General features: G+C 41.0%; 2 protein-coding genes and 1 long non-coding RNA gene across 6 annotated transcripts; 1 reads left to right on the forward strand and 2 right to left on the reverse strand.

Annotated features, from left to right (window-relative positions):
• Positions 1–2,236: 2,236 nt before the first annotated feature.
• PROSER2 (proline and serine rich 2) lies at positions 2,237–27,914 on the reverse strand. Of its 3 annotated transcripts, none has more exons than XM_005240174.4 (4): positions 27,720–27,914; positions 18,219–18,427; positions 6,901–7,153; positions 2,237–6,023 (listed from the first exon to the last, which is right to left on the reverse strand). In XM_005240174.4, the coding sequence occupies exons 2-4, from the start codon at positions 18,351–18,353 to the stop codon at positions 5,032–5,034; spliced, it is 1,380 nt and encodes a 459-aa protein (XP_005240231.4). In that variant the 5' UTR covers positions 18,354–18,427; positions 27,720–27,914; the 3' UTR covers positions 2,237–5,031. The 3 variants fall into 3 exon arrangements, with proteins under 3 accessions (XP_005240231.4, XP_027646355.2, XP_027646354.2); XM_027790554.2 differs by lacking the exon at positions 27,720–27,914 and adding an exon at positions 26,681–26,973; XM_027790553.2 differs by lacking the exon at positions 27,720–27,914 and adding an exon at positions 15,772–15,856 and having other exon boundaries at positions 18,219–18,340.
• Positions 27,915–28,777: 863 nt separating this feature from the next.
• LOC114012874 (uncharacterized) lies at positions 28,778–40,907 on the forward strand. 2 transcript variants are annotated; one of them, XR_008747804.1, is made up of 3 exons: positions 28,778–29,113; positions 40,094–40,157; positions 40,257–40,907. It is a non-coding gene; the product is annotated as an uncharacterized LOC114012874 (long non-coding RNA). The 2 variants fall into 2 exon arrangements; XR_003555599.2 differs by lacking the exon at positions 28,778–29,113 and adding an exon at positions 37,887–38,087.
• Positions 40,908–46,583: 5,676 nt separating this feature from the next.
• ECHDC3 (enoyl-CoA hydratase domain containing 3) lies at positions 46,584–55,671 on the reverse strand. The gene is made up of 5 exons (XM_055808352.1): positions 55,490–55,671; positions 55,245–55,366; positions 52,912–53,009; positions 49,683–49,883; positions 46,584–48,127 (listed from the first exon to the last, which is right to left on the reverse strand). Exons 1-5 carry the CDS (start codon positions 55,618–55,620, stop codon positions 47,798–47,800), a joined length of 882 nt encoding a protein of 293 aa, XP_055664327.1. The 5' UTR covers positions 55,621–55,671; the 3' UTR covers positions 46,584–47,797.
• Positions 55,672–144,179: the final 88,508 nt, after the last annotated feature.

Consider the following 144,179-nt stretch of genomic DNA (forward strand, 5'->3'; position numbering starts at 1 on the left):
CCCTTCCTCCCCCAGCTCTGCCATTGTCACTACAGTCATGCAACCTACCAACACGGGCCCCAAGACACCACTCAAACCATTTTCTGTGTGCCTGTTGGCAACCTAGCTGCAGCCGGTGCTGTTCTGACCTCTCAAAATATTAAAAGTAGAATGGTAGAGAAAAAGATTCTTAGATTCTTAGAGCAGAAGAAAGGTTAGAGGTAAATGTGTCTGCATAAAGTAAACACTTTCAAGTTTTTCCACTCACTTCAAATTCACCTCTGCATCATTTAGTGCTGACCTATTAAAGACATCAAACAACATGCTTAGGGTCCAAGTCACTAAGAACAAGTTAGTTGGAGTTATGGGTGCTGTAGGGGCACAGGATACACCTGAGAACTGAACCATCAGGGCTCAGCTTTGCAGCTGCCTCCAGCGCAGCCTGAACAACCCCCTGCCACGAGTGGAGTACGCGCTGCTCTGAGCAGTGCTACCCTGGACTCCTGCTCTGCCAAGAATAACCACCACCAACCAGCCAGGTGAAAAACACGTTCTATCATTTTTCCCTTGGTGAGTTCAGTTACAAAACAGTGAAGAGTTCATTCAGGAGCGCTGTCACTTACAGCCCTTCTGTTCGTGCCTCTAACAGTACAGAAAAGCAGCCCAAGCTGCTGGGCTAAAACTATCACCTACCTTTAGCCTCATGCCTTCCCTGGTAAGTTTATGGATAACACTTTCTGAAGCTGTTTAAGGGAGAAGCCAAATTTTATAAAACAAGCACAGAAGGATCAAAACATCAAAAGCTTATTCCCAAAGCTGCAGCCACTTGAAGGCTGACAGTAAACGGGCAGCTCTGTGAGGTTTTACCCTACAGGCAAGGGTGAGGCACTGTAACTTAGTTTAAGTTTCATTAGAGATTGAGCCAAGTTAAATTCTCTCACACTGGCTCCAGGCTGGAGCTGGATGCAGTTACAGGAGGCCACCTGGCCTGGCTGAGACACATACCAGAGCCCCAAGGCAGCCCTGGAAAGCTTGGGGACAGGCTGCTAGACCTGCTGATACTTTTTTTTTTTTTAATGCCCCCAGGTAGGATATTGGTGGTAGCCAAAAAGTATCTTATGCAAACAGGAGTTAGAATGTAAATCACTCTAAAAACAAAAGCACCAAACCAACCTATCTTTTATGATACATGAGATTTGGTCAAATGCTCAACAATGCTTGTGTGTATATATATATATATATATATGAAATAAGTCTTCAAAACAGTAGAATTGTTTCAAGGATTCCTTCCAGGTATGAGCTGGAGTGGTAGTGCCACCCTCCAGCCTCCTACTCAGAGCAGCCTGCACGAGGGACTGAAGCCACTGAAGACAGCCCTTGCCAGTCTGAGCAAAAAGCAGCCACTCATTCCTGAACAGCTGTTCTTCCGAGGATGCTGTCGTCATTATTCAATCCAAGTTTGTTAACTTTGGCTCTAAACCATTCCCTGCTCGTAGCGGGACAAATCTCAGCACAAGATGACTTAGCCACCACCTCAGCTGCACAGCATTTCATCAGGGAACATTCACCTCTCTGCTCGACTCAGCAGCAGTAACTCCAGTAATGCATGCCAGAGTCAGCACTAATTATTGTTGGAAGTGTTTTAGCAGTCTTGATGTGCAAGTATCCAAACAAAAGACAGAAAGGCTGCAAACACACATGCACATGCTCAGAAGGGAGAGGTAGGAATATTCTCTAGTGGGGAACTTTGGCCTGTGCAACAAGATAGATTTCTGCCCTCGGCAGGATCACACTCACTTACAGTAACACCCATGGAAGGCAGCCACAGAAACACAAGGATTAATTACTATTCTTTCACATAACAATATTCCTTTTGGAAAACTCATCTCAGTATTGCAAAACACTAGGAGAGGGGGGCTTTTGTCTACTTCAAACACTGCTCAGGATGAACTTGCTTTCTGCAAGGACCCTTATCACAGTTCCTGAAGTCTGGCAGTGAGAACACATATCTCTTGTCAGAGGACAGACATAATTCTCTCTGCCGCACCCCCCTGCCTTTTTTTTTTTTTTCCCCTTACTCCTCCTTCACCCATGGTATGACAGAAACTGGCCCCCACACACAAAGTTACATCCACAGTTACAAAGAGAAAAGCCATTAAGCTGGTATTAGCTATCAAAGAAAGTCACTTCCCTCCTCCAAGAAAGATGCATGGTACTGAGTGACAAAGAACAAAATTCCACCTTCCATCAGCCATCATTTCATTGGTTTTATCCCAGTTTAATAGATTATTTATCAGATTTCTGTGAGACAGTTACCTCTAACACAAGGGGAAAAAAAATAAAATCACACCAACATATACACACAAAACAAGATACACAAAATAGAGCTAAATTTATATACAGGTTATTAGCAGCTAGACTCTTAACTTCATTTAGTACATGGCTTTACTTACTACAGTTTTAGGCACAGAGAAGAATTTACCAGTAGGATATTTGCTATAATGAAGGGCCACAATGAATACCTCATTCCAAGTCCTCACTGGGCCAAAATCTGTTTACCTAATGAAAAAATCTTAACTCTCACTTCCCACCAGCTGAGGACACAGCCCAGCACAAAGTATGAAAGAACATGATCCAGCTAATGCAGCATACTGCAGCTTTATACTTCAGATATTAAACATCTAATTTATGTGGGTTTTTTTAAATAGGGTTATATTACAGATTTATTGAACAGGACTGCATTTCAATGAAACAATTAGTGTCAGGGTTTTGGTTTGCCCCCCCCCCCCCGTTTGCCTAGCATGGACTTTCAGCTATAAACCACTCAAAGAGCTAGAAAGAAGCTATTAGATGTGAAGATTGTGTTGTATGCACTTCACATTTATAACAAAGAATTTACTTTAAAAGGATTTAAAAGCACAAAGGTCGTGAAACATTTATATTTACTTAGCAGGTTACATTGATAAGTTATGATGCATCATGCACATGTAGGACTCCGTTCCAGGCTGCACTGAACCAGGTGCTTGAAAGTATTTTCTGTCTTTCTGATTTAGGACTACAGACTCAGAGCCCAGCAAAACAAGTACGTGCTTTACTTTCAGCGTACAGGAAGCCTTTTTTGTTTCAGCAGCACTTCTCACATTTGATTATGCATGTGTAAGTGCTTTGCCAGACTGAGGAATGGCCACATATTTTAATTACCGATTGCTTATGTATAGTAACCCTGTCACACTGAGGAACATGATCACTTACCCAGTGAAAAGGCTGAAAGAAATACTACATAACAGAACCAGCCAGATACCATAACAACACAATTAAAAATTTAAGCAGCAAGCAGATAATTAAAAAAAACAAAAAACAAAAACCACTTTAACTTATGAGGCAGGTTGAAAATGACGCAAAGATTTTTCCTTCACGACAGCTTCACTTAAAAGTACAGCTCAGCAAGTCTGAAATACTTTTATCACAAGGACTACAGACTTGTTTATCACAGTTACATCAGAGCTTCTCACTGAAGGGTGTGCCAGTTTCTACAATAGCTGCTCCCCTCCTCTTCTCCAAGGTTATTACTTAGCTACTCGGGGAAAAAGAGGGAGTTGCTTGAGACTTTAGAAAGTGCAGAGAGTGAGTTTTTCCCTTTAGAAAAAACCAAAACACTGAGAACTCTTAAACATGCAGGAATAACAAGAAATTTATAGGGTCCAGAGTTTGGCATTTGATTTTAAAATGGCTATTTTTGATGTTTTCATGTGTACAAAAAGGGAAGTGAGTTTTAATGTAAAAGAGCAGCTTTGCCATAAAAAAATCATACCACCACAAAAATATATTTTGGGACCATCTTTAAAAGCATGTCTGTTGAACAAAGGCAAAATAATGCCAACTCAGACCAGTCAGCAGCTCCATGCTCTTACATACAGCTCTCTCCTGTAACTCCACTTAGCCTGCAAGAATTTTGGCTGTAACTTGTTATGCATTGGCAGGGCATAATCAAATAAGGCTGTGAACAGAGGATCATTGGGGCTGTGATACTACAGGCTTTTTAGAAGTAACAGAACGCACAACTGTTCAATGTAGTACAGCTATTGTTCAAAAAAAACCAGTTTTTTCATGGGAACCCCAATGTAAGAGGTAAGACTTTTAACATTAGGTTCTCTCATTTGGTACAAAATTAACTTGTTCTTATGGCTTCCCTGCTATAAGATCATCAGTGGTACAGAACAGTTGGGGTCACAGATTGTCAGGAGACTCTTTGGCTGTCAGTGAGAAAACCGGTGCGTGGTGCATATCCTTGAGGCTTATCTGCTGTCTTTCACTGGACGCTTAGGTTGCTAGAGTGTGACCAAACAGCAGGTGGCTGGGAAGAAAGGCAAGACCTCAAGCAAAGCAGCAGAGTGATGCAGTCACCCACTCAAAGCTTGGGCTGCTTTGTCAAGAAGGTCAAAACAGAAACCCCTTCTGTACAGTCTCGAGTCAAGTGGGCACAGAGTGAGGAAGGCGACTCTGCCCCGGTAGGAAACAAAGCCAAGCCAGATAACACAGACAACAAGAAGTCATGGAGGTGTGTCACACTGGTCAGAAATTTCAGTTTTGACATTTTCTTGAGCTCCCATGAACAGACATAGACATGTGGGCAAGACAAATGGAGGGAACTCTCTGTTTTGGCTTCAGAAATAGCACAAAGAAGATTTACTGTTCGGTTTGCTACGTACAACAATACTGCACTGTACACTTCATTAACAAGATGCTGTCTCATAGTCCAGCATTACTTAAATAAAATTCCTCTTAGTCACAAAGAGGAACAGCTGAGTTTCTCTGTAGGAAGGACAGCTGAAACCCGCTGCTGTAAGTGACCATACATGGTGCCAGTCCTTCTAGGATAAACACGAGCAGTCATTCTGCAGTGTCTAGTACCTCCTTACTTGCCTGAAGCAGAGAAAGTCTCCTTTCTTCTTCCGATCTGTTTGATCCTAATCCTGTTGGGACTATCCTAGCACAAAGCCAACAAAGCCATGATACGACTTCCCCGCTGTTGCCACAACATTCCCGTCCGAATTACACATTCTCTTTCAGTAGTCCCAGTTTCCGAAGTGCCTCTCTCCTAGCTTCTTCTGTTGAGCCGCGGCCAGAAAACTTTACCGTTATCCCTTGCGATCGAAATCCTGAAGGTCTAGGCAGTGAACCCGATCTTCTCCTCATATCCAGGTTTAGACTAGGTTGTTTATAATCATTAAAACTTTTTGCTGTGTCCTCCTGTGCATTGCTGACCTTCTTAGCAGCAAGAGCTATGTCTGGCTTGATTGTTACAGTTTTGCCCATAGGAAGGAAAGGGCTAGGCTCGCTTTTTAAAATCTCATGGATGTTTTGATATCCATTGGGAACAGCATCTGCCTGTTTCGGCTGCACATTAAGCTGCTGAGTGCTTGCAGCATGGTCCACTTGGTCCTCAGCTGGCTTTTCCTTAACTAGGCCAAGTTTTGTCAGGGCCTCATACCGTGTTTGCTCAGAGGAGAGATCCCTTAAGGAAGAACTTCTGTTACGTGACAAGAAATCATTTTTCTGCAGTTTCTCCTCCAGTTCAGCTGCCAGAACAGCTCCTCCATTGATGTTGGCCAGCACCTGAGCTCTCCGCTCCTGGACATTAACCGCTGCTTTTGAAATAGTCTCACTGAATTCTTTGCCACTGACATTTGTTATGTTGATGTTGCTCGGGAACCGGTGCAGTTTGGGTGCAGGTGCAGGAGGGTGCTTTGGAGCCACAGAATAATCACCGTTGGTTACTGGGCTTTTCTTCCTGTCCAAATTCCCTTCCTTAAGGGCACTGGGGAAGCGCACCCTGCTTTCTACCTGCTGCTCAGACATCTTCTGGGCCACGATGAGCGGAGTGGGGATAGAACGAAGCAGTTTTGGATGCTGCACAGGGGGAGGGGGCAGAGGGGGAAGAGGAAGCATCTCTGACATCAATGGTGGTGGTACAGGGGGATGTGGGGGATGGTCAGCAGGTACAGTTGGCTTAGGGCTCTCAGCTCTCCAGGCAGCATCCAACGCTTGAAAGACAAAGTGGCAATAATGTCAGTAAGTCTTCACACAGAGTAGAATACAAGGCTTTCTTTCACCTATCCTTAGCAAGCATCCGTACCCTCCTCTCCCAGCCTTTCAAACTCAAACTCAGCCCACACTGCCAGAAGAAACTGTAACTGAACTCCTAGCAATGGCATCTTGTAAGCGACACTATGCTTCAAATCCCCATATTTACAATGCATTCACTAAAAGCCCCCTTCCTGCTATTCATTCACAGTCTGCATGTTAGCTCCGCTGTGTTTCAATGGCTGCTTTTTCTGTAAGACTTTTGCAGTTATTTTTTATTATAACAGCCAGGAGAGGACACATTACATCCCACTGTATGTGCTAGCTGATAAATCCATTCTCCAAGAACGGAGAGAGCAAACTCTACAGGGTGAAGAAAATACTATCAATAAGTTTGTAACAAAATGGTGTATCAAGTGCCTCTCAGCACTACAAACAATCTGCTATCTTAAAACTCTTAGCAACAGTATTAAGAGGTCTTTGAGAGAGGCAGAGTGTGAATACGTTGATGAACACTCATCTGCCTTGCTGCCATCACTCTGCATAATACTCAGTTCTGTTACAACTCTGTCACCAGGTAGGGGACAGAGAAGAGTCCAACAGCATCATATGCATGGACTCCATGAGAAAAAAGCCCAACAAAGAGTTGCAATAACAGCAATAATTCCAGAAATCCCAAATCAAATTGAAATCATGGTCCTTAGAGCTCCTGATGCATAACAGATTCATCTTGAGGTAGTGAGGAAGCTACAGACTTTCTTCAGCTGTTTCTAATGAGAACTAGAATGTCAGGGCTAGATCAAAGGGAAAAACCACACTTTCAGGAAATACTACTACCTGGTTCCGTATCTTTGCTAGGAGGGCCTTCATGGTCACTACTCTCAGGTGCAGACTGTACTAAGTCGATGATATCTTCAGCCTCTGAATGACTGGACACATTTTCTTCTGTTGACCTTAGAGACTGACAGTGGATGCCACTGTCATGTAGGACCGGCTCCTCCAAGTCATCTTCTAAGGCATCTATAGTTTCCTCAAAGAACATAAGAACATCCTGCTCTTCATGAGTTAAGTATTTCAGACTCTCATCATCCTATGGGGAAAGAGAAAAAAGCCAGAAAGATTAACTCCTACGGACAAGTACAGGTTAAGTACACTGAGAGCAAACACAGCACCCCTTTTCAAAGGCAGAAAGAGGCAGGATGAAACAGGCAGCAGTCACATCAGAGGCATCTCCTGCTTGATGTTTCATCCCTTCCTAAAGGAGCATTCAGCCACTACAATGCAAGAGGAAAAAAAACAAAGCCAGGAGTTTACAGGGCATTAATTATGACTTAAGGACAGCAACTGGTATTTTGTCCTTTAAAGTACCCAACTCAAATGGATATTTTTTTGCCGAACGACAGCTGGACAAGACAAATTGCTAAAAGATCATAAATAAAAAAAGGCAACACCCTCTGCACACACCCCTGTGCCTTTACAAGGGTTAAGATCACTTCTTTGGGCTCCAGACTGGGGTAAGCTGTTTCAATTGCTGTGTCAGGTTCAGGGACAAGACTCAGGGAGCAGCATGGGAAGGAAGGGGTGCATTCCAGACAGTCCAACAAATGCATCGATTCTCTTTTTGCTCTACACCAAAGTGAGACTTGGCTTCTAGAGGCAGAGCTAGAGCTGAAATTTGGCTCTACCACTGCAATCTCCAAGTTATCTGAAGTTGCGTGATAGATTACAAAGAATTAATAATAAGGAGGGAAAAGGTTTCTAAAGATTTTACCTTTGAGTTACAGAAAGGAAAATTTAGAGTAAATATGAAGATATGTTCCCTAGCAGCAAAGTTTCTTGGGGTATTTTCTCCAGCGGGAACAATCCTCTAGACTACAGAAGTGATAAATAATCACTTGGATTATCCAGTTCTCACTTTCTGAGTCACTGCTCTTGATTAACACTGTATCACTATGAGAAGCTAGGCTAGGCAGCAATGCACAAACTCTTTCCCCTCCACCTACACCCTAGGAAACACTTACTTTTCCAGAAGCTTGGAGATGACAAAGAACGATTAGGAAAGGCACTACATTAAGACAATGGATACAGGAAAGACATTTCCCAAGAGAGCTGTGTAAATTCTGGAACATAATGAAGTATTGTTGAAAAGTAAGTGAGGTTTTCCCTTTTCTGGATTGAATTTCTCTCCTGCCAGGCATATACTGGAAACTTTGCTGTCAATAACTTAAGAAGGCACCAGCAAAGCAATACAAGACCATTTCCTTTCTCATCTCTGCTTTTCACTTCTCCAAGGACATCTGATCATGCATGCAGGCAAGGTAACAAGGCTACTTCCCAATGGAGGACTGGGGGTATTTAGGTAAACACAAAGGAATGCAGTGCAAATATCCCAGAGGTAGATATGTTCTTGCTAGGGCAGAGCAACTTGCTTCAAACTCTGTGCCTGTTCAGATCATCTTACATTAGATTAGAATAGAAAAAGCTGTGTGCAGCTCTACCAGTTAACTCCTTGCACAAACAAAGCTTTTATCCCTGTCCTCAGCATTAAAAATAAGAACAATGTACCTCTGTAGAAAAGTAATGCCTATAGATTAAAGAACTATAAAGTGCTGCATTGTACCAAGTGGCTCTAAACACTCGAAATATTACAGATGAGAAAATAAGTGATTTAAGGCTCTTAGTTGCCTTCTGTGTGGCCTGTACAACATTTTCCCTGTAAATAAATGAATGACATAAGACCGACACACAGTGTTTCAGCCAGCCACTTTGGGGCAGGTTTTCTGATCTGTGGCTGCAATCACATGAACACAGCATCCTTCAGTCACAGCTGGCACAATTTTCTGTTAAAACAGAAGACTGAAGCCTTGCAGGGAAATACAACATTGGTTTCAACAAGAGGCTCATGCTACAACTGCATTTCTAGAGACTGAGTTTTATTGTCATCAGGGTGAACGTGGTTTGGGGTGTAGATATTTGTAACTTAGTCTTACCATCCACAGTGCGCTGTCAGAAAAAAATAACTTATTCCAGCTTGCAGCAAAACTGCTACAAAAGCTTAAATTTGGATGCCATTTGCAATTGCCTATTTAAAGGACAAATTTCAAAGGCTGACGTATTCCACAGCTTGCGCACACCACATGGCAGAGCTCAGTTTTCAAAGGCCAAGGAAAGTTTTACGGCTGCACTTGAGAAGTGAGAGACAGACAAGCCTTTTTTTTCCCCCTCCTTCGTGGATGTTGCAATCTCCTTCCTTCCCCACCCAAATACTCATACAGCTGCTATGTCTAGTAGGCAAGAGAATGACAGGAAAGGAGCTGTTGTTAGGTAGGCCCTAGTTGGAGCTGAACAGGGACTCCAAGAAGCCTTTGCTGTGGGTGAGCTCATTGCAAGAGCCAGACTTCCACAAGCAAAGGAAAAGAAGGGGTTGTGTTTAAGAATTTCATAGTGGCAGCAGATCCAGAATACAGTACAGTACAGAAATGACTGCAACACACTGTTCATTTAAAAGACCTGCTCCCACGTGAGCTCAACACATTTGATCAAGAGCTGTACAAAACAACAGGTGAATTGAAGCAAAGACCTTCAGAAGCCCTTCCTTCTGTTTCCGTGCTATAAGACTGAGCACTTTTCGATGCCAGTTGGGATTTGCAGAAGGACTGGTCAGCAGAGCTATGCCAGATTTACCACCCCTCACAGATCTTGCTGGAATGAGCACTTTCCCTTTAGATTAATGATCTGAAATGAGTAATCAACCCTTTGCAAATACATTTGTAGTAAGTGTCATACCTAGATGTGAATGGCCAACCTCGTCTCAGTTAGCACTTCAGTCTCTTTCCTCATGCAGTTTTCCTTCAAGATGACCAATATCACATCTCCTCAGCCAAAAAGACAGACAGCAGTTCTGGAGAATGGGCAGCGTTATGGCAGGTCACCGTACTGAGATGTAAGGCACCCAGCCTGACTAGAAACTTCCTCAGGCAGGGCATGTTTCAGTTTACAAGACAAGGAAATCATCCAATTTTAGACACACAAGCACAGTGAAAACAAACCTACTCAATTTGGTCAAACCAAAGGAGTTTGGAGATGTAAAGCAAGCAGTGACTTGCTTTACCACTGGTCTGAGAACAGTACGGTATTATAAAATGCCCACTTGTATTACTAACAATATAGTAAAGCTTTTTTTTTTTAATAGGAATTTTGTCATAAGTTAACTGGTGCCAGTTTTAACTAAGGTTACCAAGTCCATTTGCAAATAGTGCATTTTTGACATATTCCGAGTACTGGAACAGTTCGTATTCTTTCTGGGCTGGTTTTCTAGGCATCTTTTTCTCCTTGAAGAAACTGGGTTTTCAACAGTCAAAGCAGTCTTTTCAGCTACTGAAGTTATTTACCTCATACATTCCACCAGCTCCCTACTCTTAATACACAAACACACTTCCCGAAATTAGATCGATCTCACATATACCTAGCACTACCGACTTTAAAGCTACTGTCAAAAGACAGCTTAAATTTAAAATTTGAAAATAGTGCCTTAGCTGAGGATTAAAAAGACTGCTTGGACAGAAGAAATTTGGGACACAAACAGCTGAAATAGCTGAATATGCTCAGCTGGCATTAATATTTTAGATCTCTGTGCAGCCAAACGTTTCCTGCTTCCGCCAAACAGGAAAGAGTCTGTTATGACAGTGTTAGGTATAAAAAAGGAAAAATTAAGCAAGGAAAACAAAAAAAAAAAAAAAAAGGGAAAAGACCAGAATAGAATCTGTTTCATAGAAAAGATCCCTTTCCTACCTGTCCAAAACAGTAACCTAATATCTATCAGAGGCCCACAATTTTTCACATGCATCTGAAGAAATTCTTAAAGTCACACCCAGGCCTAGAATCTTAAGACCAGTACAGCTTTGACAGAAACAGAACAGCAGGGGAAATAACAGGACATCTGTAGCAGTCAAAAATAAATAAAAAAATAATTCCTTGTGAAAACTGCTAGAGAACCAAATTTCAATTAGCAAAATACCAGAACACCAGATTAAACTCATTAATGATAAATCACTTGACAGTGCCAAAGAATTAATAGGCATAGTTCCATAGTAGAGAAATGACTGGATGCTTCTCAAAAAAACATGAAGGGAGCAAACGATCCTAATATGTAGTAGAAAGAGACCAGTATAACAGCACTTATGCCTTAGCCTGTTAATAACAGAGCAAACAGTCCTACTTGTAAGGAGTGAAAGCTCTACATGCAGGAACAGTATCAGGAACAGGTACAAAAGCTTCAGCACAGAAGAAAAAGGCAAGTACCTCTGATTATATTTACAGGAAAGGGAAACAGAATGGGTCATACCACTGCATTGCCTAAGTTGGAAGCAAGAGATAAGAACAGGTCAGACCATGAACTACCGCACAGGATCAGACCAAAAAGTCCATTTAGCTCAGTAGCCCGCCTTCAGCCACCAAGAATGCACAGGACAGGGGAATGTGGCTGGGGGGAGGAGTATTCCTGTATATTGGATAGGTTTATATTTTTCTTCCCTGCGTCCTTCCAGTTTCCAGCAACACATTATTTAAGGACTTCCCAGTTGCATCCGTATCTGTGTACTTAATAGCCCTTAATAAGCTTTCTAGCATGAATTTTTCTTATTGTTTTAGTCCACTTAAATGGCTGGCATTCACAGCATTCTGTAGCAATGAGTTCCATAGTTTAATTGTGTGCTGCGTCAAAGAGTACTTCCTTTACAACCCACTATCTGATGATTTTGATAATACCATTTCATTTGCTGAAGACTATAATATTGAATGTTATTTTTTTCAGTTTGTTAACATAATTGTACCTGTGTGCTTCATAATAGTTAGCAAAGCATATAATCAATAGGTCATAAGTGAGGAAACAAAAAATACACTAGATTAACTGAAGTAAAACTGATTAAATTACTCCTAACCTAATTTTCAAAAAAGCAAGATAGAGCAATGCAAGATCTACTTAAACTCTGAAGACATCACCTTGGTTATCAAAGTTCGGCTGATAAGCTTAGAGTTTTCTTCCCTTTAATGTTTATGCTAGAACGACATTGAGAAAAATTGGGAGACATTTCAGGCAAAAGCCACTAAGCACTGTCTATAAAAATCAAGTAATTTCACACGAATCACATTTCTCATGAAAGCATTACTGACTTGGCCAATAGGTATAAGCACAAGATGTCATATACCTTGATTTGAAGGCTTCATGACATGCCCCCCCTGCCACCCCCCCCCCCCCTCCCCCCCAAATACACTCATGGATGAATAAGGAAACTATGCCTAGATGCAGTACTACAAGGTACCTGTGTAACTGGGGGGCAGGGGAGAGTTGTTTTTGGGAAGTAGCACGATTTATTGCAAATTGTATAATGCAAGAAATCCTGAACAGATTTATCTCTACACTTCTGAACTTGATACTTCACTGACAACAGTAGAAAATTAATTTAGTATTTGAAAATCCCCTTATGCTGGAAGATGTTGCTGCAAGAACTAAGGCAGAAGATACCTTCATGAGCTATATTAAGTGTGCCAGTAGTCTGTAACATGAAATTCAGTTGAAAAACACATTAGAATGATGAAAAATGTTTAAGTAGCAATACTAGACAGAAAGAACTGCAGGTCAGTTTAAGTGCTGTAAAGAGGAAAGAGCGCTGTTCAGGTATGCAAATGTCATTCTGGGATATATTAACCAGGGTGATGAAATAACAGCACTCCTCATTTGGAACACAGGGTTCCAGTTCAATCGCTAAACTTCGGAAAGGATACAGCCAAGCCAGATAGGGTCCAGAACAAAGCAAGGAGTGCTGAGGGTTTAGCTGCACAGGAAGGCTGGAAGAATGGAGCATGTTATGTTTTAAAACAGAGAAGGAGGAATGGGTGGTAGGCAGACACAGCCCTGTATGTATTTATATATATTAAAAGTTGACCACCTATATCATTACAAATAATTTTCTATACGTGCACTAAAGGTGAGACAAGTGGAAAGTGGCTTTCATTTTACAAGAATTTTAATCCAAGTATTCCTTGAAAAGCGGTGGAGTACAAAGAAACCACTTTGGAGGTTCAGGAATGGCTATCAGTGAGGGTTGAAGAGCAGAGCTGCCCACCTGCTGGAATAACATTTATCTACCTGATTGATGCTTCTTTGAAGCAGAACGATGCAGTTTGTGCACAGCGCATAAATTGTCTTCAGTATCTAAATTCTCACTAGCATATTCTACAGCAAGGCCATTCCTTGCTACGAGCCACGCTCTTTACCCTAGCTCTATACCCATGGCCCAAAGCACACAGTCTTCCAGCACCTCTTCCTCTCTACTTCTTGCCCTGCTGCTAGGAACAGTAACTCTTATTTTTCCAAGGCATACTGCTTCCAAGTCATACCAATATCAATTTAAAGTGGATGAAGCACAGCATAGCTCTTCTCTCCATACCATGTAAGGAATGGCTTCTGCCTGCCCAAAGACAGTTGTATCCATTGAAAGTATCAGTCAAGAATTCTTCTCATTTTTTGAGTATTTTTATTTAGCAAAGTAGTTGGACATGGAAAAAGACCTTATTTTACAGCAAAGCCTATAAAGTATCAGTATCAAGGGGAAAAAAACCACATTTTTATGAAAAGAATCTCGCAGGACTTTCCCTTGAATGCACCCAAAGTGCAGTTCAGCATCACAAGACTCTGCACACTCAAATTGTGAGGAAAAAAAGGTGGCAGTGGGCTAACAGACACAGAATCTGTCCTTTTCCACTAACTCCTAAAACTACACTGGAATCCTAGGACATCTGCAGAGAGCCTGGGGCAAATATAGTTATGTGGTACACTTAAAGAGCCAGGTCTGTTGCATTTGGATTATCTGTACTGATCCCAAAAGGACAAAGGTCATAGCAACTAACTTTTAGGCTCCAAGAGGCATCATAACCACAAAATAACGAAGTCAGGGCTGAGTTAAATGACTAAGTGTGCAAAATAAGATACTGAGGCAGTTCAGACTACTGACAAGATACTTGCTCTCCTTGTCTATGTAACCAATGTTCAAGATGTCACCTGTATTATACAAGGTGTCTGGTAGTGACAAGCTGTTTTCAGTGACTGTCTTGTTAGAGCCACAGAGGAAGCTACTTGGCGGAAGTAACAAATGGAATGAGACTGACATCTTTTCAGATTCATCGCCATCTTCCAGTTTAAACCACTTTATTAGTGACCAAAAGCAATAGTCACTTGGCCAAATTCTGGAGGTCATCACTGCCCCAAAAAGACTGGTGATGAACCGTGGCAAAAATAAAACAAATTAAAACAACGCCCACAGCACAATCTGTTGAGATTAACAAGAACTCACTATCCCTCAAACCTATCATTCAGTAAGATAGGTTGAAATACAGAAGGTATAGCACTGACGTCGTGTCAACAGATCCAAGGCACTGACACAGCTTATTACTAGCACAGTTCCAAGTAGCACAGTTCACTTTAGGCACAACCAGCACCTTTTAGTGTGATTTCACAGGTGATACTAGTGTTCTAGCATGTTGTTCACACCTAGAAACTAAAGCAGTTACTCATGGCTGAGAATAGATACACAGTACAATTACCAAGGTGAAGCACTGAAAGAGGATTTGCTTTAAGATGTCAGTCTGTGCTTGTTCCGTCAACGGAGGAAGACAAATTGCTTCAAAAAAAGTGAAGACCTAGTTTTATCTCCAAATTAAGTGTCCTTAAATTGCTGCAACTGTATTTCACTGCAAGTTAATTCTTATACCACATGTCAGAGTCATTCAAGAATGAGTTTTGGAAGTCAGAACTGTGAAGCAGAACAGAGTGGTTTTGTTTACCCTCCCCCCTTGGACAGTGCAACAGATTCCATGTACGGAGAAGGTACACTTACCTCATGCTTTTACCAAGCATATGCATGGATACCACCTTCATTAAAAAGAAACCAGAATATTGTGCAAATTCATGTCCTCATCTGTAAGAGCTTTTACGGTTATGAAAGGTGGTGTGAGATGAAGATACCAATACCAAAGCAAATGTTCTTTCCATCTAAATGTAGGCTCTTGTGCTTGTCTTCAGCTGCTGTGATAGATGTTCAGGTCTGGATTTATGCTGCCAAATCTATCATTTATATGGAAAATTCTACTACAATCAAGACAGGACATCAGCACCTTGCTTTCCATTTGAAAAAATAAATTTGGTTTTAAGGATTGCGATTGTCAAACAATAACTAAAAGCACCTTTGCGTAGGTAAGAAGGTGAGAAATCTTGCAAAATTAAACTTAACTGATGACAGCCAACTGGTAAGGATCACACACAGAATTTTAAGACGTTTTTGCCTTATGGCAATTCATGTCCATCTCCTAGCCATTCCTAAACCAACAACCAGTTCCACAGCAAGTAATGCCAGCGCTGACACAGAGTATGCATGAACAGCCAACAGTCAGCCAAACCAGCTCTAAGCAGTCAGCATAGGCTAGTCCAAATGTTTGTCTATTATCACATACCTAGGTTTTTCTGAATTCCACAAATGCAATACAAAGGTTATATTTAGTGACTAATGTAATTTGACACCAAGAAGCTTAAAAGCCTCTTTTTTGTAATCAAGTAGGAAGAAATCTGCAGCAGTACTGGCCTGTCATAAAAAGTACTGCTACACTTCTTTCCTTGGCAAGGCAATAAAAAAAAAAATTAAAGTCAACCCTGACCTTTCTTGCTGTGTCTCTAGGTGAACAGACCCAGAAAGGCGATATATGAGAAGGCAGGTAAGTCTGTAGTTGCTCCGTTTCAGGGCTGTGAAGGGAAGGTACAGTGTTCCTGAGAGTCTGCCCCATACTTTCTCAGAATTAGTTTAATTAGAAATTTTCTACACAGAATTAGCTATCCCCTCCTATTCAGAAGATGCAGAAGCTTTAAGGGTCTAATGAACTTTGTAACAAAACTAATGAAGCAAGAAGTTAGGGTCTCTAGGAGCATATTCCAGCAACTAGCTTTTCCTCTTATAGATCTCCTGATCTGCTTAGTGGACTATAAAAATCACTCTTTTAGTACAAAATTATACACAAGGATATAGAAAAATAAATATTTGAAGAATCCTGCTGCTCTTTACCCTGAAGATTTCTAAAGCCTGTTCCAGTCAAGGCTGAACAGACAGAAGGCATCAGCCTGTGGAATTACACTTTTTTCCTCACACCAGATCACAAAAAGGAAAGACCTAAGCAGCACTAAAGCCTTGACTACTATTTACTTAAATCACAATTGGCAAGATTTCCTTCATGTTCAGTTCAACAGAGACTCCTTCTCAAACTCAGAAACCAAAATTATGCCTTTATTGAAAAGCATTTTAATTCCCCAACCTGTTATTCTACACATACTAGTTGTCAGCCTTATCAGACATGCCACCTACTATATTGCTGGAAGAACAGTCATGGAAGGGGATTTATGGCACCAGAATTAAAGGCATTTCACTTCCCTCATGCACAAACTCAAACAAGACAAACTAAAGGCTTCAGAAACTTCTTTTGTTGATGCGCAGGTCTGATGGGAATTGCCTAAACCTGCAGCTAGCTTTTACTTCATCTAGAGATTATTGCATTACAGAGTAGAAAGAGATTCCACTTCTAGCTGATGCATCATCATATTGGTTATCACATGGTAAGATCTAGTTAGACTAAAGGAATCTGTCATTCTGACACAGCAGACTCAGGATGAGACAGTAGAAACATACCGATTTATACATAGCCTCATTATTCAACACTGATTTTTTTTTTTTCTTCAAATGACTACTTTCATGCCTGCTACTGCAGCTAAGAATAAAACCCATGGAAACGTAATTGGCAACTAGTTGATAACTGGGAAAACTGCAGAGTAATGCGTAGAATTAACTTGTATTTCTGCATGAAATTAAGTTGTAAATCTTTAACAAAGTCCAGCTCCCACTGCCATTCTCTAAGATCCAACCAATCTTCATATAATAAACAACATACTCCAAATACCCGAGTCCAAATGGTGTACTTGGCTATGCTCTTGACCTCTTCCACCCTGACTCTTCACAACTTTTTTCCATCACAGATCAGAAAAGTTAAGGGACTAAATTTAGTAGTACTTGTTTCATGTTTTACCTAGCCACACAAGTTGAAGGATACAGCATAATATTCACAATTGCATTTTCATTAGAAACAGCCAAGAAGGAGCATAGTTACAATTACCTCCTGTTGCCAAAAAGCTCAAGATGTATCACAAAACCATTGCGCATTTCTGTGGTATATAGACAAATACAGGTATCAACTTGCCAACTTATTTCTGCCACTTATTCTTTCACAGAAAACTACTTCACTAAAAAGGAAGCTAGTAGGGAGGGCAAAGGGAAAGATACAGAATTCTATGTTTAAGGCAAAGCAGAGATTTAGATTTTCATTTAGGGAAAGCATGTTTACTGTAGTGTTCTTTCTTCAATTAAAAATGGATGCTTTTCAAATGGTTGTGATAAGAAAACCATGCATGGAACCATATCTGCTTTCTAGGCTTAGCCTGCCACAGTACAAACAGTACTGTTGAGTTCATTGCCTGAATCATCCTGCTAATTGGAAAAATGCAGAAGTGCATCCTACTCCCTCAATTACTCACATACTATTTAAATGGCCACACACTCATATTCACTAACGCAAAGACAGCTTTGTTTATGGTGACGTATTTGTTACTCACCTAATTATATGAAGGTGGAATAAGCCAAGACCTTCATTCAGTAGTGTCAACAAACAGCTTAAGCAAGAAACAGCATATAGAACTAACACCCTAAGTTCCTTTACGAGCTACTTAAAGCAAGGGCAGAGATGCACCCCAAACTGTGCACCACGTGTAGGTGGGTTGCACCAAGTAGCCAGCATAATGCATGCTCCATTCCTCCCAGAGACCTGGGAATGGTGGTATGTCAAGAGAGAAGCACTCTCCAAGCTCTCAGAGCTAGAATAACAAGCTGTTGTACCAAGTCAGAGCAGTTATTTCTAGCCTTTCAGTTTGTTAGCAACTCATAGACTACAAGCAACCATTTAGGACTAGAAATGACAAAAATCAGCACTTAAAATAAATCCTGGGATGTGAACAGAGCTACTGATGTAATTTGTATTACTAAACATAAGGTTCTTTAAACACTTACCAAGGCAAGATTCCTGCACCTAGCTTGGCTGCCATGATTTTCCACACCGCCACCCCTCTCCATGCTCCCATGTGCATGCTTTGGAGAGATTTCAGCTGCCATTTCAGGAGAATCTGAGAGGAGATTTCTAGGCATCACACTCTTATTGATCCCGACACTGCGTAGAATGCCATCAGTGTATTATGTAGGGCTGCCAGCCTTACTCATTTCTGAAAACAAGAACAATGTGTTACATTTAAATCTGGTTTTAAAATACTTGAAAAGGAGTAAAAAATAAATACTAAAAACGTATCCCTCTTGATAAAGGCCATATCTTTATGCTCTGGAACGTGTCTACTACCTATGGGTACCTTTAAAAAAAAAATAATTGGTCTTATTCTAAAAGCTGACTTTAAAATTCCAACATAGCAAGGTTCTATACCCCATCTCATGTGCTTCCAAACCAAATGTCTACAGTTACAAGCATGGACCCTGCATACACACCGGTCCTATAGATTCAATTTGTGTATTCCATTATGACACATCATTAACTGCAATAAAATCCCATCAGCTGAGATATCAACTGACCCAGTTCAAGCATCTTCATCTTTTATTAGCTTTTAGACAAGAATGCCATTTATCAGATCACGGGGGAAACAGAACCCAGTTCTTTTCCCAACACTGCTGCAGTTAATTCCTGTGCCAACCACTCCTGGTGAAAGGTCCACGAACAGAACTTGGTGCCATTTTTGTATCATCACATTACACAGCAAAATTGCTTTTTAAAGCTTACAGAGCTTTTATTTCACTCAGCCATGAAGAACAGTGCTTGTACATTTGGAAGATGCTTAATGGAACAGACACATGCACCAACACTTACTGGAGCAAAAGCCCCCAGTCTTTTAAGCTATCCTAGTGCTCAGTGCTGTAATACCCCTCTGAATTGTTGTCATCTCCCAAAACACTTTGGCAGAACTTCTTCCTTCATTCTCAAAGTATCACAAACAAATGACATCCTCGTGCACTAACTGCACAAACATGGGGTGGGTAAAAAACAGAACCTAACTAATTTATCTCTCCAAGATGTTAAAACATCCTTTGCAACAAGGAATTGCCTTGTTAGAAGTTAATTTTTTCCCCCACCCTGCCTGTGACCAGGAAACAGCAGTGATGCATTCCTCAGAACAGTTTGTTCTGAGGTACCATGTTATATGCAATCAGCTGGAACGGGATACCATTATCTCACACTGTACAAATGAAAGGAGATGGTCCTGCTTCCCAAGTGCTTCTCCCTTTGTTATAGTTCAAGAGGTAACATGAGAAGCAAAGTCAAGTCTGCATTTCCAATTCAATTGGATTACTTCTCCTTCCTCCCTTCCCCTGTCAGGCTGAGAAACCAGAACTCCTGGTAAGCAGATTACTGTTTCATAGCAGTGAGATAGCATCTGCTGGTACTGAGCAACAATTCCATCCTGCTGATCATTTCCTCCCAGGAGAGGGCTATGACATTACCAGAGGTACACACGAAGCTCCTTCACCCATGCCATAGCACCAACTGTGTCCTATGGGAAGGCTCCCACACAGTGTAGCTAGGCTGTGGTCCAGCAAGTCTTGGAAGCACAGTCCACAGAGCACTGGATTGCCACAATAAAATCATCTGATAGACCTAATGTTCATAAGGCAGGCTAACAATTAAGATTTAGCCTTGCTTTTACATAAAGAACATTCTTCCTTTCTTCTATTAATAGCTAGCTATAAATAGATACACTGCATCCTCAGGATAATGGTCCTTAAGTGATGCCACAGAGGTACAAACATGTTCTTGGTCCTGGTTTTCAAAATCACAAGACAGGCAGACATGAGAGCACTGCAGCAGCTGCTGTACCTCTGGTTGCCGCACACCCAGGCTCAACCCCAAAAGCTATGCTGCAAAAAGCTAAACTGGAAAAGAACAGCATCAGTCTACAACACACACTGCAACAGCAGCTCCATCTATAAGAAACCCTGCAGCACTGAACAGCCACACACACAAGAACATATATATCATTTTTAGAAGGCAACATCATCAGCAAAAGTCTTGACTCCTCTGAAATGCTACTCAAAGCACAGACATAGATGTGTAACATTTTTAGGAGGCAAGACTATCAGAGAAAATTTTGAAAACTCAAATTCACCAAAAACACTCACTGATTTCAGATTTCATCCCATGACTTTAAAGTGACATTGGGACTGAAGAGTATTTTTCTAAGGAGGGACCAGCAAGAGGGGAGTACCACTACTGACATCCAACATAAGGTGAGTATTATTTGTCATCCGCACTTCTAAGCTGCAGCATTAATTTTTATCCAGGTATCCCTGGATATGCCACGTTTGTTCAGTCCCTCAGTGATATATTATAGACAACTACTAGATTTCTGGAATTATACTCAAAGCTGTTTGTAAACATTTTATAGATTACATTACGAGGGGTTATAGCTCCAGATTACAACAGCCATCATAGACAAGACCCACATTTAAAGACTAAACAAATAAAGATATTAATCCAAGTTACCAAGAAACCAATCAATAGGCCAAAACTTTGAGGGAGAAGAAAATATTTAAGAGTACTGCTCTGCTTTCTCTGACAGCAAAACCTTAGCACAGCTAGGTCTAAACTTCATAATAGGCTATCCACATCCAGGACAGCAGGAACACCCAGAGTCAGTAGTAATAAACATTAAAGCCACAAGTTCAAAATAACAACAAATAACTCTGCTTCCAGCAAGCTCCTGGGGCTCATTTTGGAGCTCAAGTTCAGATGTTTCACAAAGCTCCCAAACAATGAATAAAGGCACTGACTGCAACTGGTTAAGAGACCTATGCACACAGGATGAAGTAGCAAGCATTACGGTACTGGTTCTGCTTGTGTTGTAAGCTGTGACTCCTTTGGAGGTTTTACTCATTTCAGAAAAGCTCAGGAGCTGTGTGATAGCTTGTGAGCCTGCAGAAAGGCAGCAAGGAGAAAATCTTGTTTCCTTCTATCTTTTACACCATCTTCAACACTTCAAGGGTATGTGTTACCAAGATCATAACCCATTCATATACATTGTTTCCTCTCCCCTTCTGTGGTTTTTTTTATGTAGGGGTTTCTCCCTTAAAACATATTTGTACAGTGCCCCGTGCAGCAACAGCTGATGTGAGGTTGCCTAACCCTGCTGGAATGCATAAAGCAAGCTTTACAAATTCCCCTCCTAACCATGGCTAACACAGAAGTCTCTTCACAATTTTTATGCTCTCTCTTTTAAGTGAAGGACTTAATGGATTTAAGACAGAAATAGCCAAGAAACTAATGAATTTCAAGACTACCCCCACTGCCTGTTTCAGTAGAATTGCCTAGGTAACAAGCAAGGGTTCAAAAAAATAAGGTGACTGTCCTGCTGTTCTTGCTCTCTGAGGATAACAGGCAGCTGTTCCTCCTGACCTTCAGAGATGCATTAAATATGAAAGTTGCTCACAACAGGATTTGTTGCTTGGTCTATTCAATGCATTGTAATGGGTTGTTTTTTGTCAGGTTTGTTTTATTTTTTTTTCATGGTTTAAGAGATATGTACCTGTACTATTAGGGATTAATAAAAAAAAGTCAGACCATGATACAAGAGTGCAGAAGTGTGACAGGAACAGTACTATTTTGAGAAAATATTGCAAATATTAAACCAAAAAAGAATTGCAACGGCCCAAAGATGCCATCAGCTGAAATGATCACTTCTCAGTTACACTAGGGCTAGCCTTTATGAGATATTTAAACCAAGTCACATATCATACATGTTTGTCAGAGACCAGTAGTAGGAAATTGAAATATTCAGAAGTTAACACTGAATTTTACTTCCAAAGATTTAATTTTGCTTTGACAGAGGCATATAACTCACAGACTGCATTAAGCTGCCATCAAAGTGAGGTGGAGTCTGTCCTTTCAAGAAGGATATTTTTATAGTTTTGCTGACTAAGATTACTTCTTCACTGAAGTTCAATGTTAGCACTGTTCCTACAGTAGCAGGAGATTTTTTAAAAATTGTTTATTAACAACCCTGTTTGAAGACTAGGTTATCAGACAAAAAAAAAATAAATAAAATCCTACAAAAAATTGAAGACATTTAGAGGCTAAAAGTCAACCACTACATAAGCCAGGAGCTGAAAGTCAGCAGATAGCATCATGCCATTTACTGCACGATATATTTAAAGTAGAGTCAACAATTTTTAGAGAGTTATCATACATTTTTAAAAGGGCACAATGAGTCTCTCCCTCCCTTCAATATACATACAATTTCTAGAACACTCTGCACGAACCATTTCTTAAGTTAGATTTCTAAGCCTGGACTGTACTCTGAGCATCACACATACTTTGCCTGTTCTTGAATAGCTATTTCTTACTGATGAAACTGAAACAGAACTGGCCAGTGAACTTCATGGTTTGTTTAATCTGTTTGCTGTATACAGACACACCAATGTACACTATCAGTTGCCTTGCACTCCACAGCAGTGCTTGAGTCTGGAGAGTTAAGCATCTGGAAAAAACATCTGAAAGCACTCTGAGGTCATCTGAAGTGTTTCAGTGGGATAGGTTTTATAAAAATGATGATATAGGGGCAGCCTTGAGACTTGTATCGCTATTAACCTCTGCCAGTTCGCAGCAGAGGGAAGAGTATGTAAAGCAAGGCACGCAGAGAGTAGGAATTCATTCAGATTCCTGCATGTTGTGGTCAGCCACCAGGCTTTCCAAAACAGGCCAGGGATTTGTGTCTAATAACCTAATGACTTTTTCCTTGTATTATGTACTCCTGCAACATACCTTTAGGCCTGCTGTACACTATCACAGCTAAACAAAACCAACTGGTCCATGACATGTCTTGACTGAGCCATTGCTGTTACAAACTCCTCAAAACTGATCCAGTATGATGGACATATCTCCTCCTTATGAACACAGCTATCAGCAACTGAATTCTTACCTCCTTCAGTATATGAAAGAGTAAATTCTTGAGCTTTAGAGGTAACCCATGCCCTACTCTTGTGATATACAGTAAAAGTCAAGCTTTCTGGTAGAAGAATAGACTAAGTAACAGTACTGCCTACCAAGGACAAACCTCACAGGGAAGCTGACTAACTAAGACTGAGCATGAAAACCCCAGAATCAGACAGTAAATTCATAAGCTGTTCTTATAGAAAGAGTCAAAATAAAACTGAAATAACAATCAACAGTGCTTGACATTTAGGAACAAAGTTAAACCAAAATTGGCCAACACTGTTAAACTCTAACTTTTATTCTCCATATCATAAGTGTAGATGCTTATGATAATAAGCTAATGCATTTTACTATGGTGCACTTTCCTTATCTGCTAATGAAAATTCCTGAGACAATTGTGGTTATTCAACATCCAGCAACCAGGAAATATTCCTGCCTTTATTTAGAGAGGGACTGTCACCATAGTACAGCCAGCCAAATAGAAATGCTGACTATTAAAAAAAAACAACCACCCAAACCCAATAAAACCCCCAGACACACACACACAGAGTCTACAACAGTATGGTCCTCTAAACAAGAGCCACCAGGCCAACAGCATTTTTACAGACACTTCCTGGGACATCAATTCTGATTGAGATTTTCAGAATGGGTGACAAGTAAATTTGAACAATGTTTAGCGAAGTGGGAACTTGGGGTACTCTCACAGAAGCATGACAGACATGCAACTGCAACCAAAGTAACTGAGTGCTAACAACCATGCAAGACTCCCAGAATTCAAGAAAATTTAATGAAACTAACCCCATTATTTTGTTTTAAACTTTCAGATTCCTGGTTTGCACTTGTGACAATTCAAACTTTCCTCTACACACTGGAGAACTACAAAATCCGTTAGTTTTAAAACTAAACACAAAGATTCTCTCAGTCCTCTAAACCTGGAAGCTGAAGCCTCAAGAAGCACACTGAATGTCATTCATACAACTCACGCTAGAATTGGCAAGAGCTGCCAACAGTGAAATAATTAATCCTGTGTACATAAGTTTTTAAAAGAACTAGATGGGCAAGGCACCAATTCAGTAAAACTTAAATCCAGCTGACTTCACTAGGGTATTTCATCACATGCTTAAATGGTTTGGTGAATTGGATCTCAAATTAAACGTAGCAACCACTTGAAAAGAAAGGAAACAATCACAAACCAACATTTTCATCATCTAATAATAATTCAATTGCTACACTGAATTCTCCAAATCACGCTTTGCTCAGAAACAATGCTTAAGGTCACATCTTTGACCATGTTAATCCAAGCCTCAAGATACCAGAAAGAGAAGGTTCAGTACTGTGCCTCATTCTTAACTGGTCTTTCTGGATTTTCAAGAACAGGCTTTTTAGTTTTTTGAGAACCTACATTTTAGAAACTTTGTTACCTACTGAAGGCAACCAAGCAAACACAAGACAAGAGACCTTCTGCGACAGCTTAGATCATCATTACCTCATCATCCTCTCTGCAGTGTTTAGGAAATGCTGCTTTTTTAAAATGGAATACCAATGGAATTACAGTGGAATACCAATACAGGATTTGATGATGCTAAGCACATTGGTCCACCCTCAAGACAGACTTTACTGGGGAAAGAAAAAAACCCACAATTGTGAGGCATATTCTCTCTTACACCCTGCAAGTAAACTCTGTTCCCAGTTCACTACATCAGCCAACAGCTTCAGGTGAACCCCATTACCTAAAGTGAAGGCCAGTGGCAATGGTTCATAGATTAACCAACCAGAGAAAGATCCCTGAAGTGCTCACATTTCGTATGTATTTACAGTACCAGAATCCCTCACTGCCCCAACTAAAAATAGAACTCCAGTCAGTGACAAGTAGTTACTTTTCTTTAGATTAACGTCTTACCCCAGGATAATAAGGCTCTCACTTGAGAAAGCTGAGATTTGTTGACCAGTATCTGCTCAGTGGGAAAACTATATACGATACCCAGGGCTCTCTAGTCCAGGGTTATGTGGGGTTTTAAACACATCCAGGTGACGGCTGGGGCCTCTTCTGAATACAAATGTCCTTATGTAAATTTCAACAAGGAAAGTGTCCAGGTCTTTTAAAGTTACTCTTTTTAAGTCCTCCCTGTTAACATCAGGGTGGTGCTATCTATGACAGCCACCACTTTAGAAACATGAAATGTATACAAATAATTTCAGGCACAGACTCCTCTGTAATTAGTCAACTTCTGTCTTGTTACAGGTGCAGCATCACTCAGGTTTAGGATTTCATTATGTAACTACTGCTACAGCCACAGCAAAGGTGAACCAAATCCTGTTTTACAAAGTATGTAAGACAGCAAGATAATTTTCAGCCCCAGGAGGGCTGTGTCACAGTCTCACAACTGGATCTTAGGTTGTTTTCCTATGTTTCTTTTTGTGACTGCTGTACTGGCATAGGGGGGAGGGCAGAAGACATCTGAAGCACAAAGGAGAGGTGTTTACTTTAAAAAGCAGCTAATTTAATGCACATTTAATTCTTATGTAAGTACATAAAGGTCTGCCTGCCCAAGGCAAACAGAGCTGAAAATAGTACTGGCAAAACAGAGCAGTAATTCTTGCCCTGGACTTGCCTTGGTACAGGGATAATCAATACATACCCAATTGAAAAGAATATCTTTAGGCAGTTAGTTACACTAGAAATTAAAATTCTTTGCTTTTATTTTTCAATAAAAAAAAAAAAAGGAGGGAGGACTTGGTAACAGTATTTGACAAAGCCTGTCTGGCTGGCTCTGAAAGCAACATTCATATGCTCATTTATTTTCATGCTCCAGTATTTCAGAAGGTCGGTCAGCCTGAGACGTGTCAACTGCTCAGGAGTTATGTTGTTCCAGTTACTATACCCAACCAGCAAGCCCCTCTGCCAACATTCTTGGTTAATATTTCTCTCAGAGGCATGCAGAGAAAAAGCAGCTATGACCAACAGGAGAAGACTACTGACAAAATAGAGAAATGTACTATAGAATCTCCCTCTTCCTTTCCAATGCCAGGTATTACTTGTAATTCCAGTCATAACACTTCATTTCAGCTATTCACTCTCCATTGTAAAAAATGCCAACAAATCCTTGATAAGAGACACAGCTGGAAAAAAAAATCATTCCATTTTTGAGAAATAATCTTCATTTCTTTGAGACCTGAGTGAGCTTGAGGACACACACATGTACACCCCTTTGCTGTTTACACTCCAGCTTCCCCCTTGTACAGCAGTAATTACTGCAAAGGAAGGAGAAAAGCCACAATCATTACTTTTTACAGTAGCACCTGTACAAGGAAATCCATCTGCAGTGCTGCATTAGCCAAAGAGTCTTAAAATAATATCTTTTTATTAGCCTAAGACAGAAATTGCAAAAGCTTTTAAAACTAAGACTTGTGCTTTAGGGTTTGGAAAGAAGTCTTTCCTTCTGTGCCCTTCATAAAAGGAAGGGGAAAGGAAATAATTGTTACTTACATTTCTGATACTTGTTATAGTTTACAATCCACGCAAAATTTTTAGAGAGAGAGAGACAGCCTCCTCCAGATTTCCCTCCTATTTCATCGGCGTGCTTGCGACCACAGGAATCATCTCTTGCTACACCAGTGCAAGGACCAAGAACAGAGCTCTGCTCTCAGCTGCCTCCTCCTCTCAGTGCCACAGTAAAACAAAAACTATTCAGGAAACACGCCCATGAGATCCTGGATTACTGAAAATCCCGAGAGTGTTTTTAAGGCTGTGGTTTCTCTTACGCGTACTAAACTTCACCTGAACTACCACCTTAAGCACCAGCCATCTCATGCTTGCCGTGTCCAGATGGAAAAGGCACTTGACGGGGTAGGAGGTGGAAAAAGATACTTTAATCTGCTACTGTTTAAGCCAACAGTTTTTCCAATAGTAACATTACATTGCAGTCAGAACACAATAAAAAGGAATAAGGCAGCTCTTTCCCATTACCCTTAGTCACACACACATCCCCAGTAACATCACACATCCAAAGTTTAACAATGCACAGGTACAAAACCTTTCCTTAATTATTATGCTCTCTAAACTGCCAGTTAGCACGTGCAAATTGTTTTTAGGGTATGACGGGGAAGAACAAGAAATCCAAGGGGAAAAAAATAATTCCTTAACATAGCTCAAACTAAGCCTCCCAGGCAGCAGGGAAGCTCCTGGCTCGTAGCTTTTCCCTTCCCCTGCCCAGCGACCCAAGCCGAGCCCAGCGCCGCCCGCACCGCCACAGGGAGCCGCGCCGTCCCGCCCGCCGCTCGGGGAGCCGCGGTAACTGGCGGGGCGAGGAATAACGAAAAATCCCTTAGCAAGTAACAAAGCCAACACCGAACCGTTCCTATCGGGGGCTGATCAACGCGCGGAGCGCTCCGCGGCCTCTCCCCGAAGGGGCCGCTGAGGAAGACTGAGCTAGGGGCGAGGCGGGGCGGCGGGAGCGGGTCGCCTCACACCGGAGAGGAAACGAGGGTCCCCTCCGCCGGGCTCCGCGCGGGGAGCTCGCACTCACCGGCTGCGGGGAACAGCCCGCACCTCTCCCGGCAGAGAGCGGGAAGGAGCCCGGAGGACGAGCGGCAGCGGGCAGGTGGCCGGAGCGACAGCCCCAGCCAGGCACGGGCTGCGCCGGGTAGTCGGCCCCGAACTCATGCGCACTGCGCCCGGCCACCACCCACGGCGGGCGGTTAAAGCGCCAGGCGGGGCTGGCTCACCCTGTGTGGGGAGCGGTGCCCCGTCACGGCTCCACCTCAGCTCGGGCGGGACCGGGCGCCTTTGATCCGACCCTCTGGGCAGGGCATAAGGCCGGTACTCCTCCCTTCTCCCTGGGCGGCTTGGGGCGGCAGCCTGCAGTACGGCCCTGTCCGGCCCGGGGGGCTGCGTTGTGTTGCTGACAGTCCCCCTGGAGCGGGGGTTAAACGCGTGTCCCCGCATCTACAGTGCTGCCTGAGGTGGCTTCGCTAAGCAGCGGTCCCCAGTGTCCCCTCAGCAGCGTGTGTAGGGCGGGTCCTCACAGCCCCCCTGTGAGGGTGGGGGTGAGCTGGGCACCATGGCGGCGCGCAGCCGTGAAAGTGGGAGACTATACCTTCGGGTTCCCCTGAGAGCCCTGAGGTAAAACCCTGCCCGGCGCTGGCTTCTCAGGGCGGCGGGGGCAGCCCCGATCATGAGGGATAAACCGTGCTGGATCTGGTGTCTGTGGGGCTTGTTCCTCCACTGACCTACTGGGAAACGTTGAGGGTAAGAGGTGAAGGAGAAGCCGGTCTCTCCCTGGGGCCCCATGCTCCCTGCCTGAGCTTGCGTCCGCAGCCAAGAGGAAAGAGGTTTACGTGCCTTGTTGATCTGTGCCACCTGTATATTTAGCAGCTCAATGACAAATATTGCCTATTTGTACTTCTATTTATTGCTAATATATCATCATACTCACTGGTATTTATCAAGCAGTCATGTCTCCTCCCTCCTCCGTTGCACAAAGCCAGGACAGCTGTCAAAGTAACTATTTGACTTATGTCACACTAAAAATTTCAACATGCTCTCAGAAATCATTATTTCTCACCCATGCTGTGGTGGCAGAAATAATCCTAGAGCAGGAAGGACCTCAAACTGTGGAAGATGGAGATGTTTCAGAAGGATGCAACCTACCCAAAGTAAATGGCATAGCAGAACTGGGAAGGAGGAGCTGTGCAGTGTGCACCTACCTCTATTTTCTATGCTTGGCTTTGCCAGCAGCTTGGTACAGGATCGTATGACTGTCCTGGGTAACATCTGTTACACAAGAGTACAGGAGAGGAAAGTGCATTATTTCATTAAGGAGCAAAGGGGAGTGGTGTCTACTACATATAGCATGTAGACCCTGGTTAAGGAGGATATCTTTATTTGGGAAACATATTTAATTCAAGAATGTACTTAAAGGTAAGCATGTACTTTATTGATTTCCAGTGTGGGAACACTAATAACACAAATGCAGAGTGCTTTGGAATTCATCAATGTGGGATGTTAGATAACTTCAATGTATTATTCTTACAGTGTTATTTGTAGGTATATGCCAACTCATCCTGCCTGAGCTAAAGCTCTCCTTGCTAAGTAGGATATCACCTTGAGGAAGATCTTACAGTTCCAGGGCTTTGTTGGCTCTACAGTGTTATTTCTTTATTTCTTGATCTACTCTCAGCACTTTGTAATACGAGGTCTAGTTGTATATTAAAAATGTGCCCTGTTGACATTTTTCTACCCCAGGTGTGTCTGAAAGAGGTGGTGGGTTTTTTTTTTTCCTTTTGATCATCATTTGTATGTTTTTTCTTCTTTCCTTGTTCTGCAACGTTACCAGCTGCTAATCCCAGCACTAACTTTATTCTAGGCGAGCAACCGTGTGTTGACACATTCTGTCCTGGAGGTGGGGAAATTTATGGTGCACAGTTCCAAATACACAGTCCATTACTATGTATTAGAGAACTTCCCTCTTCTGTGCTGTGGAAACTTGTTGTACCAGTTTAAAAATATGTCAGGCATGCATCTCCTTCCTCTAACATTAATCATTAATTAACATGTGATATTGACATTTGTGGTTGCTACTTAATAGAGCAAAACACTATTTTATGTGGGTTTCTAACTTCTATCGTACTCCAACATCGACGTCATAACATTCCCAGCTGCCAGTGTCAGTATAGTCCTATGCATGGGAAGTCCATTCTGCAGCTTCTCTGGAAATGCCACCCAAACCAGAGCTACTAGATGAAGCCTGTGTTTGCAAAAATCCTCTTGGCAGTCTGACTCCTTTTCCTTGTGTTACAGGCCAAAATTCAAGTTTCTTCTCACAGAATGTGCTTATTATATTTATTACTGCGAACAGCTGACACTAGACACATAGAATTAAGCAGCTGTGGTCAGAGAAGATCTTATTCACCTGGTTTGGACTTTCTTTATAAAGAATTTTCATTTTAGGGTTGTTTTGGTTGGGTTTTTCTTGGTTGTTTTTTTTTTTTTCCCCAAGCATGTGGCCTGGGTTTGATAAGCAATTAGTAGAACTGAGCAGTCAGAAAGAAAATGTATAATGGTGGAAAGCTATCTGTTATTTGTTTGAATTTCAGTAGGCTTAGAAAGTTCCACAGTTAAAATTTGGAGCCCCCTTATGTGAGGCAGGGTATATAAAGTAAAAAAAATAATCCTGTTTTAGAAAGCTGGTAACTTACATTTTAGACATAAGGCAACAGGTAGACAAAATAGGGAATAAATGTGCATTGACATATGAAATAACTGTGGAAGAAACAGGGTTTATCCAAAGTGAAGGCTGAGTTACATTTATGGTCATTATAGTTGACATACTGTTGTGATAAATGTGGTAATATGATTTGTTATTTGTAGAAGAGTGCCATTGGAAACCTCAAGACAAGACCACGGTTTATTGTACAAAGTATTGTATAAATACCAGGTAGTGTACGGTCATTGTTATTCTTGTTTACAGTTAGTAATCCCACATGAAATAGGCTTCATGACTCATTTATACAACTTTTCCTCCTGACTGACCGTGTCCTCTTTTTGGCAAGGCACTTACAGCTAGAGCCAATGACAGGCTTTGGTGTGACAGCACACCTTGCTTTTCAGTGCCTAGCTGGCAGAATGGATTTCCAAACAGCAAGATAAACTTACAGTAGTCAAAACCTTGGGATTTATCCGTGACTCAGCAGCAGGCTGACATTCCAGCCCAGATGTCACTGCTGCCTCTCTCATGCCCAACCAGTGACTTTTGTGGTGCTGTCAGTCAGGTTTGCGTAGTGAACTAGATCAAAACAAACAGGGCAAACCTGCAAGATACAGACTGGATGGGTGGTCTGTGAGATGGGTAAGAAATTGGCTTACAAGTGGGGATCAGTGGTTTTTACTCAGACTGGCAGCCAGTCAGAAGTGGGATCTCCCAGGGATTGATACCGGGCCCCATGCTTTTCAACACTGGATGATGGGATTGAAAGCACCCTCACCAAGTTTGCTGGATGGTGAGGTGGACATGTCAGAAGGGAGAGCCACCTTATAGAGACAGTCGGACAGGCTGGGAGAGTGGGCTAGCAAGAACGCTATGAAGTTTAACAAAGACAAATGCAAGGCCCTGCACCTGGGACAACAAAACACAAGAGCCCAATACAGGCCAGCATCTGTGTGGCTGGGGAGCAGCCTTGCTGAGAGGACGTGGGTGTCCCAGAGACAACAAGGTGAGTGCAAGTTATCAGTGTGTCACTGCAGCAATGAAGGCAAATCAGATCCTGGGCTGCATCCACAGGGACATTACTAGCAGAAGTAGAGACATGATCCCCCCACTCTGCTCAGCACTTGTCAGGCCACACCTGGAGTACTGTGTCCAGTTCTGGTCTCTGCAATTCAAGAAAAAACACAGATTGGAGAGGGTCCAAAGATGGGCCACTGAGATAATCAAAGGACTGGAGAACCTGCCCTGTGAGGAAAGACTGAAGGAGTTAGGTCTCTTCTTCCTGGAGAAAACTCGAGGGGAACGTCAGCAGAGTATTCCAGTACTTAAAGGGCTGCTACAAAGAGAGTGGAGGCTCTGTCTTCACAAGAAGCCACATCAAGAAGGCAAGAGGCCTTCTTGATAGAAGTTGCACCAGGAGGGGGTTCATCTTGATATAAAAAGGACATTGTTTACAGTGAGAACAATCTTACTGGAACAACCTCCCCAGGGACATGGTAGAGTCCCCATCGCTGGAGATTTTCAAGATGTGACTGGACAGGGTGCTAGGTGAATCCCATGTAGGCTCCCTTTCCCATGAAAGGCTGGACCAGATGACCTTTTGAGGTTCTTTCCAGCCTGGGCTGTTCTATGATTCCATGAACATATTTGGCAGAGCTTGTAACATCTTTTTTTTTTTACACAGATATTTTTGTACTTTGTTTAGAGTGTCATGGGACAAAACCAAACTTTACATTGAGGAAGACAGATAACAACCTCTCAAACCAGATCTGTTGCCACAGGGCCAGGAAAAATTCTGAGCTGCAGACAGAAACTCCCATTCCTCCCCTGAGTGATTAGGGTACATGTGTCTAAAGTGAGAGGTGAGTTTGAATGGTGTGATTGTTCAGAGACAACTGAGTCTCCTAGACTCACACTTCCTAGACAAGCACTTGAGATACCATCACCTGCTGTAAAAAACCAGCCAAGATAGGATCTGCGGAGAGCAGACACAATCAGCATTTATTGGGCGCTGTCTAGGAACACCTTTAGCATTTAGTTCTATTTGTGATTAAGCCAGAATATCTAAGTTCCAGCTTGTGTTCTAAATTAATTGAGAAATTGCCTTTGAAACTGCTGTGGCCCGTGCCATTCTGTACCTGTGCAGAAGCACAACTGGAGGCAGCTGTGGTTATCAGCTTGTCTCCAGCCAGCCTTCACAGTCCTCCTTTTGTCTTGTGGATACCCAGATTCACTCCTGCCTCCTTCACTCTTCAGTACCTTATCTCCTTCCTGTATTGCTGAGGTCATCTCACTGTCCCCAAGCCATCCCTTCTGCCTCCTCCATCATCACTCCCACGGCACCAGTGTTTCTTGACTTACCCTGTTCCCCCAGAGCTCTCCATATTGTCTTTGTGGCTTCCTACAGCCTTCTGTCTCTGTCAAACCATGTTCCTCTTCCTTGTGGCCTCAGAGCCTAACCTGACAGGCATACTAGTGACTTGTCTAATGAGTTGGACCTGATTTCTCTCCTTGCCTTACTTCTGATGTTAGTACACCTCACTGATGAGAAAAGGTTTTGCAGGTACAGAGAAAGAAGTTACCTGATGAGTTTTGCTGTCTTCAAGGGTTTGTCTGCAGTTCAGCTGGGGGGAGGGAAAGGGGAGCTGGGGTGTATTTTTGGCATTCAGTACCTCATTTTCACTTAAATCCTCGTTTTGGCTCCTAAATCCTTATTGGATCTAGTCCTTCATCCTTTCCTTCAGCAGATCCTACTCGCTAGAGCAAATACTTCCCTTGTCCCATGTTTTGTCTGTTCAGAGGGAGGTGGGATGGCCTTCTACTGGTTTTGCAGTAGCTGGCTGAAAGTGACCCAATTTGAGCAGGCTCCTGTAGCATTAATGCAATACAAAAATATACCCAATAGCTTTTTCTTGGCTTCTACTATTTAAAACATGTATTTTCTGACTTTTAATGATAGTTTGTTCTCCCATACATTCCAGTGAGTATAGGCAGCTAGTTATTTTCCAGTGTCAGTAAGTCTGAAATGAATGCAACTTATTTTCCTATGGGGAATGGAGACATATGCCACTGAATTTAATTAAATATTAATCATATTATTTCTAAAGGGAAGGAGTGCAAGTAGAATCAAAGAGGTATAGAAAATTATTTATTCTAAGACAGCATAAGATACATATATTCAGAAATAAACTTGTCTTTTTAAATTGTGGGGTTTTATGGGTTTAGATTTTTTTTTTTTAATTTCTGGTTTGATTCCTGTTAGAACTGGAAGTTAATTCTTCTAATGGTCTTCCATTAACCCGTAATATGAATCTGGATTATCATAATTCCACTTCCCAAGGACAGGGTGTCCTGTCATACAGTGAGCTGTATTTTGCATTTGAGATGTATTTTCTGTTTCAGCAGAACTGAATATGGAGAAGGAGAACAGCATGGAGGGATTCCTTATGTATCATGTTTGAGGCAAGGACTTGCTGTTGCCATCCAGGATGTTTTGTAACTGTTCTGGAAAGGGATTCTGGTAGGGCTGTGGGCTCTGTCCAGGGTCAACTTCAAGTCAGTAGAACAAATCCTGGTAATTTCATTAGGAGCTGAATCAGAGCTTTACTAGATCAAGAAAGGGGTTTAGACCTCTGTAGCAGAATGTAGATGGACTTCAGACATTTAAATTTCATCTGCAATCCAAACAATCTCTGCCTACCAGCCATCTAAACCTGCATCTGCCTTACCTCTGTAGGTCCCTCTCAGTTTGACCTGAAAGTTCACTAGCTGCACGTGCTGTATGAGATGAACAGAAAATTTCAGCGCAAACTTACGTCTTGTTCAACGTAGTGGCTTACACATTCTCCATCCTCAATGTCACTCAGGCTCAAAGTGTCCACAGTGTGCTTGGGGATACTCAGTGTTACTTACTTATAAACTGGCTTTCTGTGTACTGTACCTTCATAGAAACTGGGCTGGTGGATAGCTTTCATGGTTCAGAAAGTGAAAGCAGAGATAAAAGCTTCTAATCAAGGCATTACAGCAAGATGATGAAAGGAGGAAAGAGATGTGAATCCTCGCCTCCAGAACTTCAAGGACAAATCATCTATTTTACATTGCCATTGATGGATAAAAAAATTCCCCATCATGGCAATCCTCTAATCCCACAGGACAAAGTTATTAGAGGATAATCCTAGCCTAAATTGCAACCCTATGGGAGCATTGGTTCTCCTAATGCTGTAGGATACAATTACAGAACAAGGCCTGGAAACCACAGACTTTGTTCTGCCTTATTGCTTAATTGTTTAATGAAGTATTCACTTCAACTGAGTGCTTTGTAATTTTGTACTTGCATGCAGCTGGCAGTGGCAACAAGCAGAGAACTGGCTTTTTTTCAGAAGAATTTCTTCTGTTGGTGAAAGAAGATACTATTAAAGATATCAGGCTCCAATAGTAAATAATTTGAGATCTACCCCCATGAAGGGAAATCTCACCCTTAAAAGTGAGGAATGAAAGCGCATTTGTTACTGCTTCCACCCACCCACCTTTTATCCTCTTGGTGCTGTGCAGACAAATGGAAGAGGTAGTGTGACAATTAGTACCAAATCTTGCACTAAGAATTCAGTTTCTAAGGTCAGGACACTGCTATCATATGCATCTCTAAAACTGGAGTGGGAGAGACATTCCTGACTTAAAAAAAAAAAAAAAGTATATAAAAAAGGCTTACATCAAGATGAAAGCAATATTCAAGCTCTTAAATAAGTGCAAAGTAACGATATATGTGCACAGCAACATAATAGCATTGAAAAAGTTTATTTTACAATCTTCTGTGCATTTCAAGAGGAAAACAGTGGCCCTGTTTTACTCCTGAAAATATTCCTATGCTCAGGACAATGTGTCAGACTCCAGCACTCAAGGATTTCTCTGGCAAAGGTCAAGTGCTCAGAGACATCAGTTCCCTACCAGCTGCTGCTAGGCAGCTCTGTACCTTCCAGTAGTTCGGGTGTTTTGATCTTTTGAAACATTTATTTCTGTTTATAACTATGGAAGGAACTTGGACAATTAGCTCTGGGCTTGGATATAATTTTTGGCTGGGGACCTAAGCTCCAAACACTGGATATCAGGAGATTTACAACAGGCTAGTGAGAGCATATGACCCTGGAAAGGGGAGAAAATTGTTTGAATGCTGGAGACTTTTGAGTTCCAGCCATGCAGGGTCTCTTGCAAATGCTAAATACCAAAGTAACATTGTTAGTCTTTAATACTGGGCTTTTCTTTAATAGCTATAAAAGTGTTTTATGAATAACATCAGTACAAACAGGACAGGTGAGGTCACCTGTGCACTAATTTCTTCCCTTCTTGCCAGCCCTGCCTCTCGGGAGGTAATGCCTATGGATATTTTGCTGGTTCTCAAAAGGAAGGGTGCTGCTTCGCTAAGACTACATTGCTAGAGGAAGACAGCAATAAAAGAAGTGGTTTACAGTTAGTTCACTTGTCGCTTTCCACGCAGACTCCGCTATCAGTACCATTATCGTGAATTCCATGGACTGCATGCAATGGGAAGGAAACCATTGTGCAGTTGCATTTGGGGCATCAAGAAACAATATGGTATAGGGCACCTGTGTGTATATGGTAGATACGAATGTATATAGTTAATGTGTTGTTCTTGGCCCAAAAGAAGTGAGAAATAGATGTATCTGCCATGTTCCTTTTAAAAGGAAGTACAGTGCAAACCTTTTGTTTGTCAGGTTGCTTTGTAACTTGTGTTCATGAAACTACCATTTTCAACATCATTTAACAAATCATTATAGGTCTTTTAATAAATTATAGTCATTAACCTTGCCTAGGGTAACTGAGGGCAGGATTTTATTTCAGGCAATAAAGAGTCTGTCCTCTAGGCCTGTGTTCAAGATCACAAGGGTGTCAGAGCCAGCATCAGTTCAAGGACCAACAGGAATAACTGGCTCACAGCCATCTTTCGTACCTTTGCGATGCTGACGGGTTCCTGCCTGTGCCAGTGTACAGAGACTTCTCAGGCTGCTTTTATCTGTGCTCACTCCAAGCTGCCTCAGTTCTTGCAGCTGGAAGAGCTAAATCACAGGAAAACCCTGGTTCCTTTGCCTTTAAGGACATACCTGCCAGCTTTTCTGTAGGGAGTTTCCTGCCGAAGGATCGACACAGGGGAAGGGATCTGACTCATGGCTGCTAGAACACCTCCTGGAAGAGCTGTCATGGAATAGCCACAGGGCAGTCCTGAATCAGTCCTGAGCAGTCTCATTAGCACCTGATTTCTTAATGGCATCCCGTATATACTTATGCTACCAGCTATTTTTGTATCCTCTATGCAACCACTGCCTTAACAGGAACTCTCTGTCCACATAAAAGAATGCTGGGGTTTTTCATCTATATGGAAATGCTTGCATAAACTTTTGTTTAAACTCTTTAAAATGTAGATTTTTAATCCAGAAGAAGAAAATAACTTTGCTTAAAACTGATGTTCAGTACCTTTTTCCTAAGACCAGCATTTAGCTTCTTTGAAGAGAATATTTCAAAAAAGGTTGCAAAAATATCTCTTTAACATATTTTTGGCTTAAAATGCTGGCTTGCCAAGTCTGTTGTTATAGCTGCTTATCACTCCAAGGTAATATTTGCTTTTCGTTTCAAAGTTTCTGCTTCTTGCTTTTAGTGTTACTGGTGGTGGCTCAATTTCTGTGGTTACAGATGGCCATAGTCTGAAATGGCTTTTGCGTGCACCAGCTTCTCTGAGTCAGAGAAAGATCAAAAAGTGGCAGAGAGGAAAACGAAACAGAGGGCACAGATCACCTCTGTCTCAGCTGTGTGGGAGCACAATTGTACTGTGCTGAAAAGCTGTCTAGTGGAAAAGGCACTGAATCATGACTGATAGGGATGACTCTGGTCTGAGTAGAGCCTTTGTAGTAAAAACTGATGAAGCAGTTAAACTACATCTTCCACTCAGTCTGCTGGTAAGAGTTGTCTAGAAGCTGCCAAGCACAAAGCTGCCATAACCTCTACCCCGTTACCATGGGCTGCCGGAGATTTAGCCTGGGCTGGACCCCACTCGTCACCTGGCACACTTATCAGTGTGCTTGTTGACCCAGCCTGGGTTCACTGCATTCCAGAGCTGGTCATTTAATGTTGTTTATTTGAATTTCTCTGTAGCTTCAGCACAGCCTTGTACAACTGGCTCTTTTGATGTTTACTGTGGTGGCTTTGAACAATGTAATTGCTCCCCATCCTTTTTCTACAGTATGGGAATTTGGGGAGAATCAGTTAATTCAGCCTAATAACTACTGTTCCCTGAAATTCCAAATATTAATAATGGTATCATTATGCATGGTCATGTTTTCTTACTTTTCATGAAGCCACGCGTACAGCTAAAGCTCAGATAAAGAAACACCTGGCATTTGTATTTTTCAATATTTACAATAGTCTAATGATTAGCAGACTCTTGCAAAGTGTTCACTTGCCCTAAGGGATGGATGAGGGATGAATGCAGGGTGTCTGCATCACAATTGGAATATTGTTCCTGCTGGGAGAGGACTTGAGAGAATATTTTTATTTTTCAACAGTTCCTGTTGTGCCTTGGCATTTACAGTCCGTCTGGACTAACACCTTCAGCAGTTTTCTTATCTACCCAGCAGACTATGGGCCAGCAGTGTGACAAGCACATTAGTTCATCACCAAGCTGTGAGTAGCACAGTTGATTAGTTTTTATCATTCACTGCCATAAGTGTGTCACAGAGAACTTTATAGCTTGCTTTACAGGTGGGGAAACTGAGCCACGGAGACCAGAGGTGGTGGGTGTCACTTAGTTCACTGTTAAGAAGGGTGGAAGAGGTGACACAGATTCTGGCTGGTCAAACTCTGGCTAAGAGACCCATCCTCTGGATTGCAGTATATATCTGGAATGACAGTATAAAATCCTGTCAGCTTTGTCTGAATGAAGTTGACTGATTTATGTTGGCTGAGGATTTGGCCTGCAGAATTGATCTTGGATTGTAAGAGAGAAAATCTAATGGTGTCCTCTGTTCTTAACTCCTTTGACGAAGATAGCTTTAGAAATCCATTTTGATTTTGTGGATTTATCCTTTGTTCTGAAAGAGGCATGAAGGCATGATTGTCACACTCTGCTCACCTCTTCTGCCTGGTTTGCTGATCCAGTCTCCTGGAAGGTCTTTCTGAATCACTTGTTCCCTCCAGAACCTTTTACCAATTTACACAAGCTCATTTGGATCTACAATTAAAACTCCCTAGGAAAGCCAGAACAGCGAGGCTCTCCCAAACTGTGCTCTGCTGACTGGTCCAGGACCCCAGACACATCTGTATTTTTCACAACTGTGTTTCTTAAAGCAGAACAGGGTCTCCTTTTGCTTCCAAAGATCTTCCTAGCATTTGGTACCAAACCGTCCCTCGACTATTGGACTGCAACTGATCCTCCGATGTAATCAGTGAGGATGCAAAGACAGGGGCTGCAGAGAAAGTGGAAGAAGAGAGTTTAGACCCATGACTTGCATGACTTCCAGGAGTGCTTTCTGAGACACGTGCTGTTCAGAGAGCTGCCTGATTAACCTAGGGGCTCGTTCCTTGTGAGCAGGCAAGTAGAAAAACAACGCTGGCAGAACTGGTCTGGCACAGTAACCAGGATTTGCTTCACGATGTGAGCTGTTATTGCCCTCTGCTGACAATTTGCTAATAGTGCCATCACGTTTAAAATGGGTTTTCTGTTGTGCAAGCAAGGATTTCTGAGGATCTGCAGTAAACTGAAGGAACCTCTCTCAGAGATTTTCGGTGTTTATTGCTTGATTTTTTAATGTCCTTTCTCCCTGTTATAACTTAGATGCTACATATCAATCATCCCACATCTAAGCTGTTGTGCAAGGTGTACATGGAGTGAGAGCCGATTTTCCACTGGCGAGCTTGTCTACAGAGAAAAGACAGAAAAAAAAAAGAATAATTAAAAAAAAAAAAAATGATCAGCACCATTTTACATAAAGGCTGCTGAGATACTGAAAGATCTAGCTAAGCCCACAGAAAGGCAGCTCTATTACCTTGTCTGGAAGCTGTAGTCAGATGAATTTAAAGCAGAAATAAGCTACAAGTTCTGACTGCAAGGAGAATGGATCATATTGTTGGCATCTTCTTTTTTTTTTTCTCCTTTTTTTTTTTCCTTTTCTTTTTTCCTTCACAAAGTTAGATATTGCCTTAGCTCAACCAAAGTTGCAATTCAGGCCAATGCTGTATGGGAGTAAGCAGGCCAAGAAGCAGTGACCTCAGCGCTCATGAAAACAAAAACCAAACAACAAACCCAAGGAGGGAGAGGATAAAACAGAATTAAAATTCTGCCTTCACACTAAAGACTCAAAAACAAAAAAGCAAGAAAAAGCACACTAATCTTAAAGTATTTTTAACCTAATCTAGTGAGGTCTTGAAAGAGAACGGAGACTAAGTATTCATCATGTCTATATTTATATAGTCTCTTAACACTCAGAATAGAGATTTTTGTTATAGGATTAATGCCCTTAAACAACAGAGGATAAAGTTTTAATGGCATGAAGGGTACATTTTATTAAAGAGGTATAAGAAACAAAATATTTGTGTCTAGAATTAGGAGAATCACTTAATGCGTTCGTTTGCTTTCTCCTTTCCCTCATGTTCTATGTAAGTTTTACTAATTCTTTATTGTTTCTTTCCAGAAGCATCACTCGCTGTCTACACTGAGAATGATTTTGGGCCAGGAAGTGGAGAAGACCAGAGCAGGTATATATTACATTATCCTTAATGTTGACAGGGTAGAGTTGACAGGGAAAACATTGCTCATCTTTCCAAAAATGATTTCATCCACTGTAACTTTTATAGGAGGACAGGTCTGGAATAAAACCTGAGTCCCCTTTGGAAGACCTAAGGACTTCTCTGTCATCAGCAGCTGAGGCAGCCTGAATGCCAACATTCTCTTTATTGCAGTTAATTTGTCCTTAAAGACTCCTTCAGTGAGCAGACTACGGTTGGAGCTTCTGCTTTCTTAGACATGACCCATTACATCAGACCTCACTGGCATGTGGCTCTAATGAGCCAAGTAGCAGATAGTCTAAGATACTGCCATCCATGCCTTTTATGCCTTTCCAGGAGGTGACTTTCCTTCAGCAGAATTGGTGGTCGAGACCTATACCTATATCTGTATTAAGTCCAACAGGTTAACTTGCACTGCTATGAAAGTTAGTTTAAAGAGATGATTGTATTTTGATCTAGGCTACAGGAATGTTTCCTATTTTGAACTACTTCCACAGCATTACAAGTTTTGGTTTCGGCAGGCTGAAAACACTATTCTACCTAAAGAGGGAAAATTAAATTTTCTTGTATCAAGTAGCTAGGAACAGCAGTCATGGATCAAACCCATGAATGTGGCTTAACTTTTAGCACTACAAATTCAATTTGTTATTTTATCACCTGGTTTTGTTCTCGATTTTTTCTCTATAACAAACATGATCAATAAAATATACAATAACTCTGTGATGCTCACATTGTCATGACTCCAGAATACAAATATTTAAAATAAGTATTAACTTTTAAAAGGCCGTATAATGAATATGACTACATTTGGACACATGGAAGTTTAATGAACAATTTCACCCTTTCAAATACACAGTGATATTAGGGGTACATTTCTACTATTTTCTTTTTATAAAAGCTATGGGTTTGACAAAAATAATTCCTAATACTGGCAACAAGCAGCCAGGAGATGGTACATCATACAAAGGAGAAATAGAAGGTTATAGCTCTGATGTTTTTTCCCCTCCTTTGTGAGTGTAAAACAGGATGGGGATGTGTTCTTCAGTGGCTAAATTCAGAATTAGTATGATCAAGGTGCAATGCCAGCGAAATCAAGACAAATTAATCCTACTCATTGCAGTATGAGATTTATCCTATAGCTTTAGGCCTTCATGAAAATTTAACTGTTTCTCTATTATCCCTGTTGCTTAGAGAAGGCAGCAAGCACTTCTACGAGATTATTTAAATGTAGAATTATTACAAAATTTTGCAGCTAGAGATGGATGGATTTTACATAAAATCCCTGCTCTTTGTAGCAACCCAATGTGATATTGAGCGAGATAACGGTCAGAAAGAACATTGCCAGTTCCTAATGAGAAACTGTTGATAGTAAAATTACCCCAACGTTAATCAAAAAGCCAATAAATGTCAAGCATGGGGCCTTTGATGCAGTAGCTCATAATTCCTGTTCAGAAGTCTTTGCAGTTTCTCTAGGGTATGTAATCATCCTTCATTTCCTCTGATTTTGCTTAAAACTTTGTTGCTGAAGAAGTATGAGGAGCAGGTGTTGGCATTCTGAATGCCACTGTTACAGTGCCACTGGCTCACCGTGAGACCTCAGGTAAAGCACATTTGGCCTCCATTTCCCCATCTGCAACACAGGGATGACAATACAGGACTTACCCAGAGGCAATTCTATGAAGGACACAGTGTTGCCTTCCAAATGTTCAGAAATCATGAGCTAGATGGTAAAAACTACCACACTGACTTTGGCCAATGAGTTAGTCATGCATTTCTAATGTTACCTACATCCAGCTTTTTGTGCCTTTGTAGTACAGATTTTCAAGCTCTCTCCTCCACAGCTATGGGATGTTACTTCAAACCAGCACAAAACTAATTCTTACCCAGTCTGCTCAATCCTGGGTTGGGTGGCCTTAAGAAAACATCATGAAGTTTATATATGAGCTTATATGAAGTCCCATCCTGTTCTTCGGCTCTGTGGAACGTGAAAGGTATAAATCCCTTGCCCATCACCCAAATCAGACAAAGGTGTCTGACTCTATCTTCAGCATACATCTCCTAATTGATGTGGTGAGGCGGATTGTTGCCTGGTCCATGAATCAGGAAAAACCTTGTTCCAAGTGTTGCTCTAGCTGTTGCTGCACCCCGGCTTTTTGCTTGCCTTGTTTATGAGAGCAGCCTAAAGTTACATGATAAAGTGATATGATCGTATCCCCAGATTTTGCCTATATATCTTTTCTAAAATTTCCAGGTAGAGTCTCAAAGCCATTCCTCAGGGCCACTGAGGTCAGTGGCTCGATAGTTCATTACATTCATACTGGCAATTCCTCACTTGCGTTTTCTTGACGAGTTTCTACTCCAGCTGTTCCTGTGTATATGAATAGAAAATGCGTACCTCTCTGTAATTTGCAGTGATAAGCTGCATCCTAGAGGCTGTACGCAGATGAACTCCTTCTTAGTTTACAGAGAAGGCTGTGTGTATGCCACATGCTGTCAGGGCCACTTGAAACTAGGCTAATTACCTGGCAGATATCGCTGCAGAGCAGATTCTTTAATAAAAATGGATATGACAAGGGATAGACTCTTTGCTATTCTGGGACAAACTCTCCTCAGGCAGTAGATAGCCACAGTGGTAAGGCTCCCAATCTATCATTTGGTTTGCTGTTTCTTGGCTGTAGAACTTAATTAACAATACTGGAACCAGTCTGTTTCTCAGAAATGGCCAGTAAATCCATTCAACTAAACAATAAAGGCAGATGTGAGCAAAAATAAAAATCCCATACAAGTCAGAAAAAAAAATTATATTGCTTTGTCAATCTACAGGGGCCAGTGCAGGAATGTTCTAAAACCTTTTGAAGCTTTTCTGTCTAGTGGTTCAAACAAGAGGGAAATGTTCCTGTGGATGTCATCATTTTTGGAACAGACAATTACTAAGTACATAATTACTTCATTGCATGAAGTCGTACAAATGAATACCGTGAAAACTGAGTTAAAACATACCTACAAATATTTTTTCTCCTTACAACCTGAAAGGACAACAGAAACATTTAACACACCTGTGAATTAGACTGAAAAAGACCATGAGCCTAGAAAAGCAGTGTTCTTAAGGATCTGAACTCAGTCATCCAGAGCACTGTGTTTCCTCAGCTTCCATGGATTTGAACTGTGAAGGAGCTCAAGGCAGTGTGGTGTTTGGTCTTTTACAGGGAAAGCCAAAGGTAAGGTAACACTCCTACCCTGTGCCTATCATATAAACAACCAGAACATAATTTTTGATAGTTAACTTCCCATCACCGTTTTGTCTTGCTAAAGTATGCCTGTTCTTAACTTTACATAGCACTTCCATTAATGTCGGCCTGCTCATAGCGAAAAAGGCCAAGGATACCTGTATGTCTTTGTAATACCGCTGTCTTACAAGGCCATTTGAATTCAATGTATCCACGTGAAGGAATAAGATGACCAGAATTTGATTCCATTGCAGTATAACAATTTAAAATGAAGTTATTATTCTTTTAAAATGCAGACCTTTTTCCTTCAGAAATTATAACCAGGAGTTAATAATAATGCCAAAGCCCGTCTTGTATAGGTGGCAATCAACTGCAGAAGGTGAATTTCTAAATATTGGAAAGAATATCCTCATCTAAATTATCACTCATGTTTTAAGATGGCCAGTGAAACCATTTTATTACTGCAGTTAGTTGGAAAGATTGCAAAAATAAGGTAATGTACTTATTCTAAAAGCCTGGAACAAAAGAGCCAGTAGAGATTTGCTGAGTAGTTGCAAGATAGCCATTAAGTATAAATATTTTTAAAAACAATTTACTCTTTCCTAATGCTTTTAGAGCAGCATGTGGGAACAGAGTCTAAGTGCAGCAATTTACTGCATTAAAAAGGACATGATGAAGGTTATTGGGCTCCAATTTAACCCTTCTATCTCTTAAATGCTGATAACAGTTCCTAACCTAAATACGCTATGTGAGTTTATGTAAAACTTACCCATTTTCCTCATGGGAACATTTTTAAAACAGCTATTCCCAATGATCCACATTTTTCACATTCCTGTAGAAACAAACTAGTTTAATGGTAAATTCAAGTTTCAAGTTTTAATTCATCAAATTAAAAATAGCAGCAGAACTGGAAATTGCTTTCTTTTCATTCTGAATATGCTTTGTAGATGGAAAAGGGAACTGCTGTGTGGGGCTGGATACGTATAAATGATAGGAGAATTTATATTACTGAATGAAAATGTGTAGGCCAGTCAGAAAGAAAAGAGGCTGATTTTTACCCCAAACTATTCAGGTCTTGTTCCACTATAAGGAATAACAGAACTTAGTACCGCTACTCAGGAAGCAAAATGTCATCCAACGCCTGGACCCCAGCAGCACACCTGACAGAGTGCAGCCCATTGCTGCTGCGTGGAAGGCAGATTGATTGAACCCTGAGACCACTTCTCGTAACAGGGGGACAGCAACAAGGCTGACACCACCACCAATGGCCTTTGCTTGGTGGCTCTCATGCTTAGGTCATTCTGAATTAGACCTGCATCAACTGCATTGCATAGCGCTTGCCCTGGGCTTCCTCTAGCTCTATGAAGGTGCTGCTTCATGGCCCAAAGGCCCAAAGACGGAAGTGTTGACTTTTTGCTGTGGCAGTTTTTCAGTTCAAAGTGCCCAAAATAAAGGCAGGCCTGCTGGCAGGGCGGTTTTTAGCATAATGCTAAGGATGCTCAGGAGCGTTAGGCAAGGCCTATGGGTGTGGTATCAGGGCACTGTGAAGGGTTGAGCGAGCCAAAACTCATGTGGACTCATCCCTACTGCCTAGGAGTAATCAGTCCCTGGAGAGAACTGTGCCAGGACTTTCCTAGGTATCTGATTCACTCCAGAGTAGAACTAAGGAATGAACTAACATTCATACAAGACAGGGAACCAAGGACACAGGAGCAAACATGCCTTAAAACAATCCTTGATTCATGATACTTCCATATTTGGAGTTTTAGCAGCTGTAGGTAGGACTCATCTGATCTAACTTAAGACATCTAAGTCTGAGCTAAGTACTTTGGGCTACTTTTACTGTCAACAAATAAAAAAAGGCCCATCCATATAGTGATTCACCTGGTCTTTCTAAGATGCCTGTTTAAGGATAAAGCAGATGAGCCTACACAATTTGGCTAGGTGGAACTGTAGAAAAAATGTCTTTGCTGAGACACCATCCCATGATCAACATCGATTGACACCGAGGCTCATATATATTACTTGGCATCATCATCAATAATACATGCTCAGCAGATTTGCAGATGATGAGAAACCGGGGGAATGGCTGACACACCAAATGGCCTGGCTTCAATCCAGAAGAATAATCTAAGGAGAAAGGCAAGTTTCTGCACCTGGGGAAGAACAACCCCAAGCACCAGTACAGGCCAGGTGCTGCCTGGCAGGGCAGCAGTCCTGCTGAAACCGGCCTTATGGTGGATGCCCAACGGGACATGAGCCAACAGTGCACTCTCATCACAAATAAGACAAAATGCATACATACTGAGCGATACTGACTGGCTGAAACTGGCCAGCAGATACAGGGAATATTTTGTTCTCCTCAGCTCAGCACTCGTGAGGTTCTATTTGGAATACAGTCCGGTTGTGGCACAACCAGTACAAAAAGGATGTGGAGAAACTGCAATTGGTCCACTGGAGGGCTACCAAGCTGGTTAGAGAACATGACCTACAAAGAAAGTGGAGGAAGCTGAACGTGTTCAGTCTGGCACAGAGGAATCTATGCATGGTCTAACTGCAGCCTGTGACTGCTTGAAGAGAGTTACAAAGATAATGGAACTGAAATTTTCTCCATGTCAGATAATGTGACAAGGGGTACTGGCCAAAAAAATGCTGCTTCGAGGCTCAGACTGGACTTTAAGAAAAAATATTTCACCGGAAGGTTTGCAAAGTGCTATAACAGATTACCCAGAAGAACAGCTGAATCCATGTTGTTGGAGGTTGTCAAGACCGTAAATCCATAGCTGAACTGCTGCAGTGTCAGTAAAAGCCCAGCTTTAAGTGCAAGGATGGGCTTTCCAACGAACACATCTAAAATGATGTGATAAACGGAAGACATACAGCCTGAAAATTACACCTGGGTCAAAACACTGCCAGGTGAAAATGTCTGCTGACAGCCACAGGCAGTGGCTTTCACAGTGTGCCCTTTGTGAAACTAAACACTCCCAAGCCATGCTTGGCCTCACCGGAGTCAACAGCAAAGTTCTCCAGAGCTGGGACAAGTGCTTGAACTGATGGAAAACCAGGATGTGCTTGTTGCGACCCAAAGGGAGCTGTTCCCTCCCCTTGGGACTAATGACCAAGTTCACGATCCCCTTGGACTGAATTAAGGTGAAATGACACCAGCCAACCAATTTTATGATTTATTAACACACAATAGAAGGCATGTGGGTAGATACAATAACTCAATGGCAATTACTTAACTGAATAACTTAATTGGATAAGCAAGTTCCATGCCACAAGTTTCTAAGAAGAGAGGAGGAGAGGGAGAGAGAGAGCTAGAAAAAGAGGAGAGAGATAAAAGAAAGAAATATCACCACCTGTGGATCCAGCTGCGTCCTGTTGGTCCTCTTCACTCTGGCTATCTTGGTGGTGGGTGTCCCACCCAAGCGGCTGACGGTACCATTTTTATACAGGCCAAGTCCCAAAATCTCCACCCGGTTCCAAGAAACTTGATGCATATGCATGGTGGGTGTGACGCTAGGTGAGAGTAGGTACGGCCTGGTTCCACACAGGCTCAGTGGATCTTGGGCGGTCACAGAGGGACTATTTTGGGGTTGCATCATATGATTTTGGGGTGAGACCAGACCAGACCCTTCCCAAGGCTGATGACTTAGTACCCTTGCATGTGTGCAGTTAGCTGTTTACAGGCACCAAAACCATGGGATGCAAGGGTGGAAAAAATACCACCTCAGTCCTGCCTCTGCAGGGCTGGAATCCACTGTCTCATTCTTTCTTGTGGTTATAACACCTGCTATGCACCTGAGTCAGCAAAGCTGGCACCTTTTGTACCAAGAAATGTTTAAGGCAAAACGTCCGTCTGCCACAGTGCTGAGAGAGACAAACATACAGTTCATAAGCAGATATAATCATACGGAGCAACAGACTACTGTTCCAGGCTTTTGTCTGTAACATCTAAACAGGATTGGAATCCATTATGATATATGTTCTACCATCACCTCTGGAACGTGTCCAAGCCCTTTAATTCTCTACTACTACTACTACAAAATGGAAATTCTCACCCAGAACTATGGGGACAGGTACTGAACAGTGCGATCTGAGCTCTCTCAAAGTTCCTGCGATTCCCTAAATAACCTGGGACATATTAAACTGATTTTTGCAGCACAGAATTCCTTCTAAAACCATAGATTAAATTCATCGCTGAAAAAAACCATTTTGTTTGATTTTTTCTCAAGATTTATTATATACTTAGAATAAATTTGTTGTGTGTTTGGCATATGTAAGAAGAGAAATCTAACTTTCAGTAAGAACAAAAATATAGTTCCCAAAGGCAGCTGCATGAAGAATCACAAAGCACAGCTAAGGTTAGCTTAGAAACAAAATTCATTTCTTCTTATCCTGAGAGTGTGACCAGATGGGCTTACGTTTCTGAATAAAGGCTTCAATACCTTCCTGCCCATCTCTCAGAGTCAAATTGTCCATCATGACCTGAGTAGTCATTTTGTAAGCAGTATCGAGGTCCTGTGCCATCTGTCTGTAGAAGGTGGCTTTCCCCAGTGCCAGGACAGATTTGCTGCTTTCACATATCTTGCGAGAAATTTTCATGGTCTCCTCTTCCAGCCTGTCTTCAGGTACCACCTTGCTGACAAGCCCATGCATTAATGCTTCTTGGGCAGAAAGAGGTTCACCCGTGAAAAGCATCTCTAGTGCCACCTGAACAAGAAAAAGTATTGTATTAAGTCAATTCATCCACCTTATTGCTTTGGTTTGTCTGGGGAATTTCAGCCTCCTCCTTCAAGTGCAAGTTACTCTTTTGATTAAGTTTTAAATCTTCTGGCCTCTTAAACTGTCAAGGAAGCGTTAAAGAGGGTTCAGCAAAGAGAGGGACTGGGTCGAAAGCTGACCTTTTTTCAAACCTGCCCACTGACTCCAGCTGTCCTAGGCTGACGCCCCTGGGATTCCTTTCAAAAGCTCACAGTCTCTAGTGACTGCAGGAGGAATTAAGAGAGAGATGGATCATCCACGATGTCAAATGACTGAACTTGGTATTTTAAGCTGGGCATATAATAATAAATAAAGACTTTTTACATAAATGTGTAGTTTTTGAAAATACCTGCATTAGTTTTACATTTAGTAGGGTGTTTTTAAGTATGTCCTTCTTATAGCCACAGCTATTTCAGTCCTCTGCTGTTCCCAGCATCTTGTACTTGAGGTTTCATATTAAAAAGTCCCCCAAATAGTCAGTGACTATTCAATGCTATATATCAATAACAGTTTTTTTCCATGACTCCTAATGCAATTGACCAATGCCCTGAATTGTGAAAGCTGACTATCTTCCCTAGTGTCTTTGCTCTGGTAGCTACAAACAATGGTAACATTTCATTTTATAAAAGGTAAAATCAGTAATCATGAGAACTGTAGGGAATGTTCTTGCTACTTTGAAAAGTGGCAGAGAAAAGTATATCCCACACATTTTCAAAAGGTGATCACAACCCCCAGAAATACTAATTCAGAAACAGTTCTAACTGTATACTACAGCAGACTTGGGGAAAAAAAACCCTACAGACAAGCTAGATTTGAACAAGATGGCCTTACAGATGGGAAGTTTAAAGCTGAAGCTCTTATCCAGCAATTGGACTTGTGCAGTTAAGACACTGCATCTCAGCAAGCCCTGCTGGGCTTGAAGAGTCTGTCTGCATGAACCCAACTGGATCAGAACTTAAAATTTCTTTTCTCAGTTATGGAAGCTTTACAGATCATACTATTGTTTATGCAGTGAGGCCTGTAGTCATAATCAATAGAAAATAAAGCAGGAAGAAAGTATAGGAGGGTTTTAGATGCTGTTTAAAGCATCTTGATGTACACCCAGGCGGGTCATGCTGGCTGTGAAATGTCACTGCCTGGCAAGAATTGATACCTTAGTGAGACTGATATCCTGAGCTTGCAGGGGTTTCCTCATTAGGGGAGAACATCATTGGCTAAAGCACAGAGCTGTCTGTTGGAAAGGAAAGGGATTGCTGAGCTGGTGTGCTGCTGGTATGAGTTCCTGCTGGTTGAAACTGCATCAACAGAAAGCTGCTTTCCCTAAACAGAGTTCATCCCTTTATTATTTTTTCCCAGTCCAAAGAATTATGAAGGTGTCTTTTGCAATGAAGTATTTTGCATGTTGTATTGCAGCAACATAAAGTTTAGGCAATGGAACTAAAACTCCTAACATGGGAACCTACTTCTTACAAAATTACAAAGAGCAGCTGGGAAGGAAGCCTACCTTTCTGGGAAGAGATCGGCCCAAGGCTACAGCTGGTGTGGAGCAAAACAGTCCAATGTTTACTCCAGGAGTAGCAAATTGAGATTTCTCACTTGCCACTGCGATGTCACAGCTTGCCACAAGCTGACAGCCTGCTGCTGTAGCCAAACCATTTACTTTGGCAATCACTGGTACTGGAAGTTTCTGGATTAAAGTCATAACCTGCATACACAAAAGAAAGCAGTCAGTCTCTGAAATTTAAGCGGTAGCTGTTCTAAAACTTGCAATTGCTTCATGCACCTCGTGTGCATTTTTCAGCTTTATTAACTGGAGTTTAGTAAAAGAAGCAAACTCTCTGCAAAACCTGTTCTAATGCACAAGACCACTGCCATCCCACGATATGCCCAGTTGTGTTTATGTAGCATGAGTTGGTCCTGCTAACTCCAGTGGAAATGGAAAACACAAGAATGAAAGGCAGAAACGCTTGTTATCCGATCTGCATGGAGCTTGGGGTCTCTGCACTGCAGCCTGTCTTGCTGGTTTCTGCATGATCTCAAGACTGGGTTAATTTCCCCCAAACACAAGCGCTGAATGTTTTTCTAGGCTTATTCTGCATTCCAGGGAGAGACTTACTTGCCAGGAAACAATTTTTCCTGTTTATATTACACACAAGATGGGAAAACACGCTCATTCTCTCTCTCTCTCTCTCTCTCTCCCTGTAACTCTTGAAGGTTGGACATCCAACTTCAGATAGCTGAAATTAAGAAAGATTAATTTGTCCTAACATTTCTAATGCAGGTTGTCCTTCCGTACAATCAGAATAAATGAACTCAATTAATTTTAATGCCTGAAGATACAGAATGCTAGTTAAATGACTGCAGTCATTATGTAGACCAAAAAAAATAATATCTCATGTTAGCACAGTGTAGCAAGGTAACATTTTTTCATTTGCTACTTCAATTTCTCCAGTAGATGATGCCTAGCAAATTTTACATTGCTTAGGTAAAATTACCTACATTCAGTTTTGAATTTGGTCAGTCTTTGTATCCATTCTTCTTTCTATCTTTCTTTAAAAACAAATTTTCAGTGGGTCTTGAGAAGCAGACAACAAAAGAGTAACAATATAGCATGTATGCAGACAAACAATTACAGAGTACTCATGTGGCTATAAAAATTCAAAGTCAGCTGCTTCTCTGAAAAAACCCACCCCTGGTACTTACGGTTCTGTATTTGAAAAACCTCTGGAGAAGTGATATTCTCAGCTGTCTCAATCTTGTATGTGGCAAGTACTTAGTTCTTGGATACTGCATTATAGTATTGCTAACACTGCCATACGCATGGGGCAACAGAGGTGTAGCAGTTGAGATGATCTGCTTAGGACTAACAGTCATAGACAGATGTAGAATACAAGGTTCCTGAAAAGTAGTCCAACACTCTGGACCCCCTAGTCCACAACACTGTAGGCATGTCATTTAGGGTAAGATCTGTCCTACTTAAGTATTGAAATTTAGGAAGATACAATCCCATTTTGGAAGCCCTCAAAAGCACCTTTCTCTCTCTATTGACCTAAAAAAAGCAAAAATCAATTATTCTACCCAACAGCTAAAACTAAAAGTTAGATATTAGTTAGGATCCTAAATAAAGCCTAAATTACTACCTTTATTTATGTTTGCCTGTAAAGTGCCATTGTTATTTAACAGTAAGACAACAGTGAATTGTGATTTATGAGAAACCTAAATCCATTTAGGATACTCAGGTAGAAAGTTTAAAGCACTTATCACTACCACGAACATCAGAAAAAGGATCACTTCAAGTGTCCTTTCATCTCTCATATTTAATTTCTTCCTGAACTCGCTTTGCCAGTTTCACAGAAGCATTTAGGGTGGCAGTGACCTCTTGAGATCATGAGTCCAACCCTCCTACTCAAGCAAGCTTCGGTACAGCAGGTTGTCCAGGACGGTCTCCAACTGGATTTTGAATATCTCCCTATCTCTGAATTTCATGGTCTCAGGAATATTCATCTGAAATTGATACACCATTTATTATTTATCATAATGGTCCCTTACTAAACTTACTATTCAGTAGCGCACCATACTCACAAAGAAAGCTAGGCTTGTTTTTAACTCTAAATGCTGACATTTTTGGCTATTTCTCTTTACTAACCAAAGTTAAGCTTGCTATACTATTAATTAATCCTGAACATAGGTACAGTGCTAGATACACATACAGGACAATGTAAACTCTTATGGTCCTTAAAGTGAGAAGTTTACCAGCTCTTGATTTCATGCCATATGGAATAAGTTTCACATTTTTTTCTGCCTAATCTTTCCTGTTCTGTGACTTGGAAGCTGCATGGTTCAGTTTTCCACTGACAACATACTGGTATTCTGCCCTGCAACTGAAAAATTGATGTTAAGCTACTGGCGGCTAAACTATTGGACCTTGGCTCCTTTCCGATGAAGGGACTAACCTGTCATTCAGCCATATTTGTACTTACTTCTTTGTGATCAACATACCAAGATGAAATCCCCGCAAAGCTGCCAGGAGAATTTCTTCATATTACACTGAAGGCCCTTCAGCTGTAACTTTCACACAGGGTTTTTACAGCATTTACTAAATATGTGCTTGACAATGTGTATAAGATCATTATTACTGGGGGAACTAGAACAAAAGGTTTCAAATTACTTCCTGTGGTCACACTGAGCACGATTAGGGGTCAGATTCTACTGCTGTTACAATCAGATCGGGGTTTGACATTCCCTGCAAAGGCTCCAGGATTCACTTCAACTTCCTGACAAGTTCTTGTCTGGTTGGCTGACTGGGCAACCAGTGAGTCAGACCTTATTTTCACGTTGTTTACTTGATGTTTAAGATGGTCTTGAGTTACCAGCTAGAACATTTGATCACAAGTGATTTGAAAATGGTTATCCCTGGACTTCTAGGAAAGACACTGCCCAAACAGCTGCAAGGAACACTGGCTAAACTAAGGAACGTGCCATGACTGTACCTATCATAGGAGACATGCACATTGGCATTCTAGCCCTTCTACTAGCATGTGGAGAAAACCACGGAAAACATAATTTCACCAGGATCAGGTATTAAAATGACAGAGTGGCAAAAAGCAAGGAATGGGGAGCAACAGCATGTGCTTTAGATGGCAGATGAGCAATGCTGTCCCTCCTTAAACCAGTATCATTGCTTGCTCTCAATACCAGGCAAAAGGGGGTGGCACATAAGAACATCTGCTTACCTCTGCACATATTTCAAATACTTGAGAATGATGCTTCACATCATCTTCACTTGACAGTTCCTTTAAATCATGGCCGGAACAAAACACATGTCCTTCAGCTGCAAAGAATTTCAGGAAGTCAGTCTGAATTAATCGAGAAACCAGGGGTAGCAGCATATCAATGCCCCCCTAAAGGTATGTCAATGAGGTGTCAATGGTCAGAAAGGAGCTTGGGGAGGGAGTTTTACAGAGTTCCAAAATACTGCCTTCTGGGTTTTATAACAGCTTTAAATGGCCATAATGCAACATTTAACCGCAATAACAGCCATAAACATTTTTAAAGGCCTAGTTCTACTTGTATTCCAAGTTACTTCTGCTAAAAATAAGGCACTTCACACCTCTGAGCCCAGTTTCTGTAAGGATACTGTTCTAAACAGCTCCTTGGTACAATGTAAACTGGGCAGCTGGAGCAAGGGTGGAGTGCTCTGGTCTCAGATTAATAAATACAGTTAGTCCCCATTTATTGTACCCAGCATTAATGATTAACTTTTACTAAATAAGCATGAAGATTTTTGTGTCACGGCATTCAAGGCCACATGGAAAGAAAACAAAACAAAACAAAAGTTGTTCTGCTAGAGCAGAACCAAAAGGGTTGTTGGGGTATCTTTTCTTCCACTGCTAAAACTGTCATCTGGTGAACCCCAAAAAGCATGTCCAGTGTTTGGGCAGCAAAAAGCAGGTTTCTGTGGACCGAAGCTTTAGATTTGCTTGCCTCCAGTGGCAGCTAAAATCAAAACACCCTTCACAGGTTCGCTATCTTTACAACAGTTTTCCTTTGTCATGAGGATATCTGCCATATGAATAAACTAATTTGATGCTTTTGAATCCTTCAGAACTTCTCAGGTATTTGTATGGATGTGAGATTTCCAGCTACAACTATGCAGACACAACCTTACCTATGCATTTGTTTCTTACGGATCACATTATTGTGACACAGTCTATCCATAAATAACCACACAATTAACATCAGTCAGCTCATGGGATCAGCAATATGTATCTGGAAACTAATCACTTCTGCATTTGTGCGTCACTGAAGAAGAAAACACTACAAAGTCTGTGTTAAAGACTCAAAGCATTCCCTGAAAAGTCTTTTATTATCTTCAGATTTCTTCATTTGCATTCCATTCAGCAAGGGAATTAAAAATCAACAGGAACGTGCAATTTCTTTCTAAGTAGAAAACCTGAACAAATTCAATTGTGCTTGTGAACTGCCAGACTATACTCCCGAAGAAGAACCTGAAGTGTTTCACAAAATTTGTAACTGCTCTTTGAAACATTGAATAGGTATATTTAAACTCACCCCTGTGAAGTTAGCTTACTTCCTCCCTCCTGTGTCTGTGCACTAACAGTGTTTTCCTCTGCGTACAGGAACAGCAACATCCTAAATTAATAAACCTACTTCTCCAAGATGTTTGAGAGGGTGGCAGGGAAAGATTATCTTAAAATTGCAAAGTTAAAAAAGGTGGCTTAAGAACAGCTCAGGCTCAAGTTTCACTATCTTTAATAACTCTGCAGGTTAATATCTAAATGGAAGAAAACTGTACTAGACTGTGAGAGTATTTTACAACTGTAGGTTACGGGTGACTGCAGTATCAATATTATGGTTTCTCCTGCATTGGAGAGTTTTTTAAAAACATTTTTGACAAACCAGTGGCAAAGATACGAGGCTGATCCTGGCTTACAGCAGAGGAACAGAGCACATAATTTGAATAAACCTTGTGAACCCTGTTTGCTACCATCAATACCTGCCACCAAAGGCAACAAGTGTCATACGAGATCAGCATGTCCCAGCACAAAACCCCCTATTTGGGAATGTTAGTTTTTTAGTTTGATGACCTAGCTTTTATTCTGTTTAAAGTATTATTTACATATAGTTTTAAACCCAAATCTACCAAACGTTTTTACAAAAGGAAAAAGCTCATCAACTCTGAAAACACATTGTGTGTAAACTGACTGAAATACTGACACGTTGGAACGTGTTTCTACAGTGTTTCTTCTTAGACACGTTAACTATCAACAAATATATAATAAAAACCAAGTTAATGTGGTGTTCAAGAATAAGGAATTAAGTATGTGAGGGTGGAAACTGGGACGAGTATAGAAGAACAAGGACTGAAGGGCGAAGGCACCGGCAGGATACGCTGCCTGTTCCTGGGCTGCTGCACGGACAGCAACACGCAAGTACCTTCCGTCCCGTTTTCTGCAATTCTGTGAGCGATTTCGGTTTGAACTCTCAACTATCCCGTTTCTGCCCCCTCCCTCTCTCTCCCGCCGGCCTGAAATGGCGGCAGTACCTGAAATGATGATAACTCGGAGGTCTCTGCCCTTGGCGTCGTGCAGCAGGTCCTCCCTGAGGGACTGCAGCATGGCGAGGGACAGGGCGTTTCTCTTCCGCGGGTTGTTCAAGACAATGTGTCTGCAGAAGCCGTTAAACACAGCAGGGTTACTACAAAGTGTAACGCTGACCAGGGCCGGAGGGCCCGGCCCGCAGCAGTGCCTCCCCCGGCCCGGCCCGGCCCGGCCGCCGCCGCCGCCTCACCGGACGCCCTCCGCCTGCCGCCGGACCGTCAGCTTCTCCGGCGGGGGGGGCAGCCCGGCTCCCGCGGCCGCGGCGCCGCTGAAGGCAGCAGCCATGGGCCTCCGCAGTCGCCACAGCCGGGTGGCGGCCATGGCTGCGGGGAGCGCCTCGCTACCGACCCCGAGGGCGGGCACCTCCTACCGGCCCCGAGGGCGGCCCGCCCGCCCGGCGCGGGGCCGGCCCCTGTCGGCTGCCGGGGCGGCGAGTGCTGCCGGGCCCGGAACGGAGCGGCGAGCGCTGCCCGCGTTTCCCCGCCGTGGGGGCTGTAGCACTAATGAGGCCGCCCGGGACCTCCTGCTCTGGAAGGGTGGGAAGGGGGCGGTCAGTCATGAGGGTGCTAGGAAGTGTCGGCGGCCTGCTAGGGAACGGTGACTTGTGCTGTAACGTCTCCAGATTCCACGGGGCGCTCGCGTCGGTGACCACGGGGTGGAGGTGAGGGCTGCGCTGAGAAAACTTGTTGGTGTCACTAAGCTGGGATTTAACCTCAGCAGAGAGGACAGCTGTGTCATGCAGAGAGAACAAGATCACTCGGGGGCTGATGGTAACTCTCTGGGATGAAATTCCGTACTATAGGCTTTGGGGTCTGCCGTGGTGTAACCCCGCCGGTAACCAAGCACCCCGCAGCTACTCGCCCGCTCCCCCTCACCCGGCGATGGGAAGGGCAGCCAGGAGTGTAAACACGAGGACTGAGAGAAGAACAATGTAATAATTGACCGTTCCCTCAGCTCACAAAGCAGGTAGCCCAAGACCTGCTGCTGCTGCAGCAGGTCCCTGGTGGCCAAGGGCCAGTGAGGGCTAGGAACGGAACTCCTGCCTGGTGCCTTCCCTGCAGGAGCAGAGGCCAGACTTTCCCATCTGCGGGCAAGTGCCTCCGCTGGAGCTGGGGTAGCCACGTGAGTGACACAACAAAACTTGGGCTATCTGCTTTCTGAGTTGACAAAACAGATCCCTCACTTTTGTGTGCCCCCGGAGCCCAAATGCACATTGGAAACATCCAGACACTGCTCCTGAAAAGAAGGTGTCAGGAAGGAATTCTCTTGCTGGTTCTCACCCTGTCCTGGAAGCCATGGAAGTCACACAAGAAAACTTGGGCTACCTGCTTGCTGAGCCAAGAAAACGGTCCCCTCACTTTCTCACTCTACTGGAAACCCAAATGCACTTTGGAAATGTCCAGTCACTGCTCCCCCAGAGAAAATGCCAAGAAGGAATTTTCTTGCTGGCAGTCACCTTGCCGTGGTAGCCATGGAAGTAACTCAACAAAACTTGGGCTATCTGCTTTCAGAGCCAATGAAATAGTCCCCTAAATTTTGAATTCTACTCAAACCCAAACACACGTTGGAAATGTTCAACCAGTGCTTCCCTGGAGAAGGTGCCTAGAAGGAATTCTGTTGCTGCTTCTAGCCTTGCCTTTGTACCCATGGTAGTGACTCAACAAAAATTGAGCTATCTACTTTCTCAACCAAGAAAACCAGCACCCCATATTTTTGCACTCTCCCAGAGCCCAAATGCACATTGGAAATGTCCAGCCATTGCTCCCCCAGAATAGGTGCCAGGAGGGAATTTTCCTTCCTGACACCTTCTCTTTAGGAGGTACTCTTCAGAATATTCTTCAGAAGAGGATTTGGCAGTTCCTGCACTGGAGGAGGGTACGGGGAGGTCCTGTGCCCTCCAAGAGCAGCAGTGACAATGAGGGAGGTGAGCTCCAGCCACAGGGCCAGGAGGAGCTGCAGCATGTGGCTGCCATTGGCAACTTGGCCCCAGGGCAGCCGTGGGTGAAGGAGCTCAACACCAACCGCTGCGACAAGGATGACAGGTAATGGAGCACCAGCAGATGGGTTTTTTTTGGGAAACCTCTGGGCTGTGTTCCTCCCCTGGGGCTTTGTGCTTGTGGCTGTTCTCAAGGGAGGTAAATCTGGCAAGGGCAGATAATAACAGGCTGTTACCTTGCTATCAGCTGTGCTTACAACTGGTTGTGCTTTCTGTCTTTGCAGGCACAGTCCCACAGCACAGCCTGTGGACCCCAGGGAGCAGAAAAACAAGGGAGAAGCTGCTCCAGGCTGTGCAAAAGGGGTGCCAGCATCCAGTGCTGTCTATGGGGCAGGAGCTGCTGGGGTTACATGGTGTACACCTGCTCTGGGGAGAGCAGGTAAGACTCTCCAGTGCAGAGGAGGTAATGGGGAAAAGACCTGTCACCTGCCCTTCTGATGGGATGCCCTGGAGAGAGGATGTTTGGAAATGATGATGTCGTGTTGCTCATGATGCAGGAAAAAATCACACTGCCAGGCATTGTCCCTGGGAAGCAGAATTCTTAGGACACTGATTCTCTTTTGGCTAGTTTCTGATCAGTTTGAGGGATCTCCCTGGCATGTGGAAAAGGTGTGTGCGCTAGAGGAAGTGAATTTCCAAGCAGGAAAATTGATGCATTTTGAATCCATGTTTTGATACGTTGCTTGAATTTCATGGGTTTGGGGTGTGTTTTTGTGCTAACATTGTCTCTGGAAGCATCATGGTTCGGAAAGCACTCCAGGCACCAAGGAGTTGTATTAGCTCACTCTGGTTCCAAAAATATGTGGTTTTAATGCAGATGAGCCTGCAGTATAATCGGAGCCTGCCATCCGCAAGTCCCCCGCAGCTGAAGAAGCCATCAAGGAGAGCAAAAGCTCTGGGGGGGAGGTAAGTAAACCCAAAGATTTTTAACTGAGAGTCTTCGTTATAGGATTAACTTGCATGTGAATGCCAAATAAGACTTTTCCATGAATAACGTCTAATGCAGAGATGTTGAAAATTCTTTTATCAAAATCTGATGTCAAGTTGGTGACAGTCCTCTTCTGCTTTTATGTTATGCTGTCACTATCTCCTGTTTTGAGTGGATTCTAAGTTTTGTCAATTTTTATTCTTCAGCTTCAAACAGGCAGAAAACGGCACAGCCCAAATGCCAACAGCAGGATCTGAGTCATCCTTTTCCCACCTGAGTTCTGGAAGTCATTGGACACTAGAAAGTGTTGATGTGGAGATGTGTCAGGGAGCATATGAGCAATGGCTTCAAGTGCAAGAAAAGGTCAAAGAGGACATCACTGAGACGTGAGAAACAAAAAGCACTTTGTCTAAGCAACTGAGCAAAGGCAAAATGAAAGCTGACAAGCTGGAAAACAAAGTGGACCAACTGAAAAAAACCCTCTGAGCAAAGACATTAGCTTTAGACATCTCAGAAAGAAATTTACGTTGGGCCCAGAGGCTGGCAGAGGAGTGGCATACTCTCTACCTTGAGGAAACTGAGGAGCAAGAAGATGCCATCAAGAAGGCAGAAGGGCTGCAGGAACAACGGGTCCAGCTCCAGCTCTGTCACCATCTGGGAGACATGCAGAAGACGACTGCCTGAGAATGAATGGTAAGTGATGCCTTTACAAGTAAGGTGACAAAGAAAAAAAAGATGTGAGGTGAGCACTGATCAGGAATGATGTAAATAAGTGCACTTCTCAAGGCTATCTGGCACTCCTAAAAATCCACAGGTATAAGGTACATGTGTGGGAGCCCATCAGTCAAGTTGGTTCTGCTTGGTTCTGGTTTTGTTGGAATTATGGAAAGTTCTGGCAAGCCTTGAGAGGAGCTTATAGACACGTGTACATACAAATGCTTAGGCGTGCCCTGGTTTTTGTTTGCGTAGCACAAGAATAGCGTAAAGGATATGCATGGAGTTGGCTTTAGAAAGCCTTGCCTCTGATCACTGAAGAAAGGGCTGCAGTCCAGCTATGGCTCTTGCATTGGCATCTGATGGGATTTGGGCAAACGAGCAAAACGCCACAAAGGCACAGCCTCAGCATCTTCTGAGAGTAATGTGCTGGGAAACAGAAATCTTAATTAAGAGATGATGTCTCTTTAGTTGTCTTCACTTGCCATTGATGGTTAGAGATGAGCAGCTGTGCAGATGCCATCTTCTTCCAGAGGATGAGATTTCTTTGCACTTAGAGAACTGATCTCGCTATATTAACAAGTAATTGAGAATACAGACTTTGGCTTCTTACTTTTTCCTTCATACTCCTGTGACATTGTTTCCCTAGAGAACAGTGAGAGCACTGCAAGGATTCTTTGCTGATGCTTTTGCAAAGCAGTGGATGGCAGAAACTTCACTGAAAGCTTCTACACACCAACGTGATTACCTGAAGAAAGAAAACTCCCACTTGCAAGAGGACTTGAACAAGGCTAAGGCCAAGGTAAAACAAAGTCTGTGAATGTGTTAAAATATATGAAGCTGTTCTTTTCCTTCAGTGACCAGAAGAGAAGAAAATATTATGGGAACAGAGACAGGAGAGATTTCTTTGAGGATGTTATGAGCTTCAACATCACTAACAACTGTTTTCCAGACTAGAGGGGTCTTTTAGCTCCTTTCTCCTCCCTGCCTATCCCTCTGTCACCTAGAAAAACTCACCCAGCTCTTCACAGAGCTCGTTTCGAGGCTGAGGGGGAAAGCAGTGGCTTGGCAGCAACATCCGGGTGGAAGCAACTTTTGAGAATCGCTTCTGTTCCAACACCGTCCAAAAGTTGTGGCCATGATGTGACATCGCAAGCTGCATGCTCCCACATGTCACTGGGTTGGAATGCTTTCTTTGCTAAGTTTTTCTCCTCTCGGTCTCTGCAGAAAGATGGTGTCTAGTCTAGTTTACAGCGGTGTTTTGGGGGAAGGAAAGTACCTTTCTGTTTGCTTTCACCTCATAAGCCAGGCTTCACCCTCCCTCTGAGTAAGGCCTCGAGGCTCTTGTCTCTTCCCCCACACTGTCTGCCCCAGGCAGGCATTAGCATAAGGCTGAGCCTGTGGGAAGGGATGGGGCAGAACAGGAGTGCCATGGAAGCAAAGTGAAATGTAATGAATGCAATGGCATGCAAAAGAGTGTCTTCCCAGGTGTGGACACTGTATGATGCTGTAGGAGTCAAGTGCCTTTGCTGTAGTGCCTCTTTGGAAAGGAGGGAAGGGTGGAAGCTGGAGTTGTCTTCTCAGCAAGGGCTTGAAAGGCATACTTTTCTTCAAAAAACCAGGTGGCTTTTCCCTGGCTTGAAATACAAACTTGGTGGCTTACAGCTCTGACCCTGATCTGTACATTTGAGTTGCACAGGGATATTTGATCCCCTTGTTGAATGCAGATTGCTTTTTCCCAGCATACAGATGCATGAACTCTCCGCGCAGCTGGAATTGGAGTCCCAAAAATCTCTGCAGCTTGAGGCTACAAATCAGCAGCTGTGAGGGCTGGGGCCTCTTCTGTCACATCACTTGGTGACTCCTGGGGTGGATCATAGCACAACAGTGCTTTATGGGAAACAGTGTGAGCAGCCAGTGCAAGAAGAAATGAGAGAGAAGCAATATTCCAGTCTGCCCTTGCAGGTCAGTTGATGTACTGATTTTTATCTGTAGTTGGCACAGCATTGCGTTCATTTGTGTCAGTGGTTGTGGCTTTTAGGTGTTTTGTCTTGGGCATCTAGTTCTCTTTGTTAGTGCTGTGGGTTTGGCTTTTCTGCAGGGAAGCTGGGGAGATGCAAAAGGCTGTATCAAAGGGCTTCTGCATACATCGTGGAGCCTGTGTGCATGAAAAATGTGAGCCTTTTCCTCACCCGTGCTTATAGAACATTGTAGGCTGTTTAATACCAGCTTTCACATAAAAACAGCAGAAAGAGCATTTTTTTGAGAGGAGTGGGCATGGTCTTTTTCTTCCTGTTTCTTCAAGTTGCATCACCTGCTTTAGGCACAGGCAGCCACTCCAGAGATCAGCATCACTGATAACCTCTTGCAGAAAACAGCTGGAACAGAGAATTAAAGCTCTGGAATTGGACCTGAAGAGAGCACGGAGCATGTAGGAGGACAGTGCACCGCCACCGGCATGTGTGCAGGCAGATGGAAAAAGCTGCAAAAAGTGTTGCTTGGTGGACCTGGAAATTAGAAGATGTCTCACAAAGACGTTAGAAAAGTAAGTCCAAACATTTTCTTTTTTTCCCCACACAAGACCATATGACCCTTTTCATCGTGGTTTTTCCATCCCACATCCCTTTCTTGGATCTGATCAACATGATCTATGCACCTTCAGGTCAGCATGCTTCTCAAAAGAGTATGCCTCGGGCTCTCCCATTAGGGAGGCTGCTTTTCATTTCTTTTTATTGACCCTGCAGTAACAAAATGAACCACGACTGTCTGCAGGACATTTTAGTTAGTTTCCTTTTAGCAGGTTTCTGCAGCCATCTCCTCTTCATGCACATATGGAGGAAAACAGAGGAGCTTCAATTTTGCTGCTGTTATCCTCCAACTTAGGATAGACACACTTGAAAATGCCTGATTTCTGAGCTGAATGAACTACCCTGACATGTTCTCAGCTATGGTGGAGGGCCTTAGACACACATACAAACGTATGGCCTCTGCTTCCACAGGGAAGGCACCAGGATGGAGTTCTGCTGCTGGCTTTCACCAACCCCTGGGTGCCATGGACCTGACACAACAGGGCTTGGGAATGCCAGAAGCAAGCAACCTGGTTTTATCAAACTGAAACAATGCATCTCCCATAGTTCTAAGCACTACAAGAAGGCTCTGTTTTTCATCTTCAGAAAGCATTACATCCTCAATATATAATGAAAACATGTGAAACTTGGAGGATTCCCATGCTTTAACAAACATAAGAAGGTATGAAAACAAAAAGCAGATGGACTTTTTCATTATGGGACTAGACTTAAAAAAGGAAAAAGGACATCTGAGATATGTCTGGAGAAAAAGATCAAAAGTGAAGTTTTTAGACTCTAGAAATCCTAGTTTTATGAATTAATATTTCATAACCTGAAAGTTCATCCATTATTAAGAATCTTAGTGGGGAAATAAGTTAAAAAATCTAATATGTAAACGTTATTCCACCTTGCTATATAAAAGGGAGATTAGCTTGCTTTCTTGAAACATGTGAATAAGACTTATCACAATCTGGAAATTTCTGTCCTACAATCTGACAGTTTGTCCCTGTTAGTAGCTCTTAAGGTTCACTCTTAAATTTATTTTTCCTGCAGAAAAAATTGGGAAATTAAATGTGTATTCAAACCATTTAAAGATTGCTAAATAAAGAAGGGGAAAAAAAAAAAAAAGGGTGTGAAAATAAATGTGAAACCAGGTCTCTAGTGCTGAGTCCTTTAAAATTGTTCAGTCCACACACATTTAAGGAGGAAGATCAGAGGGTGGCTCAACATGTGAATCATGTTGAGTGCACCTGTCTTTGACAAACAGGGTTCATCCATCTGCAGATATCCGTATCCATATGAAGATATATGTGACTGAAGATTACTTTATATATGGCACTTGCATCTGAGTTTAGGACTTTTCTGGAAGCACACAGAAGGTTGGGAGATTTGGGCTTTGGATCCATTCTGCTGTGATATAAGGAAACAGGAGAGACAGAATTTGCCGTAAGAACTCCGGCACTCCGGTGGATAAAGAAATACTCAATTTCAGGTGCTGAAGCAGTTCCACTGACTTTGGCCAAATGTTACTATGGAGCAAAGCTTTCATCCGTTGTAGAAAACCCAGAGGAAGTTTTCAACTTTGGAGTTCTGTGTTATGTCACTTCAAGTTAACACAACTTACAGTCATTAATCCTCACCTTTTCTTTCCAAGGAAGACATTCTGGGTGAAATTGTGCATTTTTCACAACATGTGTTTGCTGCTAGGCAGTATGACACAGACTTCAGAATATGGTGCTTTATTTGCTAAGCTTAATGTAGGATAATCTGCTAACAACCCTTATGCTTTTCTGTTTATTCTCTGGATCATGACATTGTGTAGTCTCTTCTAGGGGTAATTGTTATACCATTACTCCTTGATAAATTAGAGTAATGCAGCTGATGTTTATCAGCAAGATTTCTGATGCGGATTTCCAACAGTTTGACTGAGATCAGAGACTTGTCTAGTGGAATTATTTACCACTTAAATGCATTTTAAAGAAAAGCCGGACTACTGACTTTCTTGCTGTCATTTTTCACAAAACTGTCCCCTGAGATTCCAGCTATGAAGATCAAACACTTTCTTGTAGGTTAAATATGACACATAACTTTCCTGCGAAGCCTGGTAGGCTCCAGATGCAAAGTGAGCTCAGTGCATGCCTGCTAATGGAAACTGCCTCCTTTACTGACGGATTTGGGTGCTTTTAACAACTGCTTGCACAGCCCATGCTCTGCTGCAAATTATATTGTGGATCTGCATTTGGGAGATAAATAGAAACAAAGCATAAATGACTCAAGAGGAAGTTTCTCCCCCTGCCCCCCTTCTCTCCCATCAATCCTCTTGAGTCTTTCCCATGACAGCTGGTTCCTCCATGATTTCTTACGCAAGTCCTGCGTGTCTTACCCAGGATCAAGTCTGATAAGGTATCACTTGCCAGCACTGTTAGCTGTGTCTGCAGGAGCAAATGGGATCTGCGTGGGGCTGTTCTCTGTCACTGGGGCCAGCTGCCACCAGGTGGCCTGTATCTCCGCTGTTAAACGCTCAGCCTCCAGATCACGCAGGATGCTTACAAACTACTTACTGGGAGTCAAGCCTGATCTGTGTTAACTTCCAAAACATGCCTAACTGGGCTAGCTGGCTCAGACCGGTACTGTGCTAGAGACCATTTTAATATTTTAGACCTATAACCAGTGATGTTTCCTGCCCCTAACTAGCACACATCCAGCCATAATGTCTGACTGTAAAGTCAGACTTTAAATAAAAACTACCTGTGTACCTACAGCAATACGATTACAGTAAGCACAATATAATTCAGATAAAGGCAAATTTAATGCAGCTATTCCTAGCAACTGTGATTTTAAAAAAAGCATGAATAAGTGATAAATATTTCACAAACAATTATTCATCTATTCATTGAAAACAAATGTTTCTTAGTAGGAACTGGGCTGTATTTATATGGGATGTGATTAAGTTTTGAATTTTCTCTTGTTCTATGGTGTACGATATTTTTGCTTCTACATTTTTGGTCCTGGTAAAAGACTTAAAAATAATCTTTCTGCCACCTTAATTCTTCTTGAAAGACATCAAAAGTAGATCTATTTACACGGTATTTATAATAAAAATAAATACACCTACAGGGTCTAATCCTGCAACACTTACTTGCATGAGCTGGCCCATCAGCATCTGCTGATGTTGGATCAGGATTCAAATTAAGTCAGAAGAAGCCTTTCTGTTAGTTTTCACAGGCTCTGAAGTAGTCTTGTATGTGAACAATTCTTCTCTGAGTTATTCAAAGGCATGTTAGTGACTTCAGGTATACTTTGGCACCTGGATTAGTTCTCATTGTAAAGCGTTCAACAGTGAAAAGCAGTAAAGTCTTTCTGTTCTTTGCCAAAATCAGTATCTGTGCCAAGAGAGTTCAAGAAACTCAAACTCATACAGAATGACTAGGGCAAATATATACAAATTTACGTCAAACACCTATCTGGGATACAGATTTCAGATACAAACTCCAGTATAATGTAGAAATAAAGATGTATTTAGTCTATAGGAAAATTAAAAAATAGAGGGAAAGAAGAAAAATGAAGATAAGAAAGTTACTGCAATTACCTTTAGAACAGAAGATGAATTTTTCTAGATATAATTCTAGGATATAATCAGCTTTACATGGGGATTAAGTTGCTTTTTTTGGAATCCCCCCCCCCCCCCCCTTATAATCAGTCAAAGCCTTACCTTTCTGCTGTAAGCTTAATTCAAGTTTTTCAATATTTATTTGGCCCTTTTAAAGCTCTGTACTGTTATGAGGCACACCTCATTTTTAAACTAGGGGCATAAAACTTTTAAGTTAAGGCCAAGGTACTGAAAAAGTGGTATGTGATGGATCTCAGTTTTACTGCTTAAGTCAGCTTGGTTCTATTTTTTCAGTAGATGATGTATCCAGTAGCTTCCATAGATTTCTTAGGTTCTTTGTGGAACTATTTTTTTCTAAATGATGTGGATGATTCCTTGTCTTGATTTAAAGAAAAATATTGAAAAAAGTTTAAAGTTATAAATCCCTAAAAATCCTACTTTGAATTGCATGTTACATATCAGCTCAGTGATTACTGCTTTCCCTTGCAGTTTCTAGCCACTAAATCTCTCTCTCACGCATAGTTTAGAAAACAGAAATAATTTTCAAGTTAAAAAAAAAAGGGAAATCTTCATAATTTGAGTGCCCACCTTGAACAGTGATGAACTGGCACCAGTTTACATTTTGATACATATGAGATCATGTGTTCTCCACCCATCCCACAGTATAACTTTTCCTTTGCCACGTACTTTACAATGTGTAAGTTCTCAAACTTCTGCAGTGTTGAAATCAACTTTACAGTTCACAGCTGTCTTTCATTCATAATTCTTCAAGGTGGCTCAGTGTCTGCCATTGAAATGGAAAAAAATATTAGTGTAAATACTAAAATGTAATGTAAGTGTAATACTAGTAGGGAAAAGTGTAATGTGTTTTCTGTGCAAGCCAGCACCTGGATATTCAATATTACCTACATTCTAGAACCATTGACATCTCAGCAAGATACCAGAAAATCTTTCAGATTTGCTAGTGAATAACAGTTGGACAGTAGTGATCCATTAATTTGGTCTGTCCCAATTTGGCTGGATCGTTATAAACTAATGCTAAGATCTGCCATTTGATGGCAGGGATTTTCATAATCATGCAAACCGAAAGAAATATGCTACATATTTTTGAGTTCCAGACATTTAACTATTTGCAGATTACAGTTGGTGCCAGTAGCACAATTTATCAGTTTGCCTTATGTTTTCTACTTTAAAATTCCATTTTCAGGCACGTTACCTCTCTAAACTTTAACTGGATGGCTTACAATGTAAACACCAGGTGTCTGCCTCAGGCTGGATTTCTCTAGAAGGTTTCAGCAAATCTGTTCAGTAGTTTGCTGAGAACAGGGTCAGAGGACAAAAAAAATTCCATGGAAGAGTGCTGAATGAAATAAAATTTGTTTTCATCAGACTTTCAGATAAAGAGCTTTTCACTTTGTGAATCAGGTCCCTTGGTATATTGCCAGACCTGGAGAACAAGTAAACAGTTCTCAGGTGTTTCTTCTGTTGGGCTAGAGGAATGATTTTTAACAATCATTTTGAGTCAAAGATATGGTTATTTGTTTATATGAAATTATATGTTATTTTGTAAATGTGGTTGAATGAATTTGATCAGTGATTGACTGTATGGCTGAGATAGCTCCTCACACACAAAAATTCAAATACTTGTATAAATCGCTTACATGGTGTTAACAACATAGTGTGGCAGTTATGCTGCAGCGAAATGGTCAGTGACCTGCTACCCTGCTTAGACGCGCACAATGGATCCACCCGAGAGCACCGAGGGAGCTGGTGGAGGAGCTTTCCCAGCCGCTCTCCATCCCCTACCAGCAGCCCTGGCTCAGGGGGGGCTGCAGCAGCCGGGGGTCAGCCAGCGTGGGCCCGGCCACGAGAGGGGCAGGAGGAGGGTCTGGGGAGCTGCAGGTGCCGGCCTGGCCTCGGTGCCGGGGCAGCCACGGGGCAGATCGCCCTGAGCGCCGTCACACGGCACGGGCAGGACGGCCGGGGATCGGGCCCCGCCAGCGTGGGGCTGTGAGAGGCAGGTCCTGCGTGAGGAGCCCCATCTCCTGCTGGGACAAGGGGACCCGCTGGGTGGCTGAGGGAAAGGCTGTGGCTGGCGCCTGCCTGGGCCTTAGCGAAGCCTTTGGCACCGTCTCGCCCAGCATCTCCTGGAGAAGCCGGCTGCTCCCGGCCGGGCCGGGGGGGCTCTGCGCTGGGCACAGCCGCTGGGCAGGAGCCCCCAGCGTGCCCAGGTGGCCAAGGGGGCCAGCAGCGCCCTGGCCGCTGTCAGAAGCGCTGTGGCCGGCAGGGCCGGGGCAGTGCCCGTCCCCCTGTGCTGGGCACCGGTGCGGCCGCCCCTCGGGGCCTGGGCTCAGGGTCGGGCCCCTCAGGGCAGGGGGGACGCAGAGGGGCTGGAGCGTGTCCAGAGCCGGGCAGGGGCTGGGGGGGGGGAGCTGGGGGGGTCAGCCTGCAGAGGGGGGGCTCAGGGGCACCTGGTGGCTCCCTACAGCTGCCTGGCAGGGGCTGTAGGCAGGGGGGGTCGGTCTCTGCTCCCAGGGAAGAAGCGCCAGGACACGGGGAACCGGCCTCACATTGTGCCGGGGGAGGTTTAGGTGGGTGTGAGGGGAAATTCCTTCATGGAAAGGGTGGCCGAGCCCTGGCACAGGCTGCCTGGGGACGGGGTGGCGTCACCAGCCCTGGGGGTGTTTAAATGACATGTAGATGTGGTGCTCAGGGACATGGTTTAGTGGTGGGCTTGGCAGTGCCAGGGTAAGGGTTGGACTCAATGATTTTAAAGGTGTCTTCCAACCTGAATGATTCTATGTATCTATATTTCTAATTATCTTTTTGGCATACTAAAAACAGAAATGTGATTAGTCTACCTTATTTGGGAACATACTAGACAAACACACCCACTGCAAAATTCTGATTTCAACAGATTTTTTCCAAGGTCGGTGGCTGTCAGCTGTGTAGCCCTACCTCAGACCTATTCTTCCAGTACCAGGGGAGTTACGCTATTCTGGCTAAACCTTGGGATACTGGATTAAAGAATAGGAGCATTTCAACAGTTAAGAAGTTAACTACATGTTGCTCAAAAAGTTACGTGAACCGGATGCTTATTTAGCTTTGCCAAACAGGAGGTTTCAAGTTATAACGAATCATGTAAAATTGAATGTTGTACTAAACAGATAATGCAGAGTGTTTTGCCCACTGAAAAGCTGGTGTGTAGCTTACACACAAGCTCCTCCGTGAGGAGCTGAGAATTATTACAGCAGCAGAGTAACAACACACTTGAAAGCCTGTGCCAGCAGACAGCTCTCACTCAAGCCTCCCTTCTGAGCTATACACCTACTGATCCCAAACCTTTGGCATTGTCCCAAGATATTTGGTGTCATTTTTCAGTAACAGCATCATTCAGGAGTTCAGAGACAGTCTAATACAAAGCTCTTTGGAGTCAGCAATGTGTTCATCTAGCCCAGTCCTTTTCTCAAATAGCTTCTAGGTCACCCTTAGGTGCAAGGTGAAGAAAGCTGAGAAAGCAAAGAGCTGGTGTACCCGTACCTTCTTTCATCATCCAGCTTTGTGTGCAAAGTTTGGCCTGGGCAAAAAGAGACAAGGAAATTAAAAAATTAAGAGGTGCAGAGAACTGCAGCTCGCTGGCATCTGTCCATGTTTCTGCTACATCCATCTGAAGAGAGAGGCTACAGGGAACACAGCTTTTTATTGCTTCAATCATTAGTGCATTCTTTTAAAACTTCCTAAAATGCATAAGAAGAACAAAGTAGAAAAGCAGACAAAATTCAATGGCATAACAAATGACCAGCTATACTTTTTATTTTTCTTTATATTAGTGCAGTGTACTCTTGTTAGGCTTTGAAAATGCTGCCAAGCATGTAAAATCAGCAGCACAAAACGAAGGTAACTTCTGGAAGACACCCAGAGCTACACCCTTCTACCCCAGCAGAAACCAAATTTCATGGCACAAACAGGAGTCTTTTCCTTAGAAACAGTGTTTGAGGTATTGATGGCTGGGGGCCATCATCTGGATCCATGTCTAACAGCCTGATAAAAATGGATTTTTCTGAGCCTTGGGGATCTTATGGAAAAAAACCCCTTCAGCTGCCCCCCCTTTATTATATCAAGGGGAGTCTAAAATCAATGTTTCTGCTAATTTATCCATGTAGTACATTGCCAGTTATGAAAAAGAAGAAAAAGATAAAAATGACAGTGTGTGAGGAGCTGGCATAGGGGTGAGTGGGATGGGAGACATGAGACGTCCCTAGTCCCAGAGGGCAGTGAAGACAAAGCAGTACTGGTTTTATAAAACTAATTTAAAACCAGGGCAGCAAGGGGTGGGTGTGTGGGGGTTGGGGGATAAGGGAAATACTGTTCAGTTTTGTAAAATGGCCCTGTAAAAGAACCTGGTGTGTGTGCAAGCACATGCAAAATAAGTGTGTGAGAGGTGGATTTTGAATCCGTCTGGAATTTTAAATACTCTTGCTGTAAATTTCTACATTATTTAAAAAGCCTATGAAATGGAAGTAATTATCTGTTAAATTTAATTTTAATTGTAAGAGTTTTCTGAGGGAGTGATGTTAATCTGTGTTTCTATAGCCATCTCCAGACAGATAAACCATGGTTAGTTTTTAATTTAAATAAAAATTATTTTTCTTTGAATTTTATAATCTACAACATTTCATAATTGGGCAAGGTGGATAACATTGTAAAGTAAATTGAAGTAGAATTGAATAATTTTTTAAAATTTCTCATTGCTTATTATCTCATGTCATTCTTGATTAGCCTGAAAACTTTCTGCAGAAATAGTGAAATTGCACATATTAAGCAAATCTTAAAGAAATGCTGATTTTACATTTGTAATAATCCTAAAAAAGACTCAGCTACTTATCTGTTCAGAACAAAGAGCACCACATGACCTGTGCTCAGCCATAACACGCATACTGTCAGATGCTAACAAATATTTAAAAAAAAAAATAAATTAAAAATTGGAAGATTTTTTGTTCTTTGTGCAAGTGATGCTCCTTCCCTACTGACGTGTGTCTTGCCAGACTGCAGGTCAGCCTGGGCTGAGAAAAGCCCTGCTTTGGTCAGTGGAGAATTGCAGGATAACTCCTGGTGAGGAAGAACTGCGTTCCTGAGCAACAGTTAACTGTGGTAGAGACAGCAAAATCATACCTGAGGGGACGGAAAGCACGGGGTATCTATCAGCATTAAGATACCAGCAGTATCTCTAGCGTTTACTTATGGATTCATTACACTGATTTTTCAGTTAAGCTGGGTTTCTAGATAAGGGTTCACTGTTAATACTGAGAATGTTAATTAGTTTGTAATATATCCCCATACTGCTTTATACAAGAGGATCAAGGATAGAAATGCAACATCCAAGAGAGAAAATAACAAACAGAAGAAGATCCCATTTACCAGGTATACATACAACACAGAACTCTGAGTTAAAGTTGCCATGACACCTGCAACCCAATTTCATTGCAGCTGGTACTGAATTCTCTAAATAGGGATATAAAGTATGGGTCTCAATATAACAACTATGCCATATCATTTAGGCAAAGCAAGATGCTTTAGATAATTTCATAATATTAGTGTTTAATGTTATTGTTCTCCATTTCTCAATTTTCTAAGCGTTTCCTGCCCTTTTCTCAAAAGGGAGGGAAAAAGAGAGTTTGTACCTCAAAAGTCAGCCTACCATTATCTGTAAAAGATTTTAACGCAAAACATTTTCAATAATTGCAAACTAGCAGTGGCAACACTTGCCCACACTCCTCTTCGGCTCTGAATTTGCAAGGTGCTCAACACAGGCAATCCCCTCGGAGGGAGCAGCACTGTGCCTAGTGTTCTACCTGTGCCGCAATGTGCAGGTGACAGTGGTGACTACAGTATGGTACAGTCACATGGTAACAGCCTGCCCCCCCTCCCCTGTATACTGGGCTCCTACCGCCAGATGGGCGGGATTTCAAAACTGCATTCCAGAAGGCCAAAAATACAACTTGTTATAAACTAGGATTTTATGAATTTATCAGTAAGATCATATGGCAGGACTAAATCATATTACAACCCAAGAAGCCCCATTTTATTCCATGTCTATCTTAGCACACACAGACTTAGTAACTAGCTGGTTGCCTGAGTGCTTGATTCCAAACTCACTTTGGAAGCTATTACCCCCCAAGTGAAGAAAACAGACACCACCATTAACAGCTGAAAACTAAGACAGCACCTTAGTCCCTATGGAAAGGTGAAGCTGTCAAGGAGAAATGGACTTTTAAGCTTCATACCTGCAGGTTCTTGATCTTAATAAAGAAAGAAGAATAGAGCCATCAATGCAGTGTGCAAACAAATCCATCTCAAACAAAATGATTGTGAAAAATTTCAGCTCCATACCCCATACTGAAGACAAATTACTCTCTTCCACCTTAGTTACTTTGTATCCTGAAGATAGTTTGAACATGGGAAAGCTGCCAAAGAGTGACAACTGACCTATTAAATACAATACATCTGTCACTGCTGTTGTCAGTTTCCAATCTTGTCTGTCAATGCATTTAGCTACTGTATCAGTTGGCAAAATGAGTCTCGCAGAACATCAATTCCATTTAATTGAACACAGGAAACTGCATCTACAGAAACTCCTCATGTTGCTAGGACTGTAACTGTGGCATTTTCAGGAAAGTTGCCTGCATTTATCAGGAATTCAGCCTTATCAACATCTGAAATGGTCTTTCTTCTGACTCCCATCCAAACCAGCTCTTGACCAGCAGGCATCTTGAAATACCGGGTATGGATCAAAAGCAAGAAAGTTCTCCTTTCTCTCTGCACTAATTTAAATTAAGCTCATTACTAGAATCACAACAGATTTAAGTTCCAGAAACAGTCAATCAGCCCCTTCCTGTTAACATTTTTGCATTACTGTAGGACACCGAGCTGGTACAACTCAGTGTAATACTCTGCAGGTCAGTAGAAGTGTGCTGCCTTTTGCTCTTGTATTAGAACTGATGCAACGAAGAACTGAGAGGCTGAGAACAGAATAGTTGCATACTAACTAGCTTAAAAATATTTGAGATAAGAACTGAGTTATACTTCATTTGCGCAGAGCTGGGAAAGAGCTTTTCAATCACTGCTTGTACATGGCTGTGCACACCTATGCAGACCCAGGATCCAAACAGCTCTTTTTTTTTTTTAAAGTAAAAAACCCAAACAGCTGAAAGGGGTTGTAGTAGTTGAAGAGCAACCATCAAAAAATGGAAGAATGCCCATGCATATTAGTGGGCAATGCTGGCACAAAAGCAAATGTGTCAAGGGTAAAGTTTTGACAGAAATTGGAAGAATTCTAAACATCAGATATTTTTTATTATATTCCAATGAATTTATTAAACTAAATTCCATTACATATTGTAGGTCAAAAAGAATCAAATATTTTTCAAGGTAAGTTAGGTCAATTTGTGATATCTTTATGATATAGTTATTTGAAATCACAATGTATTTGATGCCATAAGTTAGAGCCTTAAAGCCTTTTTTTTTTTTTTTCCTTAACACAAAAGAATGAATGGTAGTTTCTTCAAGACTGCTCCTGTGTTTTGCCAATTTATATGGCTTTGACCTTCCAAGGTACAATACATTTGGTATCATAAATTGCCCATGTACTTTCCAGCTTGTTGGAATCCTGACATATAACCTGGGAAAGCCATCTGAAACAGAACAATAACTAATTCCTGTGGGTGGAAATACTCCTTTCTGATACTTACACTACGGACACATATCTGTTGTGGGCTTCCACAGCTGCTTAGCTTCACAGTGCTTCCTGCAGAGCACCATTTCCTCAGACATATTGAAGAACTCTGAGCTGTAGCAGAAAATATAGCTTCTTTTTCACCAGATTGATATGCATAGTATATCCAAATGCAGTATCTTTATATTAAAGAATCAATGTGAATCACACCAGAGCCCACTTTTGCCCTCTTACTCATAAGTAGCAATATAGTATATTTTATATGAAGCTAAGATACTATTGGTTTTATATATTCATATCAAGAATAAGGACACAGTTGTAGGCTTCCTCACAATAAGAGTGCATTATTTCTGAATATTCCAAACCCAAGTTAACTGAAATACTGCTGCTGTGGCTTCAAATTCCACCCCCCCCAGCCCCACCTCCCAAAAGCCCTATAGGACTGTTATTAAAAGGTAAGCTAAGCATCTATGTCTTCAAAAAATGAACAGACATCTTTCCCCTTTTAATTGTGAAAATCTATAAGAGAATAAGTTTTTAGTTGGCCAATTATTGCGATTCTGTTGATCTCAGCTGACAGTATCATAGCCTCTCAGCTGAAGGCCTGTCCCACCTGGCTGCACAAGGGCAGACATGTTTCTTGTTCGAGGTAGTTGAAAGCAGTAGCCTGATGGATGTGAGGTTGCTTTGCATTGTGGCCAGTAGCAAGGCTGAATATGTATCCACGAGACATGCACAGACACATGCACTGCTGGCCACATGGATCAACATGCACAGCACTGCATTGCCAGCACCCAGATAAATGCATCCAGCACTCACACAAACATGAGCAGTGTGGATGGCCTGATCCTGTTCTTGCTTTCTGGCTATGGGGGTGGAAATCCGGTGTTGAGAAAAAAACCCAAAACAAAACCAAAAAGCCACACACACACATATATGTATGCACAAAATATTAATCGCTCCAATGGTGAGCCTGAGATGCTCAGGCTACTCAGTAGCTTTTCCCCTGATATCCTGGTCCCCAAAGCTGCTGGTACCCAGACACAGGATCCCCAGAGATCTGCAGTTTCACTCCAGTAGCTGGTACTTTGTAGCCTACTTGCTGGCTAGTTCCGTTTGAAGTTCAGCAACTTTCACACATACCCACTCAGAATAGAGAGCACACCCATACAGAAGATAATTAGAAAGAAGACTTAATGAGAAGACAGGGCAGACTGGAACTGTGAAATGCTGGGCTGTTTGAGGAGTGTACCAACAAAAGACATTTACATCTGGCCAACTTGCTTTATCCCCTTTCCTCTCTATTTTTTCCTGCTTGTTACTTCCTAATCCATCTTGATAGTTCCCTTTTCCACTTTTGGTCCTTCTCTAATCATCCTGTAATATCTCACACATTGCCACAATTCCTTTAAATACTTCATAATACATTTTACGTAACCCCTCAAGTCTGCTTCCTCTGGTATCCCATAATAAGGGTCCAACCTGTGCATACAGCAACTCCTTTGGTCTGCAGGGTGCACTGGGAGGGACTGTCCTTGGTTCTTAGTGGGCTTCCCACTAGGGACAACAGTCCTGCAGTTCTCCTTGGATAGTCCCAAGCAGCTTGTTCAGGGTGTACCATTTACATTACAGGGTTCCTCAGTCTGGCATTGTTCTGATCTTCACTGGGCCTTTGTGTTCTTGCTGATTAGTTTTTACACACATAACTGTAATTTGCAGCTAATGATTCCCATGAGACAAAGATCATTCTCCAAAGCCGTCAGATGTTATGCTCCATAACATCTCCACGTGATCTGTGGCTTTGGATCCTTGTCTCTCAGGCTTTAGCCATTGCATGTTTGTTGCTTATTCTTGTTACTAATGTGTACAAACAAGGATGTATGAAGTACTATCACCTGTAGTATGTATGTACTATGCTTAGTACAGGCCACCTCTTCCCAGAGGGACATGGACAAGTGTCTGTCACATTTCCTTTCCCTCTCTTCTTCCTTTTTCCCATCTCCTCAACTAGTGGTAGAGGGTTTCTGTTTCTCTTTCCACAGCTTCTACCCATCTTTTTCTTCATTTGTCTTTAGAAAGTAGATATAAAAATATAATGGTCTTTAGTAAATATGGCTGTAACAACTGATTTTAATTCCCTCTGTTTTCTGGATTTTAGCACTGACACATAAAAGGAAAATTAAGGAAAGAGTGAGTTACTCCCTTCAAATGTTTCTTTCCATTTCCACATCTGCCATGTTTTTAGTCAGGTTGAGGGACACTTTATTTCCAGAAAAAGTGACTTAATGAATTATGAAGTGTTAATCTAACTTTTCATGGAAATTACACATGGCACATGATGATAAACTTGTCATTTACCAGTGACTAAGTTGTCACTTTGTGTGGGATTCATTTCAAGACTAAGACACCTATGTTTAGCTGTCTATATAAACGAGATGTCTGAGATCTCATGGTTAACGGCATTCTAGCCAATACAGTCAACAGAGCCTGCCAGAACAACTGTATTTGAGATATCAGCATATAGCTGGCAAACATGCCACCCAACCCCTGGGGAGAGCTGCGCTCCTCTGTGGTGGTACATGAAGGCCAGTTCAGCTGCAAAAAACTAACAATGTCTGAAATAATTTTGGATTTCAAAAACTTCCTTCTAGGCCTGGCAGATATGTTGAAGGACCTAGCATGGACTCACATTTTCTGAATATTATAACAGGGGAAAAACCCAAACAAAACAAAAAGGAAACAGAAAAAGCAAGGAATCACTTTGTTGCTAACAATAGATAGCATAGAATGAGCAATCAACAAGAAACTCTTACAGCATAATAATTTATCTGCCCTGGAGCTAAAGCGAAGCCCTTAGACACAAAGTTACAGTTTTTAGACAACATATATACCCAGGTATCACTACTTTGATGATTGAGATTTTTCTGAAGTATGAACCTCTATCATTATAAGCCATAAAAAGCTGTAAGATTATAAAATAATGGCTTGCCCCCACAATAATCACCGTTGAATTCATTAATTGGCTTATTTGCTTATTGAATTACCTATATTAAAGTACATACCTTCAGAGTAAGTGCCACTGAATAGAAGTGGATGCCTTCTAACTTCAAGTGGATGCAGAGAGCTGAGGATGTGACAGGCACAATGTGATCTGACTTTTAACCTGAAACTTTAGAAACATATTTTAAAAAGTTTCCAAAGTCTTCAGAAGAAAGGTTGAATTGTTTTCTCAGTCTACAGTCTTGCTTCCAGTCAGGTGGTGGAACTGAGCAACTGAAAATGCTCAGATAAAGGGCTCTAGGTCTGAAATGTTTCTTAACAACTGCTTCGTGTCACCAACTCTTTGTTTTGGTTGGTATAGTGACTCCATACTTCCTTTTCTTTTTGTGAAAGAATTTTTTTTTCTTTAATGTGAGATTTTCTTTTTTTAATATGCAGTTTAAAATGGAGGAGGAAGAGAAACATTAAGTCAATGCAAGGAAAAGGCTTGAGATCAGATCTTCCATTCAACCTAACGACTAGAAATGCAGCTGGGTCCCTCTGATGCACATCACGAAAAGCGGCAGCTTAACCAGGGCTGTCAGGGCTGCTCCAGGATCTTGGTGCAGCTGTTCCAGACTTGTAAGCTTGATACCAGTAATTGGAACTTTGGTTCACTTTGGACAAATCAATTACTCTGTCTGACTTCTGTAGCTGCAGATTCTACTTATTTAGCTTGGCAGCTGTGAGGCTAGTGTTGAAAATAACAAAGCAAAACAACCAGGGGTGGGTGATCATTATTGGGGGACAAAAAGATACTGTTTTTCCTACACCTATAACCTTTGTGGGAAGAATCCTGCTGTACTTAGAAAATATCTTTTCTAAGACTTCTAAGAGAAATTGTGCTGTAGGTTCTGTAAAGATAATGACCTGGGATGTAACCTCCACTGAGCGTAATAAGAGGATGTTATCAGAACAGCAAAAATCCATTAATACTGATGTTGGGATCTGCTGTTACTGCATCTCGCTTGTAAAAGTCATAACCGACAATGTTCTCTTTCTCTTGAATACCAAATCACAAACCTTTAAAGCACAAATATCTAAATGAGAAAGCAGATTCTGACAGTTTTTCAGGTTTTATTCTGTTGTCACTCACCTGTGTTTTCAAATGAAAAAGTAAAAAATACGTTCAATGCAGGGGAAAAACCAAACCACCTAAAGAACAGCACAGTTTTGGTGAGTGAGCAAAGCAGAACTACACAGACATGACCGACACAAAGCAAATGCAGAGAAGTTTTGATACTTTTCTTGTACATCATCGCCTTCTTGATGCAGTCTGATAGTTGACAGCACAAGAACAGCTCCTCACCTAATAGGGACTGGAGTAGCACCGGTAGCTTTAATGGGCTCACACCTTCTTCTTCGTCTGGCTTATGACCTTTTCTTCTGCCTCCAGTTGTAAAGTTGTAGCAGTACATCTCAATAAGCTGTCTCTCCAAAAATTTTGTGGGTTGTGTTCCTCCCTCCTGTCTCCCCATCCCCCCGCATTTATTTATTAATTTTCTATTTCCTGGTACTTATCTCCTATCCAGAATATGATAACATTAAGCAGGGAGCAGAAACATCTGATAAACCTAAGTGGGGTTTTTTTGTTTGTTTTTTTTTTTCCCCCTGCATCCAGTTTGCACATGGAACATACGAAAGCTCAAACCAGTAGCACAGAGAGCCAGCCTGGGGGCGAGGGGAAGCCTTACAGCTCGCTGGCAGTACATTGCTCCCATGTTTCCTTCATGATTCTGTTTGCTTTAGGGTAACTACGAGTTGTTAGTAAAGTGATAATATGAGGCAGACAGCACATTAGGCTTCTCTGATGATGCACTTTGAAATTCCGCAAAACTATTGTCCCAATTGTTTACTCTATTAATCTTACTAAATTTTGCTTATCTGTGTAGAGATTTATTGATCTTCATTACCTAAACAAATAATCTCTATGAATCAATTCAAGCTGTTAGGACCCCATATGCTTCACTTTGAAGAGGTATCACCGGCTTTCAAGGTACAGTTCTTTGGTGTACATTAATGTTTTTTGGACAAAAAAGGGTGGACAATGGCCAGTTCATAGCATGAAAAATAAAAGAATGATGCTGGCAAGATGACAAAGTAGTAGAATTCTACATCCTGGAATGCGAATTATTTTTTATTTCAGTATCAGATATTCTTTATATGCTTGCTTCTTTTAACCTACCAGTCTTTATATAATGTGTCTGTAATCTTTCATGAATATAACATCTTTGAACAAAGAAAGGCTGTCTTAGTCTAATTATTGAAAAAGTACAAAAGCCAAATATTATATGTAATTTTGGCTCAAGCTAGTTACATTATCTCTATCCCACCTGCTCATCAAAGGTAAACAGAAGGTCTAGTCCCTTCCCATACATCTCTTAAGTTGTGTTGTCTCTTGGTATAACCTCACTTTAAATTGCAGAGATGTCTGATAGGGTATTACTTTATAAATTGAAAGATCTTTGCTGGGGAGCATCATGTTCTCATTGAATAAATGTTAATGGGAAACGATGAGATTTTAACCCAGCTGCTTTGGCCAGCTTGATTCCATCAGTCATTCCGAAAGAAAAATTATCATAGCAATTACAAATTAAAGAAAACTAAATATTTGTCCCCTATAAATGATCCTGGAGATTCATAAATTTTAAAAGAAAGATTTTTCCTGCCCATAACTTTTTCTGGACAGAGCTGATGTTTTCCTTCAACTCAACAAATAGATGTATAAAAAATATTTAAGGACTCAGCCCTCATCAATTTCAGTTTCAGTTTTATGCCTAAATACGCTTCACAGTTCCCCCTTAATCTTACTGCTTTACACTCCTGACAACAGAAAAACACCATTGCTCCTTAGAAATGTTTGAGTTTAAATACAGTAAAGATAAATGGATGCCTAAAAGTCCTAATTCAACACTAAGACATTCAAGATTTTTGCTCTAGTCCCTGGTTCTGTGTTTGGAGATGGTAAATCTGTGCATCATAACATCCTTGCCTGACAAAAGTTTGAAGGGTGCCTTGAAGATCTGCAGATATTTTATATCTGTGAAAATTATTAGCAAGAACTGAAAAACCTGAATTTCTCTTCAGCCTATAATCATCATATTACTCAAGTGACACCTTTATCATATAATTCAGAGGGAGGAAGACTGCTTTGCTTTCTTCTCCATCCCCATAATTTTGGTAAGAGTCTATAAAAGTATCTCTGGCAATGTAAGAGACAAGCTGTCAATGAAAGGTACAGACAGCCCTACCACTTCAGTAAGATTCTGTGCAAGCCTAGAACCATGATATGCTGCTATAATTAAAAACAAACAACAATGGAAGATTAATAAAAGAAATGCCATCTGTCAGTGGTTTTGTTCAAAAACTGCATCATACTAAAGGAGTGGGAGCAGTTGGAACAATCTAAAGGGGGTGAAGCAGTGCAGTGGTGTAATAGCACCATCCGTAAAGCAGCAGAGAGTTACAGGTTCAACCTGGCCTGGGAAGGCAGCGTCAAAGTACTGACAGTGCTGTGTTTTCTGCTGAGATTTGGAGAGAGGACCTCGTTTTTTACAGGGACATAATGCCACTGGGCAGGTGGGCAGGCACAGGAGGGCCAGTCAGTCGGTCTGTTTTGAAGCCTCTGCTTTGCGTGGATGAGCACCAAACACAGAGGTCAGCCCTGCAAGATGTGGGATGCTGGAGAATGCAGCCAGATGACGCATAAGTTCATATGGTGGGTGAGGGTCCTGCCATCAGGGCTGTGCTCAGAGCTGAACTGAGGACTGACTTCTACAAATCCAGGCTTGTACAGCAGTGCATGACTTCTGTAGCTTGTTACAGTAGGCACTGAGACTAGAGCAACATGCTAGAAGGATGGATTTGTCTACAGGGGTTCTTGTGTTTGAACGTGAAAGCCAGACCTGGCACTCATGGCAGAGGTAGAACAAAACTTCCTCAGTTTCAGAGCTGACATAGCTCCTCTAAACTCCTACAATCTTGACACAAAACAGAAGTTATTCTCTTGAAGTCCAGATTAAACATAGGAAATTGAGAACTGTGATAAATGCAGACTCAGTCAAATTTAGAGACGACTTCAAGTGACTCGGTTTATGCCAGCTGAGGTGTAAATTCCTAATAATAGTGCTGTTGAGATGGAAAGGTAAAAGTTATATATATTCATGTTCACTATGTTTATATCGGAATCTCTCAATTTCTCATAATCAATATATACACACACACACACACGTATCTTCGTAACATTAAAATGATTTGCCACATTTTCTATTATTGTGGAAGCTTTGGGAACAAGGATCTTCACAGAGCTCTGCAGACTTCTGTTAGGAAGGAACACAACCCAGGTATGTCTGGCTCCACTAGAAATATGGCAGCTACGATTTCATATTTGTAACAGTCTACAGCAACTTTCCCTCTCCAGAATTAAGAGCAATCGGACCTGCACATCCCAGTATGCCTTTAGACATTGATTAGTTAAGGAAGGGAATAGAATTTTGTTTTTTCTACAGAAGTCACGTATTTAATTCGGGTTGCTTAGTCAGCTAAGACAAAATTACAGGGTAGCTAACTTGTGTTCAAAGACTAAACAATGTACAGAGAAAAAAAAAGAAAAGGAAGGATCACCTTTCTTTGTTAATACTGACTGAGAATAGGTTACAGGAGAGCCTTGTAATCTAAACACTAGAAGTTTCTTGAGGAGGCTGCAAATTATTTATTATGGAAGCTTCTATGAAAGCCAACATGAGCAACTTTAACAGGTGACAAAGTAAGTTGATCCTGTCAGCAGGCAAAGGCATAGATTAATATGGACATCCCTTCCAGCACAGTTTTCTGTAATTATTACACCAGCTTCTCCACCAAATCCAGGATTGTTCCTTTACTGACCTGTGCCAGCCTGGCCAAGGCAGATGTGAGCTGTCTGTGCCCTTCTGCTGAAGCCTGGCTCTTGGCTACTGGAATATGAAGACTTTTGCAGAAGAATCAAGTGCTCGTTAAGGCTGTTGGATCTGCAGTGGCAATCTGTTCAACCTGAAATTGGCTTCCACACAATGAAAGGCCAAATTGCCTTGAAGCTTTTAGTTTGGAGGATTGCTTCTTTAAAAATATATTCATCTGTAGTGCACGCTTCAAGCATCAGTAGGCCTGAATCTCTGCAGCTTGGAGACAGTCCTGCAAATTTATCGGCTTCTAGATGAGGTTAGTGTTTCTGTTCATTGTCTAGCTAGGTATAGCTGTCCTCAGTTCATGGGAGCATGCTGTATGTGTTGGGGTTATAAAGCAGGAGGAGCCCTTAGCCTGCAGCTCTGGTGTGGGGTTTCTCGTTCAAAACCATTATACTCTGAATTGTGCTATGTGATACGGCCCCTGGCACAAGTACAGCTCCACAATGTCTCGTGTTTTATGACTTCATATACTGGACATTGCCTCAGGTACTGGCTCAGCAACAGAAAAGGCTGTAGGAAGACTGAACATGTGCAAGGTTGTGCATCTTGGCCAGCCAAGAGTTACAGATGTGATTGATCTTGCGTTCATGTTTCCATTTCAGTCAAAAATTTCTGGCCCATTCTGTTCTTGTAAGCTGAAAGCAGCACTTGCACAAGGTCAAATATTTAAAACTTGGGAAGAAAAAGACTTCAATTCCCACACTTTTCTGGAGTGCTCCTCATCCTATGTATTTTATTGGTTTGTAGTTGATTCTCCTCCATCTATTCCCGTGGTATTTCTTAACGTACCATTTGTTTTCTTCACAGTATTTACTTCAACTAATTACCTTTACAATAGACTTTTCCCCTAAGGTTAGGGGAAGAAGCAAAGTCTTCAAGGTCTGGAACACATGAGAAAATAAGTACTAACAGTTGTAATTTTCAGGAATCCCGAGAAACAGTTGAAACAATTTTGAAAAAAGTATTTTGGCATCCAGATCACATTGAATGAAAAGGATTTACCCTAAAATGCTTTTACTAACAGGAGAAATCACTTTTGATACTAGCTACAGAGTAGTGCATGAGCCTGTAGCGAAGGCAAAGTTGTGGCACCGGTATTGCTTTCTGTGCTGGGCTGAATCAGAGACTTCCTGTAAAATGTTATGTGCCTTGATTTCCCTGCTGGTAAAACTACAAATAACTTTATTACCAAACTTTCCTCTGGCTTGCTTAGAGAACTTACTTTAAGAACCTGCTAGTCTTTTACTAAGGGAAGGTACATTAGGGCTCTGATCACAAGCATGGCTTTGAGATACCACAAACCCAATATTTTGACTTGCATAAAAACCTGAGTGAAGTGTTTTCCATAGCACAGATCCTTCTCAAAAATAATGTCCCAAATGTTTAAATACTCTCTATGTTCAGTTTTAAATGTGCGTAGATTAGTTCAGAAGACCAAATGGAAAGATTCATGTAGTAACTGGGCTCCCTTCCTAGAGTTCCCAGAAGCTCCAAGCCATTTGGTGTTCCTGAACTCAAGTATTTTTAATTTATTTGTAGGTCTGTCACTAGATGGCAGAGTCAATATTGTAGCTGAAATCCACAAGTAAAAAATCCACAAGAAAATCTGCTCCCCATCATGGAGTAAGAAATCGATCTGTTTGTCCATGCAAGGTTCAGTGAGTTTGACCATGCAGAAGCAACAGGATCGAAGAGAACTATGATTAGTGATTAAGCAGTTTATTTGTTACTTTTATTCCACTGATTACACCTAGCTATTAAACTCAGGATGCAGCAAAGAATAGCTGGACAATATCTATCTTTGGGTCCAGCATTCAGTATAACAGTATTTTCACCATTAGGTATCAGTTATTGTTATCAGTATCAGAGTAAGTCACTATGTCTGCCTTTGAAGACCAAGGGTGAGATCTGCTAGGCTGGTTACGTGAATGTTAGAAAGAGTCAACATAAAATGCTTCACCCAGACTCATTTTTTGAAAAAAGTTGAGGTCTAAAATCCTGCAATAAAATTATGCAATTTATCTGTGTGGTAACGAAAACATACTTTCCTACTCATCTAAAAAAAAAAAAAAATCCCTTTTTTTTGGTCTCCATTCGTGGCACCATTTTATAATTTTCTCACCTGCCGTGCCTTTGCTGATGAATACGAGATCTCAGAAAAAACTTTAGGGCAGATAGGGATAGTTGTAGCACCTAAATACGGGCGTGGAAAGCATAGTGCAAAGATTTATTTCAGCCACTAGATGGTAGCAAGACCGCACACCTAAAGAACAACATTCTGCATTTCTATTCGAGCTGATACCAAAAATAACCAGAACTAACTGTGTGGCAGGTGGCCGCCAATATGCAATTCAGCCTTCAGATAAGTTTTGCTAACTTTAGTTTTTCACCTCTACATAAAAACTGTTTTCACGTTCTGAATCTGTCAGCAATCTCTGAAATTCAGACTTCTAATTCAAATGGGTTTTTTTGGGGGTTTTGTTGGTTTGTTTGTTTCACGAAAAGAGAGAAAGAAGGAAGGGGGGGAGGGAAAGAGACCTACCATTGGACATGAAATTAATCTCTGAAAGGATCATAATAAACACAAAAATTAGGACCTTAGAAATGTCCACTGTTGCCTGTCTCGTTGGCTGCCTCCCTCAAATTCAGAGTTCAGAAATACAGTGGTAACGAAAACCCCCAAAAAGCAACATTAATTGTGAAGTTATAAACTACTGTATCATCTCTGAACAATATAGGGTTTTACTGGTAAAAGTAAATATCCATAAACATCATGAAGCCCCCCAAATAATATGATAGGGTATTTCATATATACGTCTGTCGAAAAAGACTGTTCTGTATTTAAAGTACTTTGTGTTGGCTGCTCATGGTAAAGGGGAACATTCTGTATCTTAGCCAAGTTAAAGATTTGCTGTAGTCTGAGTCTCTGATATGTCTCGAGCTTGTGCTTCAGGGCTGGTTCAGATACCTGAAACTCCTGCAGTGTGTCTGGGTAAAGATGGACCCAGATCTTCAGATATAACGACACAAGAAGCCAGGGGTATCACATGCTCTGCAGAAGTATCTCACCACTCTTTCAGGGATAGACCTAAAGTGTATCAAGAAGTAGCTGTCTTAATTTTTTAGGACTATTTACAAAATACTTCAGCATCTGTCAGGTTTCAAGAATTGGCTTGTGGTGACAGGCATGATGTTCTAAGCAGAAGGGAAGGCTGGGGAAAAAATGTGTGCAAATATTTTGGCTTGAAAGGCCAGAGCAGGACGTTGATTGTGCTAGTATCTCTGGAGTAAAGTCCTTGGCTGTTCTTTAAATCAATGATACCGTATCTGAACTCCCAGAAAGCATGGCTTCAGCGTACCAAAATGACGAGCTTTTTATAAAACAAAAGTTATGAACTTCTTCCCCTCCCAATCTTCTGTCATTAGGATCAGATTTTAAGAATCTGTTTACAGTATCAAGTATTTCAGAAGTTTGCATGTGGACGTGTGCTATAACAATAACCACAGTTCTGGATCAAATGAAGGATTTGTCAATATTATTGCTCCTTGGCTTTTTTAGTGTGTCTCTATACGTCAAGAATCCTTTGGTAATGTTTGTGAAAATGATTATTTGATAAATCCCAGACTGAATAGATTGTGAAAAAAGAATTAAAATGGCAGTGTTTTAAGTGTTCTAAGACTGTAAAATATCAGGTCTGTCTTGTCCTCCGAAACTTTAATTGTTCTGTTCCAAACTTTGTTTGCTAATCTTTTGCGCTATCCCAAAGTTCAGAAGCAAACCAAATCTTTTCAGCAGGATGACAGCAGTATGTTTCAAGTTATATTTACTGCATCATGAACATTTGGGGACAGATTTTGTCCCCAGTCAAAAAAAACTCCAAACCAACAAACCAAACAAAACAAAGCTTTTTGAATCTGCCATTCTCCCAGGAAAAGTTTCCTGCTGCACTTCAACCTGAATCCCTTTGTGACTTTTGCCTTGTCTCACCCAGGATGGAATGACCCAGCTGCAGCAGCAGCTCTCCCAGCACCCCTGTTAGGTTTCTGTCTGTGCCCTCAACAGACTGGATGTCTGTGGGTGCTCTCCCGGTGGAGCACAGTGGCATTTTTCCTGGTGTTCCTCTCTGTAGCCGGTTTGGAAAATGCCCATTGATTTATCCTTCTGAGCAAAATATTAAAACACTTTGCTATAACTGTGGGGGTAAAAATGAGATCTTGCATTTACGTGGTTTGATAACACAGATATACAGAGACCTAAATACAAGGAAGGTTAACTCCTGGTTTCTAAATCCTTATGCCTAGCACAAGGCAGGTTTGGAGGCGTAGTGATGAAGGAACTCCACAGCAGCATTTGGAGGGGCATGTTTACTGAAGCGTGAGTTGGCTGGCTCTTTTAAGCAAACATCTCAGGTCTGATAAAAAGCCCATGTCCCCAGGACTAGTAACATGCTTGCCAAGCCTTCTATTTAGAGACTGAAACCAGCTTCAGATCAGAAGTGAACATGTGGAGCCCATGTGTTTATAAGTTAGCAGGGGCCTATGAGAGCCTCTGGCTATTTATCCATGTGTTCATCAGTGCCCTGCCCTCCTGCACGTTGGACATCAGGGTGCTGTCCTTCTCTTGTGCTTCTGAGTGCTTCGATTTTTCTTGAGTTTGGTGTTTTTACAGGAACAAAATAAGAATAATTAAAAAAAACCCTCTCAACACCATCTTCCTTTGGTTGATGTACGTGCTATGGTTGTTGGTATCACTTCATTTCTATCACTGTTAGTGCTTTTGCTGTCACATAGGGGCACGTAAGCAAGAACTTTCCTTTCACATAGACTCACTTTCATCTAAAGTTTAGCCAGGAGTCGGATATAGGGACGATAGCTTCTGCTGATGACAGTTAGAAGGAAAACAAAGATGTTGATGCACATAAGCTATTCTGCCTTCAGGACTGGAAACTCTTCCCACATGGCACAGTAACAGGCTGCAAAGACATGCCTTTTCCAGGCAATTTGACCTCTTGATAATGCTACACCACCATGTTGTGGTGTGTTCAGTGACTGACAATACTCAGTTTTGTACAGACTGACCATCTGTGCCTGTGAGCTCTGTGTAGGAGAGGTGTCAGTAGGGCGTAGGCAAGAAGTTGGGCTCACTGACATGATTTTGATTGGGCCATCAAGGTGAGATCCCACACACATTCAGTGCATTAAATTGAAAGTGATGGCAACAGCTGCTAGAGCCTGGGCATTCTGTGACCTCGTGCATGGCTTTAAACACCTATTCTGCATGCTTTCCGTAAGGACTCCTGCAGGCCGAAGCATAACTTGAAGGAGCAGGGAATGGGCCTTGTGACAACATTTGGGTAATGGGGTTAGAGACTGGTAAAAACAGCACTTAGAAAAATATATATACTTCTGGTACTCCTGGAAGAATTAAGGCTAGATAGGGCTTATATGTTAGTTTTGGCATTCAAGCCAGCGAGCCTTGATTCTGATTCCTGGCACTATGAAGTTAGACCAGGCTTCAGCAGAATTAGACTTGTGTGATCCCTCTTCTAGCTTCAACGATTCCTTCTCATCTTTCCTCAAACTCTTCACAAAGTACCTTTGTTGCTTAGACTCTCACATTAAAAAAGATCAAAGATGGAAAAGGCAAAGCAGATAACCTGCTTTCCTTACACTGCTTTATTGCTCTGGGGGACTCCACTGTGGAAGTCCTTTAGGTTGATAGTTGAAGAAAGAGTATATCTTTAAATTTCCTGTCCGTGTTCTATAATTGCCAAAGGTGAATATAATCGAGGAACATTCAACACAAAAGAACTGGCAGAATCTGTGGCCTTTTCCTTAGATCTTCTAGGATGCAGGTGAGCACACAGGCAGTAGAAGAGAGGGTTAGAATTTGGATGATCATGTGGTATTAATCTTCATTTCAAGTAAGTAATGCCAGGAAGGAGAAAGAAAAATAAAACTGTGGTCAGCTACATCTGAGGTCTCATCACACGAGTCCATCCTTTTAATTTCTTTGTAATTCCATTTCTACTAGCTATTTTTCTTCTTTGAGCAAGTGTTGTGACACTTTTTCAACTCTAAACTCACAATAGAACCATTTATTTTAATAATGTCTTTGCTTTAGCAGCTAGTTAAATGCAATGTTCTTGCTAACTACAGCAGCATTGTAGCACTGATTTAATTATTTCTTTCTCCGTATTTATTTGAGATAAAAATTCCCTGAAAAATCTCAGATCTAAACCACTTGTTTTAGAGAAGGACCACGTGTAGTGAATACTAAGCAGTCAGATATTCCTACTGAAGTAGTCCCTAACCACTATTGAATCATGTTAGCAGATTGCAAACATTTCTGGCCAGCCTTATGGCACTACCAGCAAATTATGTCTTTGATGTTCCTTCATTTAAATCTCCCAGTCCCTGTTCTTCACATGATGAAATGGAAATAGCGATCATGCACTACAGAGGTACTTGCAAGGGACTTCCATAAATTTTGTGGATGCAATAATCCTTATCTGAAATAAAGGATCTAGAATGTACAGTTAATGAGACTTTTTAAAATGGAAAAATAATTGAGAAAGTGTGCTTTAACTGGGACACATAAATAAATCTATTCAGGGACAAGATTTTTGTTTCCAAAAGTAACAGGTCTATTCTCAGTGACTGAGTTTCCTGACAGTGTCTTCTCCTGAAGATGGTATAAAGGGTATTTAAACTCATAGGATATTCACCTCATGCAACCTAAGCACTGGGGGAGGGAAGAGATATTTCAGAACACTGAAGAGGAAGACCCTTTCCTGCCAAATATTGCTTTTTAATAAGTCTGAAAACTCTGATGATTTCCAAATTATCAGAGCAGGGAGTGTACCACAACAGTCTCAAACTATCAAAAAACCCCCAACTTCTAGAGAGTGGCCACAGAAGAAACAACCTGAAATCCCCTTCTATTACTAGAGTATCTTAGCAACTCAGAGAATATTTCAGCTGTGTACCTTGAGAGCACCCTGGGAACCACAGAAGGGACTGAGACACACACAAATGTGGCCATGGAAGCAGGAGAACTCATGACAGAGAAGGAAAGCAAACCCAGGCTTTTGGCCTCTGTGCTTCTGCCCTCATTAACTACACCATTTGTCCCTGCTTGAGGAATGAAACATAAAACTAGGGAGGATGACCTATGAAGAAATGGAAAACTTTTCTCTTTAACTCAGAGGATTCTAAGACCATGATGGAGGAATATACTGATCAAACGGTCTAGATAGATATACAAGCTTTCATAAGTTGGTAAGACTGAAAACACTTCAGCAGCATAGCTGCAGCTGTCTCTGCAGCATAGGAGATTGACTCATCTCTCAGACCCCTACAGCCAAGCTTCCATAAGAAGCAGAAAATCATATTAGGTAGGTACAACAACGAAAATATTCATAGCAGATGATGAGACAATCAACCACAGCAAGAGTAATGTGTTTTATGAAGGACACCACCCTTGGTACCCTTGAAGTATATACTATCATTTTTCAACATCTATTACTTATCTTCTTGATGGTAGGATATAACTGGACTGGGTTTAGCTTCTTTTTGTACTGGACCTGTGTCTCAAGGGCCACCATGAACTGTGCTCTTGCACTACTTTCACCACAATTATTCTTGGGTATCTGTAATTAAAACCATCCGAGAAAGTTACAGACTGATCTCAGAAACACCAGCAATTAAGATAATGATTACGGAAGATGAGTCATAGTGATGACTATGGAATTTTGGCAAACAAATCTGTTCCTTAAAAATCCCCTTTTATCCTATTAATTTTTCAATGGACCTCTAATGAGTTAATTGGTGAAAGAAAGACCTTCTTCCTATGTTCTGTTCTTGACATTCATACAAATACATCCCTGAACATTTAAGTAACTTTCCCCTGTCAGTCTTCAAGTAATTTTAGAGCGTGATGACACTGCTCAGACGTCAGGGTTTGTTAGGAACCATCAGGATGCATCGGGCTAGATTTGGCACCTGAAGATGCAGATAGATACTCATTAGAATTTCCGTAAGTAACTGTGTACTCAACTCCCACAGCTTCTCATGAATTAATGATCTGATTATAAAAAAAAATCTCAGTAGTTGCTCACCCTAAAGGCCTTCCCAAGACTGCCATTCCAGACGTAAGTCTTGATGACAGAAAGTCTACAGTTGTCACGTGATGTGGAAAAAAGAGGTTTTGGACTTGAGAAATGTAATATTCTGCTGCCAATTATATACCCAGTCTGAGTTGCTGACAGTTTCCTTTTCTTTTCACACTTAGGCAACATCTCTGGTCATAGAAAATGAAGAAATGCCTCAGGAAAGAAACAGAAAAATGTGTTTGGAGGGAGAAAGAAAAAAAGAAGCTCTGAGCCAACTCTCTGATGCCTGGCCTACTGAGAAGGTTTAGACAGAACCTCCTGGGTCTGATTTACGAGGGAATTTTCTTGGCCAGGATGAATTTCTGAAGATCATCATCTACACAAGGTATAACAAACAAAAGAAAGCAGGAATTATGAGTATAAAATAGGGCATTTACTTTCTTCCTCTTCTGAAACAACTTTTCAGACTAGTGATGGTGTTTCTTTATCATACAGGAGAGCCATAGCACTGCTGGAGGGAATAGCTGGAGACAGTAGGGAGAAAAATTAGGCAGAGAACCGAAACCACGCAAATTCAGAGCTATAAAATATAGTAGAGGGAAACACACTGGAAGGCAGAAGAAGTCTAAGACACATAAATAATTAGTAATGCCCAATGAAATGAAAATACCGTGGGATTTAAAAAACAGTGGTAGGCCCATGAAGTTGGGTTTTTGTGCTTACTAAGAATATTTTGAGGGGAGAAAGAATTTGCCAGTAGGATGTTTGTGTGTGGATGTGGGGTGTTGCTTGGGGGAAGATGTTTCCTGCCTTCAAAAGATTTTGCTCCTTCAGTCTTGGATCTAATGAGAGCCAAATGGCTCCTGGATGTAATTATTTCATAAGGTCTGTTGAACAGACATTAAAACTTTCACCTGCTGTAATCTTAGCTCAAATACGGCTTGCAACAAGAAGGAAGAGTGCAGTGTCCTAGAGCCTTCTGGAATGAAAACTTTCAATTTATAGATAATAAATCACTTGAAGCTGAAAACCACATTTAAGTAACACCTCATTGAGCCTTTTAAAAAACATTTTTTCTTGGTGTACCACATGTATAAATAGAGTTGAATAAAAATGATTTGCCTTGTTGATAATGAGACTAAAAGCACCGGTAGCAGTATAACAATGTATGCTTTCAGAAAAATCCTGTTAATGCTCTTTAAAATACTTCCCATCCTTCAGACAATGGAAAACTGTTTCTCTTGTTTGTTATACTAGAGGAAGGAAATATTAAAAGAGAAAATCTTCTATATTTTTAAAGGCCAGATTTATTGGCTAATAGGGGTAAAGGACTGTGTGTTTGAAGGAGCATGGAGGATCACTTTCAGGAAAGTGCTGTCATGGTGAAAGCTACTAATGTCTGGCTCATTGGGGATTACTGATTTAGATATCCCAGGATGAAACTTTTAATATTGTAATTAAACACAGAGGGCCATGACAGATATACCAGGGGACAGAGAGTCCTCTCTTTTTAGTTTTCTCCACTCCCTCACCCGCCCCCCCACTTTTTTTTACCCCCCCTTGACTATTCTTAATTTTTCTTCCAGACTAGCTTTTTAAAAATTGTGTTCACAGCTAGACTTACCTTTGCAGAAAAGGCTGAGACTAGGGATGTTTACAGTTCAAAATTGTAAGTGCCAAGGAAAAGAGAGACCTGGTAAATCAGTTAAAACTTTGAGAGAGGCATGGAGAAGAAGGCTGTCTCTTCCAAGAACAAGGCAAATTGTTAGAAATTCCTGAAACAGTAAAGGATCCTCATCTATAGCTGGTTCCTCTATAAAAGCACTTAGATTTGAAAACAAAACCTCTGATAAATTACAAAATATTAGAGAAAATAGAAGAAATCATATCTTGAGAGAGAAAAGATGGGAAGAATAGAGAAGAAGCATTTCTGAGGAAAACTTTTCCTCCACTATCCTACACTGCAGGCAAGATGCATGGCAGTACTTCTTGCTTTCTTTTACAGACATCCCAAAGTTTATTCAGCTGACGATTTCTCTGTAGACAGTTAATTACAACCCGTGCCTTGGAGATGTCCCTATGTCTTGTGAATATATTGTGAGAAAAACTCCAGTTCTTCCCTCAGGTTGTCTCATACATATTTCTGATCTTCACATTGACAAGACCATACTGCAAATTAAAAAAGTACCACAAAAAAATCTTTCAGCAAGGATATCTTTCTGCGTTTACCTCTAGGGTAACCTCTGAGATGTTGTGGAGTCATAACAGGGTTGAAGAGCCAAAGTATTGCTCAGGCATTTCTGAGAATGTACGTCTCCCACAGAACTTGTTTCAGAAATTTAAGAAATAGTCATGGTTATTTTTCCATGTCAGGGCATAACGAGATATTTTACTCAGCCAAGACTTTTAGGAAATGAGACTGCAAAGCAATGAGCCATATTTAAGACACGAAACACACTAGCAATGCTCATTAGAAGGAACTCCGACCTTTGCCTGGTAGATTCAAGGTACACCAAAGATCAAACCCAGAACCTTGCCCAGCTGCCTGCCTTCTGACAGTTTGCAAGCTGCTTCCTCATGCACTAAATCTAACATTCATTGTGTGTAAGTTCATGCAAGAATGCTAATTAAAACAATATACCTATCACATACTCTTACGCCTTGCAGGCAGCAAGAACACAGCAGGCAGCTGCTGTTCCGCCTCAGCGTATGGGAGGATGAGAGGTAACTGACCCTGCAGTTGTCGGTTAATTCACAGAGGGAAATCTCTTGCGCAACTGATGTTTCATCTGCCAGCACATAAAAAACCCCAACTGTACCAGAAGCATTCACTCTGTATAAGCTATTTGTATACGGTCATGAAGGCTAATTAGTTAAACGAGGAGTTCCACAAGCACAGGAAATAAGGATGTCTTTTGCTCCATATATTTCTGCTGCATGCCTAACTGACTTCAGAGCCGAAGGAAGCACAGGTTCCATTTGGAACTTTTCCTGCACCTGGGACCTGCTTAAAAACTCTTCCTATGTGGGAGAGAGATGAATGTGAGCATCTCCTTTTTTCCTCCATTAGGCATAACACGCAGGTTCTTTTGCTGATGCTGGTCATCCATTTTCACGAAACAGGTGGAAGCTTAATTATCTTTGATGCTTCTGCTCCCCTGCTGAAGTCCTTTAATAAAATATTGGTTTTACGAGGAGGAGAAAGGAGGTGCCAGATTAGGGCTATACACGGACAGGCACACTGACAGCAAAAGCCTCCTGTTGCCATAGTCAGGTTAAAAACCCCACGTGTGGATGTCAGGTAAGATCATTTTCTTTACATACACGAGGCTGTTGATTTTACTCCAAGGGTTACAAAAAAATTTATGGTTTTCTGTAATAAGCAAACCCAGAAAATACTGCAGGAACCCACAAAAACTTAATTGTACTCAGTGTACAGAAGAAAACATGTAGGTCTTAATATGCTGGTTGGGTGGCTTTTAGCATTCATTATTCCCTGACATAGGAAGAAACGATATTATGCCCCTCAAAGGTTTCCTCCACGCAGCAAGAGATGATTTCCAACTACTGCACATGTTGAAGAGAGCCTAAGCCACATCATTTGGATTCAAACATGGATCTGAACTCCCTAAAGGTGCTCATGCCTGAGGTTTTGTGTTGATTTGTTATAAGAGATAAAATGACCACCTACGTGTATTTATCTAGATCCCAGTCTAAATTTTCCACTTAGAAGTGGGCAGAGTTTTGGGTTAAAATTACCAAGGGGAAAAAAAAAAAAAAAAAAAAAAAAAGAAGAAGTCCTGGTCAAATCAAAGTTGAAGTTTTCAAATGTTTTTCCTATTAGCTTAAGGGAAAAATTGGAGTTTCTGGAATGTTTAACAAAAATAATAGAAGTGTTGAGCCTAACCCTTTGGTTGAAAGTCTCAATCAATGTTTCCAAGAAAAATGATGTTTCCCTTTTTCCTCTTAATTAAGAAAACCCCAAAACCTCCTCATAAAATTATAGAGCTACATCCCAAAGCGACTTAGCATCTATCTACCCCTGCCCACCAGCATCCCTCGCCTCTACTGCACCTTGAAAAGGCAAGAACATATTTTCATGAAAAGAATTAAAAAAAACCCTAAGGCAAATACAGCTGATAAGTAGTATATTTTGTCTGCACACTGGATACCTCCTAGAATACTTGAAGCTAATTTCATTTAATAATCAATTGTTAAGGAACGTAATTTAAATTCATCAACATGATCCTGTTTAGACATTTCCAAATGATATGCTCAGTGATACAAATTCATGCAACACTTACCTACTTGATCTATTATTCCCCCAAAGGTAGTTTACACTTTCGTGTTGGAGCACGAAGGGAGAAGCCTAGCGGTTATACCATCTGGTGTGTACAGGATTGCTATCTGCAGCTGCTCATTCTTCAGCTGCTGTTAGGAGCACTTTCCTCCTAACTGGGCAGTTGCCTTGAGTAACTGGATCATCTGCCCACTGTAAAAGCTGCCTATCTTTCATATTAGTTCAAAGGCTAATAGTTAGATAGGAAGAAAAAAGTTAGGTTGCGTACTGCATTTTTAACTTATGACTCCCATAGTTTTACTGAAGATTCATGGCCTTAAGTGGTGTTTCCGTTCCCACCCCTCCCCCTTTACCTTTAACATATTAGACCTCAGATTTACAAGAAATTACAACTTTCATTTTCCTGAAGAGCTGTTTCACTTCCAATATTTTTAAAAGTTCAGATTTCTACTGTAGGGTCATTACAATCTACATGCTAGAATATTTATCATCCTTATTTTATGCTGATTTTTTCATATGCTTGACAATCAAAAATAAGTAATTTTTAAAGTGCTTCTGGATATCTTGATACTGTTATATACTTACACAGAAGTGTATAACTGAATTGCTGATAGACTAAACTTACTTAATTTAGGCATCAGAAAATTCTTGAACCTGAACCCTTGTGTTTTTATGGTAGAGCTGAGGTATCCTGTCCTCTTCTTGAGTGCCAGGCGTTAGAAACACAAAGGACCAAAAAGGTTCCTGGTAAACGAAGGGAGGAAAGGAACCAATACACCTTGGGCAGATTTTCAGTCTCATTACTGCTAAATAGTAGAGGATTTCTTATATCTTGAACCTAGAAAACGGCCAAGGCTGGCTTAACGTGCATTACTTATTCCTGATTTTCAAAACAGCTGTGGCAAGTGAAAACCATCTTAAGGCTCCTGTAGCCTTACCTAGGAAACTATAGATACTGAGGGATTAGGCAAGTCAAAGCCATCTAGTTTCCCCTCATTTTGTAATTGCATTAATTGCTTCTTGGAGGGAGCAGAGAGGGGGCTTGTATCTGCATTGTAAAGGAAAAAATACACTTGTGGGAGAGGAGACTCAGTCTTGGCATGACTGTATCAGTCCATAAAGTGATATGAAACAGGATAATATGTCAATATAGCTTCAAAGTACAAGCAAAACATAAGCAATCAAAACAGTATATGTATTCAGACAGTAAGGGGGAGGAGGTGGGAAGGATCTTCTGCTTTTAAGAAGAGAAAGATTGTTGAGACCTATGCCTTTGAGAAACAGCTGTCTGGTCTGATTTAACCTCCCATTCAAAACAGAAATGGAAGTTATCCTAAGTACCTGGAGAAAAAGTCATCCAGAGAACTATGTTTTATGACATCCCCAAATGATCTAGCACATTATATGCTACAGAAACAACAATTTGTCATGGAACTCTCTGCCATTTGAATTAATTACATGAATTGCTCTTTACTTTTTGGACAGTATTCCAACTGTCCTTTATGGGTTAATATTAAAAACCTGATGGAAAACGCAACATTTGCAGCTGAGGAAAACCCTTTCTGATGAAGTACTGCTCTCCTCTTCTTTTTTTAGAATATCTGTATATGAAAAAAGGTTGGTTACTCTCTTGTGTAGTTGGTGTTAGGGAGATTAACTTGTTTAGGACAGTAAGGACCTGCTGACAATTGCTTATCAGCCTAAGCCACATGAGTGTCTCTTCCACATCTAACTTATGCCTCAGAGCCTGTACCAAAGCAGTGAAATACATACAAAGATTCACAGGATGGGATCTGTGGGCCAATTGAGACTTCTAGGTCAAACTGAATCTCCATTTGGAAAAATTAAAGACAAGACAGCCTGAAGTGCAATTGTTAAATCTGAGTAAATTCTGGCACTGCCACAAGGTACTTTAGCCTCTTAACTAAAAAAAGAAAAAAAGGAAAACAAAGCATTTCAGGTGACTTAAAGCTCTTCAAATGACTTCCCAGATTCAGGCAATAGTAATAGGAAAACAAAAAATCTGGAGGAAAGGAGAGGGTCTATGGAGTAATTCATCAAGCTAATGTAGGGATGACAGTAGTTCTCAGATACACGTGCTCACTTTCTAAAGGACTTATCTGGGATATGGTAAGGCAAGGTCCAGGGCCTCTTTCCCCACAGTCCACAACTGACAATAAATTTTGTGTCTCTTACATTTCAGATTTATGTCTAAAACACTTGTTTTTCGGCTTTCTTAGAAACTATTTGACTAGTGAATGGCCTGGAAAGAGGAAGCAGATTTTATTGCCTAACAGTTAGATCCTCAGGATGGCTGTAGCTGTAGCTCTGAAGTAAGTAGAAAGTTGTTTGGATCTTTGTTTCTAGCATCCTAGTTGAATGCATGGAAGTCTACTCAAGCTGCTTTTTCTATATAAAATCACTGGAAAAAAACAGAAAATAATTCTGGAGTATTTTTATTTCTGGTTGACTCAATTCAACTTTCCAGTTTTCATTTGTGGTTTTGCCACCAAACTGAAACATGAGCTACTTGTGATACCTTGGTCTTTGCTGGTAGTTTAACTATAATCACTGTTATTCAAAAAAAAGCTTTTCTATTAATCAGACTGCATCTATATACATAAAAAAAATCGCCTTTAGTTACTTAGCAGTTACTTAGCCTATATAAATGATATGACTTCCAAGGCTGGTGTGAACAATGCTTAAATGTTTTTTTCTAGGCTGCAGATATCAGCGCTATATTTCAATTTGTTAAGTGGAGTGATCACTTTTTGTAAAAAAATATTTTTTTAAAAAAATTCATTCCTTTAAAAGAGGGTCCATGTTTTAAAGATAATTGTTTTGAACTATGGACTTAGATTTTGGAAAGTGATTGTAATAAGACATGATTTGTGACCACAGGCCTACTCATTCATGGTTTTGAAAAGCACATTTGCCACAAGGTGGCAAACTATGCCTGCAGGTTTAAATTGAAAACAAGATTGTAGAGGTGTCAAGACATCTCCAAAACCCCCTTTTTCCCTGTGCTCAGATACAAAACTGTATCATATCAAAACCTGATGTGTCTCTACTATGTTTGTAGAGAAGGAAATTTTGTTCCTATGAAACAAGACAGCATGCAGAGGGGGAAGGAGGCATTCGTCATGCTAATGCTTTTAATTTACCACAACTCACAGAATGTTCATTTAAACAAACCTTCCGGATCTTCCTGAGAAAGCACTCTAAACTGCATAAGAAAAAAGTATGAGTCTATGGAAGCAGCTGTTAAACTTGTGAATAATAATTAACATAATTTTAGGTCTTGGTTGGTGGAACTACGTTTTACACTGGGGTCAAAGCTTTTCCAACGTAGTAAGACATTTTGAATGATCTTCCAATGGGGACTGGACTTGTACAACATACAAAACCACAGAAAGACTCTTTATACAGATCTCTTTTAAAGGAAACGAACCAATGAACTTCCATAGCTAGATGGTGATAAAATATGCCTGTTGCAAAGATAAGCATAAAAGAACAAGTTAATTTGATTTGCGTGTGTGTTAAATAGAGAGAAGGCAGATGGCACTAATATTGGAATGTCAAGGAGAAAAATAACAGAAAAAGCAACAACAAAAAGCAAATTTTTTGGACTTTAACAAAAGGCTTTTACAGTAACAATGAATGTTTAATAAGTGTAGAGTTCCTTACAGGGAAATCTGTAAGAAAGGAAGAATTCTGGACAAACTCCACATCTGCCTTTTATTGCTGCACTTGTGGGTACATTTAATAACAATGTTTTATAATTTTCTGATTGTAACCATCTAGATAAACTCATACAACTGTAAATAGCAATTTACAAAGAACACCAAAGAACAAGTGTACTCTGAAGAAAATTTTCTGGTATTTTGTCAAGGGATACCTAGAATTCCTTAGGTGACCTGTTGGGTGTTTAAAGAAAACAAGGCAACCAAAAAGAAAAAAAAAAAGCGGCAAATTTTCAGTCACTTCTGGGAAGGAAGATGCTTCATACTAGGATTGTTAAAATATTAATATGGAAAATTAGAATGTGGATGAGAAGGAAGAAATTGCCTTTCAGGGCCTAAGTTTTAGGTGAGGGTCTTACAGTACATCTTCTTAGATACTGAAGAAAAAGTCTGAGATGTTTATTCATTCCCCCCCCGAGATTCTACATTTAGGTTTTTTTTTCTGTCAGCTCCAGTTACCTTGTATGCACGTGCCTTTTTAAGCAATCCAAAGCGAACACTTCAGGGAGCAAACCCTGAGCTGGTAGGAGTCATGTTAGGCTTTCCTCTCAATGTGGAGTGAAGTGACAGACCTGCTCTAATGGCTCTACAAATGATCCATGCAGAAGGAGTCTTTAAATAGTTGTTGACAGTTGGTGGATCTTTCCTGCTCAGTTTTGAGGCATTCCAGGGCTAATGGAACAATCAGGAGAGAGAACAGAAAAAAAATAAAAATTGTCTGTATACATTCCATAGAGACTCCTTCTTTATCTGCCATGTCAAAACTTTGTAACACATACAAACCCTCACTGACACAAAGGGGTTAATGTCTAAGATGAAATCCAGCTTCGGGTCTTTCAGACTTTGCACTTAATAGGAGACTTAGAACTTAAAAATAGTGAACTCAGCAGCAGATTAGTGTCTGTTGATAAAGATTCACAGTCCTCCTTGGAAAAACTTTTGGTTTACTATATGAATGTACTTTTTGTAAGAAAGACTTTACCCTGTGACACAGATTTTCACATTGAAGTACATCTAGACTCTTGCCTCTGCTTCTGGAGTTTGGTGGCTAAAAAACCCCAGTGTCCTAATAGTTGACAGATACTGAGTTATTGCTCTAAACAGCTGTGCGACACATCTGCAAACCAAGATAGCTGAGCACAGGAATCCTTAACTGCTGAGGAGCCCCTTAGGGGTGCCAGCAGGCACGGATTGGTGTGATACATTAGTCACACTGAAGCCTGAAACCTGGGACAGAACCTCTGCTCAAGATCAGTAAGGCATCACCACAGACCGTGGGGCACGCAGCTGGAATGTGATTTCATGTCTAAATGTGAATTGCAGAAATCAAGTTGACAGGTAACAAACACACATGGTAGAGGGAATGTAACGTCTGGATCAACTGCAGAGCGAAGTTTTCCACTTTCATGTGCCATTAGACTTGCACAGCCAACGACGTGACCCGGCTCTAGTTGCAGGAGGTTGAGTTTGTGATCTAGGTGCAGCTAGCACTGAGCAGCAGCTGTTGCCATTAATCTGTAAGAGAACACATAGGACATTAAGTTGTGCATAGTAAGAAGGCAGAAACAAAGAAGTGAGATTGATGTGTTAATAAGAAGTTAAAAATTAATTATTCAGAAGAAAACCACCGGCAGGCAAAGGCGTAAAATTTGGGGAAATAAAAGGTAGATTGAGATGATGGTAAATCAGCAATACTGAGGGTCAGGTTATTTCAAAAGAATGGCAGAACTTAACACTGCCCTTCGCTGATGGCGATATGGCCAGCAAGCACTCATCAGGTGTGACTATGCTGCTGCGTGTGAATGTATCTTACCTTATATCTTGCCATAGATCTTAATCTATTCCAGGGCAAGCCATAGCTTTTCCTCACAACATACTTTTCCAAGCCCACACCTGTATGCACTAGCTAATAAATAATTGTGGTGTGCCTGTAAGTGCTGTGCCTGATCCTGCCCTCAAGTCTCCACACTCAACAACAGAAGCCAAATAAAAGCAACACAAAGATTTGGGATCTCCAAAAAAGATGGGGAAGTTATGACGTATACAAAAAATAACTGTGATCTTTATAGAGTTAAACAGATAGACAGGTGGTTTAAGCCCTTGCTTCCTTGAAAACTTCAGTTTTTCTTTAGTTTTAGCTACTCTCTATTTTGGCTGCATGCAAATATTTTGATAAATATGAAGTTACATCTTTTAAATTCTATTTTTCTCTGATTAGCATCAGAGAGATTTTCTTGGACAGTGTGTGATGCTTGTCTTTTTTGTGCAAATATAACATTGTTTAAATGTAACACTGCAGATTGCATTGTTTTAATTAAATTTGCTTAATTAAGAACCTTCTCCCAAACCTTCCAGCCACACCGCTTTTATTAGTTTTCTCTGGATTTACCCGACCAATGTAAAAAGGCTGATACAAACCAACATCCATATGACTGACACTGAGGCTCAAATTGCAGTTCTTCTAAAATACTTGATGTTCCAACTAGTTCTAACTGGTTTTGTCATCTTCAAATGTTATTGTTCCCAAAAAGCATTAAGCTGAGGCTTCAAAATTTTACCAGTTATTCTTTCATTTCAACTGGCTTACTCATGCCAAATAACTGTCCCAGAGCAAGTACATGATGAAAGAGGAAAATGTGTGCTGGGAGGAAGATCTGCCTCATGTTCAGTTCATTATGGGCGGCAACCCATCAGTCGGGCACAGCCTTGTGAAGGCCTTCAAAGTAGACAAACTAAGTACCAGACACACCCAAGACCTGGACTTCTAGCCCAGAATTTCTTTTCCTACGTAACATAAAATATTGTATATATCTGTAAAAACCCCTAAACCTCTAACAGTTGCATGTTAAGATCGTAACAACAGCATTGATAGAATCAAGAAATGTAATTTGGTCTTGTGTTGATTTGTTGGCAATAATTTTGTATGAAGCTTTGCTAAACTCAAGTTGCAAAGGTCAAACAGCAGAATGAATTAATATTTTCCAGTTATAGGTGCAATTTAGCCAAGAAATATGTCTGTTAGGGTATGTACTGTATAATGTCTACTATAAAGAACTCCAGCTGAATTCAGTTAGTAGAATCTTTTTTATATTTTGATTCTTTGTATTTCTGTACGGCAATTTCTCCTCTTTGTCTGTCACATGGATCTGCTATTAGTTCTGCATTCATAATAGTATCCTCTTCTAAGACACTGTCTTCCCTTGTCAGAGATACACAAACCAGCTTACAGAATGTGCCACTATTGATGTCCTTTTTGCATGGATGAAGAACTTCGGCATTACTTTTCTTAGAAACTATGCATGTGAACTTCTGGTCATCTCTGCTCTTCACAATTGCTCTGCCCAGTCCATTAAGCAACTGTGCAGGAAAATGTAACACCTTCTATTAAAGCAAGTGGTACAGCTGGGGGGAAAATAATCAAACGAGGTTAGAGAAGCCTTTCTTGAGGCTGACAGTGAACAATCTGACTGAGTAAATCTGATGTTTGTTTAGAGAAAATGAGTTTATTTTGCATTTAGATGAATTTATGTAACAGGTGTCGTAAATTCCTATAGCCGCAGTCTCAGAAAGAATTGGAGCCCAAGATAAAGAATAAAACAAGTTAACACACACGTACACAACTTCTAAAAGATCTTCAGGCATTTAGGCCCTAAATAATATTAAATGTCTGTGAAACACAGGTACCCGAGTCCCATTTTCAGAACTGGCCGAGATCACTTTGGTTATTTTTTTGAGTAATATATAAAAAACCTTGGAGTTATTTCCATATGCTCAAAGTCTGAATTTGATCCTTTAACACAAAACTACTTGATAATTCTTTTGGGGGATAAGTGATTAATAACTCAAGATGCTAAGTACTACTAGCTCCTACAAAGCTTAGAAGTGCCTCAGTGCTGAGCCTACTAGCCAAAAGTTCAATTATTCCACTTCAAGGCTTCTGCTTTATTTCTGTGTTTTAAACAATACTGGACTTTTATTGCTTTTGGCAAACAGTGAATATATCTTTGATTTAACACAGTCCCTAATTTTGCACACAAAAGGGATTTTGACATGAAAATTGTAGTATCTTTGTATCAATCTTTAGGAAAACCAAAGGCTTTTATTTTTTATTTTCTTCACCAATTATATCTCCAAATTCTTCCATGAAGAATGTCTTGACAGAACAGATAAGAAAGTTTCATTCGTTTAGAACCACAAAACCATATCTTTTGTTAACAGTGGGGAAGTAGTATTTTCCCTTTCATTGACAAACTGATGAGCTGCAAGAAGCAGATTTCTTGAGAAATGTAGAAGAAGAGTGAAATCCTCTTAAAAATTCTGCAGAGCCAGTTCCTGACAAGGTTCAAACACTGATGGGTAGCACTTTTTGAACTGCGGCCCAGGATTCACTGTTCTGTGGGCTGGAGGTCATGATAAGAATAGTGTTTAGGAGATTTTAAAATAATATTTTCAATTAAGAGAACAGATAAGAGAATATGATGAAGCACTGGAATAAATTTTAGTTGACAATCCATTGATTTAATATATGGTGAACTGCTGTTTTGAAGCATGTCTTAGTCTTTTTCCAATCTATTAGAATAAAATTTTTGGTTTATTTTATTACAAATAGGAACTTTTGTAATACTACTGCTTTGGAGTAAGTCTTATGAATAAGATCAGAAGGCTATTATGCTTATTACAATATAATCAACAAAAATAGAGAGAACTCTTGCCCCAAAAAGTTTAAAATAAGAGATGACAGAAATATTTTGCTGCAATACCGAAGATTATGTGTTTTGGGGTTTGGGCACATGGCTATGAGACAGAGCATGCACAACCACCTTGCATTTACTGGGGGGTAAGGATGTATCCATGAATGGGCACTGCACCTCAGTAAGCCTTTAAGGCTCCATATCAGGGAGCACTGGTTGGTGAATTTACTTGGGGACATATCTGTTCTTCAGCATACTTGTGGACCCAAATAAAACCAAAGGACATCGCTGCGTAGAAAGAAATTGCAACACCTGTACTATTTAGTACAGTTGAGAAAAGTGTTTCTTCATGTTCCCCCAAACTAGATGAGTGAAATAAGAACAAAGAGGAGAACTACCTGCACAAAAGGCAGCCCTGCTTCTAAAGAAAAAAACCCAGGCCACTACTCAGCAGAAGTGTTGGACATCATGCTTTGTGGAACAAATCTCATGTTGTTCCTTGATGCAGAAAGGAGACTGTTGCTGTGTCCTTCCCTTCATGTAAGGCCAAGGGTGCCTGAAAAGCTGCTAACCAAAGGAGGGACTGGTGGACTGCAGAAAGGTAGGTGACAAAGGGCTGCGAAATAGTAACGTGATGAAGAGGTGTTTGCAGGTTTCTTCTCCCCCAGGCAATCTGAAGACGTGTTCTATGAGGTCTGTGACTTGTTCATACACCTTTGGTACTGGAACAGTGACCAGAGACTGCTTCAGCTCAGAATGCCCGTGAGGTGGGAAAGGTGCACCAAGAGGGCTCAGGCAGGTGTACCTGGGCAGAGAGGGGGAGAACACAAACCTGAAATGGGGAACGTCATGGAACAGCTGTAAGAAGAATGAACAAATGTTCCAATATTATTCCTGTTTCATTCACACACATTTAAAAGGGAAATAAATGTATTTGAAATATTATATCCAGAGTGGTTTGGGGAAGGGGAAATAGGAGAAAAGGGTGGGCGATATTACCTTGTTCAGAATAGTCTCAGAAATATCATAGTCATGCACCTTTATTGGTTTCCTATCTCTTCAAGCTTGACTTCCCTTCCCGAAGGAATGAAACATTTGTTTTGAACTCACATAGTCATTTACAGCTTTCTTATGATTTGAGACTGCAAATATTATGTTGCCATGGATGCTAGCCTCAGATACTTCAGGAGTTTTCCAGTACAATTTCAGTAAAAGCACAAAAGATAGGTGTTTCTTTTAATTATTATTTTTCTTAAAGTGAGTTTGTCTGCAGCAGGTATGGACCTGGTCACTCAGCTCTTTTCTCCAGCAGCAGGAGCAGTGCTGTACTGGTTGAGACAAGGTGTAGATTCCACAGAGGTGTGGCTCAAGACTGACATCTGGTTTTTAAAAGTTCAGGTCAGTAATGGGAAACAAATCAAGTATGTTAAGCCCCTGTTTAAAGGATGTGATATATTAGTAAAACAACAACAAAAAGATGGAAAGAAAAGCTGCAAGCACCCACCTCTGTGTAAACACCTTATAAATTACTAGACTTAGATGCAGAAAAGATACACAAAGCCACAAAGGACTTTTCAAAATCATCGTCTATATTTCAAAGACAGAAGAACAGATGAAGGGCCATATCCAAATTCCACTGAGGTCATTGGAAAGTCTTGTGTTTACTTTGATGAGGTTGGATCTAGCCTTAAAAACTGATCCGTTTTCCTCGTATTACATGACAAATGTTGCTCAAGAAAAAGTACAGATAAACGGAGGTGCTCAGGCTATGGTTGGCCAGCTGGCACAGAATGCATTGCTGATGATGGTCCGGGGCAGGTGGTTGGTTTGGATGTCTGAAAGTTATTAGATTTCCACTACTCCACAAAAAAAAATCAAAAGATATCTGAGGTAACAGTTTGGAGCCAGCACAGACTGATGCTCCTGGATCGTTGTGGCTCTTGCCCCAGGCATTAGAGGATTTGTCTTTTTAAAGATTCTGGAAAATAAGGATCTGTTTCTCTAGAGAGAATATGAAACAGGAGTGATCTGGGATCTTTCTAACCGGCTGCATTTACCCCAGAGGTACTCTGACCTAAAGTCTGTCCTGCATCTTGGGGCCTAGCGAAGAAGCTTGGACTTCTGGAGAGCAGCTATGGCTTGTCTGCCTACTTTGACTATGTAAGTGTCCCAGAATGCTATAACTGGGTTCAGGGAGCTTCATGTGCTGGCTGTTGCTGATGTTTGCCCCTCCCAAGGCTGGTGTGACCTGCCTCTCCCTCTTCCAGGAAGCCTGCTTCCCGTCTCATCCAGGTTTCTCACTGAACTCTACCCACTTCTGCACAACCTTTCCTTTCCCATGAGCAAAGCAAGTAATGCTTCTCCTGTTGAACAAAAAAATCAAATGTTTTCAAATTTGCCTTTATCTGCAGCCACAGCAATTTAAGGTCTGGCTGGAAAAAAAAAAAAAAAAAAAAGCAACTTTTTAAAGCATATCTGCTTTTTTTTTTTATAGTAGTGCCTTTCATAATGCTGAGCCAAGCATGAAAAAAGCTTGACATTCTTTCACAGTTGAAAGATGCAATGAAAAATACACCATTTTCTCTTTATTTAGGACTGTATCTTCCCTAAATAATCTCCAGTTCAGGGAAATAAGGTGTTTCTGTTTTCTATCATAAGCTATTGCATAAGTAGGACTGTGACCGTGGTTAGAACTAATCAACAGGAAAGCAGATAGTTCTGAAAAAAGGGATAATCTAGAAGAAGATTCCCAAGCTACTAGACAAGAGGTGTTCTAGCACGGGAAAGGACAAAATCTAATGACCAACAAGTAGAGGAATAGTGCAAAAATAGGTTGAAGAGTTGACAAGGAGGGTGGGGATGGGTGAACTGGTGGGAGAAAAATCTTATATTATCAGCCAAAAAGAAAACTTTGAAGTTACCTTCAAAAGCTGTTTCCGATATTTCCTTTTTCTTATTATCAGCAAGTCTTGGTGGAAAAGAAACATGAACTTTTTAATTGGGAGAGAGTAAAATAGATAGCCTGATATCATTTGTACAAAGGATGACTGCAGTATAATACTGCTGCAGGCAACAGTAAGGCTAATGTCTTTAAGCCAGCTAAATCATGAAATGTTTATCTAACTTTCAAGACCCCTGCAACTATCATAATTTCTTTTTGTGATTTCTCTCTTACCATTCCTTTTCCTTAGATGTCCTGTTGATGTTTCAGGGTTGACTTTAATGTTCTCCCAAAGGAAATAGCTGAAAGATCCAATATGGTTTCTTCTTTAGAAGCCAAGAATATTTTAGCTCTTTCAACATTTTTTGCATGGAAGCAGGAATAAATGACACATGGAGACTGCTTCATATCACTGTTAACAATTTGACATTATTTTCCTGAAGTACTTTATTTATATAAGAATCAAGTTTTAAATAAAGATACATCCCTTATAAAGAGTATTTATGTGTGACATTCACTATTTGCCAACAGCTGTAGATTGTGAACCCTGGAACATATTTAGATCATGCTACTAGAGCTGTAGGTATTATTTGGTTTCTCTAAGCTTGCTTTGCATCTGATTGGCAAAGTTCCAGTCTGTTTTCAAAAGCAGAAACCTGATAAAAAAATGTGAGGATCATTGTTCTGAGTTCACTTCTCTCCGATGTTCTAGGGGCAGTTGCATACACTGGTGTTGAGAAACAGTAGAATAGAAACACAGGAGCATGCTGGTGACAACATAGGTAAGAAGTTTGCTTCCCTGATCAATCCCTCAGCAGTCAGTAATATACCCAGGGGACAGGTTTGTTACATGTGAATTTGATCAAGCTGCTGTTAAAGTTGGATTCTGGGCAAACTGAACTGCTTGTTGAGTGAACTGCTCAACATCAAAGAGAAGCTTACACATTATGCTGTTTTCTCAGCTCTACCCAATCTCTTTGTTCTGAGGTACAGCCTTATTTTCATCTATTCAAAACCAAATGTGAAAACAAAATTGCCAGCAACAAAATTGAAATGTTTTCCCCAGTTAAAATGTGTAAAAAAGGTGGTTTTATTTCTTTTCTGAAATCTTCTGTCCATTATTCTAAATCTTGAAGTGCTAATTTCCTCTTTATTAGTTAGTTTTTCTTTTCCTCTCAGTTTACCAGCAAAGTATTTGACTGCTTGGACCTGGACAATGATCGTTCCAAGACAGCCTCCATCACTGTGATGGTACCATGTTTCACTAACAACTAGTCTACTAATATTAACAGATATAATGAACAGAGCACTGCATGCTGCAAAATATCTTCAAGAAGAAAGGCAAATTACTGCAGCCTGAGTTTCACAGAATCACAGAATGGTCACGGTTGGGAGGGACCCCTGGAGAGCCAGGATTTCTGTCTGTGGATAGGAAAAGTGGATTTTTATAGTTGAAGTTAACTCTGAATAGAAATGCTTTATGTGGTGATTTGTCAAACTAAGGCTCTTTTCTGATGGGAAAAGTGCTTTATTGTCTGCTTTACCATGCGACGGCTATTTCAGTTATGCAGCACTACAGTGCAGTGCTGTAACAAACCTGAAGCTTTAGCAGCGTTTGTGCTGGCACCTGACAGCTTGTCATTGCCTATCCAGCTGGCTGCTGTAGGTGACTGCATAAGAAGTAGAGAGAAGAAAGTAAATAATTGGCAGAAAGCTTTTGAAACATTGCACTGGAATGAATTCTTGCACCTCAGGTACTCAAAGTAATTTGCATTTACAAATGCACCTGTATGGTACCCTGCTACAGCCATCACCTTTTCTGTTTTGTGGAGGATTAAAACTCAGTGACCTGGGAGTGGTATGCCTATAAGCAAAATGAAGGGTGAGGTTCAGTTACTAGAAAACATAAAGGAATAGAAGACTTGGTTACTGAGCACACTGGAAGGGCCTGGGTGGTATTGATATGGTGCTTTAACCCATTTCAGTTCCCCCATTTCAGGGGAGCAAGAAGCTGTAGGGTTGTATGAGAAATATATAGGGTGCTAGGGAGATGCTTTTACTTTAAGCATTGATTCTTTAAGGAATAAGGTAAGGATTTTGAAGGCATTCAATAGAACAATCAAAAATATTATTTTTTATAAGAAATTAATAGAACTTATACACAAAGTGCTTATAAAATCTCTTTGGGTGATTTGACACATAAATATCTTCTAAAATTTGGTGAGTTCCAAAGTGGCAAGTCCAAGTTTGCATGGAGCTAAAACTTGGAAAAAAAGGTCAATTTTCTAAGCTGTCTTTTCTATCTTTTAAGGGATATTTTTTCCCCTTTTTTTTCCATCCTGTTGGAACTGCATATAATTGCAGTAAAACTGATTAGCTAAAAAGAATGCAATAATGCACTTTGATAGCTTGACATTCCCATTGTTTGCAAACAGGAAAATTATTACAAACCCTGTATACAGTTCTAGAGTACTTACTAGATGTCAAAGTTTGGAGACCAGTGCTTAAGTTAATAAATCCTAGCTAAATTAATAAATCCTTATACTTATCTCATGATGGTGATTAAACCCTATTTCACTTACGTTTCCAGGACAACTTTGCATAGGGCTGCTCTGCCTCACTGTTTTCATCTTTGCAATGGCTGTGTCTGACTGACTGTATGCTTTAACGCTCAGGAAATCAACCAGCACACAGTGAAGTAGTTACTGCCATAGCCTGAAAATTAAACAGAGAAAGGAACCAAGGAAATAGCCTTGCTTAAGCTGAAGGCTTTTAATATAATTGAGCTTTCTACTATTCACAACATACCTTATTATCTTGCAATTTATAGGGCTGCTACTGGCAAGCCGCACTGCTCAGTCCTTCATTTGGAAGTGCTGAACATCAAATGCTTAATTGACTCAATCCAAAGTCTGGATGTATGTCTGAGGCGAAATGACTCCTTAAGTTTCCTAAGGCCAAATTCATTGCAGCCAGATTTCACTGCTTAGACCCAGCAGCCGGTGCAGTCTCTTGTGGCCGGAGGTTTCTTCAATACAGAAAAGAGAAATTCCCGGAGGGGTGACGCAGATCTTGGGTGAGCTGGCTCAAGGCTCCTGTCTGGATAAAGATCCCAAGGGGACTGCACTCCTGTGCTGGCTGTCTGAAAATAAGTAGAATGAAACTGGTTTTTTTCCACTATTACTTACAAGTAAATGTTTCAAAAGTGTTTTAAGTAGTTCAAGTCATTGTCCATCCATCACATCCCTTCAGGTGACTTTTTACAGTTGGATCAGGGTTTTCCTAGAAGTGGAAATGTTGGGTTGGCAAAAATACTTTGCTATACACGTTCTCTTTGACATAGAGGTGACAGGAACTGTATGTCACCATTCATTTTGTTTATTCCACATGTTGAAATGGGTACATAGAGTCCCCACTTTTTGGTCTTAGGTAGAACAGCTTGAGGGCAACTTCCACAGCCTCAGAATGGTTCTCCCTTTCAACAATTTTTATGGTGCATGCATAGAGGTATGTATATATAGTCAGAATACAGCACAGAATGCCTAATTTCTTGATATTTGTACATCTCTAGCCTTAGAATTCAGGTTAGCAAGCTGTTTATGAAAGACTGCTGTGATTATATGAAGCAGTGAAAGCATGGAGCGTAACTGAACTGTTTGTAAGGAAATGGGAAGAGGATTTAAACGTATAAATTCCAGCTTGCCAAGATGCACCTGATGTTGTCTAAAGAGCTTAGATGGAAATGATATATTCCTGTAGCTAATTAAAACTGTAGATTGGACTTTTGCTATATTTGGCAATACATAAGGTTTTATATTTTTATGCTTGCACGCTAGAATTTGGCTAAATAGGTGAAATGCAGAATGGTTAACTTGGGTTACAAGGATACCTGGCAGAAGAAATGGTGGCTGAGTAGGTTCAGCAATGCCCATGATAAAATTTGATATTTTTTTTCTTTTCCGTAGCAGTTGGCCTGTACCTCCATTGCAGGCTGTGTGGCAGCAGAATTCTTTGCTTCCTACTTCCTTGCAGAAGGGGTAATGCATCTAAGCAGAGGAGCTCATTTTGCTGTTGTTCCATCCAGCAGGATGGGACTCATGCTGCAGAGAGCGAGCAGAGCTGGCGGTCACCACTGCCCACCTTAAAAGCCCAAGTGGAAAGTGGGAAGAGAAGTTTTGTGACACAGGTAACAGGAAAATTGAGATTCTTTGATTTTTATTGATTTTTATTGATTGTTGAAGGATTCAGGTTATGATGCTTTAATTTCGGAGTCATTCTGCTGCTATTCATGTTCTTACCTAAGCAGCTACGCTGTGAATAGTGCAGTGAACACGCTGAGGAGTGATCATTAGTTTCTAACCTTTGCTGTAACTTTTGCATAGAGCTGTAACACACATGAACAAGTGAGGAAAATATTATTCCAGAACTATGTATATTGTGTACACTGTTGTTATAAGGTCATTTGCTTAGGTTCAACAACAGTTTTAAGAACTTTGGCCCCTGCCTGCCTCTTTCCATTTCTCGGAGCTATTGGTTGGCTGCATACAATGTTGGGATACAAATTGCTCAGATTTGGGGGGGTGCTTCCCACTGGGGCTTTGGCAATGTTGCATCTTCGTTTGATGCTAGAGATGAGTTATCCTCAGTGGTGTTAAGTAAGCCCATGAAAAACACAAGCATATTTTCAAGTTCGAGATTCAAATCAATATGGGTAAAATAAGAAGTTATTCTTGGTGGTGAAAAATTAAAGTATTTGATGATGTCTCTGTGTCTGACAGTGTGGTATAGTAGATTTTGCCCAAAGAATGTGCAGTTCCAAGACAGCAGTGTTTACTTTTTATATTTTATTTTTCATCATTCTTTTTATCAATGCATGTGTTTGCAATTTAGAAGTCCAAGTCTAAGGATGTGGTTCTATATGTCTTATCTAAACAAAACTTCACCCTTTTTCTACTTCACTGATCAATTTGGATAAAAATTGCAGGGTTTTATATATACATTCAAGCATACATTTTTTTGACTTAGTTTTCTGCAGTTAGAGGTAGTTGACGTGACAACAGTTGAAAGAAAAGAGAAGTCCTTGCTTGTTTCATGTTGTTTATTTCAAGATAGGTTGAATCGGATCTTCCACGTGTCTGACTCTTCGCCCTTGTACATTCAGTGTGATTCAGTTACATTTAATAGGATATTGACACCATTTTGGGCACTGCAGTACACACTTACTAACCTGCAGGTGCTGCTCCAGAAGGCTGCGTACCTGCCATAGGTTCTGTTCTATACCTGCTTGTCCTGTGGAAATAAATGTCTCCAGTACCACGGGATACTCCATTGGTATTGAAGCTGATCTTTAGCAACCGAATTGAGACTTGATCCAAATGTAGAACTAATTAATTAATTCACATTGCATGTTTGGTCCGCAAAGAAAGAAGACATGGGGCCCTCAGAATGGGAACTTTTAGACATTTTTCTTAAGCCCAGACCATGATTTTAGAACGCTGCATTGGCAAAAAAAGGGATTTGCCTGAGTTTTTCTATTTATACCTTCCTGTCCCCTTACCCATTAAGGCTGGCTGGAAGTACCAGAGTTGTGCATGGAGACTCAAATTGAGAGTTGTAGGGAATCTGGAGTTGTAACAACAAGACCAAGGGTGCAAGGTGACCATCTTGCAGTGTGGAAGTAAACGTTTTTGCTCCCAGTCTGCCCTGGTCCCCAGTTATAAGCAAATACAACATGCATTGTTAGGGTGACAAACAGCAAGTGCACTGAATATACCACAGTAAACTTCAAAATTACTCAGCAGGATCTCTTTTAATTTTTGATAAGAGAAATGTGGGCTTTTTTCCTAATAAATTCCCTGTAGCCAGATTTGCAAGAGCTTGCCAGGGATACAAAAGGTGCATGACTTCTGTCATTCTCTATTTCCCCGTTTCCAGTTGTTTTCCTCTTCAGCCATACGGAACAGGTTAAAATTATGATGGGAAGAGTCTGCTAAGAAGTAACTTAGCAGAACTGTTTAATAGAAACGTGTGCATTTCTCCTTAAAGATCTGCAAAAGAGGTGTTTTATCACTCATTTTTTGGAGATAATTCTCCACATGCAGTTACCAGGTTTGAATTCTTTTTGCATGTCTTCAGTTCATTACATTTGTACCTAACCTATCTGAACAGATTTTGGACATGACAGAATTGTATTTTTTTTCCTGTTAGAAAAAAACCCAGAAGTACAATCTTTTTGTTTGTGAATGATGGGAAGAAACATACTTTTTTTTTTTTGTTAAATTATATATAATTTCCAAAGCAGTTGAAATTCAGAGTTTAATAAGTGTATTTTATTTTTTAAAAAAGCTAAAAAATGAAAATACCTTCCTATTATCTCCCCTTGCAGTCTCATAGCCAGCTGTTGAATTCAGGGAAAAAGCTTCCAATGCAAAATTCAATCTCTTTTCCCCATGTTTAAAATTACAATTTTTCCAAAATGTAAGTAAATTTTGAAAAACCAGCTTAGAAATTACCAAGTCAAAACTGGAGTACAAAATGTGACAACAGAAAGCTGCATATGGGATCCAAAATCTAAAATTATATGTTTTAAAATGCATGCAAGCATGAAAACTAATGACAAAGGTTTATAAGAAGGTTCCCATTCTGTAAAGAGGCTTTCCTCCATCTAAAAATGAATCAACATGAAGAATTTCAAGAGATCTTTTTTTGGGAATAAATAGAAAATGAGCGGCAGCTGAATTACCTGAATATGCTCAAAACAGATGGACGCAGCTTTGACCATGGTTTGTGGTGTTTCCTGTCCACCGCGAGTGCACGGAAGGCTGTTTCCTCCAAATGACTAAACTGCTACCCGAATCCCAAACATCACATGCTGCATCGAGTACTTCAGCTCCCATGGGTAAAGTCTTCAGCCTCCCTAAATATTTTTGCTGAGCACATGCCCTCACTGCCTGGACTGTGAGGCCTTTTGCCTTTCCCCAAAGTCCCGCCAGGATTCACAAGAGAGGCAGGAGAACACGGACCTCGTTCTCCGGCTGCAGGGAAGCATAGCCTCAGAGGACACTTAGCCTCTTTTTCCTCTCTCCCCTGTCTGTGGGATGACCAGGGTAAGGAAGAGGAGCTTTGCTTTTCCTCGGGAGCCTTGTAACAGAAGCACACCTCTGGGAGATGGGAGACCTGACTTCAAAGCCCTTCACTGCTCCGTATTTACCACATTCCAGGAAACTGCCAGAATTTTCTGGGCTGGAAGCCCTCTAAATCCTTCCTGTGACATCTTTCACATTTTGCATAAAATGATTAAATATGCATTGGAATAGAGCCTGGAGTCAGAGTTTTAAGCTTGTTTTACCTGGGTGCTGCGGAGACCTGGGCACGTTCCTCTCCGACCCTCTCTCTTGCTCTCTCTTTTCCTTTGTACTGAATTAGGCTGTGCAAAGTGGTTGATCTTTTGGAGGAGAAGCTGTAAGACATCAATATGAAAATACTTTCTGCCTCCCAGCTAGGATCCCATTAGACATGCGGACTCAAGTATGAGAAAGGGTAGCTTTGAACACTCATTGGGGGAATAAATTGTTTCTATGTTAAATGTTTCTGATACAATGAAATGTCTATTATGAATGGGAGGCTACGATGTCTAGGTACTTGAAACCCCAGTTAATATCATTTTGAAGAAAACATCAAACATAAAACCAAAGAAAGACATAGCTGCAATGTGGGAAATCCAGTGCAGATGTCCACATGATTTGGGAAGAGTCACTGGAGTAAAGCTGGGCTTACTTATGTTCAACTTAGTGCTGGCCATGCCAGAGGGATGGCTGTATCCAGAGCCACAAAGCATCTGCAACGGTCCTTAATGTCTTTTGGGAGAACTGAGGTTCCTCCACACATGACCAGCTCATGCCCCATAGGGCTTTTTAGCTCAGGCTAAATCCAAATCATTCACTTCTGTACTGAGCCTGGGGTCAGCAGTTTCTGGAGCAGAGCAGCTTCCAGGGAGAAGTTGTGCTTGAAGTAATAAAGCTTATTTGATCTAAACTGGCTTTATATTGAGGCAGCTTCAGTCTCTACATCCAGGGTGTGGTTAATCCAGCACCTGGGCAAGCAGGCTACAGAGAACTGAAAGCTGACTGCAGGCAAGCTGGGAACTAACACATAGTGTAAATGGATACACTGATTCAATTGAGAGAAGCGTTTGTATATGAAGAATAGTGGAGAGGATAATGATGTTCACCTTCCACAGTCCAGGGTCACATGAAGATGCTGCATAAAATTATATCCGCAGCTTTTAGCGCTGATTATTTAGGATGTAAACTGTACTGTTCAAAAGACAGGTTCCCTGAAACAATGAAAAATGAGCAGTCAATTCATGAGAGAATGCACTAAAGACAAAAGAGTTGTTCTACCTACGTCTTTGCTTTGGGAGCCAATTTGAAACAAGGAGAAGGAGTTCTAAATCCTGCCTTAAATCCCAGCTAGCTCTGTCTGTTGATCTGTGCCATCACAGGCCACATACTATGGTTTTGTTTGGTGCAACAAAATCAAGCCTTTTTGCTGATTTTTTTTTAATTATTTCATTTTTTTCCAATGCAAGTAAAGTAACCGTATATATTAAGACAGTGATGTTGTTGTGCAGCAGCGATTTTGCAGCAATGCATAAATTTAAACACCCTAATTCCTGCCCAGTAATTTCCAGCTCAGGATGTGTGTGGTAGAATTCCCAGATGCAAAGTTCATCTGTGGTTTTCCTTAATAAAAATATGAACTGCTGTTTATGAAAAGAAATTTCAGGGCACTCCTAAGTTGTGAGGCTGCAAGAACCCAAATCCCTTTTACAATGCAGGGGAGGGTGGGTGCCTAAGTCCCTCAGGGTCTTTTGATCTAAGACATTTAGGCACTCACATCCCATTGATTCATCCCCCCCGTCCACCTCCTGGCAGTGCAGACCTCGCCTGAGCATAGCGTGTTGGTCGTATATCCCTGCTTGAAAGAACGCTCATTGCAGCCAGATAAGGAATATTCCTTTGGCTCTGATTCAGATGCATTTGAAAAGTATGATTTTTCTTGGAAGAAAAATGAATCCCTTAACTGTTTTCTCCTGCCACCACAGCACAGCTACTGATTTACAGCAGCATGAGGTCTACTTTTCCATCTACATAATATTTGGGGAAGGCTTATGGCAACATAACGTGTAAATGAGTATAAGCAGAATGTGTTTGCTTTTCCTTCCTACTTGTCTGTATGGAGATGATCTCGACAGTATCTGTTTTGTGTTGACTGTTGCACATCAAGGGTTCTTTACACCAACATTTGCACGGCAGGTGATAGCTCCTGTTCACCTACTGGGAATAAGCCTCACAGTTTGCACCACCTAGGAGCAAGACAACCGAGCAAATCCACGCCCTCCTGGAGTAAAGCAGGCACCAGAACTGGTACCTTCACCTCCCTGGATGTTTACCAGAGAAAGCCAACTTTAAAACCTGGATGGCTCTCCTGAAAGATGGTGCCAGGGAGATGATGTGAATCAAGGTGTTTGGTTAGCCTAACCTTACCTCTTCCCTAGCTGGCACAGGGATTTTTTTTTTCTGGGCTGCTCTGAAGATTTCTCTGCCTTCTGGCCAGTCATATGTCTGTGCTTCCCAGAGCAAAGCGTGGGTCAGTACCTTGTCAAGTCTTTTGGACTTTCCCCAATCTACTGCTCATTTCTGTAATTACCTGTGTAACCCCAGGTGTCAAAGAGATAAAGTAAATAGCAAGAGCAACAACAGAAAAAATATTGATGATCTTGTTCACTTATTATGGTGGGGTGTTTTTCCAAAGCTCTCCTACCTTTCTGGTACTAACTCATTTCTTTTCCTTTCCATGCCAGTGGTCAGGGATGGAGAACATGCTCTACTGGTCAGAGCAAACAGCTTTTGAATTTTTACATGTTTTCAATTTGAAACATTCCTAACTTTCACAGGAGGAGAATTATGAGACTCCCTTTCAACTTCTTGTAATTTATTGCATCTTTCATGAAAGGATTAAATACATTTGCTACAAGCCCAGTCTTGCATTCAGTATAACCCCCAAACCTCTATCAATTGTAACATGAATTTCAGTGAACATACTTTTCCTGTAACGCGGTTTGGTGGATCTTTGGAAAAACACTTGGATACTTCACCAGAATTCAATTTGACCATACAGTTAGTGAATAAAACATGACCATCGGCATGAATGCTATTGTTTTTCATAGATGTTGACATCTGGTGCAGCATACATTGGCCTCCAACATAAATTCTTCTGCAACAAGCAATAGCATGCAGTTAACTGGTATTAATATTATAGATATATTAAACTCTTAATCCCAACAAATGGTATCATTAGATAAACACATATCCTTAATTAAGCATATTTTACTGATAAAGTTATTATTACTCTAGAAAGATTGTATCAGTAAGTAGTTAATGTCTCTTAGTCTTACATGGTAGCAATTTTCTACATGGAGTCTGTGTTCCCTTATCCAGTTCATACATACACAATTTTGTCTGCTAGACTGAAAAAACTTCAAAAAAACCCCCCAAAACTTACAAAATAAAACATAAAATCATTATCACATTTCTGTGCTTTTTGTCAAAGTTCCAGACTTCAGACAATTTATCTTTTTTTCCTCTCCTTCCCCTCAGACAAGCTAAGTCCCTTTAGTTGACTGATCCAGTCACTCCCAGGCATATTTCTCAAACTTTCTGAGTTTCTTCTGAACTCTTTCTAGTTGCTTAAACCTGCTTCTTAGAGCAGAGGCACTCTAACAATGCACAATATCCCCAGAGCAGTAAACATGACAAATACAGGGGTAATGCAACCTTCCCACTCGTTTCCCTTGGTTTTCATTATATTCTTTTTTGATAGGCATGAGTCAGGCCGGGATTGTGATCAGCTACACATCCACAGTGCTAACGCTCCATTTTCATGGTCACTGCATCCCAGGAAGCACTCACTTACTCTAGATGCATTGCCTGCATTTTTATTGTAAGGTGTATACATTTTTATCACTGATATTAAAGACCATATTAACAAGTTCTTTTCATTCTCTTCTCACTCACATTTTACCACAGGAAGGTGTCTAGGAATTGTGTGTTTTCAAGACTGTTGATAAAAATATTGGAGGGCAATGCGGTCTGAACCAGAAAAAAATTCTCTAGAAACACATCCACTTGATAATTCCCCATTCATGAGTGTATCTGGAGACTTAATGGCTAGCAAGGTTTTAATCTTCATAATGTGTCATGTGTTGGTTTTATAATGTACCCTTTTCATAGAATGTTCTGTGATAACAGTCAAATACCACTCAGTGTTTAAGTACATTGCATCATTTACCTTTATCAATGGGAATGTGTAATCTCATCGAGAGATAGTTTGACAAGAGTTGTTTTTATAAACCCATGTTGACTGACTTTAATTAAGTTACCCTACGTTAGATTTTGAGTAGTAAAGCCCTGTATCAGCCATTCTATTATTTTGCCCTGTGTCAATGTCAAACTGTCAGGCATATAATTACCAGATTGTCCCACTTACCCTTTTAAAATATTTACAGAGCATTTACTTATTTCCAGTTCTCTGGAATACTCCAATATGCCAAGACTCATGCAAACATTTTTTTATTTTTATTATTATTATTATTATTATTATTATTAATAGTAATGATGTAGTAAAAGGCAAAACAAGAATACCATTATCCAGACATTTCTTCAACTTGATCTTTTAAAATTCTAAAGCTTTATGCTGACCTAGATACTAAATTAACCCCCCCAAACTGCCTTCTGTCTGTATGTAACCTTTGACTGGAAAGTGGAATTTATAGTATTTTTATACTGATTTAAACAGTAATTAAGCTTTGGGGCTTTTAAAAATGAAACCTACAATTAATCCTGCCAGTTCACACCCAACACAAGAGGTCTGCGACAGGTAGTATATGTTTGGCTATAAAATCATCACAACTTTATTATGATCAGAAAAAATAAACCCAGGTTTTCCTAATAATACTTTCGACATGCCAGCTGGATCTAAGCTGTAGTCCAGGTACAATCCCCAGTGTACCCCCACCACTTGCATCGTTTTTTCACCCGGATTGACTGAAGCCATAGAAACGCGCTAGTCCCTTCCTGCCTGTGGAAAAACATGTTTCCTTCCACAGAAAATCCTGCTTGGCTTGCAGGGAAGGGATGCACACCCAGATCTTGCCAAACAACATGAAGCTGGCACATGATTAGTGTGTATACTCTCCCCAGGGAACTGAGAAAGCCTCGCTGTTTTCCTCATTTAATAAGCTAAAAAGTAATCGAGTGGATAGACTGCAGATCATGTATGTGAAAGGAATTGGGTACCAAACTTAAGGCTTCAGCAGACTTCAAGTGTGGTATTCCTCCAACTTACTGTAGAAATCCACTGTGTAGGGAGTCCCGCCTGAGCTAGCTGCCAGGGCTAGGGAAAATCCATCTCACTCCAGCTAGGCATGCCGTTCTGATCAGATGAACTCCACCCTGGAACGCTTTGTTTCCTTCCTTGGGTGAAAGCGAGCTTCTCTCTTGCACACATGTACCTTGCAGATGTACAATATTAGCTTGGATGATTCCAGCTTGGGTGCCCAACTCCAGCTCTGTCAGACATTTCTTGGCTGGGTACTGATCAGTATATGATACCTACATAAAACACAGATGCTGGCACTGTCACCACCAATTTTGTGTTTGGAAAACTATGGGTCTATTTAGACCTTGAGAGGAATACATGAAAATGCCTGTGCCGAATAACTTCCCAGATTAGATCACATGAGGATGTCTCTACCTGTGGCTTGAGCAACTTTTCTGAGGGGAAGAAGGTGCAGTGCAAATGGTTTGAGAAACTCCTGTGCTTAAATTTTCTGTGTGTTTACTTTAGGTTTATGTCCATTCTTTCTATTGAGGTTTCCCATCGTTCCCTGATGACTGTTCATCTGCAGTACAGAACAAGGTCCAAGCTTGGGATTTTCAGTTCATATTTAACAGGACAAGTAAAAAATTAAGCACAGTTTATGTCCTAGCAAGCACCTAAATTAAATTTGCCCCATAGTCTTCAAAAGAGAAGAGAATCAGTCTGATATACCCAATGACTTCTCAGAATAAGGATTTCTTTACTGGTTTAGTACTTCATTGTTTTATTAAAAAGTTTTTTAAACACTTTATGAACTTGAGATAATTTTATTTCCTTAAGTGATATTTTAAAATTAAGGTTTGCAAATACTTGCAGCCTTCATGTTTCTTAAATTGCATCAGTTTTTCTTTAAAAAGAAACAGGGTTACAAATGATCTCACGTGTAAAATTAAAACAGTGATTAAACTTTTCAAGTGAGTTTCATTCATTCAAAAAATATTTGTACAGTCCCTATTCACAAGCCTGCTTTGTTATTTTTGAAGTTATCTAAAAATCATGTTTGATTCCTGATAGGCTTATTTATATGACAGTAACAATTCTAGCCTCACCGGCCTGTACAGGATTTTTCTTTATATTCACTTCAGACCTTTCTGTGAAAAAAGCTAATGACTTGTCTGTCTTTGTTCATTGAAAGAACTTTTGTTAGTTAACTCTGCAGGGGAAGGAAATGTTTTCTAGTAATTGAGGACCGGATCCAAATCTAGCTAAAATGAAGAGGAGAGCTAGTTCAGGAATTTTTTGGTGGAACATTTTCATCAGGAAATTCCAATTCGTTAACGCTTTTCAAAGGAGCATGCTGGTTTTGATAAAACCTTCATTAGGAAAATCTTCTCATATGCAGTGCACAATTTTTGGTCAAAACCAGAAACAGACATGCTTGAATCCAAATTACCAAGATGCTAGTGGCTAGAGCAAACACCCCTTGTTTGCAAGAACCAGATTCAAATCCTTCCTTTGCAGCAGGCAGGGCAGCTGTTTGAGCTTAGATTTCTCTCATCCTTCATGAAGGTATACAGGTCAGCAGCTATTTAGCGTTCCTTGCTTTCCTTCCAGTCCAAAAAATATTATGACCAACATCTCGGATTTCTTGTGAGAAAGAACCACATTTTGACTTTGCTCCAGGAGAGAGGGTCCTTCCTTGGTATCTGGCTCACGTTCTAGCTTCAATACTTGTGGGCAGATCCGTGACCTACCAGATCCAGGTCTAGATTCTGTTTAGATCCAGAGCTGCTGCTGTGATTTTGTGTATTTTTATTTGGAAATAATTTTAATTTCCTAGTTTTCAGTGTATAAAATCACTTCACAAGGAGAGAGCTTCTTGTAAAAGATTGCCTCTGGTGCATTCTCTTTACTGGTCTGTCTATCCATCAACAAATCATCATCATTTTGACAGAGAGATTAGAAGGAGAAGATTTTAGAAAAACACCAGACAGAAGTTCACTGAGAATAATTCAGCAGTGGGAGATTAACAGTTCATAGGAAGGAAATGCAAGAGAAGCATCAAGTGTGGGAGGAAATGAGAACAGAAAAGGAATCTACCAATCAGGCCACATGGCAAGAGGGTTAACAGAAGGAAACAAGTCTGAATACAACAAAATGTGCCAGAACAGGCAGGGATTTTTTTAATGACATTAAAGTAGATTGTTTTCCTATGATTTTCCTGATAAAAGTTTAAATTTCTAAAGAAATCAGGGCACAAACAAGCCAATCCCTGGTAAAGGTTTCATGGTACCCTTCCTCTCCATTTCCCCAACCCCTCCTACAAGACTCTCCACCCTGTAAACTTGTAGGTTTAGAAGAGTTGTTTAAACGTGCCCTCTACCACCTCAGAAGTCTGCCTACGAAAGGCTCCCTTTTGCAGTAGACATCTGATAGAAACTTCAGGTGTGCCATAAGACTGGTTTTATGGAAGTGCAGATGAGAGGGATTGACACACAAAAGCTGGACACAAACCCTAGCATAATTTGGTGCTTATTGGGAACACTAGCGCTTTTTTCAGAAGTGAAGCCTTACCTTTTTAAAATATGGCTGTTGTCATTGCCCTTTCTTACAGACATCTCTTCTAAAGTTCCTTCAAAGCATCACAGAGACAGGAATGCAAATTCATTTATTGCATTTGCTCCAAGGAGTGTCATTAAACTTATGAAGTTGCAATGTTGAGTCTACGACATCATGGCAAAATGCCTTGTAATTCTGCCGTACAATTAAGCCCTCACTCACCAGATTCTTCCAACCCCCAGAGGCTGTGCTGAGGAAAACCTTAACAACCCAGAGTGAAGCAGGTCAGTGTGCAGCATTAAAGCGGAGAGATGGAGCTTAACATAAAGTCAAGGTAAAGCAAAGTAGATGGGTGACTGGCAGTTGAATGAAAGGCTGAACGACTGTTTCTGTCAACCTGTAGGGCTTTCTTACTGTGTTTTGAAACTCTGCTGATCAACATTTTTCTGGCTCCTGTCTGTTAGGTGGGAGACTGTTTCAGAAAAACCAAACCTATATGCAGCGTTTAGGCCAGGTTTAGATTCAGGGGATTTAAGGCAATTTGCACCAGTCCAGCACAATGGCTCCACTAACCTTTCAGGCAACACATCCAAAGTTTAGATGAAGCGTTATCTTAAACTTGCCAATTTTCTCTATGTGGAAGTTAAAATATGGTTTTCCTATTCATTTACTCAGCTTGAATTCCCTTAAGGTGAAGGGCTGGTTGTTTTGATTATTACAACATCCTTTCCTTTGGCCTCCAGACATGCAACTCGCTGTGCTCAGACCCATTCAGAGCACTACACATCATCCCTGTGCTTTCACCACGTAACATTTCCCTTTCACTCTGTTGCTGGCTCTCCCTTCTCTACCAAGTCTAACAGAAGCTGCTTGTCTTCAGTTTTAAAGTCTGTTCCAGGTTTCCAGATTCCTTTCTCTTTCATTACCTAAATGTTAACTCTGTGACCATCCAGTGTTAGTTTTCTTTTCATTACTTGCTCGCTTTCAGACAAGGACCTTCATGTTTCTTCTCATTTTCCATGAACGTCATCTGATTTCCAAACCTATTTTAAACACCATGCTGTACAACATTAGAACGACTTTTGGTACAGTAGGTTGTCTGAGAACCAAACGTCTAAACCCTTTGCCTGCCACATGACTGAAAGTGCAGCTATTCTAACACCATGATACAGTCATCTTTTACTGCATAACAGATTCAATCATATGATATGTTAAGGACTTGTGATGGCCACAGATGTGGTAGGGTGGTCGATGGGCATGCTCGGCAATTAAAATGCTGTTTTTCCTTTATTTCCTCCTTGGTTTTACGTTCCTCACCTAGTAGGAGAAACCAGCATTTTGCCCCAATGCTACAGAAGATTTGATGTGATACTATGTTAAAGAGCAGCTGAGAACAGACTTCCAGGACAATTTGTATGTCCTGCAGCACTTTCTTCATCCACCCCTCAGAGCGGACTGGGAAGAAGAAAAACTGATCAGGCTGGTGACTGAATGGATGGTTCAGATGGCCCAGACAGATCCTACAAAACTTAGGGTCAGGGATTATCTCTTTATTTTTTGTGTGGAGTACTTAATACAGTGGAGTTGTAGTTTGTGATGGCAATAGAATATTGTAGAAATAAAAATCATTGTACCGCAAAACTTTCATAAGTCACAAATACTTTCTTTCTTAAAATATATGGCCTTATGCCAGAGCTCTCTGAAAGCAACAGAAATACTATCTTGTACCTTTGCAGGTGTGGGTGCTTGCTAAAGGTGCACAAAGCTCTGTAAAAAGTTACTGGGTCATGTAAGGCCAGCTATCCTAATTTTTCCTGAAAAATGTCCCTTTTAATAACTACAAACTTTCATGTTATCCAATTTTATCTACTTAAAATTTAGGTGTTCTGTGTGTGCTGTTCATTTACACTTCCACCATAGTCAATGGAGAGGGGCACTCATCTCTAAACAGCAATTGTTTCCATTGCAACATTGCTGGGATAAATAACTCTAAACATGCCACTGCCTCCCTACTCACTTTTAGGTAATTAACTTGAACAAGGCACTTAGATGAAGCCTGGTGAAACAGTGTCCTTACGTAGTTTGATCAGTGCAGCTCATTCTCTTCAGACAGTTTGGCAACATGAGCAAAAGATTAAGGTCTTTTACTTACGAGGTTGTGTGATTCTCCTACCTATGTACAAGATTAAGATAGTGAAATCCCAGCTTCCCTAAAGTTAATACAAAACTAACCTTTTACTGCAGTGAGACCAAAACTGACACAAAAGAAATAGGTATGGTGTATCACACTACATCTCTTTGAATGATTCCTAGAACAGAGCACAATTTAGAAAAGATAATTTAATAACAAGTGGTTCAAAATATAAATGTATAAAAAGGACTTTTTACAAGGGCATGTAGTGATAGGACAAGGGGGAATGGCTTTAAACTGGAAGAGGGGAGATTAAGGTTAGGAACGAGGAAGAAACTCTTCCCTGTGAGGGCGGTGAGGTGCTGGCACCGGCTGCCCAGAGCAGCTGTGGGTGCCCCATCCCTGGGGGTGCTCAAGGCCAGGCTGGACGGGGCTGGGAGCAACCTGGGTTAGTGGGAGGTGTCCCTGCCCCTGGCACAGGAGTTGGAACTAGATGGTCTTTAAGGTCCTTTTCAAATGCAAACCATTCCATGATTCTATGACTTTATGAATATAGAAGGCAGGTCCCAAGAACCAGGGTTGAAGGCAGTTGGAGATGCTCCAGATCCTGTTACCTGAGCAAGTCTGAGTTTCCTCATTTTTATAATAAAGCTATCAGTTGTTAACCTGCATTTTAAATTACACTATGACCAGAAACATGTAAAAAATCATCACCACCAACAAGAAAATACATGTGGGCTTAATACTTTTACATACTTGTCTAAGTGTAAGGTACAATATATAAATATCTGCAAGGAGCACCGAAAAGTTGAAATAGTAGCTCTGACTAGATTGCTTAAACTAAAGAATCTTGCCAAATCCAACAGCAAAACATAAACCTTAGATTATCCCACCAAGGAAGAACCATTATGGTAAGAGTAATCATAGGTCCTTGGAATATCAAATTGATCTGTAAAGAACACACGAGGATGAAATAATGCAATTTCCACTGACTCATAATTAAAAACACTGACGCAGTCACCCTATCCAGACTTTGGGTAACATGAAAAGAGGTCTCTGGCTAAACCATGACATATTTTAGTACATTAATTCATTATCACACATACGGATTTCACTGCAGTGATGCACATCAGCTAGTGTTGGATTAGTAGTGTTCACTACACAGTTCATATACCTGGCACAGGTAACAGGGGGCCTTTCCAAAAGATAATGTGTCAAAACAAATCTACCATTTAGATTGTCTGCAAAGGAAATGTACAGTCAGTAGCATTTGGCCTTTCATATGCTGAACCCTTGATAAAATCCCACACACAATAAAACTGTCAGAATATTTCATCTACCCACTTCTAATAGGACATATATTAATTAAAACAAGCAAAGCCTAATTTGATGCAGAACATGCTCAAGTGTGCTTGTGTATTGAATTTCAGAGACGACAATTCCTCCAGATTTCTGCCTTGCAGTCAAACATTGGGTTTCTAAATCTTAGATTTGCAGCTTGCTGGCTTCTCTCTGCAGTTCAGAAAGGACTGACTCTACACAAAAGCCTGGTTCAGGTCTTCATTCCACTTTAAGTTTTTCCAAAACCTGGAGCACCAATCACCCATATCCATCAGGCTAGAGCTACGCTGCTGAGCCTTTTCTGCTCTCCAGAAGTGCCTCCTTTATGAACTGTTTGATTAATAGTCATGAACTCTCAATTCTAGTAGAAAAGATAACTTGCATCATATATCTACTCCTCCCCAGCTGAGTTCTTTTGATCTTTGTAGGAATTAGGGAGGACTTCATAAATAAAATATTAGTTCCAGATAATATGTATAATACATTTTCCACCATTTAAAGAGAAGGAAAAGTCTTCAGCTTAAAAAACTGAAATCTTCCCATCTCTTCTCTTTCCTCCCTACTGTAAAAGAAGATATTGCCTAGCTCATCCACATTGTCAAGGAGTAATAGAATTTCTGCTACGAAGGTAGTTTTTTTTCCCATTTGATTACACAAGCCAGGAGGGCTGTAGGCTCAAGTGTCAGTTTCCTGAAGACGCTTTATCCAATACTTACTGGATTAGAGAGCAAAACTCTGAAATTCAGAAAGTTGGTTGTTTCCTTTTCTTCTGTTTCTGTATCTCCCTCAGTGAAAATGACAGATCTAAATTTAATTCACAACTCCTTTTTATAATACAAAATGATTTGCAATGCTTGATATTTGTCATTATTGTTCCACGATGCATTCAAGCTGTTTGCTATCTGAATTGTACTGAACAAAACAGGTATCTAATGGTAGAAGAACTTTCTTTTTTCATCTAGAAGCCAATATAGAATATCTTTAAGGCTGGAATTGTCAAAACAACTGAAATTTAGTTCCAAAATTAAAGTGGCTCCAGTTGTTCTGTTGGTCAAATGTGTATTTTTTGAGAATATGAACAATAATGTTTCATCATGCAATGAACTCAATGGTCAAGCAGACAATTGACTTGCATTTAGTGATGCTTATCCATTACCAGAGGTGTTCCAGTTACCTGGATTCTGTTAAATCCTGAAAAAAAAAATTCACAGGAGTTAATGACCTCAACATAGCAAACAGGTATTTCAGATGTCTTTTTTCTCTTCCCTGCTGCCCCACCCTCCCCTCCCCCCTCCTCCCTCCAAATAAATGTGTCTGCAGACTTCGGCAGTCTAAACTTATACAAGCTATTCCCAGAACAGGAAAAGAAAGACCTAAACTCAAATCCCCTCCCCTGTAAAAGTCTCAACTAGTTCGTCTTTTTTTTTTTTTTTTTTGTATTTATATTTGCAAATATATTTTAAGCCAAAGACAAAATTATTCTAGCTGAGATAAAAGCTATCATTAAAGTTACTTCCTCCACATCTTAGCACCTCTTCTTACCCTTTCCATCCAGGGTAGATGAAAACTTACATCTTCTGTTTTTTTCCCCCAAATTCTTCAAAAAGCTTCACTGAGCATCACATATTTTGCTGGGGTTTAGGATGGCTGCTATTTTTGATGTTTGTTTTTTTTTTTCAGCTTGAGATTTTCTATCTTTCCGGAGCTTGAGCTTGCATGAAAAAGGCAACACTGGAGGTACATAAAGTGAGAAGTATGCATTATGCCCTCAAATCTGTTTGTTTTCCCTACTGTACTATGACATCCTCCCTGTTTCTCTTCCTCCTTGGTGTTACCATAAGGGTAGATCCAAAAAGAGCTTAGGTTTGCTCTCAGAATGGAAGCCAGATTGCTGTGCTAGGTGCCAAGGTTTTCTTTGCAACAGCAAGAAAAAAGAAAAAGATTACGATAAGCTTCAGAAAAGTAACCCAGCCAGTCCCCTGAGCAAACCTAGTTGACTGGGAGATCTAGGCAACTAGAAACATATTGGAAATACAAGAAGTATGTTGTCTGAAATTTTACCTCTCTCTGGAGCTTAAGTGCATTACTCCCAACTTTTGTGGTTGCATATTTAGTAGTAAGCAAAATAAGCCACAACCCAATCTGTGATCCTAGGATTAACTGGCATATGACATTTCAGCTAAACCCTCTTCCCCACCACAACAGGGCAGCCACAACAATAAGGTCTATTTGCCTGTGCTAGCTCCTGAATCATGTCTGGGGGTTGTTTACGAGAGTGTTACTTGGCCTGGGCTAACAGTTCTACCGCTCCTGCCAGTGATTTGACTGTGTAAGTTATTCTATGGCAATTCTTGAGCGCATGTCTTGGCTTTGTCACATTCAGTAGCACAGATGTAAGTTTAAGGTTATCTCTGCCACCTCAAAGTAAAGGAGGCATAAACCCCTGTGTTTTCTCTCTCAAATACTTCCTGTGATTGTTTTGCTGCTTTTTAAAGGGAGGGAGACCTTGGCTTGTCTCAAATCCCCTTGTTTGGAACTTTAGGTCTCTGAAACGTGGTTATTAAATTTTGTGCTGCCTAGTTCCTGTGTTGCACACACATGATAAGCCATGTCAGCTGATGCTCTCTGCTTTTCTGTGATATGACGTTTGCAAATACCAGCTTGTATCAGCCCCATTTTTTCCCAGCATGTGTTGCAGCATTGTCACCTTCAGAGCCTGAAGCCACTGACCATCTCTCTTCCATTCTCCCAACTTTGTCTGGGAGAGATCCAAATTAGTATTTTATATCTTTAGCTCTTTGGTTGATTTAGGAAATTGCTGTCACAGAGTTATTTGCTCTCTGATGTCCTTCTAACTGCAGTATTACTGCTTCGACACCGAAATCCAAATAAGGAGATTAAACAAACATTAATGACTGCTATTATTGCTAACCCTAAAGTAGCAATATGGAATATTTAACATTTATGTGTATCATTTGATTGAAGTAGGGAAAGGGTGAGCAATTTCAGGATGATAGCTGTGAATAGAGTAATCCCACATGAGGCTGGAAAAGGCCACCACTCGCCGCACCTGCTGCCTTGTTCTCTGTCGATAATACTAAACTCAGGGATTAGGGGGTTATGCTACAAGCATGTACATTAAAGTTGCAAAGTTCTTTCAACATAGGAAGTCTTGAGAATATACAAACATTATTCAATTCCACATAACTTTCGGAAACGTGATCATCAAGAAGCGCAACTGAGCAGAGATTCACAATAGAAATTATATTACAATACAGAGCCTTTAGCAAACTGGTTCTTCTATCTCTCCAAAAGGAGTTATGGTACAAAAATTATATAAAATCATGAGTAGTATGGACAGGGTGATGATGGCTTGGTTGTTCACTGTCTTCCAGTACATGAAAGAAGGCACATCAAGTGAAGATAGAGATATGAAAGAAACAAAAGGAGGTGGTTCTCTGATAGTGGGTAGCAGTTCTGTGAAATTCCTTGCCAAAGGACGCTGTGTGCACAAGAGATCTATGGGGATTCAATCATAGCTCAGGCAAATACTTAGAAGAGACATCTGTTGGGGGTTACCAAAGAGACAAACCGCACCAGGCTTAGGAAATTCCTCAGTCTGAAAAGAGTTGGAAGATGGGGAAATATGATGAGGGAAGTATCCCATATTTTTGACTGCCTGCTTCCTCTTCCTTAAGCATCTGCTTACAAGCACTGTTCCTTGGATTTGCCTGTTTGGAAGTGCATCACATACTGGTGATGGCACCTGAGAGACCTTCTTTGTTCGGAGGGGTTTGGAGAAATTCAGGGGAGGGAAGAGCCCTCTCTGCCGGTGCTGGGCATGTCACACTGCAACAGGCAGGCCTTAGCTGTGTCCTTGATCCCTGCTGCATGTGACTGCAGAGAGGGTCAGTCTGGATGCTGGTGGTCAGGGAAATGTTGCTGGGACTGGTGGGGATCTGAGTGATTTGCAGACTGCTACTGTCAGAGGAGATCATGTCTTGCTGTCTGTAGGTGTAGAGGTTCCCAGAGCCATTTTGATTACAGCATAAGGGTGATTTTCTTCTTCTTTTTATGAGGCAGGTTACAGGGGGAAATTTGTGCAGGGTGAGATCTAGGAAAAATGGTCTGCCATTAGCATACCCCATTCACAGAGCAGCAGGGGGTGGGATCCACCCTCCTCTGATCGGACACTCTTTGTATTACTCTCAATTTAATTAATTTGCATGCCGATTTTATGAATTAGTCCCATTAGGATGAGACATGCTGTGGAAACAATCCAGAAAGGTGTTCTAGGTTAAATCAGCTGGCAAAGTATGTTCAACTTGCGTACACAGTTCACTACAGTTTATAGCAGAGAAAGTGATGTTATAGCCTCCAGCAAAGTCTGTGCTGAGCATTTCAAGAGCACGTCAGAAGAGGAATGGCTCCAGCACACTCAGCCCAGCCAGTAGTCATCTACATTAAGAGAAGAGCCATAGCTTAGTCATCCTTCTTAAACTTGTCGCTGATGTAGGAAACACAGGCAAGGATCAGCTTCCAATATATGGCCTGTGCCAAGCCTGGATCAGTGCTTCTAGTTCATGAAAGCCAGGAGGGGATAGAGTTCTGCAAAGGTGGGACATAACATCCCCCTAAACCCTTGCTGAGCATCCTGCTCCTGGCCCCTCAGACTCCCAAAGTACGCTGTTGGAAATGGGAAAAGCAGAGATGGACCTCCCATATGAACTGCTGCATCTGTCATTGTGCTTTTGATAGAGCTTGATTTAGTACTGAAATTCAGGTTTCCAGTCCTGAATTCCCAGTCCTTTCTCCAAGGCTAGAGACATAATTGCACTTTCCTTCCTTGTCTCTGACTCTAGATAGAATGTCTCAGATGAGGTAGGCAAGGAAATGCTCACTTCGTGCATCCTGAGCACTATCTGCATGCAAGGATCGAGCTGCTCAGTGACGCCAGGGATAAAGCAGAACTTCCAGGCAGAAGTTTCAATGAAACTGGAAATTTTAATCTATTAAATTTAGTTGCTAAAGGTCTTCTGGCATATTCAGAAGAAGGTGGTAACTGTGTAGTTTTAAGAAAATGCTGATTCCAGCCCAGTGGCTTCCATCACAGCAGATGAGAGCATTCAGGGCTGTGCTTGACCTTCAGAATGACCTATTCCTCTGTACCGCAGGAAATCCCTTGACAAGCTGTTTTAGCAAGGGGCTGGGAATGACAACAGCAGCCAAAAGGGAGGAGAGCTATAGAAAGGTGAGGCAGGGAGCACACTGCAACAGCCCTGAAGGGTCACCGAACACGAAGCGTGCTTTATGTCACTGTGTCAAAATTATCTCCCCATGGGATAGCTGCCTCCTGGCGTACAGACATTATTGCTTCAGAGGGGACAGCCCACTCTAAATCCTAAAGTGGGGGAGGTTAATGTAGAATAGATCATATTGTAAGACTGAGGTTAAAATAGAATAGATCATGTTGTAAGACTTCCTGTCCCAAGGGCAGCTTAGCATATGTCTGGAAAATAAAAACTTTTAAAATCATTTATTTTCAAAGGTTTGTCCTCATCTGTCCGGCACATTTTAGCTATACATTTGCTCTGAGCAACAGCTGCCTTGTTTTTCCTGTGAATTGTGTTTATATGTTCTTTTTTAACACAGCAAATTTCACAAGGATGAAGACCCACTCTTGTCAGACCATCACTCGGGCAGGGCAAAACTCTTTTGGTTAATTTGCAGTCTTTGGAGTTGACTCAACAGAGAATAAGCACATAAAGAACCAGCCTCAGCCTCTGATATCATACCAGCTCTCATACATACATACTACACCCACTAACTTGGAAACCCACCAGAATTTTCCAGTCTTTTATAAGAGCAACATAACTAAGAAAATGATATATGTATCTCAGGGTAGATATGTAGCCTTTTTGGCTCATGTCTTCCTAGTTTTCATAGTTTATAGTTCAGCTATATATCAATAATCCTGAAACAGAATGCAATGAATCCATATTGTTTATGCTAATATTGTTATCTAGAACAAGACAAAGCTAAAATTACATTTATTGGGATGAGCAGGTTTCTGTTATGTTGTTAAAGATCTGGCACAGTCCATATCATTTGACAAGTAATTGTGTTATACACACTGAGATTTTATTTTTGTTTTGGTCATCAGCTCTTCTTACATTACATATACAGCTATTTTATTAGTTTAAGAGCATAGATAGTGGATGATCATTCAAGAATACTTCTCTAATGAGCAGTTTGAACAAAATTTCTACAAAATCTACTGGGTTTAAAACGTTTAAATCTCTCGTGACGCTATAGAGTTCAATTGGAGTAAAACTCGTAAAATAGACTATGATTGAAATCATTCTTACCAGTGGACAAACTTTTGAAGCCAACATTTGTACTTGATTAACTGCAAAAATCTTGAGGGCATTATTTATTTTATAGGATTGTGTATGGTGTACATAATAGGTGAGTTGTTTGCTTGTACCTGTTTAAAAGTTATGAGGACATTTATAGCAGTGAAAAGGATTGTTAGTTTTTGTAGGTTGTAAAATGCAACCAAATGGAAGCAAAACAATTGCAGACTATGGAAAAAAAACCCTAAAGGAATAAGCACCAATTAAGCAATTACAGATCTATTATGCCTAGGCCAAACTGGGAAAGGAAAAGTACCATTTCTAGAGGTCATGTAAGTCCAAGTTCTCTATTAGTAGAAAAAAGTACACAGCATTTTGAGAGGTCCGCAGAGCTCTAGACTAGAGCCAGCAAACAATTTTTGTTAGTGTATCTGCAAAAGCCATCAGCAGCAGGACATCATCAGGCGGCTTGGAGCAGATTTACTGTCCCTGCCACACTTGCTAAGAGGTAGGGCTACTGGTGCATATTGACGTGGCTGCTCCAGAGCCATAGCCTTCTGCTCCCGGCAGCAGCTACGTTGCAGCAGATTTTTTATACAAGCATGCAGCATGAAAGCTGAGGGAAATGACATTCCCTGCTTTATTAAACTCAAGGCTCATGGTCAGAGTGGACTTACGGTTCTGTGAATAACAGTTATATGTGGCTTTAGAGTTCAGGTTAATCTAGCCTGACTGTGAATTTTGCAGCAGTGTGGACTGTGGCTTACCATCATAGCTAATTTTTGGCTGGTTTGGGTCCTTAACATTACTAAACAGAAAGACTTGTGCTCCTGTTTTTCATGGTGGATATCGTAATAGCAATCTACTATGAGGCAGTATCCTCAGTAATCTAAATTGGCTTTTCCTCATGGAATTCATTTTCTCTAAGCTAACTTCACACCAGTGAAGAAGTTTGCCCACTAACTTTGCTCAAGAAGGGCATAAAGCAGACATGATCTACTGGAGTTACAAGGACATCCTTTAGACTGACATTTAAATAATGGGGTTTCAGAAAAAGAAAAACTTGTTCCATGTATTGCCTTCTTTCTACTTCATACTTAGGGGCATCCCTCTGATTTTTAAATATACTTTGATTTTATTCATTTGTGAGTAAAGACACTCTCCTTCCGGACTTGTCATTAATGTTGATTCTTACAGTGTTCCCACATCAACAGCTCTTCATCAGAGTTTTATAGGACCCCTGTCCCACTTTCTGTTCAGTAACCCCATTTATTCTTTGGGATTATCTTTTCACTTAAGGTGACTTTATGTCTGGTTTATGAATTGTTTACAAGGATGTCCTTAGTTACACATATGTTGATGTAACTTTTTGGATGAACTTTTCAGGCAATGCTCTGGGGGTTAGAATTCACCGCACCTCTTTGCTGAGTGGTGTCCTCCTTTGCAATCACTGCCAGCTCCTCATATGGTTTAAACTTGTCATGGGTCATGTTACACCAGCTGAGAAGTCAGTCCCAGGAATGATTCCTACACCATCACTTGTGGTGTAACCTACTGCTGTTGCATGAAAATATCTTTGCTGTTGAAAAAAACAGCATAGCTAAAACAGCACTCTCCACTAAATTATTAAAAATAATCCAACAGTGACTTTAGATCAGGTACAGATTTTGTGTTGCACTGTTTTGTGATAAAATGGAATAGGTTATTGGAAGTCACTTTTAGAAGCTGGAGACGTACAGTTTTCTCTGCAGATAAAGAAGGAATGATTTTTCTTTGGCTGCACCCGCTGAACAAATGTTTATTTGAATCACAAATTGTTCCTAAGCAGAGCATTTTCCTTGGGAGGAGGTAAAAAACAGGATGTCAGTATCTTATCATGGAAAGGCTGAAGTGCTTGGAGCTATATACTGAAGCAAGATCTGATTTTTGGGAGTGCAGCCACCTGCAGAGAAGTGTACTGAGCTGGCCTTGAGTTCAGGCTTGGTTTAGTGCTGCACCAAGCATTCAAGCACCTAAAGTCACTGAAAAGCCCTGAGGTACCCTTCCTGATTTCCAGGTGTCTCTCCAGGAGTACAAAAGACTGTGTCATGTCTTGGTTGACCTGTGGAGTATCGGATTGTACAAGGTGCCCACGTACAAACAACTGAACAGAGCTTCTAGTCTTTACAAACAATGTGGTATGAATCATATTAGCATCTAGGGGCAGGAGTAAATAAAAACATTACACAGCACCTTAAGCATAATAAATTCAGACTCTGACACAAGAACAGACACTATCCTGAAAATAACAAAGTGACCTGTCATTATGAACGGCTCTCCCATACTTTCTCTTAGCTGTATGCATGTGGAACAGAGGATACTGAAGTTAAATGTTGAAAGCTGTACTGGCAAAGCTCTTAGACTCGGAATTTAACAGATCTTTTGTTTTTAAAACCTGTTTGCAAAATCCAAGGGTTCTTTAAAAGGTTTATTTTCCCCTCAAGGAGTCTAAGCAATTGGTGCCAACAGGCCAGCTGTCAAGTCCCAGTACTATATGTGTGTGTAGAGGGGAGTTGTATTAATGGAAAAATTCATAAGAAAGCATTTCAGTGTTGAGATTTCCAAACGGTTTGTGTTAATAATAAAGAGGTGGGGATAAATGATTTGAAATGATTGATATCTGGATCTAGTTTCTAAAATCTTATTCTTAACTGGACTAATTCTAACACATGCCACACAGTTATGGTTTTGTGTTAAAGGAGATTATTAAGTCCCGAATGGGTAATGAATTGATTGTATGCCGTTATCAATCTTTAAAAATACAAAAAATAACAATAAAACCATTCAAAAATCCAGAGGAATACATAGCATCCATTTATATGGATCTCATTAACCTCATATAAAAAAGGGCAGATAGGATTTTGAATGTTAATGAGTCACTGGAGAATAGGGAATTTAAATGAGGTGGATTAAAAGGACAAACTATCTAGAACATCTGCTAATTTACCAGTCTTAAAATAAACTTACGATAACAGCAGCATATGCAGTCATATCTGCCAACTGTCAGTTAATTATTAAGTATAGTTGAAGACTTGGGATAATTCCCTTACAAGAAATGGATATTTTCCAAAAAGACATTTAACTGAAGGATCAGACAACCTTTCCTATTAGTCTAATACTCCAGTTTTTCACTAATCGGGATCTTAAAATTAAGGTGGAGGTAACTGGATGATTAGTTGTCCAGGTGCAATCAATTGTTCATTTCTTTAAAGTAAAACTATGTTTTCACCTGCTCTATTGTACAACCTCCTCCTCCTCTGCAATCCAGAACATTAAGACTTAGCTGTTCTGTACTGTCTTCAGCCATCGATGTCCTGTGATGTTTGACCGACAGCTTCCAAAGAAGGGCTCTCATCTGCCTGGGCAGGAACAAGTCCAGGCACCAGCCCAGGCTGAGGCTGACCAGCCGGAAAGGAGCTCTGCAGAAAAGGACCTGGGGGTCCTGGTGGGACAACACGCTGACCGTGTGCCAGCACCGTGCCTTTGTGACAAAGGCTGATGGTGTATCCTGGGCTGTATGAGGCAAAGGATGGCCAGAAGATTGAGGGAGGTGGTCCTTCACCTCTACTCACCATTGACAAGACACATCTGGGGTGCTGGATTCCATTCTGTGCTCCCCAGTACAAGACAGACATGGGCTTACTGGACCCGGTCCAGCAAAGGGCCATGAAGAGGATTAAGGTTCTGGAGGCTGAGAGAGCTGGGAATGTTCTGCCTGGAGAAGAGAAAGCTCAGGGGGATCTTATCAGCGTGTATAAATGTCTAACAGGGGGAAGGGGGGTGAAAAGACAAGGGAGCCAGACTCTTCCCAGTGGTCTCCAGTGAACAGACAAGAGGCCATGGGCACAAACTGAAGTACAGGAAATTCCTTTTAAACTTAAGAAACTTTGTTGAACAGTGGAACAAAACACTAAGAAAAACTGTGGAGTCTCTGTCCTTGGAGATATTCAAACCCTGACTGGACACAGGCCTGAGCAACCTGTTTTGAGCAAGGAGCTGGACAAGGTGATCTCCAGAAATCTCTTCCAATCTCAAACAGTTCTGTGAGTCTGTGATTCTTTCCATTTCCCTAACAGCAAATACGTGTGATTCTTTAAAGGCTGAAAGGGAAAAACATTTTTCTCTATGCTTCCAATATGACAGTGAAATGTTTTTCCAGTGATAAATGTGATTCATCAGTTTACAGGATGAATTTACAGGAATGCCAGTTTTTTTTAAAAAATGGTGCCTGCAGACAGTTAGGCAGTCAAATAGCCAGCTACATCTTTAAAAATGTTGAGCTCGTCTCCCTGAAGTGCTAAGAAAATCAGGCCAGTATTGGTTTTGCACCCAGGAATCCCAGGTGTATCAGGTGGTTGATTCACTGTTTAACTCTTGTGCATTTTTACATAAATTGCTTCTCTGGTCCTGTTTCACTGTTAGTCTGAGACTCATGCGATCATCTGCATTACTGAAGTGAAACATTCTTTTCAGCTTTCTTCAGGCGAAAAGCAAAGGGGTAAAAATGAATCAGGCTTTCAAGGCAGAAGAAGAAAAAAAAGAACTCTGGAGAAAGAATTAACACTCTGAAGTGGAATTTGGACTCTGAAAGACACGCTTGTTAAGTAAGGCCAGGTGACAAAATTCCTACTGGCTCTTCCTTCCAAGGTGTCTTCGTTATATTGTTATGAAGTTAAAAGACATTCTCCTATATGGTTTTTTTGGCAGGACTGAGCAGAGTTGTTCATTAATTGTGATCTGGAAAAATGGAAATTCTGCAAATATGTTTTCTGAGATGAGCCATTGGTGTCAGGATCCTGGTCAAATTTTCTACTTGCCACCACTTTCTTTTGACTTGTGACTACCAGAAAGATATCCATCAGTGTTTATGCCATACCTTAATGGTTAGAGCACTGTCTACAGAATTTGCAGGGCTGGGTTTCATTTCCTGTTCAGTCTGAAAGGGTCTAAATTCAGAAATTCTCCATCCTAAGGAAGTTTCTTAGCTCTGGGGCTGTGCTGGGAACAGACAGACACTACTGCATCCCTCCTTTTAGTACCATGCTATTAAGTAAAGGAACGAAAGATTTATGAGATTAGCAAGCAGAAGACTAAAAGAAGTGTAGTCTTCCAGATGAAAATAAAGAATTTTATTTTGTTTCCTGCCTTAGTCCCTGTTTAAACATTTAACATTAAGCAGTTGTTAAATGGAATATAGAAATCAGAGCCCAAAGCATCACAGTGTCTTCCATTCACCAGTGATGGATCCTTCTTTTAAAACACTTCTGAGGAGGATGTCATGATGCCTGCACAAGTGTTAGCCTAATTCCTAGCAAGTAAGAAATGTGGATTCCAGGTCTTACCCTAAGGTTTTATCTTAGGGGTTCAAAACTCCTTTCCGGAAGACTGCCTTACCCACAAAGTCAGATCAGCTGTTTTGGAAGGGGTTTGCTGTTGTTTTCCAGCTGGCCCAGTGTGCAATTCACTGGCCAAAGACAAGCACAAGCCAAAAGGAAGTTACTTTGAATTACAGCAGTTTGAGGCACGGTGAAGACCTAGTTTCTAAACTCTTCTTTGTGCTTCTTTCTTTTTTTTTTTTTTCATATTCCAATGACTGTTTAATGTAAACTATATAAACAGCTAACAGAGCAGGAAATTGAACTCACATGTAAGCTGGAATCCTCCGAGGTGAAAGAAAGTGTGAAACCATAAGGTCCTTCCTTTTGCTGGAGAGTTGTCTGAACACTCAGCCGTTATGAAAATACTGGCATAATGTTGGCATGGTTCAATTTAAAAGAGATGGTCCTGATTTCCTCCCCACACCCCTGGTAACTTTTTGATGGAGCTGAGGTTTTAAATGAGCACAAGCATCTCCACCCTAGCTCTGACACAGACCATGGGCTGGATGATGGGTGAGCACTCAGGTCCACACTCGTGGTTGATGTTTTTGATGAGCTGCTCCTGGGTATCATTTTTTATTGTGTTGGTATGGAATTGCTTTAATGAGACACCTCATTCTCCCATGTTCTGTATACACAAACTTGGTACCCAGTTCATGGCACTGTGATCTAGCTCCTGGGGACAGATACCTAGCAGTCAGGCAATGTGGTGCTTAACTTGAAAGTGCCTTATCCCTTTACCAACCCAGGCTCCATACTCTACATCTGTTTTCTCACCTGAAGGATGACTCTAATCATACTTATCTGCCTATTTTTAATATATTTGTACAGTTCTTTGAAGATTTCTAAATGTTGACTTACAGCAAAAACATTTTTAAGCCCAGTGTAAATCTCCTGGCCCTCATTAAAATGAATAACATACATTTATATTGGTATAATTCATTTCATGTTAACTAATACAGCTACAGCAAGAGTTACAGCTGTAATACATCTTACAATGTAAAGAACAACAAAAAATAATTTTATGTGCTGTACCATTAGCAAATCACTGATTCTTTCTCCAGGTTGAGGCAGGCATCTCAAGAGGGGAAAAATATTTCTAGAATGACAGTAAATAAGTTCAGCAGTAAACATGCAGTAACGAATTCCTGGATTAGAAGAACATGGCTCTTCTGCTACAGATATCAGCCAGGGTAGTTGGGAAAACTATTTGGATGCAGTCAGAAAATATCCCAAATGGCACTGGAATCTAATAAATTCAGACACAGTATTTAATCCTCTTTTCATTGCTCTTTGTATGTGAAGCTGAAAAGGATTTAAAAGGAAATTGATATGCAACAGAAGTGAGGGTCCCCTAAAAGTACAGCTCTCTGAGAGCCTGACTTTGGATTCTCATGGTTACCAGATGGTTATCTCTTTACCTAGCTACAAACAGCCCATCTAAGACATATCGATGTATCACACAATAATTAAACCAAGCACAACTTCAGGGGCACAAGCTAAAAGCCCTGTCAGATACTCAGCTGGTTTAAATCAGTATCGATCCACTGATGTCGATGGGCTTTTGCCAACTTATACAAACTAAGAATTGGGTCCTGTGAATTTGCATTTCATAAAAGGCCAGCTCGGACTCATTGCAGCAGAAGTGTGGGATGGAGGAGATGTTACTATAAAGCCCCTCTATTCCATTTATCCCACACCATCTTGGGTCAAAGTGGCTCCTTGTCTAATTTAGGAGCAGCCACTGGCTGCTGCAGTTCACAGGAAAGAAACAGTGTGAGGAGGTGGAAAATGAAGGAAAGAGTAGTTTGGTGTTACAGAAGAAAAGGTGAATGCTATTGTAAACATTGCCACAAAGTTCCCTGTAAACAGTGGACAAATATTAGTGGATTCAAACTATTACCCCATGTTTTTCCAACTCATCAGTAACTTTTGAATCTCAGCGTTTGACTTTCCGTCTGAGTCAGTATAGAATTTTAAAGCCATGCATCCATTCATTGATTCATTCATTCTCTTAGTCTATTACCTCTCTGAGAGCACCAGAACAACTCTACAATTTATTGCAATGCCTTTCTGAATCTCCAAGCTCCATCAGATTTCTTTTTCATTCTTGGGAAAAAAAGAAGTAAGCCCAAATCCAGATTTCTAAGCTCCTCCTTCCTCAAAGGTGGCTGATGTCTGGATTCACAGGATGGATTTGATTAGTGATTGCCACTTCCTGATATCAGAACAAACTATCTGATCCTTGTTATTTTTTTCCACATTTACAATCCATTATTACAATCTCCATTGTCTGAGATTAAGAATGCTATCTTCAATAGATCGATGGAAACAATGCTGAGAGATGGAAAATTACTGCAGGATTTGTACCAAGCAGTACTGCAGTCTGACCCTTTTCTGTTGTGTTTACTGGCAGCAGTGCAATATCCACATCTAACACGCACAGTTTGCATTAAAATTGGTGGGAGCTATTTCAGCAGAGACAACTGTGAGGGCACGTATTAACCCAATGTGTTTGACATATGTGCAGCCTTGCACCAGCCATGGCAGTACACTCTCACACGATATCTCACCAGGCTGTCTTCAAGCACTCAGAGAAGGGCCAACTATTCAGTCCATGTGAATGACTATGTCTCTATCGTCAGAGGATCTGCTTTTTTCTTTTTTGTCTTGGCTGAAAATCTGGCCCTCAGACTGCTACAGGCAGCATACTTTCCTTCAAAACAGCTCCCATCTTTTTCATTTGTTCTGATACTCCTGGGAAAAAGGGACAGAGATAAAAGATGAAAGTTAAACTAAACATCTTCAGACTTAAAAGTTAAATTTACATTTTCATTCTGTCAACATGACTCAAGGTTATTGGGAAAGTCAAGATGAGAATTTGGGATTCTAACAGAAGAAGGTTTGTCTTGTGTAAAACTCTTGACACTGTTTTCTATACACCCATACTTTTATATCCTACAGAGTACACCCTTTTTTCAAAAGGAATTTCAGTAAAGGAAAAATGTCTTCTACACATACATACTACTTTGTTTGTAGCATTCTGATATTTCATACACTAAATCTTGCTTTCTGTTGATTGTGTCCCCTTGAAGACAATGGAGTTTGCATTGGATAATTATTAACAGAATACGGCCATGAATTTACCCCCATAATTATTTCCTGAAAACAGACATTTAGGGAAGAAAGAGATACTGAGGATATAGAAAATTAAAATGCTTGCACACCCATTTTTTTTCCAATGGCTACATATTACATATTGAAATGTGCTTGAACTGTTTTAATGTTTTGTTCTGAGATGATATGCAGTGATAGTTTGAAAGAGGGGAGAAGGTAGAAGGAAAGACATGCCAAACACAGGCAGAAGTAAAAACATTTCCATAGTGGAGCTTCCTTATTTTTTTAGCATCAGTCCTATAAAAATATGTATTTTGGCTAGCAGGCTTTGCTTCAGCATACTTTGAAGGCAACCTTTACTATGATCACAAGCAGCCAAATACAAGCTGCTATAATGCTACTGATCACACTGGTTTACATCTCTGTTGAATCTGGCCCATGATAACTACATCACTGTGTAATTAATGAAAGCATAAATTAAGCAATAAAGTCACCAAAGTGAACAGCAGATTAAGTCAGAGGAAGAAATGTAAAATACTAACACTGGGTTGAAAGACTTAAATTAACGACAGTTTCCACTTTTTAACAACTGGAAACAAGATGTATTTCTCACTTTGAAACATAGTGGATTTTGTCACTTCATCTCATATACTGTTAACATATATAAGCCATGTTAAGTACTTAATTCTGTAATGTATATAACAGCACACAGGTGTAATTTCCTTGTGAATCACTAGTGTAAAAAAGGAGTTTTTTTTAAATTGACTTGATGAATTTACATATTTGTGTAAACTTTCAAGCATGTACTAATTTGAAAATCCCATATTCTGCCATTTGTTCTTTAATAGATAGACATTTGCAAATAATCTATCACATACTTTAACCTTGTCAACTTCTACTTTCAGGAATGTGCACTCACTGGAGGGGAAAATTGAATTTTCTGTAGAAGTGACTGTGTACTCATCTGAGTACTTTTCGAAAAATACACGGTCAGGAAGAAATGCAAACATTTGAGGGAAATGGGTGTCTTGCTTTGCATGCCTGAGGACATTTCCTATTGTCAGGCATTCAGGTGGTTTTATTGTGTGGTGCTGAACAAGAGCTACTGTGCAGATCCATAAATGTCACAAACCATATCAGAGATCAAACCTGGTGTCTAACTGTTAAGCTGTGTTTTCACTAACACCCCATAGTCCACTTTTTCTATCTGGCTATTTTGAGTTTTAGTGGTGATGTATTTTTCCAAAAGCCCAGATGGAATTTATTATTATTTGGACTATTATAGCATTATGAAAATATGACCTTTTCTTTTTTAAGATTATGCTGCTTTCTTAACTCTTTGCACCATGAATTCTGTATTTCTTATGACTGTATAGTTAAAACTAAAGTCCCAAAGAAAAGAAAAAGAAAGAAAGAAAGAAGTTTAAAGATACATTGATATACCTGAGGCTTGCAGACCTGATTTTGGCTCTGAGTGCAGTGCTTCTCTATCTTTGATAAAGCTGTTTGATCACTTGGTTTTTAAGTTGTGACAGTTACAAATTTACCATCTGAGACCGAAGTGGTATGTTTGTTGATCTGATAACATGAAAATAGGAACACAAACGTTCTTGAGGTGTCCACAGAGACATAGAAATATCACCTAAAGTGATTTATAATGTTGACCCAGTTCTAAATACTGTTTCTCCACTCATTTAGGAGCTTCCTGCTACGGGTTAACTAAAGAGTACAAGACATGCAAATGCAAATTCTGGGTTAGCAATGGAACTATCAGCTTTCCCTGGGCAAGAATTAGGATGAATTATTGAAGTGATAAATGATCCCTCTGTGTTGTTCATAATCCCAAACTCAACAACAAAGTATTCAAAGGGTTAGCATTTCAAGCAGAAAAGAAACTTCAGTTGTTCTGGAGAAACAAAGTCATGCTAGCCGATGTTCAAAAGACCTGGGGCATGTAGGTATTTAATGGTAAGTGAAGGAGAATGAGTGAAACCCTCAGCTACCGTGCATCAGTGCTATTGCACAGGGTTGATTAGATTGGCCAATTAACAACATATGGTGTTGCATTAAAGGGGCTGGTAATGAGAAGTGATTGAGGAACAATGAGCTTTATTTTTAAGACTGGTTTTCAACTCACATAAATTTCATGTAAAGGTCCATATATGAGCAAGTCAGCTTAGGAGTACCTCTCAGAATAAGGTAAGTAACAGTTTTACAGCAGCTGTCTCCTTCCTTTGATTATCCAAAGTGTCTGTGCACCTAACTTACATCACATTTATCATTTAGACCATTGTAACAAAGTGAAATACTTCTCTCCCAAAAGCTTTACATTTGTGAGAGACCCATTAAATTGACTGGTAGCCTAAATTCAGTGTCTATGGCGAGATGCCAAAACTAGAAAAAAACGTCACCCTGCAAGTTGAGGGAAGGGAGAAAAGGAGGAAAACTAGTTAAGGTCTTCCCTAGGCATTGTCCAAAGATTGTGTCATTACAATGAAGGAAAATTTGACATTTTAGGTCAGTCTTTTCCAATAGGTGTTTGAGGTGAGAGGTATATTTTTACATTAATTTTAAATGTTTTCCATTTTGAAGTTATTTTTAAAGTCTTTTTCCTCATTTTTCTTCCATTTCCAAACAAAATATTTTGTTATCATGGAGTGGTGTTATTTCATCAAGAGAACTTTGTAAAAGATGTATTCTGATATTTTTAAAATTTGCTCCTATTTCTTCCAACTTCTATTTTCTTTTCCACTTTCTCTCTCCCCTATGCCTTTTCCCCTTTTTCTTGCAGTTGCTAAGGTGCAGAAAATAAGAGGTTATTTTAACAAGTCTGTATAGTTGAACTCAACAGAAATTCTACATTTGTCCTGATCTTAATACCCAATTGAAAAAAAAAAGTCCAGGCTAAACTATAAATATGGAGAGCAGTAAAGAGGAATCAGATCAATTGTTAATGCACACACACTAAGGACAGGCTCAGCAAGAGGCATTACAGATGTGCATACACCTGCAGGATTATAATCCTATTGGCAGCATGGAGACATGGTGGGATGGCTCCTATGACTGTGGTGTTGGGATGGAAGGATACAGGCACTTTAGGAAGGACAGGCAGGGGAGACGAGGAGGAGGTGTCACCCCCTATGTTAACGTCCTGCTGCAGTATGTGATGCTCTGCCTGGGGATGGATAAGGAGCCATCTGAGAGCTTGTAGATCAGCATTAAAGGGAGGGCAGGGACAGGTGATGTTACAGTGGAGATCTTCTACAGGCTGCCCAACCAGGAAGAATGAGCAAATGAGGCCTTCTATAGACAGATAGGAGCAGCCTCACATTCACAACCCCTGGTCCTCATGGGGGTCAACCACCCCAGTATCTGTTGGAGGAACAACACAGCAGGGCATAAGCAATCCAGGATGTTCCTAGAATATGTTAATGATATAACTTCTTTCTTCAGGTAACAGAGAAGCTAACGAGGAGAAGTGCTATGCTAGATCTTGTTCTCACCAACAAGGAGGGGCTGGTGGGGAATGTGAAACTCAAGGGGAGCCTTGGCTGCAGCAACCACAAAATGATGGAGTTCAAGACTCTTAAGGCAGCGAGGAGGGCACACAGCAAGCTCCCTACCCTGGACTTCAGGAAAGCTGACTTGGGCCTCTTCAAGGATCTGCTTGATAGAGTACCATGGAATAGAGTCCTGGAGGGAAGAGTGACCCAAGAAAGCCAGTTAACATTCAAGAATCACCTCCTCCAAGCCCAGAAACGATGCATCTTAACAAAGAAGAAGTTGCGCAAAAACACCAGGAGGCTGCAAGGATTAACAAGGAGCTCCTGGACAAACCCAAACACAAAGAGAAAGCGTGCAGAGGGTTGAAGCGAGGACAGGTAGCCTGGGGGGAATACAGACAAATTGTCTGAGCAGCCAGGAGCAAGTTAGGAAAGCTAAAGTCCTGGTAGAATTAAATCTGGCCAGGAACATCAAGGGCAACAAGAAAAGCTTCTATAGGTATGTCGGTGATAAAAGGAAGTCTTGGGAAAATGTTGGCACTCTCTGGAAGGAAACAGGAAACCTGGTTACCTAGGATTGGAGAAGGCTGAGGCACTTAATGACTTTTTTTTGCCACGGTCTTCACCAGGAAGTGCTCCACCCACACTGCCCAAGTAGCAGAAGGCAAAGGCAGGGACTGGGAGAATGAACTGTAGGAGAAGATCAGGTTCGAGAACATTTAAGGAACCTGAAGGTGCACAAGTCCATGGGACCTGATGAGATGCAGCCACAGGTCCTGAGGGAACTGGTGGATGAAATGGCTAAGTCACTATCCATCATAGATGTGAAGTCATGGCAGTCTGGTGACATTCCCACAGACTGGAAAAGGGGAAATATATTTTTCCCATTTTTAAGAAGGGAAAAAAGGAAGACCCAGGGAACTACAGGCCAGTCTCACCTCTGTGCCTGGTAAGATCATGGGCCAAATCCTCTGGAAATTATGCCAAAGCACATGGAAAACAGAGAGGTGATCAGTGACAGCCAACATGGCTTCATTAGGGGCAAATCATGCCTGAAAAAATTGGCGACCTTCCACAACAGGGTTACAGTATTGGTGGATGAGGGAAGAGCAACTGACATCATCTACCTGGACTTGTGCAAAATGTGTGGCACTGTCCCACACGACATCCTTGTCTCTCAACTGCAGAGACATGGATTTGACAGATGAACCACGCGGTGGATAAAGAATTGGCTGGATGGTTGCAGTGAAAGAGTTGCAGTCAATGGCTGGATGTCCAGACCAGCGATGAGTGGCATTCCTCAGGGGTCGATATTGGGACCACTGCCATTTTAACATCTTTGTCAGTGGTATGGACAGTGGGATTGAGTGCACCCTCAGAAAAGGTGGTGTCTTTGCTAAAGACACTAAGCTGTGTGGTGTGGTTGACACTGAAGGGAAGGGATGCCATCCGAAGAAGCCTTGACAGTCTTGAAAGGCAGACCTGTGTGAACCTTCTAAAATTCAACAAAGTTTAACAAGGCCAAGTGCAAGGTCCTACACATGGGTCAGGGCAATCCCAAGCACAAATGCAGGCTGGGCAGTGAATGGATTGAGAGCAGCCATGAGAAGGACTTACGGCCGTTGGTTGATGAGAAGCTCAGTATGACCTGGCAACGTGTGCTTGCAGCCCAGAAAGCCAACCAAATCCTGGGCTGTGTGACAAGCAGGTTGAGGGAGGTGATTCTTCCCTTCTACTCATCCCTCGTGAGACCCCACCTGCAGTGCTGCATCCAGCGCTGGGGTCTTCAGCACAGGAAAGACATGGACCTGTTGGAGCAAGCCCAGAGGAGGACCGGAGCACCTCTCAGAAAGACATTCTTTACTGTGAGGGCGGTGAGGCACTGGCAGAGGCTGCCCAGAGCAGCTGTGGGTGCCCCATCCCTGGGGGTGCTCAAGGCCAGGCTGGACGGGGCTGGGAGCAACCTGGGCTGGTGGGAGGTGACCCTGCCCGTGGCGCAGGGGTAGAACTAGATGGTCTTTAAGATCCCTTCCAACCCATTCTATCATTCTTTAAATCTATTTTTTTCATCAGGCAACTTTTTACTCTAATTTTAATAGGAAATGAAAAAAATTGTGCAGACAAGCTGTTTTGCCTGATGTCTGGCATGGTTAGAGGAAGGGACCCAGCCCTGGCACCCCTGTCCCTCAGCACAAGTTAATGGCTGCTGCGATGACCTCAGCTAGATAATTTAAAGGGTTGGGGTTTTTTTGGGTTTCTATACTGCATCGCCGTCCATTTTTTCAGGCCTAATTTAGAATAGATTCATACATGTATGCATTGAAATCATGTTTCTGAATAAGATGACTTCACACACACACACCACCACCCCACCACCCCACCACCCCCCATTTACTTGGAACAACTTGCCGGTTAAAGACTGTTTGTTAATTGCTTTATAAAGTATTTTCCTGTTATCATCCTGTTCCTTGTGGAAAAAGTATATTTAGTCCATTTTTTTCAGTGCCATATATATTGGGTCTTTTTAAAGGCCTGATAACCAGATTACTTGACAAACTGGAATGTTTCCAAGACAGCCGTTTCAAGTTTCTTAGTAAATAATCTGTACATTGTATATATTTGTGAAATGTACATTATTTACTTTATAAAGTCCTCTGATCTTCCATAAATCTCTGTTCACAGAATATGTTTTAATGCAGTGTCCCACTTCTTAGGAGCTGGTTTATTCATCTCTGTAATACCACACATGTAGCCATA

This window comes from Falco peregrinus, chromosome 6, assembly GCF_023634155.1.
Source record: "Falco peregrinus isolate bFalPer1 chromosome 6, bFalPer1.pri, whole genome shotgun sequence".
In the NCBI taxonomy this organism is placed as follows: domain Eukaryota; kingdom Metazoa; phylum Chordata; class Aves; order Falconiformes; family Falconidae; genus Falco; species Falco peregrinus.

Excerpts from the sequence above, each read along its gene's own strand:
- PROSER2 (XM_027790553.2), bottom strand. The coding sequence starts at position 18,295 with ATGCACATGGGAGCATGGAGAGGGGTGGCGGTGTGGAAAATCATGGCA. Across the intron at positions 15,857-18,218 it reads GGTGCAGGAATCTTGCCTTG|CCCTGAAACGGAGCAACTAC; the intron begins GTAAGTGTTTAA and ends TTCCCTTCACAG. Across the intron at positions 7,154-15,771 it reads CTAGAGACACAGCAAGAAAG|GATGATGAGAGTCTGAAATA; the intron begins GTCAGGGTTGAC and ends CTTTCCCCATAG.
- ECHDC3 (XM_055808352.1), bottom strand. The coding sequence starts at position 55,620 with ATGGCCGCCACCCGGCTGTGGCGACTGCGGAGGCCCATGGCTGCTGCC. Across the intron at positions 55,367-55,489 it reads CGGCAGGCGGAGGGCGTCCG|ACACATTGTCTTGAACAACC; the intron begins GTGAGGCGGCGG and ends CGGCTTCTGCAG. Across the intron at positions 49,884-52,911 it reads TATTTGAAATATGTGCAGAG|GTTATGACTTTAATCCAGAA; the intron begins GTAAGCAGATGT and ends TTGTGTATGCAG.